The sequence below is a fragment of the Mobula birostris genome, chromosome 8 (assembly GCF_030028105.1).
Source record: "Mobula birostris isolate sMobBir1 chromosome 8, sMobBir1.hap1, whole genome shotgun sequence".
NCBI lineage: Eukaryota > Metazoa > Chordata > Chondrichthyes > Myliobatiformes > Myliobatidae > Mobula > Mobula birostris.
The window spans coordinates 47,163,421-47,299,994 of NC_092377.1; the positions used below are offsets into that span (position 1 = coordinate 47,163,421).

The 136,574-nt window shown below is 40.4% G+C and overlaps 2 protein-coding genes across 3 annotated transcripts in view; one reads left to right on the plus strand and one right to left on the minus strand.

Moving 5' to 3' along the window:
* Positions 1-5,069, plus strand: part of LOC140201996 (usherin) — a 13,645-nt gene extending 8,576 nt beyond the window's left edge. Inside the window, exons 4-5 of the mRNA XM_072266864.1 lie at positions 4,101-4,316; positions 4,980-5,069. Coding sequence (XP_072122965.1) covers positions 4,101-4,316; positions 4,980-5,069 — 306 coding nt within the window. The remainder of the gene's footprint in view (positions 1-4,100; positions 4,317-4,979) is intronic.
* Positions 5,070-25,669: 20,600 nt separating this feature from the next.
* kctd3 (potassium channel tetramerization domain containing 3) lies at positions 25,670-119,238 on the minus strand. Of its 2 annotated transcripts, XM_072265124.1 has the most exons (19): positions 119,017-119,100; positions 104,290-104,462; positions 100,218-100,271; positions 80,196-80,241; positions 70,150-70,223; positions 65,564-65,622; positions 63,854-63,934; positions 58,894-59,043; positions 55,357-55,447; positions 52,010-52,200; positions 43,147-43,262; positions 37,897-37,984; positions 33,940-34,056; positions 33,486-33,656; positions 32,118-32,273; positions 31,224-31,320; positions 30,957-31,141; positions 30,049-30,187; positions 25,670-28,213 (listed from the first exon to the last, which is right to left on the minus strand). In XM_072265124.1, exons 3-19 carry the CDS (start codon positions 100,244-100,246, stop codon positions 27,631-27,633), a joined length of 2,373 nt encoding a protein of 790 aa, XP_072121225.1. In that variant the 5' UTR covers positions 100,247-100,271; positions 104,290-104,462; positions 119,017-119,100; the 3' UTR covers positions 25,670-27,630. The 2 variants fall into 2 exon arrangements, with proteins under 2 accessions (XP_072121225.1, XP_072121224.1); XM_072265123.1 differs by lacking the exon at positions 104,290-104,462 and having other exon boundaries at positions 119,017-119,238.
* Between the last annotated feature and the right edge of the window lie 17,336 nt (positions 119,239-136,574).

Here is a 136,574-nt window from a genome sequence, read left to right on the forward strand (position 1 = left end):
ACAGTAATTGTGATAGTTCATTGTAATTATTGTAATGAAACAAGGCACTTAGGAGGTTCGTGTATTGGAGCATGAGTGCTACTTGAAGTCAATGATATCTTATGTTTATAATGCAGCAAAGAAAATGATGTTACTCAGACCGACATTAATATTTAGATAACAACCTTGCCTGAATGATCACAATTTTATTTGACTCATAATGTTGTGGGTACAATTCCACTCCAGGTGCTGAAGCATATAATTCTTGCTGACACCTTAAAGTAGTAGCAAGGATTTCAACTGCAGAAACTCCTAGCTAGGGACAGATTTAGCTGTTACTGTAGAATATCAGTGACCAGGAAATGTGGTTCAGAATTTGTTAGTGAATGTGTAGAAACTGCTGGGGTTGAGTTGTTCTCCAACCTTGGCAACTTCCTTGCAAATGTCTTGTCACCATGTGAGGAGACATCAGTGCTCTGTTGATTGTGGTGTGTCCTCCGAATGCCTGGCTTTTATATACTAAAGGCCAAGCATTCAGGGGACACACCACAATCAACACCGCGCTAATGATGTCTCCTCACATGGTGATGAAACGTTTGCAAGGAAGTTGCCAAGGTCGGAGAACGACTCAACTCAATCATCAACCACTGAGCTACACATCATCCAGATTATTTCCAATGTGGAAACTATTACTGTATTATCAGAGATTATTGCTGAGGTGCAGCATGTAAATGAGTGATATGAAAGGACCAAGTTTTGACCATTGAGGATGCCGGAACTAATAGTTAGGAAGAAGGAAGGGAAGCAATGACAGCAATTCTCTGATTACAACTGTAGAGATAAAAACTGAGCCAAACAAGTGCTGTGTTACCCAGCTAGTCATCAATGGCAGAAGAGGATGGTGTAGTCAGCTGTGTTTAAGGTTGCAGACAAATCAGGATGAAGACGAGGGATGTTTTTGTTTAGACTACTAGGTTAAGGAGCTATCAGGAACTTTAGATCAGATATTGTGCAATGAGAAGGTGATCAATTAACAATCCTGCTATGTGTAATCTTTTAGGGAAGATAAAATGAGAGAATTCCTCTTTAAGGTAGAAAGTGAATTGCTGGACATTCTCATGGAATAAATGAGTTCTGTTTTTACAGTGTTCACTAGTGAATTTTATTCAGGTGTCAGAAAACACGTAATCAAAAGTGCATTCAACTGATCAGAGAACAATTGCTAAAATTGGAGAGAGAAGGGAAATGTGTTCTGTTGTTAATGGGAATGGATGTATGCATATACATCAAACTTCTACATTTAATAGCATTGTTGACTTGTTTGTTTATAGGGGCATCCACTAATCAGGTATTTGTAACCCAGGGATGGTCTGTAGTTCAGTCTGAAACCAGAATCCTGAATCAAAAAAGAGCTGTGAAAATTGTGTTGGTTGTGATAAACAGGGGAGCTTCAGTGAAAGATATGACAGTGGTTAATATTTAAGGAGAGAATGCTGGAATTATAACTGTTATACATTCCTTTCTTGTACAAAGAAATCAAAAGAAAAACAAATCAAACTATACTGAACAGAAGAAATTAAGAATAGTATTAAATCTGGAGAGGAGTCATAAAAAGTAGCAAGCTTAAGCATTATGAGCAGTCGAGAATTCAGTAAAAAGGAACAAAGGGATGGATTTAAAGAGCATTAATAAAGTTTGAGAATAAATGTGTAAGGAATATTGGATAAACTATCTAAGCTTCCACAAGTATATAAAAAGACAAAGGTTAACAAAGGCAAATGCAAGTCCCTTATAGTCATAAATATAAGAATTCATAACAGGAATAAAGAATGTGCAGAACAATTAAGCACATCGGTAAATAAGTATATTGGTTTTATTATTGTCACATGCACCGTGCAGCAGTGGAAAAACTTGCCTTGCATACCATCCATACAGATGAATTCTTTACAATAGTTTTTTTTCAGATGTACAACGTAAAAACAGTGTGAAGAATAAAGTGTTGCAGTACAGAGAAACTGTAGTGCAGATAAACAGTATGGTGTAAGGTTACAAGAGGTAGATTGGTAGTCAAGAGTCTATCTTATCATATTTGGGAAGGGATTCAATATTCTTATAACAGTGGGATAGAGGCTCTCCTTGAACCTGGGTGGTATGTGCTTTCAGGCTTTGATGTCTTCTGCCTGATGGGAGCGGGGAGAAGGGTAAATGTCTAGGGTGGTTGAGATTTTTAAATATGCTGGCTGTTTTACTGAGGCAGCAAGAACTACAGACAGAGTCCATGGAAAGTCTGTGAATTGCAGAGTACAATTGATTTGGTCTTCTTGGAAGAGGATGCAAATAACTTCACAGAAATGCCAGGAGAACAGAAGTTTAATGAAAAGAAGGAATTAAAGGAATTACTGTTAGAACACAAAATTAATGAGACTGAATGCTATTAAGTTCCCAAGATCTGATTGTCAATGTCCCTGCAAATGTAACAGTACTTTGTAAATATCATGGAAGTAGAGTGAAAACAGAACAACAGAACAGTGAAGCTAACATTAGCTACAGGGAAATGCTGAAGTCTGGAATACTGGAACTAGACAATGAACATGGATTTATGAAAGGGACCAGAGTTTCTTTGAGCATGCTACTGGTTGAGTAATTAAGGGAGAACTAATTCATGTGGTGTATTTTGATTTTCAGAAGGACTTTGATAAAGTCCTGCTATAGAGGTTTGTGCACAATATTAGACCACATGGTAAAGGTAAAATAGCAACATGAATTGAAAATTGGTTGGCAGTAGGAAACAGAGAGGGTTTCTTTTTCAGGGTAACTAGAGAGTACTGCAGGGTCAGTGCTTGCCCTGCAGCTATTCACAATATATTGCAATGGTTTGGATAAGAGAACTGTAAGAAAAAAGGAAACATGCAGTACTTTTCAAATCTTAATGTAAAAAGTTGTCTAGGTGTCCTTGTACACACTTCAATGGAAGTGAACATGCATGCAGATGCAGCCAGCTGTAAAATGACAAGTGATTTGTTGGCCTTCATTGCAAGAAACTCTGAATACAGAAGCAAAGATCTCTTGTTGCAATTATGTAGAGCCTCACTACGATCACACCATGTGCGGGTTCAGATTCCTTATCTAAGAATGGACATGCTTGGCATAGAGGGAATGTAATGAAAGGTTTACTAAGCTGACTCTTGGTATGGCAGATTTTTTGTAAGTGGAGTGATTGGGTCAACAAAGCCTGTACTATCTAGGTCTTAGAAGATTGAGGATCCATCTCACATTAGTATTCAGAATTCTGTTTTACTCATTTATTTAGAGATACAGCACACAGCAGGCCCTTTCGACCCAACAAGCCACGCTGCCTAGCAACCCATCTACTTAACCCTTAACCTAATCAGAGGACAAGTTACAATGGCCAGTTAACCGGTACGTCGTTGGAATGTGGGAGGAAACTGGAGCACCGGGAGGAAACTCATGTGCTCACGGGAAGGGCATACAAGCTTCTTAAAGACTGCAATGGAATGGAACTCCTAACTCTATCCTGAGCGGTAATAGCTACACTACCATGGTGCCCCAATTCTCGCATCCATCTGTACAATGAGGAATCCTAAATTAGTGAGAAACTGCATTTCCATTGGTGAAGCCTTCCCTCATTAAGTGGCCAAATTCTGTGCTCAGGTATTTAGACTTGAAGCTCTCTGTTCAGCATGTGAACACTTAATACTCAGAAATTCATAGTACACCAACATTTTTTTAAAAGATACTGAATCAGTGTGTTACGTTACCTGGATGGAATTGTTCTTGATTTGGATTTCATGGAAGAACATGCCTGATTTTGTTCTAGAGAAATAGTAATTTACAGTTTAATAGCCTTCATTCAATTAGCTGTCAATATTTATCTATAATTAATAGATAATAACATTGTGTAAGAAAGCACTGATCTGATCTGGTATGTTCATTAAATAATAATGATGTGCCATAAATTGGGGAAAAGAGTTTGTGGTTGTGAAATAAAATCTATTTTCAGCATTTACGCTACAGGCTCAGACCTGTGTTATACAGTACAAACATTTATTTACTAATCACTAATGATAGTCATGAATGAACATTAATATTTTGACTTATAGGGGCTTACGGACACCAAAATTTCAGAACATAGATCTCACATGAGTAACTGCGGCATGTCAGTGATACATGTGCCGAGCCGGAGTCAGCTGAGTCACGCCAGTTCCCAGAATTCCCTGCACCGCAGTGTCAGTCAGCTGATCGATACCCATGACAAGAAATCCCTGATGGAAAGCTCAGTGTGGGAATTCTTTGCACAGGGACGTGACAGTGGAATGGTAATTGAATCATAAATATTTATAGAAATTGTATATTTACAACATTCAGGAGGTGAAATTGGGCAATGGAAAAATGAATCAGAATTGATGAAGATGGGACTTTCCGCTTATTTATAGTCCATCATGTACGCTGAAAAGTATGAGTTCCTATATCTTATATGTCTTGTGTAAGAGGAGTTTCTTTAAAATCACTGGCTTAATCCTATTTGATAATCTGAATTCATGAAGTGATTCATTAGACATAGAAAAAAATGGGAATACTAGAAATTCACATGTGCTTGTTTGAACTTAATTAGATACTCACAATGCAGTCTCTGTGAAGCTAAACACAGGTAGGGTGGCCACTTTGCACAATATTTCTGATCAGTCTTCAAAATCATCCTAACCAATCAGTTGCCTGCCACTATAAGTCTCCATCCTACTCCGATTGTGACATCTCTGCCTCTGGCCTCTTGCAGTGCCTCAACAAATTCATGAGAATTAAATACACAGTCATCCATCAGTGAATGTGAAAAGATAGGAACTGATATTTTCATTATCTGATTGTATTCACAGCATCGAGTCACACAGTTTAACAACTTTGAGTTTAAATCTGCACAACTATTTGAAGTTATTGTAAATGAATAATACTCACTTAATATATTTTTCTCATTTCTCTTTCAGTACCCAGATGATGATGATCTATTGGAGTCTATCAAAGGTTTTAGTTCAGTTACAAAGGAGCACACAATATTTACAGACACCCAGTTATAAGAAAAAATACTCCATAATCAGGTTCCTATACCTTTATAGTATTGTTTGTTGTTTATATGTTTCTTTGTTTTGAAAAAAAATGGGTAGCAAATTGAAGATTATCAGTTAGTGCCTACAATTGCCAGTTTTCATCAGCAGTATTTTTTTTCCTGTAAGTTTTAATTTTGGCATAATTCTCAATTCCACAAGTTGCAATCCAGAGTGTGGAAAGCTTTTTGTCCAGCAGAGGGCCCCATTTTAGAGTTTTTTGTGTGTGTGAGTGTGTGTGAAAATAGTATCTCAATTAAAGATATAAAATTCAATGAATGGCACCTGTACAACTTCATGTTCATACCAAGTCAAAGTTCAGGGAAATCTGAGAATCTGAAATGAAGAAAAGAAAGCTGAGGAATAGCTACGAGGTAATATAGGCAGATAGGTAAACCGAAATAACATTTCAGTTAAGTAACTTTTATTGCTCCCTCTGCACCTAAGCCGATCCAAACTTCTGCCTTCCATGTTCCAGCTAGTACCATGTTTATTCACCTATCACCTTTGCATGAGTATATCCACTATCTTCTAGCTGAGTATTTCTACAATTATAAAATTCCCTCCTCTGTTTCTATTTATGTTATACTAACAAGCTGACAGAATACATTAAAGTAAAATAGGTTAAACAGCAGATAAATAGGCAATGGCAACATTTTGAATGCATTTATAAGAACTACCATAGATGATTTTTTATTAATATTTGAAAGCAAATATGACAGACTTAATAATACATTGTATAAATGAACTAAAATACTTCAGTCCTTTATTCAAAGATGGTTTGTATAACACAAATAATAGTTCGGAATGTGTATACAATTTTACAGTTGTCTATCAGGTCTACTGTAGATAAATCTGAAATATGAACTGAACATATGCTAACTCTATGTGCTTAAAAGATTTCACACCAGAAGTGTTAATAGTTTATAAAGAAAATCAGGTCAGTGATACCCACAGAATGACGTTGATGAGCCAGCAATATAAATGAGAAAACCAAGCTAGAAAACGCTATGTATAAATAATTTTATATTCAGAGACACAGGAATTTTAAACTCCCTGCAGATTGAAGTTTAAATAAATCATTTTTACTTGTACAATAATTGGTAGAATATTTTTATTTAATCAGACTATTTATATTAACAGAACTGTACTAAGATCTTGCAATTGAACATTCATTTGTACAAGCTGCATACACATCCCCGACATTTTTTTGTTTAAGTTCACCTACTTTTTTATATACACGCAATCTATGATTAAAAATGTCCTTGAAGCTATTTTGAAAGATAAACTTAGTAGTTTCAGAAATAGTAATACCAATGATAGTTACCTTAATACAAGATCAACCTCACATGAGTATGTATAGCTTATTCCAGTCTCTAAAATGATTTCACCCTTGGTGACCATCCCTAGTCTCTTCTATGTCCTGTTTCTCCAGGAGCTGCTATGAGAACTTGTAAGACAAAAGTTATTTTATCAAGCTTTATAAATTTGATTTTAAAAAGTATAATACAAGATGCTTGTAACTGATCCGATCAGAATCTGCTCAGCAAGAAATCAGCATGAATTGACTAATTTTAAATTCCACATAAGTATTATCTGCTGTTTGCTTCAAAATTCTTCAAGAAAACATGTGTTTACTGTGAGCTTTGTGTAATTAATCCGTGAAAAATTGTGTTCATTATTCCCAAAGCAAATTTCAAGTTCCATAAAAATATTAAGAAATACATTAAAGGATATTTTTTTTTCTTCAAGATGATGTGATAACGTATGTAATTAATTAATTCCACTTCTAATTTAGATTAGAATGGGAATTACTTCCATTTCTAGGATAACTGAGTGAAATGTACAGAACCAGGGTAACATCAGTGCAGTGATCAATTCTTCAATATAACAATGTGACACCACGGCAGAGTAGCGGTTAGTGTGACACTATTAACAGATCGAGGCACTGTCCTCCCCATGGAATGTGTGGGTTTTCTCCAGATACACTACTTCCTCCTACAGATCAAAGATGTACTGGGCAAGCAGCTCGAAGGATCAGAAGGGCCTATTCTGCTCTGAACCTCTAAAAGAAATGAAAATAAAATAAATAAATTGACATTCTGTTGTTGTCTTTCAAGTTATAACTGGAAATTAAATAACTTTATTACCAAATATTTCTTTATGGATTTTAAGTTGAAAGGCTATCACAATTATTGTTGTTACAACAATTTTGACAATTAAATGTTTCTAACAACATCCAATTCAGCAGAATTTCTCAAAGAACGTAGCAAAGGTAAAGTATGGGAACAGACCATTCTCAGGTTGTGCAGCTCATTCAACACAGAGAAACGATTCTCTGTCCATAGATTCCACTTGACTGGCTGAGTTCTTCCAGCATTTCTGCCATTGTTCCAGATTCCACCATATGCCACATTATTTATTTTGCACAGAAGTGGCCCATTTGTCCCTTTGAGTATATTCAAAGCTGACCATATTTTCACTATCTCCTTCTGTCCTCATACCCATTGATGCCCTTTGGTTCTTAAACTTTATCTCCTTCTTCAGGAGAACAATTTTCCCTCTCTATCTGTGCAATCTGTCAAAATTTCAGAAATTGAAATTTGATTCCTCTCAATCTTCCAAATTTTGGTGATTACAAATCCAATTCACCTAATAAGGAGACCGAAACCACATATAATAGATCAGGTGTAGAATCACCCTGGCCTTATATAATCTTCTTGCAATCAAAATGACATGCCTTTCACATTCATAATTGCTTGCTGTAATATGATAACAATGCTACTATATATTTCTCAGCTGACAAACTGTAACTTTGTTCTGAACTACTTCCATTGTGTTAATAGTTCTATATAAAATGTGATACCTGTCAGGATAAACCAAATTGCTACAATAAAGAGTTACCTTTCCTTCAGCAATTTAACCAATGCTAGTCTTAATAACTTCATAACACTGCATTTATTGTGAGGTGCCCATTTCTTGTATTCATGGTAGCCTAGGTTTTACAGAATTAATTCTGAAATGGAATAATTCAGAGCCACTCTCAGCTGAATTGCTTCATCACTGTGGTGAATACTTCAGTAAATGTATCCAGAATGATGCAAGGATACAGCAGCCACTGAACAGTCAAAGTTTTAAAAAATATTTTTACAGGATTTTTAAAACTTTTAACAAAAGCAAACTAATAACAAAAAGCAGCATCTTTAACCTCCAGTGTGTAAAAAATATAGTAGTTAGACAATTCAAAACCAAAATTGTTGATTTCAGTTTTTCAAAACAACAAAGGAGTTATTCAGAAAGAAATCAAGGCAAAATTACAGATTTCTGAATAACTTAAGGAGAAAGAGACCAGTTCCTGTACCATTCCCTGATTCCTTTCAGAATTGCTCATGTTCAGCCATTTGAACACCTGTAAGCTCTGCTAAAATGTAATGCAACTAGTCACTGCTACCCCAAACAGCACCTACCAACCCACAAACTCTACTACTTAAAGAACAAAGATAACAAGTGCATGGGAAGCCATCACCTGCAGCACCAAATTGCACATTGTCATATCTTGAAAATATCTTAAACACGAGAAAGTCTGCAGGTGCTGGAACTTCAAGGCAACACACACGCAAAAAGTTGGAAGAACTCAGCAGGTCAGGCAGCATCAGTGGAAATGAATAAACAATCAACGTTTTGGGCCAAGACCCTTCTCCATCTTGCTGATTCCTCTTTTTCACTAGGTCCAAATTCTGGAAGATCTCCTCCAACAGCACTATGGGAGTACCCTCACCAAGACTGCAGCAGTTCAGAAAGGTATATTTCCAGACCCCTACCATCTTCTCAGGAACACTTGAGATGGGCAATATTTATTTAAGTGTTGACCTTGACAAGAAAAAGACTTTTTTTTTTAAGAAGTCCTATTCATGCCACTTTCAAGCATTGAACTCTGGGACTTAGAATGACAATTGGTGCTACATTTACTATTACTTTTCACCAATGGACTCCACATACACAATCACAAAGCATAGTCTTGCTGGGTTTCCAGAGCAACAGAATCGTTACTTGGATCCTATTCTTTGTTAGATTTGGCGTAGTAAACTGAATAAGAGATAAGCTTTTTCTAACTGTTTTCCTCAAATTATATTCCTTTATATATTTCCAACTGGTGTTTTTAACAATATCTATATTATTGAATGTTTTGATTTATTTAACATTTTTACTTCAGTGTTAGAATAGTTGTTAACTGTCTCAAAGACTTTAAAATTACTGGAACATCCGGTTGCTTTCATGGTGATCAAGGTCTCGCTTATCACCCTGCTCTCCTGAGTCCAAGTCACTTGACAAGGTCATTTTGGAAGAAGCAGCTCTGTACTGCATTGCCTACAATCCAGTCACTTTCTGGACATTGCATCTGATATTGAGGGCTCAGAGAGTTTAGGCTGGAAGCTAATCAAATCTACACAAGGATGTGACAGCTTCTTGGGCCTGAGAAACTTTCTCCTTTCCGGATGTTTTGTAGTGTTTGAAAACTCAGACTCCAGTTTATCAACTCTTGAGTCAAATTTCTTTAATCTGCAGGAACTTCCTGTGAACCTAACTGCTTGGGATTTAATTCCATCTACCAACCTATGAGCTTCAGGTACAACGCATTGCTTGCCCTTCTACCTCTAACCTAAAAGTATATTTATTTGTTTTCAATTTATAAATGGATTTTTAAAAAGTCACCGGAAATTCTTGCCTATTCCTAATTACTCTTGAGCTGAGGAGCCAATGATGAGTCAAATACATTGGTAGATCTGGAACCCAAACTGAGTAAGAGTATCGGATTTCCTTCCCTCAATAACATGAATGAACTTGAGTGTTTTTTTTTAATAATTCAGTGGTTCCATGGGTTCATTTGCTGAGGCCATCTTTTTTGTTCAACTATTCATGTTTTACACCAATAATGTTCCCAACTGCTATAATTTTTTCAATGCACCAATACAATGCTATCTAATTGTCTTATTATAGCTTTGCTTTAAAACTTGGTCCTTCTTCATTAGCCACAAATTTAACTGTCTCCACTTGGCTGTAAACTGTGATTGAGACCAATTCTCTAAGAGAGAAAAACCAACAGCCAATCACCAATCTGTGATGTCATATTGATTGCTTGCTTGCCAGCTGCTGTTGATTAGTCAAGCCTCTGTTCAGGTCCTATTCTTGGCTCCTTATGATGGAACTCCCTTACTGGTTTTCCACTTCCCACAGTAAGTACAGCCTTTGTATTCCCACCCCTGTTTTATAATGAAATTCTTTCAAAGGTTTGATTCAACTACTTTTACAAGTTTTGTGATTCAGGAGATTGAAGGGGAATGATGAAGTAATGTTTTGTGATTTGTAAATTATTACTGTCAGCTTAAGAGAGTAATTGTGATTCGAAGTGTGGTTCTTACCTTTGCAACTAGGAGCTTGGTTGAATATTGCAGGCACGTCCTACCATCCCAACTCCTTTGCCTTTGCTTCTGCCATGGATTTCCTTCTGGAATAGCATGTAGAGCTCTTTCTTCTGTGGAGAATATGTCTTCCCCCCTGCTGTCTACCTGGAACACACACCTTTCTGCTTTTCTTGCAGACATTTAGCATATTTCAACCTTTCCTGCCAAATGTACTTAGGATCAAGTTCTTCCCTAAGAGAAACATGATGTGCTGGAGGTTATTAAAGGTGTATGATTTCCTTTACACTTATGTCCATAGCAGCTATGTGGTTAAAGCATATTGGCAGTAATGCTGGTGAATGCATAACTGATACATAATGAAATCACAGAACAAGATTTAATTCCAGTGCTCCTGTAAAGAACAATATGTATCATTTGCACATATTTTCTGGACTAATCTAATTTTTAGGTATGTATAATAGTAACAAAACCAAACCATAAGGGAAGATAGAGTATGAGAGTAAATTAGCAGAAAATATAAAAACATAGAAAAAGTTTTTATAAGTATGTAAAGCGAAAGAGGACGGCTAAAGTCAACGTAGGTCTCTTGGGAGACGAGAAGGGGAAATTGATATTAGGTGATAAGGAAATGGCTGAGACATTGAATGACTATTTTGTGTCAGTCTTCACAGTGGAGGACACGTCTAATATGCCAAAGAGTGATGTTATGGATGAAATGGGAGGTGAGGGCCTCAATAAAATCACTGTCGCTAAAGAGATAGTGATGAGCAAACTAGAGGGCCTGAAGGTAGTTAAGTCTGCTGGTCCTGATGGGATGCATCCCAGGGTGCTGAGGGAATGGTGGAGGTTATGGTAGATGCATTGGTAATTATTTACCAAAATTCTCTGGACTCTGGGCAGGTCCCGGCGGACTGGAAGACAGCAGATGTCATGCCACTTTTTTAAAAAGGATGTAGGCAAAAGACAGGCGACTATAGGCCGGTTAGCTTAACATCTGTAGTCAGGAAAGTGCTTGAAGCTATCATTAAGGAAGAAATAGCGAAATATTTAGAAAGGGATGGTTCCATTAGACAGACGCAGCATGGATTCAGAAAGGGCAGGTCCTGTTTGACAAACTTACTGGAGTTCTTTGAGGACGTAATGAGTGCAGTGGATAGAGGGGAACAGATGGATGTCGTACGCTTGAATTTCCAGAAGGCATTCGATAAGGTGCTGCACAAGAGACTTATAAATAAGATACTGACGCATGGAGTCGGAGGAAGTGTATTGGCATGGATAGTGAATTGGTTAACCGATAGAAGGCAGAGAGTTGGTATAAATGGGTGTTTCTCCGGTTGGCAGTCTGTGGTGAGTGGGGTGCCGCAGGGGTCAGCGCTGGGCCTGCAGCTGTTTACCATTTACATTGATGTTTTGGAAGAGGGGACTGAGTGTAGCGTAGCAAAACTTGCTGATGACACTAAACTGAGTGGAAAAGCAAATTGTACAGACGATGTGGAGAGACTGCAGAGGGATATAGATAGGTTACGTGAGTGGGCCAAGGTCTGACAGATGGAATACAACGTTGGTAAATGTGAGATCATCCACTTTGGAAGGAATAATAGAAGAGCAGATTATTATTTAAGTGGTGAAAGATTGTAGCATGCTATTGTGTGGAGGGACTTGGGAGCGCTTGTGCATGAGTCACAGAAATTTGGCTTGCAAGTGCAACAGGTTATTAAGAAGGCAAATGGAATATTGGCCTTCATTGCTAGAGTGATTGAATTCAAGAGCAGGGAGGTCATGCTGCAACTATACAGGGGTACTGGTGAGACTGCACCTGGAATACTGTGTGCATTTTTGGTCTTCATACTTGAGGAAAGATATACTGGCTTTGGAGGCAGTGCAGAAGAGGTTCACCAGGTTGATTCCAGAGATGAAAGGGTTAACTTATGAGGAGAAGTTGAGTCGCCTGGGACTACACTCTCTGGAATTCAGAAGAATGAGAGGGGATCTTATAGAAACATACAAAATTTTGAAAGGGATAGATAAGATAGAAGTAGGAAAGTTGTTTCCATTGGTAGGTGAGACTAAAACTAGGGGACATTTCCTCAAGATTCAGGGGAGAAGATTTAGGATGGAGATGAGGAGAAACTGTTTTTCTCAGAGAGTGGTGAATCTGTGGAATTCTCTGCCCAGGGAAGCAGTTGAGGCTTCTTCAGAAAATATATTTAAGATACAGTTAGATAGAATTTTACATAGGGGAATTAAGGGTTATGGGGAAAAGGCAGGTAGATGGAGCTGAGTTTACAGACAGATCAGCCATGATCTTATTGAATAGTGGGGCAGGCTCGATGGGCGGGATGGCCTGCTCCTGCTCCTATTTCTTATGTTCTTATGATCTTGGAATTTAATCTATTTATTGAGTAACAACGTGAAATAGATCCTTCTGTCCCTTTGAGCTGCTCTGCTCAGCAACCCCCGATTTTAAATCTAGCCTAATCATATGAAAATTTACAATGACCAGTTAACCAGCCAAAGTTACATCTTTGGATTGTGAGAGGAAACTTGTGTGATCACAGGGAGAATGTATGAACTCCTTACAGACAGTGATGGGAATTGAACCCAGGTCGCTGGTACTGTGAAATGTGCTAATCATCATAGAAAAGCTAAAAGAAGATATGAAGTTGCGTTTGCAAGTAAGGTGAAAATAAATCCAAAGGATTTCAACAGTTATGTTAACAGCAAAAGGATAGTGAGGGATAAAATTTGTCCCTTAGAGAATCAGAGAGGAGGGCTATGTGCGGAGCCAAAAGAGATGGGGGCGATTTTGAACAATTTCTTTTCTTCGGTATTCACTAAGGAGAAGGATATTGAATTGTGTAAGGTAAGGAAAACAAGTAGTTATGGAAACTATGAAGATTAAAGAAGAGGAAATACTGGCACTTTTAAGGAATATAAAAGTGGATAAGTCTCCGGGTCCTGACAGGATATCCCCCGGAACTTGAGAGAAGTTAGTGTGGAAATAGCGGGGGCGCTGACAGAAATATTTCAAATGTCATTAGAAATGGGGATGGTGCCGGAGGACTAGCGTATTGCTCATGTTGTTCCATTGTTTAAAAAGGGTTCTAAGATTAAACCTAGCAATTATCGGCCTGTGAGTTTGATGTCAGTGTTGGGTAAATTGATGGAAGGTATTCTTAGAGATGGTATATAATCTGGATAGACAGGGTCTGATTAGGAATAGTCAACATGGATTTGTGCGTGGAAAGTCATGTTTGACAAATATTGAATTTTTTGAAGAGGTTACAAGGAAAGTTGACAAGGGTAAAGCGGTGGATGTTGTCTATAGGGACTTCAGTAAGGCCTTTGACAAAGTTCCACACGGAAGGTTAGTTAGGAAGGTTCAATCGTTAGGTTTTAATATTGAAGTAGGAAAAGGGATTCAGCAGTGGCTGGATGGGAGATGTCAGAGAGTAGTGGTGGATAACTGTTTGTCAGATTGGAGGCCGGAGACTAGTGGTGTGCCTCAGGGATCTGTACTGGATCCAATGTTGTTTGTCATATATATTAATGATCTGGATGATGGGTGGTAAATTGGATTAGTAAGTATGCAGATAATACTGAGATGCGTGGAGTTGTGGATAAAGAAGTAGGTTTTCAAAGCTTGCAAAGAGATTTAGGCCAATTAGAAGAGTGGGCTGAAAGATGGCAGATGGAGCTTAATGCTGATAAATGTGAGGTGCAACATTTTGGTAGGACTAATCAAAATAGGACAGACATGGTAAATGGTAGGGCATTGAAGAATGCAGTAGAACAGAGGGATCTAGGAATAATGGTACATAGTTCCCTGAAGGTGGAATCTCATGTGGATAGGGTGGTGAAGAAAGCTTTTGGTATGCTGACCTTTATAAATCAGAGCATTGAGTATAGGAGTTGGGATGTAATATTGAAATTGTACAAGGCATTGGTGAGGCCAAATTTGGAGTATTGTATACAGTTCTGGTCACCGAATTATAGGAAAGATGTCAACAAAATAGAGAGAGTACAGAGAAGATTTACTAGAATGTAACCTGGGTTTCATCTCCTAAGTTACAGAGAAAGGTTGAACAGGTTGGGTCTTTATTCTTTGGCACGTAGAAGGTTGAGGGGGAACTTGATAGAGGTATTTAAAATTATGAGGGGGATGGATAGAGTTGACATGGATAGGGTTTTTCCATTGAGAGTGGGGGAGATTCAAACAAGAGGACATGAGTTGAGAGTTAAAGGGTAAAAGTTTAGGGAGTAACATGAGGGGGGACTTCTTTACTCAGAGAGTGGTAGCTGTGTGGAATGAGCTTCCAGCAGAAGTGGTTGAGGCAGGTTCGATGTTATCATTTAAAGTTAAGTTGGATAGCCATATGGAGAGGAAAGGAATGGAGGGTTATGGGCTGAGTGCAGGTGGGTTGGACTAGGTGAGAGTAAGAGCTCGGCACGGACTAGAAGGGCCAAGATGGCCTGTTTCTGTGCTGTAATTGTTATATGGTTATATTATGTCCACATTTTGCTGACAGTAATTAAAAAGGATGCTTATGTTTACTAATGGAGACATATGTAGCTAGAATGTGAAAAGCTAGAATATTGGTCCACTGCTAGAGTACTATCAATATAAAGTTAATGCTGCAATCTTCGGGGCAATTATAAAGGGTTTTGCTGTTTTCCAAATTGAGATCTTTTTAGTGAACTATCTTTATATTGTGCATTTCTGAAAATGTGTTTTTGTCCAATACAGTACTGAATTTAGTAATTTAAGTGTTTTTTTTATATAATAGACTCTGCAATCTGACTAAATTGTGTTGGAATCTGCTCAGCTAGACTTTTACAGAAATCATTGAATAAGGGGAAAATGTTACCTCATTTTTAGGGTATGAGATATTGTATTTGTGAGCACTAAGTATTTGCCTAAAGTTTGATCTGTGCACTACAGATAATTTTAACACTTACTCAGACCCTCCAAGAAAAGTTGTGGAGCTGGCACAAACAACATTAAAAATACATTGGTTTAGATATTAAGAGAATCAAGGATATGGAATTAGGGCTGGAAAAAGGCTTTGAGATGAAAGACAAGCTATTCTTTCAATCAATTATGATATTATGTTATATTGCTCATGACAGCCTGTACAATTGCTATTAGTTTTCTTCAGCTTATAGCCCCTTGGCAGCCACACATGCACAGCATTGTCTACAATGAAGGAGTAATAAGAATTTTATCTTTCTCTATTGAAAAAGAGACCAAGAAATCTTATTAGCTGGTGGTGTCCTGTGGGGAAAAGTAGCCCTTCTAAGGTCACCATAGAGAAATCCTGCCATTCCACCTGTTTCTTCTAGGTGAGAAAGTAACCCCTTAATTGTACATCTCAGAAATAAATTTTGTGAATTGCAGGCATATTAGATTGAACTGCATGTTACTAATAAAATGCTGTTTGAGTAATGGGATTACAAGCTTATTCAGCAATGATTTATGGTCAATAGAGGTGAATGTTTGGAATTATTGTGTGTCATCAATCTTGCTCTACTGATTACATATTTGGGCTAGGGAGTATGAATAAGTGGGGTCATTATAAAAAATGTCTGTCAGAGAATCACTCAGTTTTCGTATAATCAATGTCTCCCTCCACTCTGCTGGACAACAAGTACCTTCTGCGACATTTTTTCTTGTCCCTAACCTCATCTGCCAACATTTCCCACCCATCCCCCAGTAGTAGTTCTTCTGTTTAGCCCTACTTTTCCCTGTCATGCAACTTATTGCCGGGGACTTCATTCACACTTGCTTGAAGAAATCTCCGCCCAGTTATCATTAATATATCACCTGCATCACCAGGGGTCCTAACACCCTCAACCACTGCTATCCTACCATTCCATCCCTAAACCGCATTTTGGAAATCTGATAGCCTGGCTGTCGTCCTCCTACGAGACAGGCAAAGGGTAAAGAGCATGGCTCCAGAATTAAGAACCATGAAAGGTGATTGCTGGAGGCAGAGGAGTGGCTACAGGATTACTTTGAGTTGCTTCAAGGACTCATCAGAGAATCTGAATGAATACATCACGGTTGTCACGGACTTTATAAAGTCAGACATGGATGACTGTCCCCACAAAATCATTCATAGTCTTTGCCAACTAGAAGTCAGAATCTGGTTTAAAATCATTGGCATATGTCATTAAACTTGAGTTGGATGAACCAAGATATCCGCAAACTTCTGAGGGCCAGATCACTGGTGTTCAGGTCTGGTGACCAAGTAAAATATAAGACACAGGAGTAGAATTAGGCTATTTGGAGCATTGAGTCTGCTCCGCCATTCAATCATGGCTGATCCTTCTTTTCCTTCCTCAACCCGCTCCACGGCTTCTCCGTGTAACTTTAAATGCCTTGTCCAATGAACGACCTATCGAGTTCTGCCTTAAATACACTCAATGACCTGGCCTCCACAGCTGCCTGCGGTAATAAATTCCATAAATTCACCACTCTTTGGCAAAAGAAATGGACGCACTTCTATCCTGAGACTGTGCCCTCTTATCCTAGACTCTCCCACCTCAGGAAACATCCTTTCTACATCTAGTCTGTCTAGGCCTTTTAACATTCAAAAGGTTTCGATGAGATCCCCCACTCATCATTCTAAATTCCAGCACGTACAGACCCTGAGCCATCAAACGTTCCTTGTATGATAGCCCTTTCTTGCATGGAATCATCATTGTGAGCCTCCTCTGAACCCTCTCCAATGCCAGCACATCTTTTCTTAGATATGGAACCCAGAACTGTTCACAGTACTCAAGGTGAGGCCTCACCAATGCCTTAGAAAGCCTCAGCCTCGTATCCCTGCTCTTGTACTCTAGACATCTCAGATGCATTTGCCTTCCTCACCACCGACTCAACCTGCAAGTTAACCTTTAGGGTGTACCGTATAAGAACTCCTAAGTTCCTTTGCATCTTAGATGTTTTGGATTTTCTCCCCATTTAGAAATTAGTCTGCACACTTATTTCTTCTACCGAAGTGCATGACCATGCATTTTCCGACTTGGTATTTCATTTGCCATACTCTTGCCCATTCTCCTAATCTGTCTAAGTCTTTGTGTCCTACCTGTTTCCTCAACACTAACTGCCCCTCCATCAATCTTCGTATCATCTGCAAACTTGGCAACAAAGCCATCTACTCCATTATCTAAATCATTTATATACAGCATAAAAAGGAGTCCCAACACTGACCCCTGCGAAACACCACTAGTCACTGGCAGCCAACCAGACAAGGATCCTTTTATTCCCACTCGCTGCCTCCTTCCAATCAGCCTATGTTCTAACCATGCCAGTAACTTTTCTGTAATACCATAGGCTCTTAACTTGGTAAGCAGCCTCATGTGTGGCATCTTGTCAAAGGCCTTCTGAAAATCCAAATATACAACATCTACTGCATCTTCTTTTTCTGTCCTACTTGTAATTTCCTCGAAGAATTCCAACAGTCTCATCAGGCAAGATTTTCTCTTAAGAAAACCATGCTGACATTTTTTTTAGATTTAGATTATGAAGACACATAGTCCTCTTTTATTGTCATTTAGTAATGCATGCATTAAGATGATACTTTGTCCTATCTTGTCCTGTGACACCATGTACTTCATAACCTCATCCTTAACAATTAGCTTCAGCATCTTTCCAACCACTGAGATCAGGTTAACTGGTCTATAATTTCCTTTCTGCCACCTTCCTCCTTTCTTAAAGAGTGGAGTGATATTTGCAATTTTCCAGACCTCTGGCACCATGCCAGAGCCCAGTGATTTTTTTGAAAGATCATTACTAATGCCTCCACAATCCCTACCACTAATTCTTTCAGAACCCTTAGGGTACATTTCATCTGGTCCGGGTGACTTGCATACCCTTGGGTCTTTCAGCTTTTTAAGCACCTTCTCCCTTGTAATAGTAACTGCCCTCACTTTGCTTTCCTCACACCCATCAGCATCTAGCACACTGCTAGAGTCTTCCACAGTGAAGACATATACAAAATATTCATAGTTCATCTGCCATCTCCTTGACCCCCATTATTATTTCTCTGGTCTCATTTTCTAGTGGTCCTATATCCACACTCATCTCTTTTTTTTTACATATGTGAAGAGACTTTGGCTATCCACTTTCATATTGTTTGCTAGCTTGCTTTCATATTTCATCTTTTCCCTCTTAATGCTCTCTGTAGAGTTTTAAAAGCTTCCAACTCCTGTCTTCCCACTAATTTTTGCTTTGTTGTATGCCCCCTCTTTACATTACCTTTGACTTTCCACGTCAGCCATGGTTGTACTATTTTGCCATTTGAGTATTTCTTCATTTTTGGAATATTCTATCCTGCACCTTCCTCATTTTCCCAGCAACTCTCATCTTTGCTGCTCCACTGTCATCCTTGCCAGCGGCTCTTTCCAATTTACTTTGGCCAACTTCTCTCTCATACCACTGTAATTTCCTTTACCCCACTGAAATGCTACTATGTCAGACTTTACTTTCTCCCTATCAAGTTTCAAGTTGAGCTCAATCATATTGTGATCACTGCCTCCTAAGGGTCTTTTACCTTAAGCTCCCTAATCACCTCCAGTTCTTTACATAACACCCAATCCAGTAGAGCTGATCCCCTAGTAGGATCAATGACAAGCTGCTCTAAAAAGTGATCTTGTAAGTATTCAACAAACTCGCTCTCTTGAGATCCATTACCGATCTGATTTTTCCAATTAACTTGCATGTTGAAATCTCCCATGACTATCATAACATTGCCCTTTTGATACGCCTTTTCTATTTTCTGTTGTAATCTGTAGTCCACATTCCAGCTACTGTTGGGAGGCCTGTATATAGCTGGCATCAGGATCCTTTTACCCTTGCTGTTTCTTAACCCACAAAGATTCAACATCTTCAGATCCTATGTCACGTCTTTCTACTGATAAGAGATCTCAAACTGAATAAGAGATTTATTCAGGTTTGACCTCCAGAAAGCCATCTCGCATGGGAAGTGGCAATTCCAGGCTCTACAGCTGAGGCAGGCCTTCAATGCTGTCGCCTCTTACAAAGTAAAAACAAAATGACATGTATGACAACAAAGTTTCAATCTCAGATGAGCTCAATTCCTTTTATGCTTGCTTTGACCAACAAAATGTGGAGGGATCTCCCACAGGCTCTAATGACTCTGTGATCTCAGTCTCAGAGGCTGAAATGGGAGCATCCTTCTGAAGGGTGAACCCAAGGAAAGCATCCTGCTTACATGGGCTAGTTGGTCAAGTACTGAAGACCTGTGCTAATCAACAGGCTGGAATGTTCACTGATATCTTTAACCTCTCCCTTTGGCATTCTGAGGTGCCCACCTGCTTCAAGCAGGCTTCAATTATTCTGGTTCCCAAGAAGAAGAAGAAGGTGGTAACCTGCGTCAATGACTATCATCCAGCAGCACCTAATCCACTTTGATGAAGTGCTTGAAGCAATTGGTGATGAAACATAACAACTCCAGCCTCAGAACCAACTGTGGATTTTCATTGATAATGGCACGTTTCTTTTTATTTATTGTGAATGCCCAGAAGAAAATGAATTTCTCGGTCGTGTATGGTGACATAGATGTGCTTTGGTTCCTTACAGTTGTTATAGCTGGGGTTGATAGTTGGGATAAACTCCTACTATCTATTAAATTCTTCCCAATGGCATTCATCTCAAATAGCCTCTGACAACTAAGTCCAGCTCCTGGCCTTCATGTGTGGTTTATCTACTAAGCCAGTGGAATTGTTTCTACTGATGGGAGAAGGGGGCAAGGGCAGGTTACTTTTGCCTTAAAACCAGTCTCATTGGGGTAGTTGGGGTTCATCAGCTGTGATTGGCAGCTCATCTAAGAGAAGAAGAACTCTGATTTTTAACTTCCACTTCCTTGTGGCCACCTCCTTTCCACTCATGGGGAAGGCTTTGGAAATAAACCCCAAAGAAAAATCTTGAGCTGGAATCCTGAGACATTTCTACGTTGTGTTCAACACTGACTGGAAGCTCTTGTGATGCCACGGGTGCCAAACTGTATTAATCTCTGCCGTTCCTCTGTATTCATCAGCTGCATGGAGGAGGGTAGCCTGCTGCATGGAGGAGGGTAGCCTGCTACATGGGCAACATCTTGCTCTCCATATCGTACTGCCCTGGTTTGTATATCACGTAGACAGCTGGGACACAACATCCATGGTCAGCATCGACAAATGGAGGGCTTCGTATGTGCTTTGAACCTTTCAAAGCCCAAGGAACTCTGCATTATTGTGTTCTGTGATGCACACTAAGATATAGACCACTGGCCTGAGGAGAGTACTGAAATCTTATTTTCAGAAAATTAATGAGGTCTTCCATGATTGAGGTGCTTGCTTGCCTCTCACTGTATCAGCATTCAGCAACTGAGAAAGATCTATGAATTGAAGAGCGGAGCCGAGGAACAGGCTCTAGCCCTTAAGATCTATCCCTCGATATAAATTATCTGGCTGAATCTGTTGTCTTGATGTTGAATGCACTATGTGCATTTTAACACTGGACCAGTAATTCAAATGCCTTAACTAACATGCCAGTGATGTGGGCTTCGCAGGCTGAACCAGCAATTAATTGCCTATGCCTAATTGCCTTTAAGAGGGTAGTATCCAAACCTGAGAATTTATGACAGTTGTGGAGTTTAAACTAGATTATTAATTCTCAGTAGATACAGGCCTTTTGGCTCAATAATCTGTCATCTGTCTACCAACCTAATTCCAATTTTCTGTGTTCTCCAGGTGCTTAAATGTTCAGTATGCTTACTATCTTCTCCATGGAAATTTGCCCTTGGGTTACTTTTAAAATTTTCTCTCACCCTAAATCTATGCTTTCTAGTTTTGGACTTCCCTACCTTAGTGGGGAAAGATTGTTACCATTCACTTTATCTATGTCTCTCATAACTATAAGGTTATCGCCAATTCTCTTGTATTCCGAGGAATAATGATAGCCCGGCAACCTTCTCCCCATAACTCTGATTCTCTGCACCTGGCAACATGCCAGAGCCATCAAATGCTCCTGTTACGTACCCCGTAACTGGGTTGCCAAACCAGCAGAAATGAACCACTTAGTTGGAGTCTGGATTACTGGAACTAAGAAAGTTTTAATAAAGAAATAGGTAACACAGTCCTCTAATCGTAAGGATATAAATGCAACAGGTTAGCAATGATAAAACACACATGTACACAGAACTAGGATAATAGAAATCAATCAAGCTCTATCACAGTCTAGGGGTAAAATGATCAGTCTCAAGTGACGCAGAGTTCAGTTCACAGTAATCACTGTTGTGCCATTAGAGAGAGAGAGAGCGAATGCAAATTTCGATTCAACAGACCTTTGATGTTCCCCGCAGTTAGCTTTCGGGCGAGCCCTTTTACTGTCTTCGGAGGTCACCGACTGTGACCCCTCCATTCCGGATACGATCGTTCTTCCACGGTGAACCCGGCACCCAGGCAAGGGTGAACACACACACCAGGTTCCTGTCGATTGTACCTTTTCACCCTGTGCCTCTGTGGTCAGTCCCGCGACCAGACCTCCAAACTCTCACCAACTTGTGGGGGCACACCACTTTCCCAGGGTCTCATTATCTCGTGATCTCGTGGTGTCTGTCGTGCCTTAGCGAACCTGTTCCTTTTATCCCCCTGCTGGGGTATCGCCTGTCCATCAAACTTCAAACAGTTCAGGTTCAAAGCAACCGGTCTGTCAATACTCGGAACTGTATCTCTTTTTGTTAATCTCTCTCGTCTCTCATTAACATTTTGCACGCTTCTCCCTTTGTCTCTCTTATCTCTCTCATCAGCATCAATCTTCTGATAACTTGGTCTTTCATCACACTCCTCATACATTAACTCTTTCAATTCTAGGGCCATTCTCGTAAACTTTCTCTGGACCCCCTGCAATGGCAGCCTATCCGTCTTAAATATAGGCCCCAAAACCGCTCATTATACACCAAATATGGTCTGACTGGTGCTGTAAAAAGCCTCAGCTTATCCTTGCTTTTATATTCTAGTCCTCTTGAAATGAATGATAACATTATATTTGCCTTCCTTACTATGACACAACCTACAAGTTAACCTTCAGGGAATCCTGCACTAGGATTTCATTTATGCCTCTGATTTCTGAATGCACTCCTCATGTAGAAAGTAGTCTATGACTTTATTCTTTCTACCAAAGTGCCTGACCAAACACTACCATACACTAAATTCCACGTGCCATTTCTTTGCCCATTCACTTAATCTGTTCAAGTTCTTCTGCAGACTCCCCGTTTCTTCAACACTACCTGCCACTCTTTCTATCTTTGTATCATTGACATTCTTGGCTACAAAGCCATCAATTCCATCATCCATTGTTGTATTGATTGATATAATGTGAAAAGTAGCAGACCGAACATAGACCACGGTGGAACACTAACCAACCAGCCAACTAAATAAAGCCCCCTTTATTCTCACTTTTTGCCTTCTGCTAGTCAGCCAGTCTCCTAACTAAAATCTTTCCTGTAATACAATGGACTCTCAAGTTGTTTAGCAGTTTCACGTATGGCATTTTGTCAAAGGCCTTTCGAAAATCCAAGTATTTCCTCAAAGAATTCCAACAGATTTATAGGCCAGTTAACCTCACTTCAGTGATTGGCAAGCTGGAGTCTATTATTAAGGGTGTGGGTTCAAGGTACTCAGAGGCACACAATAAAATACGCCAAGGTTAGTATGGTTTCCTGGGATTAATACTGGACTCCATCCTGCCAATACTGAAGTGAGGTTAACTGGCCTATAGCTTCCTGCCTTTTACCTTCCATCCTTCTTAAAGCCTGGCGTGGCACTTGTGATTTTTCTAATCCTCCGGAACAATTCCAGTATCTGGTAATTCTTTAAAGATAACTACTAATGCCTCCACAATCTCTTCAACTATTTCTTTCAGCACACTGGTTGTCATCCATTTAGTCCATGTGATTTCAGACCTCTCAGCGTCCCAACCACCTTTTTTCTTAGTAGTAACAGTTACACTCACTTCTGACCCCTGAATTCTTCAATTTTATATGCTGCAAGAATCTCCCAGTTAAAACTGACACAAAATACTTAATCCAGTTCATCTGCTATTTTTTCATCCCTCACTACTGTCATTTTTCAGTGATCCAATAGCCAGTTTTCCTTCTCTTTTACTCATATCTGAATTTTTTTGGATCCTTTTATATAATTAGCTAACTTACCTTCACATATTTCATTTTTTGTGTATTTGTTTTTTTTTATATAAATGTTGCCTTCTGTTGGTTTTTCAAAGCTTCTCAATCCTCCAGCTTCCCATTAATTTTTACTCCCTCTGCTTTTGACTTTCCTTGTCAGCCTTAGTTGCCTCATCCTCCTTTTGGAATACTTTTTTGGGATGAATCAGCACTGTGCCTAATCACCCCCCAAAACTCCAGCTATTGCTGTTCTGCTGCCATCATTTCTAGTGTCCCCTTCCAATGAACTTTAGCCAGCTCCCCTCTCATGCCTCTGTAATTCCTTTTACTCCACTGAAATACTGATACATCTGATATATCTGATACATCTGATACATCAAATACTGATACCTCTCCCTCTCAAACTGCAGGGTGACTGCTATCATATTATGATCACTGACTCCTAAGAACCCCTTTACCTTAAGCTCTCTTTAGAAATAAGCCAAAAACAGCAATGAAGCCATGGATCATAAATGGATTACAGAGGAGGTGCTCTCAAGGCAAATTAGTGTGTATAAATCCTTAGGGCCCGAGAAAGTGTCTCCTTGGACCTTGTGGTAGGCTAGTGCAGAAATTACAGGAGTTCTATCAGAGGTAGTTCAGACATCTTTAGCCACAGATAAAAGATTAGAGAATTGGAGAATAGCTAATGTTGTTAAGGAAAGGTCTAAGAATAAGCTGGCATATTACAGGCCCGTGAGCCTGATATTAGTAGTGGTTAAGTTATTCTAAGGGATGGAATATGTAAGTATTTCAATAGACAGGGCCTGATTAGGAATTGTTGACATTGACTGTACTCTTTTTCATAGATGCTGCCTAGCCTGCTGAGTTCCTCCAGCACTTTGTGTGTGTTGAATGAAAGGCAGTGGATGTTTTCTACATAAACTTTAGCAAAACCATTGACAAGGTGCAACATGGGAGGCTGGTCAAGGTGGTTCATTTGCTTGGCATTCAGGATGAGGTAATAAATGGGATTCAAGATTGGCTTCATGGGAGAAGCCTGAGTGGTAGTAGATGGTTGCCTTTCTGACTGGAGGTCTGTGAATAGCAGTGTGCAATTGGTGTTAGGTCCATTGTTTGTCATCTATTATCAATGATCTGGATGATAATGTAGAAAACTGGATCAGCAAATCTGTGAATAACATCAAGATTGGGGTCATAATGAACCCTTTATTCATTGTAATGACCAACAAAAAATGGGCTGAACAATAGCAGATGGAATTTAATACAGCCAAGTGTGAGATGTTGCACTTTAGGAGGACAAACCAGTGTAGGACTTTGTGAAAGGTGGGGCATTGAGGAGTGAAGTAGAACTGGGACCTGGGAATACAGGTCCATAATTCCTTGAAAGTGGTGTCACAGGTAGATAGGGTCATAAAGAGATCTTTTGTCACAATGGCCTTCATAAATCAAAGTATTGAGTATAGGAATTGGGATGTTATGTTGAAATTGTACAAGATATTGGTGAGGCCTAATTTGGAATATTATGTGTAGCTCTGGGGACCTACCAACAAGAAAGATAACAATAGGACTGAAAAAGTACAGCAAATTTACAAGGAGATTTCTGGGATTTGAGGACCTGAGTTATAAGGAAAGATTAAATAGGTTAGGACTTTACTCAAGGACTCAGGTACTTCAATCAGAAGGTGGTGCGAATGTGGAATGAGCTGCCAGTGGAAATGAGTTTGATTTCAATATTCAAGAGAAACTTAAATAAGTACATAGATGGGAGGAGTAAGAAGGGCTACGATCCAAGTGCGACTAATCCAGATGAGATGAGACAGAATAACAGTTCGGCTGGACTAGATGGACTGAAGAGCTGGTTTCTGTTATTAAAAACCAATCTGGTGCACTCGTGTCTTTCAAAGGATCAAACTTGTATAGCTACATATTGAGAAATTAATACAACACACTTCAATGTTTAAGAAGCTGTGTTTTTAATTTATTATTTCCCTTACCATGGAACATAATGTGGAATGCAAAGGTTACAAAATTCTAGTCAGACAACTTTACATGTACTTATTACGTTTCAGCTAGGTCTTATAATAGAAAAAAAATCAAATCTCTCCTGTTTCTGAGAGATTCTGCTAAAGTCAAAGGTCAGAAACCTGATGGTACCAATGTCAAGGAAATCTTTTATATATAAAAAAAACTGCTTTGCAGAATTAGAAATTTGTAATACATTAACTGTAATTTACTTTTATGATAATGTTTCCCATTAAATTTTTATTTCACTACAAATACTGAGTTGTTTGCAGCAGAGCTATCCAATCTACTTCCAAAAACTGTTGAAATGGTTAGGGTCTGTAATGCAACAATTTGGGATATGTAAATTTTAAAAGGCCTTTTGAAGTTAGAACTCATGAAATAAATCAAGTGTATTCATCTGAAAATTTCTTGTAACCAGCAATTATTCTTATCCGCCTCTTTGACATTGATACCATGTTGTTTTTGAGAAATGATACCTTTCCCTGTACTTGTGACCATGTAGTGTAAGCACAGTGCTGATATGCCTTTAAAATAAGAACACCGAAAGAGGAAGAATTGGTCCAAAGGATTTTGAAATGAGTCAAAATCATCCACTTTGGTAAGGTACAAACTAGAAGTTCCCAATACAAAAAATTTGGTGGTGCATTGTGAACAATAGTGATGCAGTGCTGTGTTACAACATAATAGCTCCACGATAGTTTCTTCAGGTTTTTGTAGAATACTTTTAGTTTTCACATAATATGATTTATTCTTTGACAACTGATATGTTTCACTTTAAGGATCTAATTGCTATCTGGTGGAGCTCAATCACTAAACCCTTACAAAGGTCTATCACATTAAAAAGAAACTCAGAATGCCTCATTCTGTTTTGTGCCAGTACTTTGTCCTGCCTCGTCCTTCCAAGGACTTGGAGATTGCATAGAATTTAGATAAGCAGAAGAACTGGCTTTCACGTGAACTACTGAGTACAAGGCCTTTATTACAACATGACTTAAAAATAGGCTAGGCCAATCAACTTATTTGGGAAGAGAGTAATTAAAGATTATGGCTCATACTAATAACCTGTTCCCTTTTCCATAAATTAGAATAATGTTGTTTATGTTGTCAAATGGAAGGTTATTTAATTAAGATTTCAAGCTGACTGGTTTCTTCATCTGCATTCTCTGTCTACACAGCACAATGTAGTTCTTAAGCTTCTTCTACAACCAAAATTTTCCTTTTGTCTACTGGCATTATTGCTAATTTTAGTCAGGGTATCAAATGAAAATGTGCTCAGATGTGTCAAATTATGTAACTGGCTGTAGTACCCATGTTCCATGTAAAAATTAAATATAGTTCATAATATAAACAAATGTTTTAGTAATCTTCCTTCTATGTAATATATTCAAAATCTGCAGCATTTTTGACTTGGGAAATAATCTAAAGAATGTAAATTAATGCATATATACTCACAAGCTGATATCAGCCGCACCCTTGTCCTAGGTTTGCTCTTGATCTTTAAAATAAATGTTAATCTGAAGCAACCCAGAACGAAGAATGCATAGATGGGAATGGTATTTGCATTACTTCAATATACCTTTTTAAGAAGACATTTGGTGCAAAAGGTTATATATAAATTAGAGCAGTTTACAATAGAACTCAGCCAACTGAAGGCCCTAACAAGTATACAACAGGCTCAGAGTTGAGGGAGGGAATTCTGTCAGTTTTTGTAACAGTGCTAATGCTAGAATTTAGTGTGCACTCATACAACCATAAACAAGTAATACTGCCAAGAAATAAAATAAAATCTTTAAACTTAATATTTAGTGTACAATTTTGGTGCAAGAGAATACTGTAGCAATAAATGTTCTTGTTAGTTAAAATCTAAACTTCCATTGTAGTGATGATAACTCACAAACTCTGATCCTGACACAAAGCCTCAGTTTTCTTGTGGCGTGGAGATGTGGCCACTTTTGTTGGTGACTGCGAGGCTGTGCTTTGGGGCTCACTTCCTGCTTCAGCACCAGCAGAGCATGATGCCAACTGCTGGACTGCAACAGTTTTTTTTCTGCTTAAAAATCCTCCTTCAAATGTACACTTTTTCTTGTTTTCAAACTTATCAATTTCTTCTTCCTGCATCTTTTTCCTGAATTCAGTCACACCTTCACCTGCTTTTGGAGTCTCTAGCGTCCCATCCAGACTCCTGCTTCCCCACGTCTCATTCCCTTGGCTCTTTCGCTCACTAATAATATAGTCTCCAGTTCCAGGTTTCCTTAATTTTGGCTCCCCTTCCAGCTGTATCGAAGACTCGCTTTCAGAACCGGTATTTCCTTTATCTAATATATTTTTATTGAATGTGAAAGGTTGAAAGTCTCGGTAACTATGAAAGCTTTCTGTTCGCCTTGCTCTTGCTAGCAGCGGACTCTCTCTGTATGGCCTCACAGAACCATAAGTTGCTGTCTCATGAAATACCTCCGAAGTCTGGAGCTGAAGACTGAGGGATAAAAATTTCAAACAAATCAAATTACTTCAAAGCAAAATTATTAAGTATTTCACAAATATTACAGAATGTTACAACATCCAATAAAATACTGTTTAATTTCTGCCATTTATTACCCATGATCTTTAATTTTTGCACGATTCCTCTGATCTAACTTTGACTGCTCAAACAGTCAAAGATGGATTCAAAGTTGTGAAATTTGTTACGTTACCCTAATTAAATAGAGTTAACAGAACAAAAGTAAACATGGACATGTTTATGATTGGTCTGCAATAGACTGAAAACTCCAGTTGAGGTATAAGACATCGATGCCCAAGGTTGTATTTGCTTTGAGTTTAATCTTATTCCTCCTTTTTATAGTTGGACAAAAACAAGAGCATTTCTACTTTCATCAGAGGGTTTGTGCTTTATCATGCCAAATCAATAAATATTTGGAGAATAGGACTCAAGTTAGTTTGAAGCAGAATGAGGATTGAGCCCACAGTTGGAGAACTATATATTGTTCTGGTCCCAGGACTATAAGAAAAGTGTGATTATACAGGATGGGGTGCAGAGAAGAGTCACCAGTACAGTAGCAGGCATGCAGTGTTTCAGTTACTAAAGGAAAGAGTGAATAGACTTGGCTTGTTTGTCCTGGAGTGGCCTGACCGAAATATGAGTGGTGTGTGTAAGGTAGGTAATAAGGAACATTTCTACAGCAATGTGCAAAACAAAAAGGGCAAAAATTTTAAGTACGAGGTAGGAGATTGAATGGTAAACTGAGGAAATTTTATTTTGCACCCTGCTAGTGGTACAGACAGGTACACTCACAATATTTAAGTGAACACCTGAAATGTTGTGACCGAAAAAGCTATGAGCTACATACAGGAAATTGGGATGATGCCAAGCGCTAAAGGCCTCTTTCCTTGCTGTATAACTGAAGTTGAAAGATGGGAAACAAGAAAACAATGACAGATGAAGGACTTTGTCCCAAAATGTCAACTCTTTATTCCTCTGTGTAGGTGCTACCTGACAAACTGTGTGTGTGGCATTTCAGTGGTGGGGGGGCCGTTGAACATGTGAGGTGATGTACAAAGGAAATGGATTAATTCAATCACATAACCTTTCACTTTATGGAAAAATGTGTGTATATAATACACAGCTCAGAAAATTTTTAAAAAATAAACATTGTTTTTTGAACTTCACTTGACATGCGATACTAGTGCTCACAGTGACCAAGCAGCCCTGTTAGCAATCTCGTTCAAGGTCTCTCAGCCCAGTATTGCAGTGCACAGTTGCACCATGTTTATTTGCTTGAGTCAATTCTGTTTTTGATGCAAGATAAGGGAGGCTATTGATAACTGGTGAGTGCTGTATTGTGAGGATGTTAGGCTGATGAGGAGCGTTGAATGGGCTCACCCAACTTGGGTTGTGACATTAGCCCCTCCCAAATGTCATCCTCCTAACTTCCCCATGGGAGTGAACAAACTAATTATGACAAATTTCAATGAATCAGGGTTATATGCCATTTATTTTTCCACCCTTGAATACTCACCAACACAAACTTTGTGGGCTATGGTCTATGGAAAATATACAGGTAATAAGTCTAAACTCTTACTATAAAGCATAGATAATTGAGAAGGGGAGCAAACCATTGTACAAGAATGTTTCAAAGCCTTTAGCAGAATTGCTGCAGCTTTTTTATGACCCTTAAAATTAAAATCAGAGAAAGAACCCGCCCCCCCCCCCCCCCCATTTCTAATGCCCATTGGAATTGTCTGTTTTCTTGGAAGAATCAGCTCCTGCTGCTAAAAGCTAGTAAATAAAATAATCTGCTTGATAGCTATTACCTTGAGCTTGACTCCCGCAGTTTGGTCTGTTGTACGAGTGAGGCAGCTGGACTGATGTTGGGAGTAACACAGCGGGATGTGCTTAGATCACACTGATCCAGCAACTTCAACAGCTCTTCTTCTGTGGGGCCTCCAACATCTACAATAGAGAATTGATTTTATGAATTTCACTGCAGTTATATATAGGATATTAAGAGTAATTCTATAGAGTATCTCATTTAACTGTACCCTTGCAATACAATCTATTGTAGATACATTTCAGCTATACTCATGAAAAATTATAGCATTTCAACAGCACCAAATGTGAGACCATTATTTACAATGATTTATTTACAATTATTTACACTGTACTGCTGCCACAAAACAAAAGATTTCTCAACATGTGTGACAATAAACCTAATTCTGATTCTAGTGACAAAATAATAATTTGCTTTTTAAATAATGGCTATTTACCTGTTACAGATTTCATTAATGGATCCAATGATCTAACCACATTGTTTAAATGACAACTAGCAAGTATACATCTGAAGAAAGTTCCAACAACCTCTCATCACTAATACAATATTGACCTACTATCATAAACAGCACGTGGGAATTTTTTTATGAAGTAACATCATACTCTGACTGCAGAAGCTAACAAGGTTCTGCAGCTTAAATGAAAGGCAGCCTTGATTTTTGAAAACGAAATAATTCAAAATCCATTTATTAGGAATCTCTGGTTATGATGTTAAATTTTGATGGAACTTTTCAATTCCACACCTATCCACTTTCTCAAGAATGTTGTTTGCTGCCGGTATCTGTAAAGACTAATCAAATTGTTTAAGCAGAGGATTCTAATCTCTGCAGCCAATTATCAACAAATAAGAATTGATCTGCACTAGCTTTTTTTGCAGCAGCTTTCACCGTACCTCTCTCTTCCCCTTTGTTTACCATGTCCATGGCAGTTGTCAGGTCCCACATCTGAATACTCCCATTACCATGGCCTGTGAAGAGATACCGCCTTGGTCGAGAACCCATCCGACTAGAACCTTCACATTCCCTCACAGTAAATGCGGTTATTGTCATGCCATCCACTGCCTGGATCTCACAAATCCTGCAATCAAAATAACATTAGGATTTATAATATAAATCATTCTCCAAAATATAGCAAGAAGTTTATTTTGCTAATGGATTACCTTTTCCCTGTAGAAGATAAACGAACAAACAGCTTATTTGTGACTGGAACAACTTTTTGAATGAAAACTTGTTGATCATCCCTCTCCCCAAAGGGTCCTAAAAACAGTAAAATATAATAGTAGAATACAAAACCAAAAAGTTTTGCTGCAATAGAAATTTAGAATTTATGGCAGCAGCCTAGAACTACCAGCGTTGAAATACTTAAGTAGCAGCACGAGACTTCTTCCACCATGAGTTGCCAAATGTTTTAGTCCAGAACTTGCTGATAGTTTGATACAAACTCTGCATGTTCCTGAAAATCAGACCTAAGCTATGATCTGACACTTTGTTAATTTACAAACAAGAAAAAAATCTGCAGATGCTAGAGCAACTCAGCAGGCCAGGCAGCATCTATGGGGGGAAAAAAACAATTGATGTTTTGGGCCAAAGGGTCTCAGCATTTTGTGTGTGTTGCTTTGTTAAATTTAAATGGGGATTGCAGGACATGATCAAAATGAATTATAATATATAGTTGCTACAATCTTAATAATTTTCAAATATCATCAACATTGATAAAAAAATCTCTTGAAATATTTACTGATGGTGAAGTTGGAAATGGAGTTCTCAGTGTGAACGTTAATGGCAATGGTTTGATCTAACGCGCACTTCATCTATGCTCAACTATTCAGGAAACCCTCTTCCAGTCCATCAATGCACTTTTAATGCAAGACAAGCTTTTGACTGTACAGGGGACGATGCTAAACTAATTCTTTTAGGCTAAAGATGCAAATAACAGGCACAGGTAGAAAAACACTGATAGAACTTGCATTTCTAAGCAACACTTAATACTTAGAAATCTTCAACAATGTTTTTATTTTAGTGTCAATGGATCTATCTCTGATCCAGATATTTACCGATATCATTACCAGCAGCATAACTCCCATGGCTCTCAGTTTCCTCCAGTGAAAGTATTTTGAAAGATGCCAATGGAGTGGACCCTGGTTGTGTGGAGATCATTCCTCTGAATCGAGTGACTGTCCAAGTCCTCACATGGTTGTTATCAGCACATACTGCAAAACCAAGTCCATTTAATCATAAATCACTTCCATCAACAGAAGCAAAATAAAAACGCTTGAAATGGTTTGAGATGAAATAAGTGTTAATTTGCCAATGTGCACACTAAATCAAGTACAAGATCAAAATACCTGTATCCCTTCACATTAACAACTAGAGAATTGTAAATACATATGCAGAGAATAAAATTTCTTAATTCAATTTTTCATATGTAAGGCATTTCTTTTATGTTACTGCTAAGGCTAATGAAAGTGGCTTCTTTGTTATGTTAACTGCTGAGAAAGTGCTTCTCTCTCACAGCTTGTTTGGGTTATATTACTGATACAGCATTGTATTCATTTGCTAACCTATTTGGATAGATGTTATTCTTTCTTGTGTGTCTGTAAGCTATTGTTTCACAGGCTTTGGAGCAGAAGGCGATGGGGACAGAGAGAGGAGACGCGATGCTGTAACCTGGGCGGCGGGACGGACCCCGAGGCCCAGGGTGTTCGTCGAGGAGAGGAGACAAAGCCAGACTAATGTAGAGCATCTGGTCGACCACCGTGGTTGGTCCCAGGCGGCGGGTCGAGGAGGTCAGAGGGGATCGAATGGTGGAAAGAAGACTCCATTAATTGAGCTCCAAATGTTTTGCGTGAAGTGGTTGAACTTTGATAAGTTTGGTGCCTTTTACTTTCCTTTTATATTTTATCTCTATTAATTACATAGTTCCAGTAAGATCTATAAAGTGTAATAATTTAATCGCATATGGTCTATTATTTGGCGGGGCTAAAGCGCTTCCCCTAGATGAAAGTGAGCTGAGCGAGCCTGAGGCTTACCAGGGGGCTACACTTAAATACACTGAAGGCTTTGACATACACTATTGAAGAACTATTATTTATATGATCCTATTTGATAATGGAGACATTTTACATATACTATATTCATTAATAAAACAAAGTTGTTGAACTTTATGCTGGAGATTTGTTACATTTTATATGAATATATAAGGTTGCATTTTTAAATTGAATGCACTGTTAAAATATGAATCAGATTTGAAGAATCAGTCTCTTTATATTTGACATTGCTAAAGGGGAGGAACAGTCTGAAGATAATAAGTGTTGTTTTCTTAAAATAAAGAAATGTGTTCTGTTCTCTATCTTTAAGAAATTAAGGTACAAATTATTAGAAATACAGACATAAACCCCTTCAAATCCAAATAATAAGTTTACCTGAAACCAGATACTTTTCTGACAGCATGATTTTAGTCACTGGGCTACGGTGAACTGTGAAGGTCTGGAAGAGTTGGGGACCTGACCCAACAGTTTCAGGATGCTGGACTATTACACGTACTGCTCCAGAACTAGTCCCATAAGCAATCTCAATCCAATTTCCACTGACGCCTGTAAGTAAAGTAAAATACATTTGATGACCAAGTACTGGAAACAACTCAGTTACATTCAAAGTTTATAAATGGAACAATATGCAGTGAGATAATAGTTTTCTCATTTCCCTCTTCTCAATAAACACAAATATAATCATCTCAGGAAAGATGATTGCTCAAGCAGCTTCTTAAAAAGAAACTGATATTTTGACCTCTTATTCTGTGAAAAATATTTGATCACATCACACTTAAGATTTATAAACAGTAGAACACAATGGTTTAGACACCCATAACATACATACTTGTTTTGGGAGTGAGGTACACACTTAGTGCAGTTATGGCATCATTGGATGGATCATGATAAAGTTCAGTAACTAGAAGATCATTATCCTTCATCCTCAGAGGGAATTTTTGCATATCTGCAATGTTGAGAGGAATTAATAACATTACTAATGAATAACAATTTAAATGAAAAATTGAATCAATCAAGGGGTACTTTAATACTTACTTTTCTAGAAAATAGAAATACCATATTATCCCAATCAGAGTACAAACAACCATTACAATGTTTTATCTCTAATGCGCACTTTCACAACTGGTAACAGTCCTAACACAACAGCTTATAGCATCAACCAACAGGAATTCTGCAGATGCTGGAAATTCAAGCAACACACATCAAAGTTACTGGTGAACGCAGCAGGCCAGGCAGCATCTCTAGGAAGAGGTACAGTCGACGTTTCAGGCCGAGACCCTTCGTCAGGACTAACTGAAGGAAGAGTGAGTAAGGGATTTGAAAGTTGGAGGGGGAGGGGGAGATCCAAAATGATAGGAGAAGACAGGAGGGGGAGGGATAGAACCAAGAGCTGGACAGGTGATTGGCAAAGGGGATATGAGAGGATCATAGGACAGGTGGTCCGGGAAGAAAGACAAGGGTGGGGAGGGGAGGACCCAGAGGATGGGCAAGAGGTATATTCAGAGGGACAGAGGGAGAAAAAGGAGAGTAAGAGAAAGAATGTGTGCATAAAAATAAGTAACAGATGGGGTACGAGGGGGAGGTGGGGCCTTAGCGGAAGTTAGAGAAGTCGATGTTCATGCCATCAGGTTGGAGGCTACCCAGACGGAATATAAAGTGTTGTTCCTCCAACCTGAGTGTGGCTTCATCTTTACAGTAGAGGAGGCCGTGGATAGACATGTCAGAATGGGAATGGGATGTGGAATTAAAATGTGTGGCCACTGGGAGATCCTGCTTTCTCTGGCGGACAGAGCGTAGATGTTCAGCAAAGCGGTCTCCCAGTCTGCGTCGGGTCTCGCCAATATATAAAAGGCCACATCGGGAGCACCGGACGCAGTATATCACCCCAGTCGACTCACAGGTGAAGTGTTGCCTCACCTGGAAGGACTATTTGGGACCCTGAATGGTGGTAAGGGAGGAAGTGTAAGGGCATGTGTAGCACTTGTTCTGCTTACACGGATAAGTGCCAGGAGGGAGATCAGTGGGGAGGGATGGGGGAACGAATGGACAACAGAGTTGCGTAGGGAGCGATCCCTGCGGAATGCATCCTCCATCCTCCCGCCACCCCACTAGGAATAGGGTTCCCCTGGTCCTCATCTACCACCCCACCAGCCTCCGGGTCCAACATATTATTCTCCGTAACTACCGCCACCTCCAACGGGATCCCACCACTAAGCACATCTTTCCCTCCCCCCCTCTCTCTGCATTCCGCAGGGATCGCTCCCTACACAACTCCCTTGTCCATTCGTCCCCCCCATCCCTCCCCACTGATCTCCCTCCTGGCACTTATCCGTGTAAGCGGAACAAGTGCTACACATGCCCTTACACTTCCTCCCTTACCACCATTCAGGGTCCCAAACAGTCCTTCCAGGTGAGGCAACACTTCACCTGTGAGTCGACTGGGGTGATATACTGCGTCCGGTGCTCCCGATGTGGCCTTTTATATATTGGCGAGACCCGACGCAGACTGGGAGACCGCTTTGCTGAACATCTACGCTCTGTCCGCCAGAGAAAGCAGGATCTCCCAGTGGCCACACATTTTAATTCCACATCCCATTCCCATTCTGACATGTCTATCCACCGCCTCCTCTACTGTAAAGATGAAGCCACACTCAGGTTGGAGGAACAACACCTTATATTCCGTCTGGGTAGCCTCCAATCTGATGGCATGAACATCGGCTTCTCTAACTTCTGCTAAGGCCCCACCTCCCCCTCGTACCCCATCTGTTACTTATTTTTATGCACACATTCTTTCTCTCACTCTCCTTTTTCTCCCTCTGTCCCTCTGAATATACCTCTTGCCCATCCTCTGGGTCCCCCCCCCACCCTTGTCTTTCTTCCCAGACCTCCTGTCCCATGATCCTCTCGTATCCCCTTTTGCCTATCACCTGTCCAGCTCTTGGCTCTATCCCCCCCGCCCCCCCATCTTCTCCTATCATTTTGGATCTCCCCCTCCCCCTCCAACTTTCAAATCCCTTACTCACTCTTCCTTCAGTTAGTCCTGAAGAAGGGTCTCGGCCTGAAACGTCGACTGCACCTCTTCCTAGAGATGCTGCCTGGCCTGCTGCGTTCACCAGCAACTTTGATGTGTGTTGCTTATAGCATCAAAACTGAAATAGCATCACCAAGCAAGGAGAAGAAAACTTTACAGAAGCTTCTCGCAGTACCATCACTGTAACCACTACTCTGTTGCTACTGTTCAGTCATCCTCATGGTCACCACTGTTAATATCTGTTGATGCAGATATTAACAGTGGTGACCTTGAGGATGACTGAACAGTAGCAACAGAGTAGATCAACTGACGGGGCTCTAACTGCTTCTGCATAAGTCAGCCTATCAATGTACACAGAGTGAAGTAAACATTATGTAAATACCTGAAAGTTAGATTATGCAACACATTTTGGTCTGCCCATTGTTTGAAACAGGCCACATATAGTTTTGAGATCTTATCAATGCCAAACTGTATGCATTGACTATATAGCCTTTACCAATATTCACATAGAACATAGAAGACCATAGAAAACCTATAGCACAATACAGGCCCTTCAGCCCACAAAGCTGTGCCAAACATATCCTTACCTTAGAACTACCTAGGCTTACCCATAGCCCTCTGGTTTTTCTCAGCTCCATGTGTTCATCCAGGGGTCTCTTAAAAGACCCTATCGTTTCCGCCTCCACCACCACCGCCGGAAGCCCATTGCACACACTCACCACATTAAAAAAAAAACTCATCCCACGACATCTCCTCTGTACCTACTTCCAAGCACCTTAAAACTATGCCTGCTCATGCTAAGCCATTTCAGCCCTGGGAAGAAGCCTCTTGACTATCCACATGATCAATGCCTCTCATTATCTTTTACACCTCTATTAGGTCACCTCTCATCCTCCATCGCTCCAAGGAGAAAAGGCCGAGTTCACTCAACCTATTCTCTTAAGGCATGCTCCCCAATCCAGGCAACATCCTTGTAAATCTCCTCTGTACCCTTTCTACGGTTTCCACGTCCTTCCTGTAGTGAGGCGACCAGAATTGAGCACAGTACTCCAAGTGGGGTCTGACCAAGGTACTATATAGCTGCAACGTTACCTCTCGGCTCTTAAACTCAATCCCACGATTGATGAAGGCCAATACACCGTATGCAGAGTCAACCTGCGTAGCAGCTTTGAGTGTCCTATGGACTCGGACCCCAAGATCCCTCTAATCCTCCACACTGCCAAGAGTCTTGCCATTAATGCTATATTCTGCCATCATATTTGATCTACCAAAGTGAACCACCTCACACTTATCTGGGTTGAACTCCATCTGCCACTTCTCAACCCAGTTTTGCAACCTATCAATGCCCTGCTGTAACTACTGACAGCTCTCCACACTATCCACAACACCTCCAACATTTGTGTTATCAGCAAATTTACTAACCCATCCCTCCACTTCCTCATCCAGGTCATTTATAAAAATCACAAAGAGTAGGGGTCCCAGAACAGATCCCTGAGGCACACCACTGGTCACCGGCCTCCATGCAGAATATGACCCGCCTACAACCACTCTTTGGCTTCTGTGGGCAAGCCAGTTCTGGATCCACAATGCAATATCCCCTTGGATCCCATGCCTCCTTACTTTCTCAATAAGCGTAATCAAATGCCTTGCTAAAATAAAATTCATTATTGAGAGACTGTGTCGTCATCTAACCAAGCAAGTTACCCAGCAGTGGGGATAAGTAACAGAAGACTTTAAATACATAAGATTTCCTACCTATGTAATATATTGATCCATTATTACAGCCCAACAGAAGGAATGTTCCTGCTGTGTCACAGCTTGTGATAGGGACAACTTCCTGTACCTGCAAATTTGAACAGGGAAGTTCAGGTGAAAAACTGGATCATAATCTTTTCACTTGGCAAATTTAACTCATATAAATAATAAATAAGTTAAAATGGTTTTGATTTATCCAGAGAAAGATAGTATACTTGGTTAGAAAGCCTACCAGAGAGCTAAAGAAAAAGAAATTTTGAAGTTATACTACCCAATGAGCATGCTACCAAACTTCAAAACAAAATCAGCATTTTAATCATGCCACTTCTCTGGTGGTATTTCACTAGGATACATGATTTTTCACACCTACAGAGCATATGCCTCAATCACTATCAAAAAATTAAGACTAGCCTCTCCCACGGCATCATTGTCCTGTGGTCCACACGGTGAGTATATAGCAACTGGAAGTGACTTACTGTTCATCTGAAAACTGTATTTACCTGGTACTTAAAGCATTTGACTAATTTATAATTAACTTATTATGAAACAGGACTGTTGCAAAGGAACCCCAATCTCCCTCTCCTTACTTCCCCATAGCCCAGTAATTTATTTTCTCTTGCATTCTTATTGTCTCTACTTTAGTTCTTCCGTCACTTGCAAAGGGCAATATTCAATAACCAATTAAATAACTGGCCTGACTTTGGCTGCATGGATTTTAGCTTCTTCCCACAACACAGAAACATGAAAAATCCACAGAGACTGCATCTGAGATCACGATTGGACCTGGGTTACTGAAGCTGTGAGGAAGTAGAATGAACTGCTACATCATTCTGCCAATTTCCACCCATTTTTTTCCAGCGGGAATAATCACAATTTTTCTTTATCTAAAATCAAGTTTTCTTTACCTAAAGAAAACAATCCAGTCTAATCAATCCTTTCACATACAACTGAAACATCCCAGTAAATTCTCCAATCTTAACATTATGCTCAAATCTTCTCTGAACCTTCTTTGGTGCCATCATATCCTTCCTGTATTATATGACTCAGATTTCTAGGTGACACAGAGACTTCAGTTGCTAGATATTAGTCTAATTATTTCTATACTTCTACCATTATCTCCTTTCTCCATCACCCTGTGCACCAGCTGCAGGGTGTGTATCCATGCACAGATCTCCACGGTCCTCTACACTTGTGTGAATCATAGAACTCATTTTTGTATTCCCTTGTATTATTTGTCCTCCAAATTCCATCCCCTACATCTGGCTGTTTTTGTGTCACTTCTAAACTTCTCAATCACTGCCCTTGCACTTAATTTTGTACTATTAATACATAATGACAAAAGTGAGTGAGAAACATGCACTAGAAGCCACACAAAACGCTAAACTTCGAGTCACTGAAACAGCCCATGACTATTTCCCCTTGTGTGAAGCCATCATGCTAATTTTGGATGGAATCATTCAGCTAATTTTCCTTTGAATCACTAAGGTTTTATGATTCCATTCTGTCTGTCATGTGAAATTTTGTTAAATCAAACTTCCTTATTATTTCCTCAAAATTCATTTCTTCTTAACAAATTCACATCGGCTGTCTTTGATTAAGCTAAGCTTTTCTAACTAATAACTTAAACAGTCTTTTTTCAGTCTGTAAAACTTACCAATCTATGTTATGCTGACAAGCCCTTAAGTTACCATTTTCTTTTTTAAATTACACAGTATTGAACCCATCTACAACTTGTGGCAGGGAAAGGGGAAAGGTAACCTAGTGTCATTCAGGGCTGAACTGAAATATATTTCTCAAATAGATTCACATTTTGCTATCCTTCAAGCTGATTTTTTCACTAGCCTTGCAAAATCTGTTTCATCTTTAGATTGAGTTCCCTTTCACCAAATTAATTCTCAACTATCATCTCCTCCTAATGTCATATTAGATTCGGCTTGCTAATAACTGAAAACATATCTGTCCACATCTAATTAATTAATTTAGAGATACATATGTAAGTAGACCATCAAATCTAGACAAGCTGGGATTCTTCAAAAGTCAGCATTGCCATTCACCCCTCACATCTTATATCCTGCAAAAATTTAAAATTGCATTGACAGCTAGGGAAAAATTATTTGAATGAAATGAAGTTGAAGTTCTTGGGCAATATGTATTTTTAACTTCCAGTATGGACAACACATCAAAAAAAAGAATCGTGGTAGTATTACAAATCCATTATATCAAACCTACTGAATCAGCTAATTTGAATTCAGCGTAATTTTAATACATTCTTCACCACCTCCTTTTCTTTTAGTAGTTTAGGATAATACATATCCTAATATACTGTATGAAGGAACAAAAGTGTTTTGAGAGGAGCCATCATTCAAAGTGACAATTTAGAATTGTATAACACCACAGTACAGAAGCAGACTCTTCACTCCATCTAGTCCAGTGGCCCCCAACCACCGGGCCGCAAAGCATGTGCTACCGGGCCGCGAGGAAACAATATGATTTGGCAATATGAAACGATATGAGTCAGCTGCATCTTTCCTCATTCCCTATCACGTACTGTTGAACTTGAACGCCACCCCCACACCCCCAGCCAGTTCGCAAGAATATTGTCAATATTAAACCGGTCCATGGTGCAAAAAAAGGTTGGGGACCCCTGATCTAGTCCATGCCAAACTTCGGACCATAGATTTTCATATCCCTTTTATCCATGTTATCTATCCAAATTTCTCTTCAATGTTGAATTCAAACCAGTATCCTTCACTTCCATGGCAAGCTTGTTCCACACTCTCACCACTCTCTGAGCGAAGAAGTTCCCCTTTAAACATATCCCCTTTCACTCTTAACCTATGACCTCTAGTTTTAGTCTTAACAACCACAATGGAAAAAGGCTGCTTGCATTTACCTTATCTATACCCCTCAATAATTTTTTTATTCTCTATCAAATCACCCCTCATTCTTCTACACTCGGGGGAATAAAAGTCCTAACCTATTCAAACTTTTTCTATAACTCAGATCCTCGAGCCCTGATAATATTCTTGTAAATTTTCTCTGCATTCTTTCAATCATACTTATATTTTTCTGTAGGTAGGTGACCAAACCTACACATAATACTCCAAATTAGGCCTCATCGATGTCTTATATAACCTCAACATAACGTCCCAACTCCTACACTCAATACTTTGATTTATGAAGGCCTATGTGTCAGAAGCTTTCTTTGTGACCCTATATACCTGTGACAAACTTTCAAAGTTCTATGGCTCTGTATTCCCAGATCCCTCCTTTCTACTGCACTCATCGGTGACCTACCACTCACCGTGTAAGTCCTACTCTGGTTTGTCTTCCCAAAGTGCAATACCTTACACTTGACTGCATTAAATTCCATCAGCCATTTTTCAGCTCGTTTTTCCAACTGGTCCAGATCTCGCTGCAAGCTTTGATAATCTTCCTTGCTATCCACTACATCCCAATCTTCATGTCATCTGTAAATTTGCTGAATTATTTTATCACATTATCACCCAGATGAGAAACAGCAAAGGACCCAACACCAATCCCTGCAGCACATCACTGGTCACAGGTCTCCCATCAGTGAGACAATCATCTACTACCATTCTTTGGCTTCTCTTGTGAAGCCACTGTCTAATCTGTTTTACTACCTGATCTTGAAAGTCCATGTAGACAACATTCACTGCCCTGCTTTTATCATCTTCCCTGGTAACTTCCTCCAAGATCAATTAGACATGGCCTACCACACACAAAGCCATAATGACCGTCCCTAATCAGTCCCTGTCTATCCAAATACCTATATATCCAGTCTCTTAGAATACCTTCCAATAACTTACCGACTACTGATGTCAGACTCACCAGGCCTACAATTCCCTGGCTTATTCTTGGCTATCCTCCAATTCTTTGGCAGTCACTCGTGGCTAAGGACATTTTAAATACCCCTTCTAGGGCCTCCGCAATTTCTGCACTAACCTCCCTCAGGGTCCGAAGGAACACTTTGTCAGGTCAGCTCCCTAATTTTCCTCAAGACAGCAAACACCTCCTCCTCTGTAATCTATATATGGTCCATGACTTCACTGTTACTTTGCCTTACTTCTATAGATTCTGTGCCCATCTCCTGAGTATACAGATGCAAAAAATCCATTTAAGACCTACCCCCATCTCTTTCGGCTCCAACCAGTTTGAACTTTCAGAAGACCAATTTTGTCTGTTGTTATCCCTTTTGCTCTTATTATATCCCTTCGGATTCTCCCTTACCTTTCTGCTAGAGCAATCCATGCCTTCTATTAGCCCTCCTGATTTCTTATACTCGAGCACCTCCTTTTTCTTAACCAGGGCCTCAATATCTCTCAAAACCCAAGTTATTATTGCCTTTTATTCGGACAAGAACATATAAACTCTGTACTCTCAAAATTCCACTAACCAAGTACATCTTTGCCAGGAAACAACCTGTTCAAATCCACATTTGACAAATCCTTTCTGATTCCATCAAAATTGTCTTTTCTCCAATTCAGAACCTCAGCCCAATACCAATCCTTCTCCATAATTATCTTGAAAGTAATGGCATTATGACCATCAGCTGCAAAGTGCTCCCTTACACAAACTTCTGTCACCTTCCCTGTCTCTTTTCCTAAAGGAGGTCTAACACCGTACTCTGTAGTTGGGAACTCCAACTTTCCTTAACACTTTTAACAATCTCAATCCCACCTAGCACTTTTAAAGTATCGGGGTCCCAGCCAATATGTGGAAAGTCAAAATCACCTTCTGTCACAACCTTGTGTTTCTTGCAATGGTCTGTGATCTCTCTACAAATTTGCTCCTCTAAATCCTGCTGACTATTGGGTGGTCTATAATATAATCCCATTAATGTGATCATCTCTATCTTATTCCACAGTTCTACCCATATAGCCTCAATAGATGAACTCTTCAGTTTGTCCATTCTGAGCCTGCTGTGACATTTTCCCTAACTAGTAATGCCATCTGACTAGTTTGTTGGAAATGACAGAAGAACTTGGCAAACATCTGACCACGTGTTCAAAATCTGTGCATGAATCTCTAGAAAATGCTTTCAAAAATGTGAATGAACCAGAATGTGAAAACTTCTCACTCAGTGCCTTGCTGCATTTAAAATGTCTGAATGTGAGGAAGCCATAAAATGGACATAATTACCATATCTTACAATCCTAACTGATGATGATGGCAATAGATTGAAAATAGGAAATAAATACACAAAATTCTGTTATAAAAGCAGCTCACCTGCCAGTGTTGGGTAACTGCATTCCACACACCAACTTTCCCTGTGTGACTGGTTGCGACTAGCTGATTACCAATGAAGAAGAGTGCATCCACTGGAACTCCAAGACTAAACACACCTGCAAAACAGTAAAAGCAAACATGTACATTACTACATCTCAAAACTTTATTCTAGAATTAACAGTTGTACTATTGGTTCTATTATATATTTTTTATTTGACCTACAAACTGATGAGGTGGGATTATGATTTTCTATACAGGTTTCCCCCGCTATCCGAAGGTAGAACGTCCTATGAAATGGTTCGTAAGCCGGAATGTCGTAAAGCGAAGAAGCAATTACCATTTATTTATATGGGAAAATTTTGTGAGCATTTGCAGACCCAAAAATAACCTATCAAATCATGCCAAATAACAAAAAGCAGGAATGATATGATAAATATACAGCCTATATAAATTAGAAATATTTCTCTACAACGACTGCCTGCACAGATCTCCGTAGTGAAAATCTCACGCAAGCGCTGTTGGCAAAACACTGCCTCAAGTAACCTTCAGGCTATGAAGCTGCCAAATCATACCAAATAACACTTAAAAATACATATAAAGTAGAAATAATGTATGTACAGTGTAATATCACTTACGGGAATCGGGAAGACAGCACCGAGCACACTGATGATGGTGTGTTAGGCTGAGTCGGAGCTTGGGTGGTGCAGTGGCCCCCACCCTCTGGGCCACCGACCGATACTGATTCGCGGAGAATGCAGCGGTAGCCAGGATGAACTCAGCACATCTTTAAGAAAAAAGCCGAAACAAACAAGCTAATTAATTAGGTGCCGCCCGGCACTTAATTGTCGGCCCAGATCAGAGGCGATTGCCGACTGCATTGCCTCTGATATAAGCCGACATTTATGTACCGGGTGGCACCTAATTAATTAGCATGTTTATTTCGGCTTTTTTCTTAAAGATGTGCTGGGTGCCTCCCGGCTACCACTGCATTCTCTGCGAATCGATATCTGTCCGCGGCCTGGGGGGTGGGGTGGTGGGACACTGGGGCGTCTGTTTCCATGAGGGCAGGCAGCTCATCTTTTATGACTGCCCGCCTCGATGTCGAAGGTCAAGGTTCGTCGTCTGCTGTGGCTGATGTGGAAGTTTTGCTTGACTGCTTAGTTAGCCTCGCGCATTTTTCTATCATACAGTTCTTTGTAAGCACTCAAACCATCCTGCAAATATGCCCTAAACCGACATACCCTTTCAAAATTAAAGTCGTACTTTATCACTGCAGCGAAAATCTCACACAGGTGCTTCACGTTCAGTTCCTGGACGATTTCACCTTCGGTCCGTTTGTTACTGTATTCAGTTTCGATTGTTATCCTTTCCTCTTGCAATTGCATCAGCTCTTCATCTATCAGTTCTTGGTCATGGGATGCCAAACCCTCTTCAACATCATCTTCGTCAACTTCCACAAGCCAAACTCACTTTGTCCTTACTTCGTTCACCACAATCAAAACGCTTAATTATGTCTAGTTTTACGCTAAGTGTAACACCCTTAGGATCTCTTTTAGGCTTTTCCGATACTTTAGAACTCATCTTGCTAACGGCTGCTCACAGGCACGTGTTTAAGCAATGCCAGCGAGAATGCAGTTCCGAATCCAGGGGAGAGCGGCTGCTCAGGGTGCGCGCTGCCTTTTATCGCGCGCTGCCTTTTTTTCGTAACAGTGAAAACACCTTCTGTTAGCGAAAACAGAGAACTAATGTAGGTCTTTCGTAACAGTGAGGTTTCGTAAAGCGAACGTTCGAAAAGCCGGGGACACCTGTACTAAGAGCCCTTTTTCATATGCAGACCACTTCTCTTATTAACCTCCAATGCCCTGCAATCCTTTGCTTTAGCAATCACCTCACTAAAATATGAATACTTAAGTATGTAATTAACTTGTGTAACAACTGTATTCAGATTAAAACCTGAATTTTTGATTTGGCTTACTTCTCTACAAATATACTATTTTAAGATATTTCATACCATTAATGTTCAATTGGTCTACAATCATAGGAAGATGCTTCCCTAGGTGTGCAGCTATTTATACCATATGATGTATTCGGAGCCCTAAACAGACCTGGATGCTTGCTGCTCAAGGACCAAGATAATGCACACATACACTGCATGTTCATAACACCTAATTTCTATGAGCCACATAGGATTTTTCTGCAGGTGTTTAATAGCCAATGACATAAAATTTAATCCAGAGGCATTCATCGTGCTGGTCGCACTGATCAATGAAAGTATATAAAAAAAATATATATATATAAATATAAATATCACGTTGGTCATTCTTTCTGCCAATGAAATTGTTAAAAAAGCCCACTAAATCATGATCTTCAAGCAAGGGACAGATTCTTTCAATATCTCCACATGAGTGTACAATCTGGCTAAGGTACTTGATGGCACCTCAAACATTTAGTGCTTTGTTGTGCAAAAGTCTAGAACATATGTAAAACCAGAATCTGTAATATGAAGATACTTTCAAAAATAATGAAATGAAAACTTCCTGAATATCAAAATATTACTATAAAGAGTAATAAACAGTAAAATAAACTAAATCAAATCAATATTTGGTTTTCAAACTGCATCAATTCTCTTAGGTACACATAGTTTTGTAAGAAAATCAGCCGGTAGGTTGTTACAAGTATATCGGAAAACTTGCCACAGTACTTCTGCAAATCTTGGCTGCCTCGCTTGCTTCTATTTCTCCAAGTAATCCTAGACAGCCTCTATGATGTTGAGATCAATGCTCTCTGGAGGCCGTACGATCTGAAGCCATATAAAAACTCTAGGGTGTCTAAGACTTTTGCATAATACTGTACAAATGTATCAAGAGCAGAAACTTGATAGCAGTTACTATTACTGAAAGGTATAATATTGGATAAAAAAAATTAAATTGTTAATGGTGGCTGGTTAGATAATAAATGATCAGACACAGCATAACATCTGCAGCATAACTTGGGTAAACATGAAAAACAGTGAAGAGGTTGGATTAAACCATAAATCAGGATGCAGTAAAACACACCAGTGTATTCACTTAAGAAAGAAACATAAGAAATAGAGGCAGGAATAGGCCATCTGACCCATCAAGCCTGCTCCACCCATGCCTGATGCAATTAAATTCACTGATCTAATTATATTACTAAGTTTTTTGCAATATTGAATAAATGCAAAAACCAGGAATCATATTCCTGCTGTTCACACAGATAGTGATCTCCATCTCCACCTTCTTGATAATCAGTGAAGGACAATTCTACCATTTGTACGGAATCATCATCTCCCGATACACCTGCAGTGAAACATTTTGCAAGGCTTCAGTGTCTTTGAAGCATCCTTGGGGCATTCAGTGTCCTTTACCACTATTCATTTGCATTTCAGGTAATTCAAGGGTGTTAAAATGTAATGTCTGTGCTGTGTCTTTAACTATTCAAACTGAAATCAACCTTGTAGACTGCTATATTTGGACGATTTACCTAGTCCATGAACCCAGAAATTACACAATATTGGTGCAGATGACTAAAAACTACAATAATCATACTGCCCAAAGTAAACACTGCCACCTCCTGCATATCCACCCTCAGTGCCCACCACCTCAAGAACTTAAAAATTAATTCAATGCTTTAGCTACAACATAACACAACAAAATTGAAACATGAACAAAATCTTTATCACATATAATGGGGTTTCTAGTTTTAAGATTTTTATTCAATTAGTGATCAACGGTATCAACTGATGACATAGGTCTAAGAATACATTATTCAGAAACTTCCCTTAGCTGCTGTCAATGTTTAACGTCTAGCAGAGCTTTCTGAGGAGATGATTTAAGCTAAATCAGTAGAACTTTTAAACTTGTAAGTAGTTAACTGAGTTAAGTAGTTGGGCTATATGTAACTGGAACTGTGGTGATGACATGGTTAGCACCAGTGCTGACCATCCATGCAAGTGGAGTGTGCTGAAAACAATGTAAATAAAGTACTAGTTATGCATTATAAAACATGAAAGAATATCTTAGTCCCCAACTACACTAAGTAGCACACAAATGTAGTGGATAGTTCTTAAGTATTTCTTTTCTTCTTTGTACATTCATAAAAACATTTCAACACTGGACAATTCCTCCTTCATATAGTATATTGTATCTAGACTTCTATTGTGACTTTCAGTTCAGCAGATTTTCCAAACTTATACTGAAGCGCAGCACCTATTTGAAGTTTCAGATTAAGGTGTATAATTAAAAAAGAAACATCAACCACTTAAAAGTTTTGAAAGCCTAGTTGGTGTTTCCCCTCACTTTTGTCAGTGGAAGTCAATGTCATTGTCACGGTATCTGACATTTTAGTACTTGCATCTGGAACACACTTTTTAAATCCATGAAACATTTCTCCTCTATAATGTACTTTTTAAAATCATGAACCTCACTTTCAATGTGGATCAATCTCTTCTGTACAAAACTGTGAAGATATTTTCAATATTCCTGCATGATCATCCACCATGTTTAATTCCACTTTCCGCCTCATGCACGTCAAGTGTCATAAATATTCATGCCAATTAAATAATGTTACAATTTGCATGAACATCTGTTGTGCATATTAAGCCTCCTTTTGCCAATTGTATGTTGACAACTGGTAACTTGTAATAAATTCACCTGGGGAGAAGAACCATTTCCCAAGCCCAGCAAAGGAATGACAACCTTACAGGCAAGCACAGTAATGGTAATCACTTACTTTAATTTATTTTCAAAATATGCATTAGAAGCTATTCTGAAATAAATTTGGGTTGACACCTAAATCTGCTTATTTGCTGGATTTGTCCCCAAAGAAATCTCCAGTGCAGTTCACATCAAAGAAACAATAGATGTGAAAAATGCAGAATCAGGCATTTTCAGAAACTTATTCCTCTTTCAGAATCTTAAATTTAAGGTAGAAATAAACAGCTAAAAAATTCACAAATGCAAAATGCAACAGAACTGGAAATATAAATTATAAACATAAAATAATAAAGCAAAAAGCTTGATTTCTGCAGTTGTCCTGAAGATGGCAAGCTATTAAACTGCTTTTATAGATGGAAGCTTACTAGTTCCTGTCAAGTAGACATTTTTATCATGTGACTTTGTAGCGTTTGCAATAGTTAGTGCATTACAATTATGCCAATACCTAATCTGATAAAATATACAAATTACAGCACACATTATCACTGGATAGCTTTAGAACAAGCTAACCTTTCCTTCCATCCATCAGGGCTGTGGTCAATTGCTTCACTTATGCAGCTAACAGAAATATAAACTGATTTGAATCACAGAAAAAATCAGAGCTCAAGTCTCCAAAGCTACAGCCTCAGTAAACAATTCTTTTAGATTATCAGAACACTCCCATTCAAAGAAATATTTAATTATTGGTTCACAATTATTCTTATTCTAGATATCACAAATGTGGGCAGAACTCTAACAAAGCATACCCATTTGTTCTACCACAGCAAAATGGCAAATGACATAAACTTAATTTGCTGTGTAAATTGCAACAAACTAATATGCTAAAAAGATCTATCACAATTGAAAGGCAAGTATGAAGGTGGTATTAAAGCAGAAGGAGGTTTACAAAAAGACCATCAGACACAGGAGCAGAATTAGGCCATTCAGCATATCAAGTCTGTTCTGCCATTCCATCATGGCTAATTTATTATCCCTCTCAACCCCATTCTCCTGCCTTTCTCCCATAACTTTTGACAGCCTTATGAATCAAGAACCTATCAATCGCTGCTTTAAATATACCCAATGACGACTTCCACAGCTGTCTCTGGCAATGAATTCCTCAGATTCACCACCCTCTGGCAAAAGAAATTCCTCCTCATCTCTGTTCTAAGTGGACATCCCTCTTGAGGCTATGCCCTCTGGTCCTAGACTCCCTCACTATAGGAAACATCCTTTCCACATCCACTCCATCTCGGCCTTTCAACATTTGATAAGTTTCAATGAGATTCCCCCCTCGTTTTTCTAAACTTCAGCAAATAGAGCCATTAAATGCTACTCATATGTGTCACGTACCCCGTGACGGGTTAAAGAACCAGCAGAAATGGAAAACAGCTAGAGTCTGGTATTGGTGTTAACACATGGTATTTATTGGTAACTACACAATACAGTAATATAAATTCAATATATCAAACAGGTTAGCAATGATTATATAAGTGTAGAAATAGAGAAACCAAGCTTCTTCAAGCCTAGGGGTAAATGGATACAGTCCTACGGTGATGAGTAAAGTTCAGTTCAGTTCATGGTATTGAGTTGAGTAGTGATGGAGAGAGAGAGAGAAAGATGTGTAATCCAGGGTAAATGTCGAGAGAAGGCAATTACATCGATATCCCACAGATTCCACAACAGCAATACAAAATAACAATAGTAGTAGGTTTTATCTAGTAGGTGTTGGGCACGTGACCAAGTGGTTATGGCGTTTGTCTAGTTATTTCAAGGTCGCTAGTTCGAGCCTCAGCTGTGGCAGCGTGTTTGTGCCCTTGAGCAAGGCACTTAATCACACATTGCTCTAGTCTGTGCGAGGAGTGGCGCCCCACACAGACTTCCAATCTGCGCCTTGTAAGGCATGAAAATATCCGACGCAGGCCTCTCATGGTCTGAGTCGACGTTCCCCCCCTTATCTCCAAAGTTGTTCCACTCCACACACAAAATATCACTGACGGTGATCGTCAACAAATATCCTTTCAATACAAGTGGTACCACACCCGAATTCAGCCACGGGTCATTCCAAAGTGGTGGCCACAGGATACTCCAACAGAACCCACATATGGATTATCACCAACAGTAGGCTATCACTAAGGGGACCCTCTTCAAGGGAACCAACCCCAAACACACAACGTGATAGCCACTTATCCAGTTCCACAACATACGAAATAACTCCCACAGTGATTTGCCACAGGGGTGCCTTTCTTCAGTGAACTACCACACCCAAACAAGGCTAACATACAAGTGGTATTCACAAAGGTACTCCCCTCACCAGAGAACCCACTCTTGTGGATTAACTACATGACAGTCACACCTTCGTATTTGAATGGAACTCAAACTCACCCTTACAGGCTACTTACAAAGAGGGTCCAAACAGTGATCTCTTTGTGAGTAGGTTTCTTCTGTTTCAACCCTATCTTTCCTCTCTTCTCTTCCTTTAAAGTCACCAAATGTGACTACAAAAAGGAGACTGTCTTCTGTGCTGGAGTTATCAACCCAGGAGAGGGTTGGACACACTAATAACTCCCCACTAGTCACACCTTTTCCACACTGCGAGAGCCACTGATCGATTCTCCAAAAAAAACACCATTCTGCGGACACAACAAAGCTCATCCAGTGTCCAAAACCATGTGTCTACGTGTCTATCAGCTGACCTTCTATTTAACTCACCATGCTGAACATCAGCTGTCCATCAAGTAGCTCCTCCCCTCTCTCTCTATAGGAACACAGAAGCTGGCAGTGTCCTTGCAAAAGTGTAAACATGCTGCAGAGAAACCATAACATCACCTCCAAGCAGACTTCGCCTCTCTCTCTCTCAATAACAAGGTGTCTGTGTTGGACACCTCTCTCTCTCTTTTTAAAGGTATAGTCTATAAAAAATATGACCCCTAGGGGTACATATGTTAACCCTTTAGAGTCTATGGCTGTGATGGCTATTGGTTTTATTTTAAATACTGCAGTAAACAAATATCATTATTGTTCAGGCAGTCGGGTTCGTGAAGATAAATATAAAAAGCTAATTATTGAAAATATAAAAGCAGGACACAGGTATGGAGAATTTTGTAGAGGAGAAGGGATCAAAGAAAGGCTGCCAGGTATCTTCCAGAAATTGAAATTAAATTTCATATACTTGGTTTACATTCTCTTGAATTTAAAAGACTAAGTTGTTTGCTTAGTAAGGTATTTAAAGAGACAGATTTCATAAGCCATGAACAGAAAGACTTATTCTTCTTTCACTGGATCCCTAACGCTTAAGTTTAAGAGACTGGCCTTTTAGAAGGAAAATTAAACTTTGCTTATTCTACATAAAAGGTAATGAGAACCCAGAACTCTTTTCCGAATGTATCTAAGTACTGGAAAATTGAAACTAAAATTCTCACGTCATCTTGATCAAACTTTGTAGGGAAATATATATTCAGGGATATGCAAGTAATGCTAGTTAAATGGTGCATGTCAGTCAGTCATCTAACTGACTGGTAGACCAGAGTTCACAGGATTAAAAGCCCATGTCCAGTCCCATTTCCCAGTGATCTGAGTGATGATGGGAGTACAGACAACAAAATATACAATCCACACATTTATGGATGGAATGGAACTAGTGCAAGGAGGCCAATAAAATAACAGTGCTTCAAGTGATAAAAAAAAATGGTTAATATTCCAATGGTTGCAAGGCATTTTCTCAATTCAGGCTCAGATCATCAACAAGTACATTCCATTTAATTCATGAATAATTTTAGGTATTCATATTGGACTTGCGCTATGTTCAAGATCTAGTGAATGGTAATATTAATCATCTGGATTGTTCTCTCGGTACATCTAGATTGCTCTCTCGGTACATCTAGATTGCTCTCTCGGTACATCTGGATTGTTCTCTCGGTACATCTGAATTGTTCTCTCGGTACATCTGGATTGTTCTCTCGGTACATCTAGATGGCTCTCTCGGTACATCTGGATTGTTCTCTCGGTACATGCCAGGACGAAAGGTGTGAAAACGGAAGGAATGCATTTGTTCATTTCTGAAAACTGAAAATCAAATGTACAAACTGTTGCACCCCCAAACTAATGAAACCAAATTATGTATTCTCTCACAGTTTTATAGTACCTACCGATTTCATTGCCACGGCCTCCATCCTGAATACTCCACAGAATTATACTGCTATCGGATGCCACCGCTACCATCTTGTCTTTATCACCAAGTGGTCCACCAACAACTTTAGCATTTACAGCAACTCGCTCTATTGTCCAGTCAAGGTAAGGGCTTGTAAATACCTGCTGCCAACCAGAAGACTCCTTAATTCTAGAAATAAACACAAAACATTAATCAGTAAGGATTCCAACATATAGTATACACTGTTTCCATAAGCATGGAGCTAGTGACATGGAATAATTTATTTTCACAACGGTCTTGGAGCAGGGTTTCCTAACCTGGGGTCCATGGCATAAAAAAGTCTGGAAACCTCTGCCTTCAAGTGATTCCATATATCCAGAAATGAATGACAAAAGAAATTATGGAAACTTGCTATAGTTTCGAAAACTCAAAGTTGAATTGAAAATTTCAAGACAACAAAGTGAATTAATAAAACCGATGAGATTACCATTGTTGCAAGTTCAAATATCAGAGAATATAAATAAAAAAAAGAATGGTTGAACAATTAGGGGAGTGAAATTGTGATTAAAATTGTTACATGGAATAAAGAACATTAAAGCAGCAATACATTTTTGGCAAAGGTAGTAACTGAATGTATTTGCAAATATAGCCAGTTTCTAGAAATTCTATGTTAAAATTCCAATACAGCTGAATGCAGTCTCAGATCCCATGTAAAGTATTGCATTACACAACTGTTAGCCTGAAGTTTCTGTCTGAAATTTTATTATGCATTACTGATCTGTTAGTAGTAACAGTGGTTTTCAACACCCAACAGTGCAATCAGCTTTCACTGGGATCCAATGAAAATACATTCTTGGAAACAGGCAGAAAAAGTAGTATTTATTAGCTACTCTTACTTTTTTGGTGTACCTAAACATTGATGGTTAAATCTTTTTAATTTTATTCTGGTTGCCCATTACTAGATGAAGTCTATCTCACCCATAAACTTTCAAAAACATTCCTACAAGATTTTTAATACATTTATTTCCCAATTTGCAGCAGCAATATACCAATGGCTAGAATATATCCCTTTAGCAGTTAGGTCATTGGCTGGAGATAACAAACTTAAAATTTTAGACAAAAAGTATAAGAGCAATGTGAATGAAATCAAGATTGGCTGTGATTTGGAATTTAGGGTGTTGGAAACAGAATTAATTAGCACATCAGTTACTACATTACATTTGTTCTTAGCCAAAGGGGACATTAAAAGAAAATTGGATAGCAAAACGTAAAACAAATTTGCCAGTATGTCAGACAACAGCAGGGGAAGTGGGTTGCTCTATTAAAAGCTTGCATCAGTTTGATGGGCTGAATAACTTTTCCCTGTACCTTAATTCTACCAAACATTAGCCTTTGAGAAATGTCTCAGTATATCATGCAAAATTCTTAACTTTATCAAATGTACATTCAATCTATTCAAAAGAGAGAACAGTTAACAAATCATTGCAAGAATATGCAAAATCCTTCACAACATGTTGTGTTATTTACAATATTGTTTTAATCCTTTATCACTACTTTGCTTCAATTTCCCTGGACATCCTGAAAATTTTAATTCACTTCTGGAATCTTTCATTTTAAAAAAATAGCCACATTTTAGAAATATATGGGCTAAGGATTGTGGGTGTTGATTTTAGTAATGTAAGAGAAATTCAACTGCCAGCAGGATTAAAATAAAAGGACCACGAAAACAATTGAAGATGAAGATAGATAGTTTTTTTCCAATGACAAGGATGTCAAAACTAGACAGCATAGGTTTAAGATGAGAGGACAGAGTGCAGTTGATATCTGGGATGTGCCATTAGTGGAGATGGATAAATCAGCTACAATTACTATATTTAAGAGGCATTAAGATGGACACTTACATTGGCAAAATGATTGGCATGAATGTGATGAGCCCTAGAGTCCTTTGCTATGCTATACAACTCTATTACTTTCATTTTCTACCTCACTGTATATTTTCTACAGTTATTGTGACCAGACAGAAAGCAAAACAAAACGTTTCTAAAAAAGGAAAATAGAACATCCTAATGAATTCACTTTTTCTTTTAACACTTTATGCACTAATTCACTATAGTTTTGTTATGTCTACATATTATCCTTTTTATTTATTGGCAACCTTCAATCACTTTGAACTGAAAAGTTTAGGATTTAATTTTAGAAGTCAGTTAAGGATCACAAATAACCCTACTAGACAAGAACAGCGGATCTTCTTCCCTGAAGTTTTAAAAAATAATAAAAATGGTTGTATTTAAATGCCTCGCTGCTCCAATTGAATCTGAACTCAAAAATCACTGGATTCTGTTGGATTATGGGATACTAGCCCAGAAACATAACCACCACAATACAACACCCACTTAACATACCTGTGAATATAGATCATAAAACAGAGAACAGTACAGCACAGTACAAGCCCATTCGGCCCTCAATGCTCTGCTGATATTCTATCCAATGCCAAGATCAGTCTCACTCTTCCCTCCATTTTCCTTTCATTGACGTGCCTGTCTAAGAGTCTCTTAAATGTCCTTGATGTATCTGGCTCTATTACCACTCCCAGCAGTGTGTATCATGCACTTTGTGTAAACAAACAACCTTTGACATTCCAACCCCTATACTTTCTCCCAAGCATCTTAGAAATATGTAATCCCTTATTAGCCATTGCCACCTGAGGAAAAAGACATTGGCTGCCTGCTTATCTATGCCTTTTATCATTACATACAAGCTTATGTTCTGACACTGAACTGGGAACATTACTGAAACCAAAGTGAAAGAGGTATATATGAAGAAGCTTATGAAACACCTGGAGTTAGGGAGTGATTTTACATTCACTGAATGTTTGTGTGAGTTACCTGCAACACTCATGAGATGTTAGCTTAATTCTCAAAGTACTTCTGATGGGTAGAGCCTTAAGAAGGCCAAGTGCACGAGGCATTAATTCTGGTTGGATGATATTCTGAACTGAAACTTCGGACTGTGTAGATTGCAAATAACTAGACCAGAGATCGAGAACAAAAATTCTTTATACAGGACAAAATAGAGATGCCTGTTGTCTAGTCCTTCAGTATTGTTTCTGTGTTCTAGTGTTTATGCTGTATCATTACAATTTCAGAGAGTTTTTAAATACACAAAAAATCATTTAGATTCTGCATCAAGAAACTCCAAATGCAGTCTGAACTGTTGGCCACATGTGGACCATTTTTAAAACAGCACCATCAGGTTTACAATGAGAACAGCAAACCTTTAATGTCTTTTAATAAACTGATTATAACTTTTATTCACAGATTGATAATTGTATTGACTTTCTGGTACCTGTAACAGACTACGAAGTGTGCATAAGCTACTACAATCCAATTGTGATGACCAGCAACTATCAGAACCTTCCGGGGATCAACCACTGTGCCTGCCAAAAACAATAAACAATAGAAAGAAACATCAGAGCTTGACATCTAACATTCCATTTTGATATCTCCTGGTGCGAATATAATAAGATATTTCCATATTATCATAAAACCAACTTTCAAAATTTATCGCCCACAATGCAGTACAAGGGAGAAGGAGACTGATAGATTTTCTCTGCTTTTGTATTGTAATTAATAAGTTAACTGATTTAGTCAATTGAGCATCATTTTTAAAATGGCTCTATTACCACTCCCAGCATGGTTAGCCCAAAAATGAGCAATGGGACGGCAGTGAAAATTTTTTTTTATATAGGAATCCGTTAGTCTCAGGAGACCATGGATTTGCACCATGGAAGGTTTCCAGGGCGCAGGCCTGGGCAAGGTTGTATGGAAGACAGGCAGTTGCCCTTGCTGCAAGTTTCCCTTCTCCATGGCACCAAGGTTGTCCAAGGGAAGGGCATTCAAGCCGATATAGCTTGGCACTGGTGTCGTCGCAGAGCAATGTGTGGTAAAATGCCTTGCTCAAGGACACAACACGCTGCCTCAGCCAAGGCTCGAACTAGCGACCTTCAGATCACTAGACGAACGCCTTAACCACTTGGCCACGCACCAACACAGTGAAAATTAGCCCTTGATAAAACTGGCTCTCAAACTGAACTGCCATGCTTGGCCTATCGTTATTCTTCAGTATTAAGGTAAATTGCCTAGTGATTCAGAACAGTTAGATACACCTCGTAAATTAGAAATACAAGCAGGGGTCAAACATTTTTTCCTCAGTCCTATCTCTAGATCCTTTAAATCATTCAACATTCCAATAAGATGAACAATATAGATTTGTACTTCCAATTTTAATTCTTTCTCAAGCTAATATAATTTCAACTAATGTTAAATCAAAATAAGAACAATACTAAAACATAAGGTTGTTATGCATAATTCATTTTGAAAACCAGCTAAACATTTTTTTGAGTCTTTCATGGGAAAGAACCATTGCAATAGTTGAAAAATGCACAAAAATCCTTCAAGTATTAATGGACTTTTTGATATTTCTATGCAAAATAGCTGAATCAAAAGCTCAGATTTGTAATTTCATTGTTTTTATTTATTTACTTATTGAGATACAGCACGGAATAGGCCCTTCCGGCCTTTCGAGCTGTACCACCCAGTAATCCACCGATTTAAACCTAGCCTAATCAGAGGACAATTTGCAATGCCCAAATTGACCACCAACCGGTAAGTCTTTGGACTGTGGGAGGAAACCCATGCTGTCACAGAGAGAATGTACAAACTCTTTACAGGTAGTGGCAGGAATTGAACCCAGGTCACTGGTACTGTAAAGAATCATGCTAACCAGTACACTATCATGCTGATCTTTGCAGATTTACACCTGGTGCACATATTAATCAATTTATTTGGTCAAAATTCCATTGCATTTAAAATCACACTAGAATAATCTAGAACCTTGATAATGTACTGCATCAATGATCTGGGATAACTTCTCCAAGTGCACATCACTATCAGCCTGCTCCATTCACATTAATCTGCATCACAAAAATATAATGAGCAGATGGTTACAGGAGATATATTCATGCAATTCTTTATACACCCTATCCTTGTTATATGTGTCTTCAGACAATACTGATTCACAGTTGAGCAAGGAACCTACTTCAACCAACTTCTCGTTATATACGTCCAAAACTCAGTTATGCGAGGAGCACTGCTTTCCCACCAATGTAAGTCACGTGTGCACGCCTCACAGTCTCACTCCCGCCAGTCTCGCATTGGTTTTGGCAACGTATGGATGTGCGATCTTGCGGTCTTAAAACTTTTGTGTTTTTACCTACGGTGCAGTGATTTTGTGCTTGAAATATTTAACTATGCCTCCTAAGTGTCCGATGTCAAGTCCTGGGCCGTCAGCCAAGCAGCAGAAGAACCACTTTAACACTTGGAAAAAAAGTTGGAAATTACAAACAGGGCGGCATCAGGTGAAGGTAACACAGCTCTGGGACGCTACCCTGTGCAGTTGCGGGCTATGATAGCTGAGTTAGGCATCACACCAAAGCAAGTGTTTAATGCAGACGAGACTGGGCTTTTTTGGAAATGTACACCGAAACTCACTTACATAAGTAAGGATGAAAAAGCTGCGTCAGGTTTAAAGGCAGCAAAGGATAGATTGACTTTGCTTATGTGTTCCAATGCCAAAGGAGTCTGTACGATAAAGCTTCTCTTAGTTTACCATTCACTAAATCCCCGTGCTCTTAAGGGTTTGAGTAGGAATATGCTTCCTGTCCACTGGGCAGCTAACAAGAAAGCATGGGTCACTGGTCAAATCTTTGAAGATTGGTTTGCTAATCATTTTGCTGTTGAGGCTGAACGCTACTGCCGGGAACAGAATCTTGCCTTTAAAGTTCTTCTGTTGCTTGACAATGCGCCAGCCATCCTAAACATTTGGACAGCATTCATCCTAACATAACAGTGCATTTCCTGCCGCCTAACACAACATCGCTGATTCAACCACTTGACCAAGGTGTGATATCCACATTCAAGGCGTATTTTTTACAGCAAACTGTCTCTCAGATGCTGCAAGCAGCAGACGATTTTGAAAATCCCGGGAGTTTACCAACGGTGAGGGAATGGTGGAAGCCCTTCAACATCAGACGTGCCATCAACAACACTGATGAATCCTGGAAAGAGGTCAAGTCTTCCACTCTGAGGCAACTAGCAGAATTTTTTAAGGCTGCAGAACACTTGGCACAAATGGCGATGGACGTGTAGCCAAGTTTAGAATGGAGTCAGCATTTCAGTCGTTCCTTGCAGTCAAGCCTTCTTCCCTACTAGCAAATTCATGCTGAAAAACAAAATGCTGCCAAGCAAACAATGCTTACCACTTTCTTCACACTGGTATCATCTCCTGCTACTGGCAGTACCGAGAGTTTTGTGAGTCTCCCTTCACCCCCTGTTGTCCTTGATGATCCTGACGACACACAACCATCCATCTCATCTATGTAAAGCTGCCCGACACCACAACAACCATTCATCTCCCGGAGCGAACACATCTGCCACTGTTGGTGAGTACTGTACACCCTAGTATGCTAACTTTCTATGATTTATTATGTTGAATATTACCTTAAATTGATGAAATATAATATGAATGTTGCCTTGTGGTACTGTTTTTGTGTTGTACCGGTATGAAAATGTGAATAAATCACAGATAAAACATATTTAGGAAGCCCTCAAGAACACATCCCTATTTTCACCATTCACATTATGCATCGACTTAGAGGAACGTATCCCCCGCATATAACGAGGAAAGGGTGTAATTTTTATCAGTACGTTTATTAATATCAATTCAAAGAAAAACAAAACTGCCATTAATACTAAAAGGAGATTGGTGGAATAATACAACTCTTATATGTTGTTATGCATATAGACAAAAGAAAATCATTCTTACCCAATCTAGCAGACCCTTCAGATGAGATGACTCCAGTTGCCACAGATGGAGCTGAATTTGGATGGACTACCCCTTCTGCCATGCTTGGTCCGGATTTACTGTCCTGTAAGGTTCCAGCACCCCCAATGCTTCCTTTTCTACTAGGAATAGCTAGCAGTGTTAAACATATCAATCTTCAATATTTTAAAAAGAAAAATGCAAAACCTAGAAGTGAGTATTTCTGCTTATTCATAAAACCTTTCTATGCCATATGAAGTTACATTTGAAGAATCCATTTCTACAGTTTATCTTCCTGCACCCTTATTCATGAGATTTATCATCTTTTTGTTAGATGAACAATGTCCCTTATCATTTGATATGGATTTCAGTACTGAGGTAAATTCTGTGGAAAATGGGCAACTAAATTTGGAAGAGCGTACATGCATATTAATGGGTCGAATTTTGGCAGTTAATTGTTAAAGTGGGTTTTATTTTTTTAAATAAAGTTAGTTGACAAAATGAGGACAAATAATCATTGCCTTATTTCTTATACTCCAGAGAGCAAACGCAACTATTGTTGGAAAGCAGATACTGGAATCTAAACAAAAATAGAAATGCTGGAAGAGTCGGCTAGCCAGGTAGCACCTGTGGAATGAGAAACTAATTAGCAAGGGTTGTCAACCTGGGGTCCATGGCATAAAAAAAAGACTGGGAACCCCTGGTATAGAGAAAGAAAGCAAGTTGTCCAAATAGTAGAGAAAGTAGGTTAGGCACTGGATAGAACAATGGTCATGTCTTAACAACATGAAATGATGGTTATTCATTGAATGGATAATTATTGTCTTTTGCCTATATAATGTTTTGCTCATTTTATGAAGTCTGGGTGATGCCTACAGGGATACCTGAGCATGCTAGAATATCCAAATTAGAGATAAAGAACAGAAGAATCACAACTAAAAATGGCCAGTCCTCACACAAAAAGAATGAATACAAGCAGTTATCTTTGAAGTTAAATACACCCTATCCTTGTTATATGCCTCTTTAGACTATGCGGATTCACAGTTATGCAAGGAACTTATTTCTATCAACGTCTCGTTATATGCATCCAAAATTCACAGTTATGCGAGGAGCACTGCCTTCCCACCAATACAAGTCACGTGCGCACGCCTCACGGTCTCACCGTTGGGATGAGAAGCACCGCTTTCCCACCAATACAAGTCAGGTGCCGCGCCTCACAATTTCACTCCCGCCACTCTCGCATTGGTTTTGGCAAGGTGTGGATGCACAATCTTAAACTTCTGTTGGTTTTACCTACAGTGCAGTGATTTTGTGCTTTAAATATTTAACTATGCCTCCTAAGCGTCCGATGTCATGTCTTGGGCCATCAGCCGAGTGGCAGAGAACCGCTTTAACACTTGAAAAAAAGTTGGAAATTATAAACAGTGCGGCATCAGCTGAAGGTAACACAGCTCTAGGACGCTACTGCCGGGAACAGAATGTTGCCTTTAAAGTTCTTTTGTTGCTTGACAATGCGCCAGCCCATCCTAAACATTTGGACAGCGTTCATCCTAACATAACAGTGCGTTTCCCGCTGCCTAACACAACATTGCTGATTCAACCACTCAACCGGTGTGATCCACATTCAAGGTGTACGTATTTTATTTTTCGGCGAACTCTCTCTCAGATGCTGCAAGCAACCGACGATTTTGAAAATCCCAGGAGTTTACCAACGGTGAGGGAATGGTGGAAGTCGGAACACTTGGCACAAATGGCGATGGACATGGACCCAAGTTTAGAACGGAGTCAGCACTTCAGTCGTTCCCTGCCGTCAACCCTTCTTCCCTACAAGCAAACTTAAGACAAAATGCTGCCAAGCAAACAACCCTCACCACTTTATGCAAATCGCTGTAATCTTTCTGCTGCCGGCAGTTCTAAGAGTTCTGTGAGTCTTCCTTCACCCCTTGCTGTGCTTGATATTATCCTGACGACCACAACCATCCACCTTATCCATGTAAAGCTGCCCGACACCACAACAACCACTCACCTCCCAGAGCAAACACACCTGCCACTGTTGGTAAGTAGTGTACACCAGAGGATGTTAAATTTCTATGATTTATTACATTGAATATTACCTTAACTTGATTAAATATAATACAAATGTTGTCTCGTAGTACTGCTTTTGTGTCATATTGGTATAAAAATGTGAATAAGTTACAGATAAAACATATTTAGGAAGGCCTATGGAACACATCCCTATTTTCTCTATTTAAATAGTTATTCACATTATGCGATTTCACATTATGCGTCAACTTCCAGGAACGGATCCCTTGCATATAACGAGGATAGGGTGTATTTAGTACAAAATGCCTAAATTAAAAATGAGATGATGTTCCACCAACAAATGTTGGGCCTCATTACTATAGTGCAGAACTCAAAATCGAATTGTCCAACTTCAAAGTTAACTTGTTCACTCTGTTTGTATCAAGGTTGGCCACTTGTACCCATAATTTCTTGCCTTTTATTTAAATCTCTTATTTGTATACTTGTATATTTTTGAGCCTGCCCAGCAGACCAAACTATATATCACCCCAAGTTCACAAGATCAGCAACACATTACACAGACATCGCTGTCCATCGTTTCACCCACTTATAGACACTTCCTTTGTCCCACCCACTGCCCTTCCCCACATTTTCTGCTACGAAAATCAACTTCTCTTTCTCAATTTTGACAAAGGGTCATTTATTTTTGTTTCCTATGTGTTCTTTACTGCCCCTCTTCCTTCTCCTGCTAAAGCCTGAAGTGGATGGTTTCAGGACCTGCTCAGGTTCTACCCTAGAATTTTCATATTGTAACCTTTGGATTGAACCTAAACAATTTGTTTTAGAAAAATAAGTTTCAGCCAACATATTTAAAATACAACTGTATACACTCAGTGGAACTTTCTTTCAAATCAGAAATAGATTTCCACATGTATTTCTACAAGCATTGAAATCTAGACATATTGAGCAATTTTTCTACTTTAGCTTATTTTTTCCAAATAATTCTGCATGCTTCCATCATTTTCTTCTCACATCAATGTTGCCAGTTATAGCTTGATCTCATACCACTCTATGGTGATATTATATGGTCAGTTCATGTATCTGCATGCATATTAACTGGTGACATCTGTAATTCAGAACATTATCCTTTGTTTTAGCAGCAAATTTACACATTCACTTTGAATTCCTCTATCACATTGCCACCTACAGGAGAATCTTATCAATGAGATTATTAACTACAATTCATAATCTTTTTGAGTTTATTTCGAAATTTCTTTGGAGAAAAGCCTGCAAAGTTACTTTTTAGCTTCTTGTTAGTTCATAAGTAGGGAAATGATGTAATTCTTAACTGCTTGGTGCTCAATTAAAGGATTGCATGATAATTCTGTAATTTAGCATCGATAAAAAGTGAACATTATCACAAGTTGTTTCTAAATCTGAATTATTAAGTTCAAGTATATGAAATATGCTTGATTTAAAGAAAGTTAAAATAAATAAATCTAAAATTCAAATTAAGTCTGAATACATATTTTATATTATTGTATCTTATAATTTAATACTAACTATATCCATAGTCTTAAGAGTTGTAAAGTATAGAAACAAATTCTGCTGTTCACAGCTATGCAGATAATTATACCCACCTATAGGAATCCCACTCTCTTGCATTAATTCCATATCCTTCTATGCCTTGTTCATTGAAATCCCTGTCCAGATGCGTCTTATATGTTGTTACTGTTCCAGACTCTACTATCTCCATCTGGCAGCTCACTTTAGATACAAGGTACACTTTAGGGGAATGAATTACATCTCCAACGCCTCTAAAACCTTCCTCTCACCTCAAACCTATATCCTCAATTTTTGGACAAAACTAAAAATGGATACAGACACTGACCATCTATCTCATCAAAGCCTCTCAACTTTATATACCTCTATCACGTCACCTCTCAGTTTCCTTTGCTTCATGGAAAATACACTCACCTAGTCAACCTTTCCTTATCTCAAATCCTCCAATCCAGGCAACATCTTTCTAAATCTTTTCTGCACTCATATGATCACATACATGTTATAACTTAGTGAGCAGCACTGCACACAATATCCAAAGTATGGGCTAACTGACCTTTTCAACAATTGTAATGTGAAGTTTCAGAATCAGGTTTAATATCACAGGCGTATATCATGAAATTTGTTGTAATGCAACAGCAGTATATTGCAATGCATAATAATAAAAAACTAAATTACAGCAAGTATGTATGTAATAAAATAAAACTCAATGTGAAGTCTCAAAACCTCGGCTGATAAAGATAGGTACACTAAGCATCTTCCACACCACTATCAACCTGTGACACCACTTTCAGAAATTTTTTGAACATAAATGGAGGCAATATCACTGAAGGATTTGAAAACGTAACTGGGAATCAGAATTTTAATATGAACCCACAGGCAAGACAAAATTGAGTCCTAAATGTGGTCTTATGATTTTTAAAATAATGCACACTGGAATAACAGTTCTCGAACAGCATCACCTTATTCATTTGACAAAGGTGAGTTACCTAGGGCTTTTGGTCTGATTGGTGTATGAATTTTCTCTCAGGTTAATTGCAGAACATTAGTTGGGGGAAGGCAGTAAGATGAAATTACATGCATATTCATCCCAAATGACAAACGGATCCCTTCCAGGCGATGCAGAGCAAATCGCCTGTAGAGAAATTAGTAGTCTTGATATCACTTGTTCACAACAAAGCAAGTAGCAGTGTATTTAAAGAATGAACGAAAATGAAACCCAAATAAAACTCTAATGATAATAAAACAATAGTTGTTAGTAGGATGCATATAGGTAATGCAAAGATACAACTTTATAAAAGGCTGTTGTGACTTGTGTCAAGCAATACCACAGTCACCTGTGGAAATACTCAGCTGCAGTTTAAGCTAAAATCAAAATTACCTGGAGGGGGCAGATACCCATGGAAGAGAACACTACCACATGATGATCGTTCAAGTTCTTCACATAGCAATAGGCGGCGAACTAAACAAGAATACAAAAACAAATAGAAAGAAAATGGCTTCATTTCATTACCTCTTGCAAGGTCTACTATTTTCAACTATCTGCTACACTTCCAATTGATAACAAACCTCAGACATTCTTCAGTACAAAAATCTGTGGTAGATGGATCACATAAGCACTAAGTATCCCTCTCCAATCTCAGTAAGTCTCAACAGGCAGAATATGGTTTTCATTAAGTGATGATAGCACAGGTGATAAAAAATTTAGAAGAAATTTAAGTTTCTTGTGGTTCTTGTAACCACATCACCCCTTAAGAGGAGTAGCAGTTGCAGAATAATAATCAGCTTGAAACCTTTACATTCTGCAAAATGATCAATAACAGTTTAAAAACCATGCTTTAATTGCTTAAAAGAAAAACACAATCTTAACATTATTAAAGCTAGTTGAAAAATTAAAGCTAAATAGTAAAACACTAACAGGTTCAAAAAAAGGGGCCCAAATCCAGGTTATATTTAGATAATAAGAGAAAATAGAGGCATTTGGAAATAAGACATCCCAAAATTATGGTTTAAGGTTTGTTTTAATTTTGAAGGGTTTCACCAAGAGAGGCATTAATTTTTGATTTCCATAAAGAACAAGCAGTCCTGTAAAACAATTTGGAAGTAACATATTGCCGCATCACACATATACATGAACAAATTGTGGGTGATTCATAGCATGTTCCACTTGTCAATTAGATTTTCATAAACTTAAATATTGCAGAATCGGTAAAGTATATTTCAATCATAACTCAGGAGTTGGTTGGTTGAACAAAAGAGCAAGTGCACTAAACTACACTTGTATGTACATTTGTATTCAATGAGAAAGCAATATTGTTTCTCTCCACAGCCACTCTTCACACACATTTGATTTTTGACCAGCAACTTTGATGTGTGTTGTTTGATTTTTGATATGCAGTTTTAATTTTATACTTCCTACCTGCCAATTTACAATGCACAGCCAGCTGAACTGAAATGAACAGCAGTAATAATACCATCAAAATGTTAAGAAGTTTGGCACAGAGACAAGAACTAGTAACAGTTCAAAATATCCCTATGTAAAATGAGAAATACGTTTCCTGATTCTCTTCTCTTGAGCGACTAACTCATCTGGATTCAAGATTTCACAATTTCTAATATTATTCTAAGATTCTTAAAAAGAATATTCACAATTTCTAGTAATATCCACCAAAGAATTCTAAAATTAATCATTTTACAAGCTGTCATATTTATGTCTTGCTTTGATAGACATTGCATGCATACCTATTAACGATTTTAGTTTTCTCTCTGTTTGTAGAATAGTGCATGTGAAATACCAATGGAGAGGATTCACAATGAAACAGTATAATTAATGTGTTCTTATCTTCTATTGACTAAAATGCTGGGGAAATAATACACTGCAAAACTGTTATTCTCATAGGACTGAATGAGAATAACGTAGGTACAGCATTGTGAAAATCCGAAAACAAACATATAATAAAAATATTTCAATAATAAAACTTCCTTTTAATGTGAACATCTATTCATGAGTAATAAGTAGCTTAAAATTAACTGCACAGCCTGTAAGTTATTTTTCCACATTCTTCAATAACAGAAAAATGATACATCATACCTAGAGGAGTAATTCCATAGAATTCAGCTTCATGTCTTAGAACATTGATGTTTACCCCCCTGCAAGAAAAGGGAAATGTATGAGACACTGCTTTTAATCAGCATCTCAAAATATGTTACAATCAAAATCAAAGACAACTTAAATTATCTATTGTAATGTCGTCACAATATCTTCAACTATATCCATGGGAAGAAATGTGGTAGATGTAGTAATACATTGATCCATATGAAGATATCCATTTCAGATGAAAAAACAAAAAAAAAGCAGCATATGATTTCAGTTTTGTTAGACTGGAAAGCATCATACAAAATATCAGAAACTCTTTTGCTAAATGTTGTGAATTGTAGTTGTTATATAGCTGAGGCCAACATGTGAATGCCCTTAAAATGCTAAAACTGAACAAGAGCTAGCTTTCACGAGGTTAAATTCACAGTCCAACAACTAATAATTTACCTAGATGGATCATGTGAACAAGATCTAAAAATGATTTAAAAATACAAGAACAGTCTGGGATTGTTCATACATAAGTCTTATGAAAAGAAAGCTTACTCAGCAAGCGACACACCTGTGAATGACAACTTTAAACGAAAGAAGCCTCAGATGACAGAAGTGATTCCATTACTATACCAATTAAAAGCTTCTGAAAGTTAAGTATACATAAATTTTTGTCTTAAGTTTTCTTCTTTAATTGCAAGTAGTCAGGGATTTTTCAGGTTTTTTGCTTCTTTAGTTTTTTAAGTTTTACTTTTACATGACATATTACTGGGTTATGGTCATTATTACAGTCTACACCTGGATATGTTTTGCATTGAGTCACTGAGTTTCTAAGTCTTTGGTTTATAGTAATAAAGTCAATTTGATTTCTGGTGTTATCACCTGGTTTTTTCCAGGTCCATTACCGTCTTGAATGGTTTTTAAAGTAGGTATTCATAATAACCCTATTACTGATCCAAAAAGGTTACACCAACAAATCAAGAATATCACTGGTAAAAAGCTCCTCTGTTCTTCAGGTGGATGTTTGAAAACAGAGGACGGTACCATTATCATGGAAAACGATGAGATTACGAACAGATGGACTGAGTATATTCAGGAATTGTTTGAAGACGATCAAGGCGAAAAACTAGAAATTAAGAAGAACATTGAAGGTCCAAGTATTTTAAAATCTGAAGTTCATAATGCAATAAATAAGATGAAAAAAGGAAAGGCAGCAGGTCCTGATGAATTAATAATAGAACAAATTATCGCCCTTGAAGATTATGGAATTGAAAAACTTACTGATTTAATCAGTGACATTTATGAGACTGGAATAATACCAGAACAGATGAAAAAAATCAGTATTTATCACTCTTCCTAAGAAACCTGGAGCAATAGAATGTGAATTACATAGGACCATAAGTTTAATGAGTCATATCACTAAGATACTTCTAAGAATTTTGATGACAAGAGCTAAAAGTAAGATACAAGCTGAAATAGGTAAAGAACAATGTGGTTTTGTGAAAGAACAAAGGTATAAGAAATGCAATATTGATGTTAAGGATACTATCAGAACGAGCTATTCAAGTGCAAAAAGATTTGTTTGTTTGTTTTATCGACTAGACAAAAGCAGTTGATAAAGTGAAAGACAGTGAGTTATTTGAAATATTACAAGAAACTCTAGATCTAGATTCGAAAGACCTCCGCCTAATCAGAAATCGGTACTGGGAACAAACTACTGCTGTAAGAACAGATGGAGAAGTGAGTCAGTTTACAAAAATCAAGAGAGGCATTAGACAAGGGTGTGTTTTCTCCTCTGATTTGTTTAATGTGTACAGTGAAACAATATTACAAAAAATAAGAGACATCTTGGGTATCAAATTTGGCGGCGAAAACATCAACAATTTTAGATATGCAAATGACACTGGGTCAATTGCAAGTACAGAGGAAGAACTACAAAACTTAATTGTTTTTGAAGAAAGTGCAAAAATGGGTTTATCAATTGCAAAAAAACAGAATGTATGGTGATATCCAAAAAGAAGGAAAATCCTATCTGCAGGCTGAGAATAAACGGGGAAGACATAAGACAAGTACAGAACTTTTGCTACTTAGGAAGCTGGGTGACATCAGATGGCAGGTGCGACATAGACATCAAAAGAAGAATAGGGATGGCAAAAGACACCTTTACGAGAATGAGTATACTGACCAATACTAAACTAGGCAAGACAAACTGCCTCAGAGTACTGAAATGCTACGTTTATCCAGCTATGTTATATGGTTCAGAATGTTGGACAATACCTAGTAACATGAGGAAATGAATTGAAGCAGCAGAGATGTGGTTTTTGAGGAGGATGCAAAGAATATCATGGACGAAACGAATATCTAACAAGGATGTCATGAACAGAGCAAGCACAAAAAGAGGAATAATATTTGAGATCATGAAAAGGCAACATGATTTCATTGGACATCTGATCAGGAAAGAGGAGTTAGAATGCACGGTAATTATGGGAAAGACTGAGGGAAGAAAGCAAGAGGAAGGCAAAGACAAATGATGATGGAGACAGCAGCCAGAGAACTGGAAATGAATACCAATGAATTGATCCACTTGACCCGAAACAGGAGCGTGTAGGCCATGGCAGTCAAAACTCAAACTGGGCATGGCAGCTGATGATGATGATGATGATGATGATGATGATAGATTGCTTGAATTCAGATCTTTGATCATTCCACTGTTTTTAGTACCAAGAAAAATAGATTTAATCGAGAAATTACTCAGTAACTAACGCTGGGAAATTAAATATTACAGGGAGAAGGCAGGAGAATGGGTTGTGAGGGATAATAAATCAGCAATGATGGAATGGCAGAACACACTCAATGCGCCAAATAGCTGAATTCTGCTAAGTCCTTTGGTCCAAAAAAAATATAAAGCTATCATTTTGTTTAGTTGGAAGGTCGTAAGTAAAGTGAGTTTGTCTTATCTATACCAATACATAAAAAAACACACAATATTTTAACCTCATTATTTGTTGGTCACAGCAATGTACTTGCCTGGATAATCACCAGTCACTTAAAAACTGAGGATTCTAATGTAAGGCAAGATATCCTCTTTGTATATAATATTGGAAGTTGAATTCATCTTATATTATCTAGGATTCTGAAAACTGAAAATCTGTTCATTCCCAAAATATTTTATATTTCAGGCCATGGAACAATTTACTTAAGGGACTTGGGTATCAGTGCATAACTTAGTTTGTTTAGGACCATGCTAAAATTACAGGATGTATGACATATTGGGCAGCATGGTAGTAGTTAGCATAACGCTTTACAGTAAAGATGACCCGGGTTCAATTCCCACCGCTGCCTATAAGGAGTTTGTATATTCTCCCCGTGACCATATGGGTTTCCTCCTACAAAACAAAGATGTACCGGTTGGTAGGTTAATTAGCCATTATAAATTGTTCAATGATTAGGCTAAGATTAAATCAGGGGATTGCTGGTCAGTGCGCGTGAAGGGCCAATTTCACACTGTATCTCAATAAATAAATATTTTCATAAACACATTGTAGAACAATTGCCATTTTATGGTCAGTGAAACAAAGAAGCTAGGATGAAACAAAATGGTGATACAATAAGCTACAGATACTGGAATCTGGAGCAACATAATGGTAGAGCTCAGAGGGCTAACGAAGGAAATGGACAATTTATGTGGCTACGTCCCCTCTGAAAGATTGGGGTGTAGAAAGCCAGTATACAGAGATGGAGCAAAACCAAACATGTGATGGGTAGATCCAAGTGAGAAGGCAGATGGAAGAGCCCACACCTGTAACACTTCTATTTCCTGCACATCTCCCCAGACAGAACAGGGCTGAGAGTTTCCCTGGTCACTACCTTTCATCCACACCAGCCTATGCACCCAGCAGATCTTTGTTTGAAACTACCTTCAACTACAATGCGACCCACCATCAGTCTCATGTTTCCCTCTTCACCCTTTCTGCAGGAATCACTCTCTCCGCTACTCCCTGGTCCACTCATCCATTGCCAACTGTCCCTACACCTTCTCCCTCACCAACATCCAGACCTTTAAACATCCCTTTCAAGTGAGGCAGGCATGCACATGCATCCTCTTCCCACCCTCGTCTCTCATCATCCTGCATCTTTCCCATCTCCTTCACCAACTCTATCTGCCCATCACATATACACTAGTTCCACTGGGCCCCCTCCTGTTTTCATCTGCTCAACCTACCTCCCCTATTTTTGGTTGCATACTCCACCTTCCTCTCCTATCAGATTCCATTATCTGCAGCCCTTTTTTGCCTCCAACAATCACCTTCACACCTCTGCTGCTATTTCCACTCTTCCCTTCTCCATTTGTCTATCACTCCTCTTCAACTGGATCCACCTATCACTTGCAATTCCTGTTTTCCATTTGAAATGCGAGCATATAAATCCTTTCCCACAGAAATAATTTCCAATGCACTCATAGGACTGACCGAATATCATTCCAAGATGTATGTTTTTGAAGGAGGGAGGAAAAATAGTGACAGCATTGCATGTCTCTATCAATGTTATACCATAACTACAGAATAATTTTGTGAAAATTAAGTTTTCCTTACCTTAAATCTAACTCTTTTGTTCTAAGAAAATTCAGAATTGGTGCAAATGCAGTGGGATCCCGGTCAATAAATATCTACATGGAATGCAATTCAATGGCAAAATAAGACAATATTTAAAGCATTAAGTTCATGTGTTTTACAATGGTTACATAAAATCCATGATAATGCAAAAGATTCAGTTCCAAAGAGCTGGTTAAGTTTTGAGCATCTATGGAAAATATGGTCAGGAACAAATCCACTGAAAATATTATTCCCATGTTACATAAAAAATGACAATTCATTGCCAGGGAATCAGCAAAATCTAATGTTTACACCAGACAGTTGACATCTAAGAAACAAAAACCTGAGGTTCCCAGCTGCTTTAAGAAAACCATGATCAGTCCAGAACTCAAGAAAAACAATGTAACAATGTGAGGGGTTGGCTTATTTGCTGGTCAAAAGCCACTTCCACTATGTCAGTCATTGATTGACCCGTTTGAAGGATGGAGCAGCTCTTTCCCATTGGTTGTCTTGCATCAGATTCCAGTTCCAGGCACCTCAGTAGTTTAAGATTAACATGTGCAAGAGACTCAGTCTCTTCCTTTGTCTCCAGGGACCCACTTCAGTCTGAAATCACGACCAGTGCTGAAGGACCATTGGGAAAGAGCACTGCAGACACAGATGGGCATCATCAGACTGCCGCATTTACTTAGTTAAGTACTCGTTCGTAGCATACTTAGTTTTGTAGTTTTATAACTCAGGGAGATTTAATGGCGTACTCATTGAGTTAAAAGGGTTACTGAAAGTTTAGTGTTGTAGTTTTGTGCAGCTTAGATGAGCACTTGTTTAGCAAGATGAACAGTTTAGTATTTCATTGTTTGGTTATAAAAAAATAGCTAACATGCTCACTTGCAATCCAGTTCGCCTTCATGTGAGAAGGCCAGCTGTACATCATTTCCCACCTCTCCCAGGGGTATGTACCCAGTCCCATATTGTGCCAAGGCATGGTAGCTAAGATTTATAGGGGGGATACAGGCAGACCCTAGCATCTCTGTGTCCCACTATATAGACCGTATACTGTTACAGGGGCTCTCACAGGAGGTGGTGAGGCAGGCACTGGATGAAATGGATACCTCCCTGACGAAGTGGAGCTGGTCTATTAACCACAATAAGATACAGGGGCCCAGTCAGAGTGTTCTATTCCTGGGCATACAGTGGCATTCTGAGCAGCAGGGAATACCTGATAAAGCCAAGTGTACAATCTTGAATACTCTAGTCCCCACCTTCAAGAAGGAGATGCAGTACTTTGTGGGGCTCCTAGGGTATTGGTGCCAACATGTTCCCCAGGGGACCATGATATTATTAGGTCCCCGGCAAAAAGACCATTTTCAAAGGAATCCCAATCAGTAAGCGGGCCTCAAAAGAATGGTGTAACCTCTGAGTTGTAGGTTTCAGCTACCCCTCTAGTGGCTGGCTGAGTAGAGCCTGTGGCAGGTGTTGAAGGGGCATCATATTTCTTTAGGGTTTTGGACCAAGATGTTCCCTGTGGTGGCAACTCAATACACCCTCCTCAAGAGGCAGTTGTTGGCCTGGTATTGGGCCGTTCAGACTCTGAGTCAGTTGTGCTGCATCTGCACCTTCCTATCATGCAGTGGGTGAAGTCCAACAATGTGACTCACAAGGAGTCTTCAACCACTAAACTGAAATGGTATTTTGCAGACTGGGCAGGAAAAGGTCCTGACAGGGTGCACCCCATCCTCCTGCCACCCCACTAGGAATAGGGTTCCCCTTGTCCCCACCAGCCTCCAGGTCCAACATATAATTCTCCGTAACTTCCGGCACCTCCAACGAGATCCCACCACCAAGCACATCTTTCCCTACCCCACCCCCACTTTCCGCAGGGATCGCTCCCTACGCAACTCCCTTGTCCATTCGTCCCCCCCATCCTTTCCCACCGATCTCCCTCCTTGCACTTATCCTTGTAAGCAGAACAAGTGCTACACATGCCCTTACACTTCCTCCCTCACCACCATTCAGGGCCCCAGACAGTCCTTCCAGGTGAGGCAACACTTCACCTCTGAGTCGGCTGGGGTGATATACTGCGTCCGGTGCTCTCGATGTGGCCTTCTATATATTGGCGAGACCCAACGCAGGCTGGGAGACTGTTTCGCTGAACACCTATGCTCTGTCCGCCAGAGAAAGCAGGATCTCCCAGTGGCCACACATTTTAATTCCACATCCCATTCCCATTCTGACATGTCTATCCATGGCCTCCTCTACTGTAAAGATGAAGCCACACTCAGGTTGGAGGAACAACACCTTATGTTCCATCTGGGTAGCCTCCAACCTGATGGCATGAACAATGACTTCTCTACCATTAATGTCCCTCCTCCCCTTCTTACCCCATCCCTTATTTATTTATTTATTATTCTCCTTCTCCCCCACTTTTCTCCCCCTGTCCCTCTCACTATATCTTTCTCTGGTGCTCCCTTCCCCCTTTCTTTCCCCCAGGCCTCCCGTCCTATGATCCTCTCCCTTCTCCAGCCTTATAACCCTTTTGCCAATCAACTTTCCAACTCTTAGCTCCATCCCTCTCCCTCCTGTCTTCTCCTATCATTTCGGATCTCCCCCTCCCCCACCCACTTTCAAGTCTCTTACCATTTCTTCCTGACGAAGGGTCTCGGCCTAAAACATCGACTGTACCTCTTCCTATAGATGCTGCCTGGCCTGCTGTGTTCCACCAGCATTTCGTGTGTGTTGCTTGAATTTCCAGCATCTGCAGATTTCCTCATGTTTGCCTCCTCATATGACATGCCTTTCAATAACTCGAATCATTTTCGTGAACCTCTTCTGAAACCTCTCCAATGTCAGCACATTCTTTCTTAGGTAAGGGGCCCAAAACTGCTCACAATACCTCAACATTACATCCTTGCTTTTATATTCTTGTTCTCTTGAAATAAATGCTAATATTGCATGTGCTTTCCTCACCACCAACTCAATCTGCAAATTAACCTTTAGGGAATCCTGCATGAGTACTCCCAAGTCCCTTGGCACTTCAGATTTTTGAACTTTCTCTCCATTTACAAAATAGTCTAACCTTTTATTTCTACTACCAAAGTGCGTGACCATACCCTTCCAGACACTGTATTCCATCTGCCATTTCTTTGCCCATTCTCCTAATCTGTCTAAGTCCTTCTATCATCTGGAAGACTCGTATGGCCAGATTTGGGAACAGCTTCTTTCCAACTGTGATAAGACTGCTGAACGGATCCTGACCCAGATCTGGGCCGTACCCTCCAAATATTCGGACCTGCCTCTCAGTTTTTTTTGCACTACCTTACTTCCCATTTTTCTATTTTCTATTTATGATTTATAATTTAAATTTTTAATATTTACTAATTTTAACTATTTTTAATATTTAATATTTTTAATCCAGGGAGTGTGAAGCGCAGATTCAAATATCGCTGTGATGATTGTACGTTCTAGTACTAATTGTTTGGCGACAATAAAGTATAAAGTATCTCTCTACTTCCTCAAAACTACCTGCCCTTCCACCTGTCTTCGTATTGTCTGCAAACTTGGCCACAAAGCCATCAATTCCATCATCCAAATCACTGACATATAGCATAAAAAGCAGTTCCAACACAGGCCCCTGTGGAACACCACTAGTCACTGGCAGCCAACCAGAAAAGGCTCCCTTTATTCTCACTTTTTGTCTCCTGCCAATCAGCCAATACTTTATCCATGCTAGTACCTTTTCTGTAATACCTTGGGCTCTTAACTTGTTAAGCAGCCACATGTGTGGAACCTTCTCAAAGGCCTTCTAAAAATTCAATACACAACATCAATCAATGTACTTTTGTCTATCCTGTTTATTATTTCTGCAAAGAATTCCAAAAGATTTTTTTCTAAAAGAAACCATGCCGACTACAGCCTATTTTATCTTGTGCCTCCAAGTACCGCGAAACCTCATCCTTATTGACTCCAACATCTTCCCAATCACTGAGGTCAGACTAACTGGCCCATAATTTCCTTTCTTCTGCCTCTCTCCCTTCTTGAAGAGTAGAATGACATTTGCAATTTTCCATTCCTCCGAAACTAATTGATTCTTGAAAGGTCATTACTAATGCCTCCACAATCTCCTCAGCCACTTCTTTCAGAACCCTGAGGTGTATACCATCTGGTCCAGGTGTCTTATCTACCGTCCGACCTTTTCAGTTTCTCAAGAACCTTCTCCTTAGTAAAGGCAACTTCACAGACTTCTGCACCCTGACACTCACGAACTTCCAGTATACTGCTAGACTGACTCATGGGTAGTATCCAATGGTAAGGTGGTATGGATGCCTCAGTGGCACGAGCAACATTGGGAGGTGCATGGGCGATCTCTTTGGGGATACCCCACTGGGAACGTATCTGGAGGGATGCACACCAGTGGCAAATTACTGTCCATTATGCAGATGTCCACACTTCTCGGGACACTGAGGGGTCATACATAATGCTGCTGTGGATAGAGCAGCAGAGATCAGGATGACCATGGTGTGTTATGAGGAGGAGGAGGAACATGGTCACCTGGCAATTGGGCACACCAGAAGCATGGGCACTTAGGGGTGGATGAGGTAAGGAAATGGGCAGAGGCTCAAGGGGTGTTGTTTTAACTTCTAATGCCTCAATGCACTGTGTAATGAATTGATCTGTATGAATACTATGCCAGACGTGCTTTTCACTGTACCTCAATACATGATAATAATAAACTAATTCCAGTTCCCCCTTTGCTCCATCCACCCCAACAGCCACTCCATTTGGTCAGCCACTTTAATTCCATTTCCCATTCCCATACTAACATGTCTGTTCACTGCCTCCTCTACTGCCAAGTTGAAGCTAGACAAAGATTAGAGGAATGGCATATTATATTCCATCTTGGTCACTTTGAACCTGACGCCATCAATGTCAATTTTCCAACTTGCAGTAACTATTCCCCTCCATCTCCCCACCTTTTGTTTTCCCTTATTTGTCTGGTCCCTTCACCCTTCCGCTTTACCCTACTCCGCCCTCATGACCTGCACAAACATCTTCCTCCCTCTGATTCCCACCTCCTTCCTTTTATTCCATGGCCTATTATGCTCTCCTAAAAGGCTCGATCTTGTTCAGCATTCTGTCATGCTATCAGTCACCTCCCAGCTTCTCACATCATTCCCACTACCCCCCCGCCCCTTCCCCATCTGATTCACCTATCACTCATCAGCTCTTGCTTCTCGCCTTCCTCCCTCCCTTTTATTCTGGCTTTTACCCTCTTTTTTTTCAATACTGATAAAGGGTCTCAGCCCGAAACATCAACTGTTCATTTCCCTTCTTAGATGCTGCCTGACCTACCGAGCTCCTCCAGCATTTGATGTATTCCAGCATCTGCAGGCTCTTTTGTCTCCAGTTAAAACATGACATGTTTACCAGCAGATGGCATGAATAGTCACAGTATCCTGATAATTGAATTCTGTTGTTATTAACAGTAAGCATCAGGGTACAATTTTCATTCAAGATAGCTGCATTAAAAATAAACCCTCAAAACTTAGGCTTTACTCCACAGTCTAAGAAAAAAATGTTACACTACAGGCCAATAATTAACTTCCATTAATATTGTACTGTGATATTGTAACCATTGCTTATTACAGTGCACTATCCACTAACTACACAACTAGATAATTAAAGTAAGACAAAATCCACTTTGGTTCAGCTGCTATAACTCTCAATCAAATCAGCCATTCCAAGTTTGTCCAACTTCAAAGGCTGCAGCATTGAAATACAGGCTGATATGGGTACAGATGGGAATGCTATCCAAGTATCATACTCGATATAAATCCTGCAATCGTCACTTCTAAAAGCAAAGAGTCTAGTTCTTATCACAATCCTCCTGGGCAAACCTTATTTTGCACAAATGAGCTGCCACATTTATTTACCTTACAACAGCAACTAAGCTGATTATCACGTCCTTGAATTTTTATTTATATATATATAGATACACACACACACACACACACACATACTGTGTACGTGTGCATATATGTATTGGTTTCTCTCACCCCATGGATGGTGTGTATGTTTATTTTTCCCTCAATCCTGGGTCCTCTATCAGCGGCCTGGGAGTTTGAGGGTTCAGCACAGTATCCTTACTGTTCCTAGTATGCGCTCTTCTGGACCAAGATCTCAGATGTTGTTCCTGGGATTTGTTGGAGCCAGACTCCCAATCCAGGTGTCACAGTTCCAAGTGCTCATATCACCATTGGGATTAATCAGGCTTTAACCTTCCACATCCTTTCTATCTGATCTTTCAAGCCCTGGTATTTCTCCAGCTTCTCATACTCTTTCTTCCAGGTGTTACAGTCATTTGGGATTGCCACATCTATTACTATTGCATTCTTCTGTTCCTAGTTCAGTGTTACTATGTCAGGTTGGTTGCCCAGTACCTGCTTGTCAGTCTGTATTTGGGGTCCCACAGGATCTTAGTTCTGTCATTCTCCACGACTTTCCCAGGTTATTTCCTATTTGAACTTGGAAGTGTCCAATCCACACTCAGCTCAGATGTTCCTGTACACAATTCCTGCACCTTGATGTGCCATTCAGTGTATGCTATCCCTGCCTACATATTGCACCCAGCTACAATGTGCTGGATGGTTCCAGTGGATTCCTAGCACGGTCTGCATTTGGGTCTTGTCTGGTGTAACAGACCCTTGCTTCTATTGCTCTTGTGATCAGCACTTGTTCTTGTGCACCCATGAGCTGCGCCTCTATGCTGTCACTCAGCCCTGCCATTTCCAACTATTGGTAGGACTTTCTTATGTCAGCCACCTCTGATATCCGGCGAAGGTACATCCCATGCAGTGGCTTGTCCTGCCATGGCCTCTGGTCCTCTGGCTATACTTCAACCACTTCCATTTCCATGTCCCTTGCCTACTGTCTGAGGTAACCTCCCAGCAAATCATCCTTAGGGGCCATCTTCCTGACATACTCATGGATGTTTCGCATTTCTTCCAGGACTGTGCCCTTGACACTTTCCTGTGCCCTGACCTCCTTTATTCCGGCAGGTGTACAGTTGGTCACACTGGAATCCTCGATGTACTATGCCTTGAAAAAGTATCACAACTATACTCACATTTTACTGTCACATTTTCTAAATTTAAAATACTGTCTATACAGAAAGGTAGCAGGAAAGGTCCAACAACTTCATGAACATCACTCATTCTGTTCATACTCACACCCATCTGGAAGGAGGCTATACAGCATCCACACCAAGACCATCAGACTCAAAAACAGTTACTTTACCCAAGCAGTAAGACTGATCAACACCTCCATCCACTAACCTAACCCTCCATATCCCCTACCACCACTACCTTATCATTTTCTGTCAGTCACCTTATGTACAGACACTCATATACCTAGCATCACTTTCTGGACATGCAATCAACCTAACTATAGAAGCTATCTCATGTATTTATATTTACTGTATTCTTTTTATTGTGTCCATTATCTTACTGTGTTTTCTTCGAAGTTCAAAGGTTGATTTTATTGTCAAAGTATGCATGTATAATACAACTGATATTTGTCTACTCCAAATAGCCATTAAATACAGAAAGGTCATGCGTGTTGATGAAAGAAATCAACCTCCCCCCACATGAAAAAGAAACAAAACTCACACACCCCAAAATCCCTCTCCCCACAGCAAAGAACAGGCACAGTAACAATCACTGAGCCCCTACACATAATGATCTTTGACCCCTTCACTCATAGAAAAGAACAGTGACTGCAGCACCAAACCCCCAATGCCACCTCTTACACACAAAAATTAATAGATCATCTATCCGCCAATCATCCACAAGGAAGAAAGCACCAAAAAGGCTGAAGGAAACCAATATAAAGTACAGTCCAATAATCACATAAATCTCAGAATGTGGGAAACATCCTTTCATCTGCATATGAAGAGAGCAGCTGCATAAACTCAGTCCTTCTATACAGAATGACCGCCGACCTGGGTGTCCTAATGCTGCCAAGCTGGGGCCAATCACTGCCCACGCGGGTAGGAACGCCACCAATCCAACTGTTGACCATCTCTCTTGGCAGCCATTGCTGACTCACTCCGCATTCACCTCAATGCTTCAATTTTCCTCGCCACTTCGAGATGGAGTCATTCACGACACTATGCCTTGTCTCTGATTTTTCCCACAAGACAGCTTCTGTTCTCGGACCTTCTCAGCCCCAGTCTCTGATCTCCCCGATGCAGCTCTCCGGACATAGCATACGGCTCGATCCCTCGATCAAGATCCAAACTGTACTTCACAGGCTCCAACAGCTTCCATAAAACAAACAAGATGAAAAGAAGTAGAAAATGTAGAAAAACATTTGCTAACTGAAAGATGTCAGCCAAGGAAGCGTTGCTCGCTGGCACTATCTTGACTTCTTTGTGCTGCACCAGATTCAGAGTAACTATTATTTTGCTCGCCTTTACACTTGTCTACTGGAAACGACATTAAACAATCTTGAACTGAATCTTGAGTTTACATTTTGCATGGAATTTTCTCAGCTTTCAGCTAACCATTGAAGATATTTACCCCTCTTCAGATGAGTATAACACATTAATCCTAATGGAACTGAAGCACCAGAATCACATTCTCCCAAGCTTTATATTATCAACAAACTTGGTTTTGAAGACCACAATACAGATAGACAACTAAGACTAATCAAATAATTATGGCTCCTCTATGCATGCGGGTATTTCCTCCAATCACAAAGAAGACCATGCTTTAATTACTTGTCAGTTCTATATTAATCACAACTTCAGAATAGAGGGACACCAATTAAGAATGGAGATGAGGAGGGATTTTTTTGAGCCAGATGGTGGTGAATCTGAGGAATGCATTGCCACAGCAGCTGTGGAGGCCGAGTCAATGGATGTATTTCAGACGGAGGTTGATTGGTTCTTGATTAGTCAGGGCATAAAAGGTTACAGGGAGAGGCAGGAGAATGGGGTTGAGAGGGAAATGGAATAGCCATGATCACATGGTGGAGCAGACCTGATGGGCTGAATGGCTTAATTCTACTCCTATGTCTTATGGTCTTATAGTCTGAGCGTTCTATCATCAGGTTCAAATCACTTCTTTTTTCTGGGTGGGTGAGGGGCAGGATTGGCGCCATTAATTCATGTAACATTTTATCAACACTTTCTGAAAATCACCCAGTTTAAAATTGAAAAATCCACATTTCAACAAACATTCAAATAAAGCTAATCTTTAACCTTTATCTCAGTCCTCTTATGCTACAGATCAGTCAAGTGCCTCTTCTGTAAACAGATCTGAGTAGCTTTATGCTTTCCTGTCAAAAACTGGGAATAGGCTTGTGGAGGAATTAACAGATCTTTAGTAACTACAACCTGCATTCTTTTGCTTTGATAATTATTACTAAGCAAAGAGTGGACAAGATGGGCATCAAAAGCATTACAGGAAATAAGTTTTTCCCATTTCACCTTTATCTGACACAATTCTGATGCTGTGACATGAACAGCAAAAAGAACTATTGGGAAACACTCCTCAAATATAGTGAGGAAATGCTAGAGATCACTGTATCACAACTTTAAAAATGCCCACCAGATAGAGGAAGAACAGCTCAGGCCCACAGTACACCCTTCCATAAAAAAGTTAATACTGTGTAAAAACTCCTCAGTCAAGAAGTATTGTAATCCCCATGACTGTATGATTTTTGAATTAGTGCAAGATAGAAATTTAACCCTTACAACATGATTCTTCATAAGAAATTTATAATTGAATTCTACTTTAAAAGAGTAGATTTTTTTAATAAAATTGTTTATATTCTAATATACGAATTAATCTAATCCATATGAACATAGAGTAAGGAGTTCATTAATGTGATTCAATATATTGTATCTGGTATTACTATACTTTGTCTTTTGTTTTATAATACGTATTCTCTTGAACTCTGTATTCTTCTATATAGAAATCAATAAAAATATTGAAAAAGAAAAAAGAAAGAAAAGAGTATTAAATACAAAATAATGGTCAGCTTACTGCTCCAGTTTCATCCCGTAGCGTTGAGATTCTCCCACTCAGTAAGCTGGAACAAGAACAGTTGACATGAGAATTAATTTGAAGGTCAGAGTATTTCAAAAGTTGAAATTGTTCAACAGCTTTGAACAATGTATACAAGTATATCACATGTGACCTGCCCTCTGGAGGATTCAAATAAATATCCTGCCAAACACAGATTTATTTTACCGGGAATATTTTGAAAAAAATATTGGCAAAATTAACCTTCAAAGACCAGCAATCACTTATCTGGTTCAGGAAATTTTAGAACGTCAAACACTGGTTAATTTCCATACAAACACGAGGAAATCTGCAGATGCTGGAATTTCAAGCAACACACTCAAAAGTTGCTGGTGAATGCAGCAGGCCAGGCAGCATTTCTAGGAGGAGATACAATCGACGTTTCGGGCCGAGACCCTTCGTCAGGACTAACTGAAAGAAGCGATAGTAAGAGGTTTGAATTTCCACAATCATTTTCATTTTTTGTCCAGGGACCTTAGAAAAAATAGTTAATATTTCTCTGCAATTGTGCCCAGTCTGCTGAGGTTTTCAATGGTTTTCTTTTATTTGTTCACAGCTGACTTAGTGACCTTTATATTTAAGTATATTTATTACAATTAATTCTATCTTACAGCAGTATAATCCAAATGTATGATTATTAAGTAATGATTCTTACCTTACCGAAAGAGTCACATTGCGCATTATATGACAATAATTATGTGCACAATATGCTTATCAAAGCCATGGCTAGAAATTTACAATAAAAATATGGATATGTTTATGAATTTGAACCTATTTATGGTTGAAAAACTGCAGTGGCTAACTGAGATGAAAGAGTAGGTGAAATGTAATATTGGAAACCCCTGGGTTAATCTTATTCCCATTGCTGACTGATGAGTATTTTAAAAAGCAAGGCCTATAGTCTGTCTACAGGATCCAAAATATTCATTAAATAGTTTGTTAAAACTAGGATAGATATTTCATTACTTTAGCCTGTGAATGCCTAGAAGTATAGTTACTGCAAATGGTTCTAGATGGTCAATGACAGTAAGTTTTCTAATTATCATGAATTGGGGGCTGTACATCATCACTAACTCCATCAAATAAGATTCAGCTAAAAGTAAGGAATGTGTCAAAGTGATTATTTTAACAATTACACTATCCTCACAGGATAACTTTCTGCAAGAGCAAACTAAAGGTCTCTCGCTGCTACAAAAGGGCGACAATCATATGAGTGTCCAAGAAATGCAGGGGGAGCTGCCTCAATGACTGTCGCCCAGTTCCACTCACATCTACTATGATAAAGTGCTTTGAGAGGCTGGTCATGGCCAGAATCAAGGACCAGGACCAGCTGTAATTGTTTGTAGCCAGTGAGAGAGCAACATCTTGCAGGCAGAGATCCATATGAAACCTACAAGTCTCGTCAGGAGTGAGTCATTGTATAAAGTAGCGAGTGAAAATGTGATATCTTGCAGGGTAGGAGCCATTTGAAAACAGCAAGTCTCGTTGGAAGTGAGTTTTATCTGAGCCAATGAAAGAAGGGAGGTGTTGGAGTGACCATGGTTGGAGTGGGCCAGCCTTAGGGTAGTCCGGCAATGGCGCAATAGGCTTGGGCATGAACAGGCAGAGGTCCTAAGTTTTTTTTCCTCTTTCATTGTCTATTCGTATATAGCTAGTGCACTGAGAATGGATTCAGATTTAATGGTATGTTCAGGTTGTGTGAGATAAGACCATAAGGTACAGGAGGAGAATTTGGCCCATCAAGTTTGCTCTGCCAATTCATCATGGCTGAACCAATTTTCCTCTCAGTTCTAATCTCCTGCCTTCTCCCCGTATCCCTTCATGCCCCAACCAATCAAGAATCTAATAACCCCTGCCTTAAATATATGTAGAGACTTGGCCTCCACAGCTGTATAAGGCAAAGGATTCCAGAGATTCACCACTCTCAGGCAAAAGAAATTCCTCCTCATCTCCATTTTAAAAGGAAGCCCTTCTATTCTGAGGCTGTCCTCTGGTCTTAGACCACCATAGGAAACATCCTCTCTACATCACGTCTATCGAGGCCTTTCAACATTCAATAAGTTTTCAATGAGGTCACCCCTCATTCTTCTTAATTCCAGTGAATACATGGCCAGAGCCATCAAATACTCTTCATATGATAAGCCATTCAATCCTGGAATCATTTTCTTGAACCTTCTTTGAACCCTCTCCAGTTTCAGCACATCTTTTCGAAAACAAGGGGCCCAAAAATGCTCACAATACTGCAAGTGAGGCCTCACCAGTATCAAAGTTACATTTTTGCTTTTATATTCTAGTTGTCTTGAAATGAATGCTAACGTTACATTTGCTTTCCTCACCATAAACTCAACCTGCAAATTAACCTTTAGGAAATCCTGCACAAGGACTTTCAAGTCCTTTTGTGCCTCAGTTTATTTTTTATTTTCTCTACATTTAGAAAATAGTCCACCCTTTTATTTCTTCTAACAAAGTGCATGAGCATACTTCCCTACACTGTATTCTACCTGCCATTTCTTAGCCCATTCTCCTAATCTAAGTCCTTCTGTCACCTCTCTATTTCCTCAACACTACTTGCCATCCATTTATCTTCATATAGTCAGCAAACTTTGCAACAAAGCCATCAATTCCATCATCCAAATCACTGACATTGAACGTACAAAGAATCAGCCCCAACATGGCCCCTGTGGAACACCACTAATCACCGGCAGCCAACCAGAAAAGGCTCCCTTTATTCCCATTCTTTGTCTCCTGCCAATCAGCCACTGCTTTATCCATGCTAGAATCTTCCCTGTGATACCATGTTAAGCTTGTTAAGCAGCCTCATGTGTGGCACCTTCTCAAAAGCCTCTGTAAATCAAAGTAGACAAAATCAACCGATTCTCCTTTGTCTATCCTGCTTGATATTTCTTGAAAGAATTCCAACTGATTTGTGAGGTAAGATTCTTCCTTGAGGAAACCATGCTGACTGCAGCTTATTTTACCATGCACCTCCAAGTACCCTGAGACCTCACTCTTAATAATCTACCCAAACACTGAAGTCAGGCTAACTGGCCTATAGCAACACAGAAAAAATGCTGGCGGAACTCAGCAGGCCAAGCAGCATCTATGGAAGACAGTACAGTCGATACTTCGCCAGTCCTAATGAAGGGTCTTCGCCTGAAATGTCGGCTGTACTCTTTACATAGATGCAGCTTGACCTGCGGACTTCCTCCAGCATCTTTTTGTGTGTTGCTTGAATTTTCAGCATCTGCAGATTTTCTCGTTATAACTGGCCTATAGCTTCCTTTCTTCTGTATGTCTCCTTTCTTGAAGAGTAGAGTGACATTTGCAATTTTCTAGTCTTTCGGAACTATTCCAGAATCGAGTGATTCTTGAAAGATCATTATTAATGCCACCACCATCTCTTCAACCATCTCTTTCAGGACCGCGGGGTGCACAACATCTGGTCCAGGTGACTTATCTACCTTCAGGCCTTTCAGCTTCCCAAGAACCTTCTTTCTAGTAATGGTAACTTCACATACTTCATGACCCCTGACACCTGGAACATCCACCATACTGCTAGTATCCTCCACAGTGAAGACTGACGCAAAATACTTAGTCAGTTTGTCCACCAATTCCTTGTCCTCCATTACCACCTCTTCAGCATTGTTTCTAATAGATATCTACTCTCGCCTCTCTTTTACACTTTATGTATCTGAAAAAACTTTCGGTATCCTCTTTAATATTATTGGCTAGCTTACTTTCGTGTTCCATCTTTTCCTTCTTAATGACTATTTTAGTTCCCATCTATTGGTTTTTAAAAGCTATCCTCTAACTTCCCACTAATTTTTGCTCTATTATTTGCCCTCTCTTTGGTTCTTCCGTTAGCTTTGACTTCTCTTGTTAGTCATGGTTGTGCCATCTTTCTTTTAGAATACTTCTTTCTCTTTGGGATAAATTTATCCTGTGCCTTCCGAATTGCTTCCAGATATTCCAGCAATTGCTGCTCTGCTGTCATCCCTACCAGTGTTCTTTTCCAATCAATTCTGACCAAACCCTCTATCATGCCTCTGCAATTCCCTTTACTCCACTGTAATACCGATACATCTGAGATGTGGGAAAGCTTGGAAACATCTAGTGTCCCTGATGTCTACATCTGCACAGTGTATCAAGCTACAAGCTCCTTAAAGACTGTGCTCAGGAACTGGAGTTGCAGCTCAACATTAGTAAGACAAAGGAGATGATAATGGACTTTAGGAAGACAAAGCCTGGGTGGACAGACCTCTACCTCACTGAGGCCAAACGGCAGCTCTCTGACACATCCTCTTACTTACCCCTGGAACAGGACCCCACCAAAAAAACATCAAACCATTGTCTTCCATACCATCACCACCCTTATCAACTCCAGAGACCTTCCATCCTCAGCCGCTAAACTCATTATTCCCACACCCCGCATCGCTCGGTTTTACCTCCTCCCCAAGATACACAAGCCTGACTGTCCCGGTAGACCCACAGTTTCTGCCTGCTCCTGTCCCACCGAACTTGTATCTGCCTATCTGGACTCCATTTTGTCACCCATAGTTCAGTCCCTCCCCACCTACATCCGGGATACATCCCATGCCCTCCATATCTTCAATAACTTCCAGTTCCCCGGTCCCGACCACTTCATTTTCACTATGGATGTCCAATCCTTATACACCTCCATTCCCCATCAAGAAGGCCTCAAAGCCCTCCGCTACTTTCTGGATAATAGACCTCACCAGTTACTCACCACCACTACCCTCCTCTGGTTGGTGGAACTGGCACTCACACTTAATAACTTCTCTTTTGGCTCTTCCCACTTTCTTCAGACCAAGGGTGTAGCTATGGGCACTCGCATGGGCCCCAGCTATGCCTGCCTCTTCATTGGTTATGTGGAACAGTCTGTGCTCCAAACCTATTCTGGTACTGCACCCCAACTTTTCCTTCACTACACTGACGACTACATTGGTGCTGCTTCCTGCACCCATGCTGAGCTCGTCAATTTCATCGACTTTACTTCAAACTTCCACCCAGTCCTCAAATTCACTTGCTCTATCTCGGACACTTCTCTCCCCTTTCTCGATCTCCATCTCTGGAGACAGACTGTCCACTGACATCTTCTACAAGTCCAATGACTCTCATAACTACCTTGACTATACCTCTTCCCACTCTGCCACATGCAAAAATGCCATTTCTTATTCCCAGTTCCTCCGTCTCCACCACAATCTGCACCCAGGATGAGGCTTTCCGTTCCAGGACATCTAAGGATCGTGGTTTCCCTACTGCTGTCATCAATAATGCCCTCACCCGCATCTCCTCCATTTCCCACACTTCGGCCCTCACCCCATCCTCCTGCCACAGCAGGGACAGAGTTCCCCTTGTCCACACCTACGACCCCACCAGGTTTCGGATCCAGCACGTTATCTTCTGCAACTTCCGCCACCTTCAACAGGACCCCACCACTAAGCACATCTTTCCCTCTCCACCCCTCTCCGCTTTCCACAGGGATCGTTCCCTCCACGACTCCCTGGTCCACACGTCCCTCCCCACGGATCTCCCACCTGGTACTTATCCCTGTAAGCGTAAGTGCTACACCTGTCCCTACACCTCCTCTCTTGCCACCATTTAGGGCCCCAAACAGTCCTTCCAGGTGAGACAACACCTTACTTGAGAGTCTGTTGGATCCAGTGCGACCTCCTCTACATCGGTGAAACCCGACGCAGATTGGGGGACTACTTCGTCGAGCACCTCCGTTCCATCCGCCATAACAGACAGGATCTCCTGGTTGCCACCCACTTCAACTCTGCTTCACATTCCCAATCCGATATGTCCATACATGGCCTCCTCTACTGTCATGATGAGGCTAAGCTCAAGTTGGAGGAGCAAAACCTCATATACCGTCTAGGTAGTCTCCAGCCCCTTGGTATGAACATTGAATTCTCCAACTTCTGGTAATTTCCTCCCCCTCCCTTCCCCAATTCCGATGTCACTCTGCCCCTCCCCCAGCTGCCTATTACCTCCCTCATGGTTCCGCCTCTTTCTACTACTACCCATTGTGCTTTCCCCTATTCCTTCTTCACCTTTCCTGCCTATCATCTCCCTGCTTCCCCTCCCCCACCCTTTTATCCCTCCCCTTACTGGTTTTTCACCTGGAACCTACCAGCCTTTTCCTTCCCACCCTCCCCCCACCTTCTTTATAGGGCCTCTGCCCCTTCCCTCTTCAGTCCTGACGAAGGGTTCCGGCCCGAAACGTTGACTGATCATTTCCATGGATGCTGCCCGACCTGCTGAGTTCCTCCAGCGTGTTGTGGGTGTTGCTCTGATCCCTGTTACTACTGATGGTGAGGACATGGATGTGGTGAGAACCTACAAGTACCTGGGGGGTGCACCTGGATGACAGACTTGAGTGGTATACCAGCACAGAGTCTGTGTAAAAGAAGGGCCAAGGATGTCTCTACTTCTTGAGGAGACTGAGCTCCTTTGGAGAATGCAGGCCTCTCCTACACATGTTCTACCAACCAGTTGTCGCTAGTACAATCTTCTATGTAGTGGTGCGCTGGGGCAACATGGGTGATGCCAACAGGCTCAACAAACTGATTAGAAAGGCTGGCTCTGTTATAGGATTCAAAGTGGACACAGTGGAAGCTGTGGTAGAACAAAGGACCCTACGGAAAATCCTGACAATTCTGGACAATGTTTCCCACCCTCCGCATGCCACACTGGCTGAACAGAGAAGCACTTTTAGTAATAGACTAAAACAACTGCGCTGCTCCAAACAGCGCTATATGAGGTCACCCTTACCCTTGGCCATTAAACTCTATAATGAGTCAACCTGTAGCCGGGGAAGTGATGACCCCCTATTGTTAGACTGTTTGTGGTAACTTATTTTTTGTCCTTTCTACTTCTCTTCTATTATCTATATCTGTGCATTTGTAATGCTACAGTGACATTGTAATTTCCTTTAGGATCAATAAAGTATCTATCTATCATCCCTGAGTTACAGGATGCAGATACCTGGGTAACTGTCAAGATAGGAAAAGGGAACAGGCAGCCAGTGCAGAGTACCCCTGTGGCTGTTCCCCTCAATAATAAGTACACCGCTTTGGATACCGTTGGACGGGACGGCCGATCAGAGAGAAGCCGCAGTGAGTAGATCTCTGGTGCTGAGTCAGTCTCTGTGGCTCAGAAGAGGAGGGAAGAGAAGAGCAGTGTAGTAATGATAGGAGATTCTATATTTAGATGAGCAGACAGAAGCTTCTGTGGATGTGAAAAAGAGACACAGATGGTATTTTTCCTTCAGGTGCCAGGGACAGGGATGTCTCGAATCAGGTCTGGATCATTCTAAAGAGGGAAGGTAAGCAGCCAGAAGTTGTGGTACATATTGGTGCCAACAACAAAGGTAGGAAAAGAGAGGAAGTCCTGAAGAGAGTTAATGCAGGACCTCCAGGGTAATAATCTCTTAATCGCTGCCTGTGCCACGTGCCAGTGAGGATAAAAATAGGATGATTTGCAGAAAAATGCATGGCTGAGGAATTTGTGTAGTGTTTCAGATTTCTGGATCATTGGGATCTTTTCTGGGGAAGGCATGGCCTGTACAAGAAGGACAGGTTACACCTGAAACTGAGGGGACCAATATCCTTGCAACAGGTTTGCAAGAGCTGTTGGGGAGGATTTAAACTAATTTGGCCGGGGTCCAATCAAAAACAACAGAAAATCTGCAGATGCTGGAAATCCAAGCAACATGCATGAAATGATGGAGGAACTCAACAGGGCAGGCAGCATCAATGGAAAAGAGTACAGTCGATGTTTTGGGCCGAGACCCTTCATCAGGACTGGAAGAAAAAAAATGAGGAGTCAGCATTAGAACGTAGGGGAAAGGGAGGAAGAAACACAAGACGATAGGTGAAATGGGGGGGGTGAAGTAAAGAGCTGGGAAATTAATTGGCAAAAGAGATACAGGGCTGGAGAAGGAGGAATCTGATAGGAGAGGACAAAACTCAATGGAAGAAAGAAAAGGGGAAGGAACACCAGAGGAAGGTGATGGGCAGGTAAGGAGATAAGATGAGAGAGGGGAATGGAAATGGGGAATGATGAAGGAGGGAGAGGACGTTACCAGAAGTTTGACAAATCGATGTTCATGACATCATGTTGGAGGCTACCCAGACAGAAAACAAGGCGTTGCTTCTCCAACCTGAGTGTGGCCTCATTGCAACAGTAGAGGAGTCCATGGACTGACATAGTGGAATGGGAATGGGAAGTAGAATTAAAATGGGTAGCCTCTGGGAGATCCTGCTGGTAAGCGTAGCGTAGGTGCTCGGCGAAGTGGTCTCCCAGTCTATATCGGGTCTCACCAACGCACAAGTGGCCATATGGAGGGAACCAGATAGATGAACCCAAGACTCACAGATGAAGTGTTGCCTCACCTGGAAGGACTGTTTGGGGCACCAAATGGTAGAGAGGGAGGAGTACTTGTTCTGCAACACCTGCTCGTATACCTCATCCTTCCACTTCCACGTCCCATTCCCATCTGGATTGGCTGTTGTGTAATTCACCAAATTTAATTAGGGAACTTAAGATAAAGGAACTCTTAGGTAGCCTTGATCATAATATGACAGAATTCAACCTGCAGTTTAAGAGGGAGAAGATAAAGTCAGACGTATCATCATACACCTGAAGCAAAGGGAATTACAGAGGCACGAGACAAATGCTGGCCAAAGTTGACTGGAAGGGGACATGAGCAGGGATGATGGAACAACAGCAATGGCTGAAGTTCTGGGAGCAATTTAGCAAGATCCCAAAGATGAAGTAGTGTTCTAAAGGGAAGATGACACACCGTGGCTGACAAGGGAAGGCAAAGACAGCATAAAAGCAAATGAGAGGGCATATACGTTTGTAATATAGCAACACTTATTGGGAAGTTGGAAGGTTGGGAAGGTTTAAAAACCAACAGAATGCAACTGAAAAACCATAAAGAGAGAAGCGATGAAATATGAAGGTAAGCTAGCAGATAATGTAATAGGGATTAGCAAATGTTTTTTTTCAGATACATAAAGAGTAAAAGAGAGGAGAGAGTGGATGTCGATTTGCTGGAAAACTTCTCTGCACAGCTAGTAATGGGGAACAAAGGAATGGCGCATAAACTTAATCAGTATTTTGTGTCAGTCTTCACTGTAGAAGGCACTAGCAGTATGCCAGAAACTCAAGAGTGTCGGGGCAGAAGTGAATGTAGTTGCTATTGCTAAGAAGGTGCTTGGGAAGCTGAAAGGTCTGAAGGTAGATAAGTCACCTGGAACAGATAGACTACAACCCAGGGTTCTAAAAGAGGTTGCTGAAAAGATTGTGGAGTTATTAGTAATAATCTTTCAAGAATCACTGTATTCTGGAATGGTTTTGGAGGACTGGAAAATTGAGAACTGTCACTCCATTCTTTAAGAAGGAAAGGAGACAGAAGAAAGGAAATTATAGGCAGTTAGCCTGACTTCAGTGGTTGGGAAGATATTAGAGTCTATTATTAAGGATGAACTTGGAAGCACATGGTAAAATAGGCCAAAGTTGGCCTTTACGAGTAAATCTTTCCTTAAAGGGAGATCTTGGCTGACAAATCTTGTTGGAATTCTTTGAGAAAAACAACAGGCAAAACAAAGGAGAGTCGGTAGATGCTGTTTACTTAGATTTCCAGAAGGCCTTTGAGAAGATGCCACACATGGTATAACAGGACAGATACTAGCATAGATAGAGGATTGGTTGACTGGCAGGAGCCAAAGTTTAGGAATAAAGGAGGTCTTTTCTGATTGGTTGCCAGTGACTATTGGTGTTCCGCAGGATTTGGTGTTGGGACCATTTCTTTTCACTTTATATGTCGATGATTTTTGGATGATGGAATTAGTGGCTTTATGGCCAAGTCTGCAGATGATACAAGGACAGGTAGAGGGGCTGGTTTGGTATTGAGGAAGCAAGGAGTCTACAGAAAAACTTGGGACAAGTTGGGAGAATGGGCAAAGAAGTGACAGAATATAGTGTAAGGAAGTGCATGGTCATGCACTTTGGTAGAAGAAATAAAAGCATAAACTATTTTCTAAATGGGGAGAAAATTCAAAAATTAAAGGTGCAAAAGGACTTGTGAGTCCTTGTACAGGATTCCCTAAAGGTTAACTTGCAGGTTAAGCCAGTGGCAAGGAAGGCAAATGCAAAGTTAGCATTCATTTTGAGAGGACTGGAATATAACAGCAAGGATGTATTGCTGAGGCTTTATAGGGTCAGACTGTATTTGGAGCATTATGAGTAGTTTTGGGCCCATTAGCTAAGAAATGGTGTGCTGGCATTGGCAGTGTCCAGAGAAGGTTCATGAGAATGATTCCAGGAATGAAAGGGTTAATGCACGAGGCACATTTGATAGCTCTGGGCCTGTATTCCATCGAGTTTAAAAGAATGTGTGTAGATCTCATTGAAACCATCAAACATTGAAAGGTCTGGATAGAGTGGATGTGGGGATCATGCTTCCTACTTCCTGGGTGAGTCTTGGACCAGAGGGCACAGCCTCTGAATAGAGGAATGTCTATTTAGAACAGATTTTATATGAGGAGGAATTTCTTTAGACAGAGGGTAATGAATCTGTGGAATTCATTGCCACAGACAGCTGTGGAGGGCAAGACGTTGAGTATATTTAAAACAGAGATTGATAGGCTCTTGATTAAGAAAGGGTGTCAAAGTTTTGGGGAGAAGGCAGGAGAATGGGATTGACAGGGAAATGGATCAGCCACAATGGAATGGCAAAGCAGACTCAACAGGCTGAATGGCCTAATTCTGCTCCTATATCCTGGTCTAAAATGCCTAACACTGAAATAGGTGTACAGTGAGTGCAATCTCACTGACTCTCCTGTCAGCCTTGGATCACCAGAACAATAGCAATATCTACGTCAGACTGCCATTTAATGATTGCAGCTCAGCATTCAGCACCATCATACTCTCAGTATTAATTAACAATCTTCAAAACTTGTCCTTCTGTACCTCCCTCTGTGACTGGATCCTTGACTTGCTTGTCGGGAGACCATAGTCAATGCAGATCAAAAGTAGCTTCTCCTTCTTGCTGACAATCAATACTGACACACCTCAAGGATGCATTCTAAGCATACTGTTCTACTCTCTCTACACCCACAACTGTGTGGCTAGGCACAGCTCTTACACTATCTATAAATTTTCTGATGTCTCAACTATTACTGGCAGAATTTCTGATGGTGACAAGGAGGTGCACAGAAGTGAGATAGATCAGCTAGTTGAATGGTGTCAAAACAACAACCTTGCACTCAACATTAGTAAGACCAAGGAACTGATTGTGGTCTTCAGGGAGGGGAAGTCGAGAGAATACACACCAGTCCTCATCGAGAGACCGGCAGTAGAAAGCTTTGAGTTCCTGGTTGTCAACTTCTCTGAAGCTCTATCCCGGGCCCAACATATTGACGCAATTACAAAGGTGGCACAAAAGTGACTATATTTCATTAGGAGTATGAGGAGACTTGGTACTACCAAAGACTGTCGAAATTTCTATGTATGTACTGTGGAGAACATTTTAACTGTTTGCATCATCGTCTGGAATGGAGGGGCCACTGCAAAGGATCAAAAAAGCTACAGACAGTTGCAAACTCAGCCAGCTCCATCATGGGCACTAGCTTCCCCACCATCAAAAACATCTTCAAAAGCCAATGCCTTGAAGAGGTGGCATCCATCATTAAGGACCCCTATCACCCAGGACATGCCGTCTTCTCACTGCTACCATTAAGGAGAAGATACAGGAGCCTGAAGACACACATTCAAAATTTTAGGAACAGCTTTTCCCCCGCCATCAGATTTCTGAATGGACAAAGAACCCATGATCACTACCTCACTACTTTTCTTCTTCTGTTGCTCTCTTTTTGCACTCATTTAATTTTTATGTGCATACAGTTGCAAAAAAAGTTTGTGAACCCTTAGCAATTACCCGGTTTTCTGCATTAATTACTCAAAACTAATTCAAAATTTCAAATGTATCTGCACAGTTAGTTAAACAAAATGTAATTTTGAAAATGCAGAGAACTTTGAACAAGGTTAGTATTATTGTTTGGAAGAATTCTCATAGAGTGATACTCCTTTGTTGCTACCTGGGAGGGAATACATAATTTTGACCCAGTAACAATGAAAGAATGGAATTACAGTACTTTCAAGTCAAAATAGGAACATGAATGTTGTGCTGTTTCCATGCAGATTAACAGGCCATGTCGTTCTGGTTATCGGAGGTGATGGGCTTGAGAGATGCCACCAAAGAAACCTTTAAAAAATGCTTTATGTTACAATAAAGTAGTTAAGTGATGGCACAAATTAAACTTCTAAGTGGTGCAGAGAATATCAATCTGCCTTTTCAGCCATTACCAATTTCTTTCAGCTGTAGCATCTTTAGATTCATTTAATAATTTTTGATTCCTACCCTATCACAGACATTTCTATTGGTCTTTCCATCTCGTTCGGCTGTAACTCAGCGTTCATATTATACATCAACCCACAATTTTAACTCCATCTCCCTCTCCACAGGTGCTTCTTAAACTGCTGAGTTCTTTGAGTATTTTGTGTTTTTAATGCAGTCAGCTTTGTCCTGGATGATAAAAAGGATTTTTGGAGCAACATGGAAAGCACTCATCATATTGCTGATGTATGCCTTGAGTGTCACTATTGCTACAGAATATGCTGTGTATGACATAGCCTTGGAGGAATAAGATATATCATAAAAAGTCTAGTTAATGTCTTGGACTGTAACTAGAAATTGATGCTGACGGTCGGAGATTCAGTGACAGCAAAAGCACTGAATGTCAAGGGAAGGCACTTTAACTGTCATAATAGCTTTTACCACTTCTCCGTGTTATTTGTCATGTAACAATCCACATCTGAATATTATGCAGATTTTCTAAAGAAGGACGCAGAATGCCTCAATATCAGAGGAGTTGCAAACAGATTTGAAAACTAAGCATTCAGTAGAGGATTGTTTAACCAATAGAGGCACAAAACTGTTAACAATTTCTTTTAAATTTAGAGATCCAGAGCAAAACAGGCAGTTCCAGCCTAACAAGCCGCACCGCCAACAACTCACCTATTTAACCCTTGCCTAATCATAGGACAATTTACAATGACAAATTAATCTACTATCAGGTACGTCTCTGGACTGTGACAGGAATTTGCAGCACCCGGAGGAAGTACACGAGGTCACAGAGAAAAAGTACCAACTCCAAATAGATGGCACCGGAAATTAACTCTGAACTTAGATGCCCTGAGCTGTAGTAGCATTGCACTAACGGCTACGCTATTGTGGTGCCCTACATTACTGATTTTGAAAAGCGGACTGAGTGTAGCCTATTTAAGTTTGCTGATGACACTGAGCAGAAAAGCAAATTGTGCAGAGAATGTGAAGAGTCTTCAGAGAGATACAGATAAATTAAGAGATTGGGCAGGGGTCTGACAGATGCAGTACAATATTGGTAAATGCAGGGTCATCCACTTTGGAAGGGAAAAAACAGAAGATCAGATTAAATGGTGAAAGGCTGGAGCATACTGTTACACAGAGGGACCTGGGAGTGCTTGTGCATGAATTCACAAAAGGTTGGTTTGCAGCAGCAACAGGTCAGCAAGAAGGCAAATTAAATGTTGGCCTTCATTGCTAGAGAGGCTAAATTCAAAAGAGGGAAGTTATGCTGCAACTGTACAGAGTACAGTTGAGGCCACACCTGAAGTACTATGTCCCACTCTGGTCACTTTACTTGAGAAAAGATACACTGGTTATGCAGGTGATGCACAGGAGCTCCACCCAAGTTGGTTCTGGAGATGATGGATTGGCCCATGAGGAGAGATTGATTCGCCTGGGAATTTACTCACTGAAATTCAGAAGATTTAGAGAGAATCTTATAGAAACATAAAATTGTGGAAGAATGGGCAAAATTTATGTAGAAAATTTGTTTCCACTGGCAGGTGAGAGTCATAACCTCAAGATGTAGGGGAGTAGATTTAGGATGGAGGTGAGAAGGAACTGCTGTTCCTAGAGAGTAATGAATCTGTGGAGCTCTCTGCCCAAGGAAGCAGTAGAGACGACCTCATTATGTATACTGTACTGACGACGCAGATAGATTTTTACAAAGTAAAGAAATTAAGGGTTACAGAAAAAAAGTTAGGTAAGGTGGAGCTGAGTCATAGGCCAGATCAACCATGATTTTACTGAATGGTGGAACAGGCCTATTCCTGCTACCATTTCTTATGGTCTTGCAGATAAACAACCCTTCATTTGTCAATGTGGAGGGAAAGTTATTTATAAAGCATTTAAATATGGTTAGGGCTAGGGCAATGTCATGAGGAACTCCTACAATGTCACCTTGGGACCAAGATGACTGGCCTCCAGCAACCGCAACCATCTTAGTTTGTGCTGGATATGACTGAATCCCAGCTGCCTAACAAGGGTTACTTGATGCAAACACTAAGTAGATCATAATCAGAACTCAGAATCAGATTTATCATCACTGACATATGACATGAAATTTGCTGCTTTGTGACAGCAGTAGAACAGAGACATAAAATTATTATAGATTACAAATGTAAATAAATCGTGCAAAATAAACAAATCTTGAGGTAATGTTCATGGACTGTTCAGTAATCTAATGGCAGAGAAGACGCTAGTCCTAAATTTTTGAGTTTAAGTCTTGTAAGTTAATGTACTCGCCTCAATCACTTTCTCAGGTCATTCCATAAATTGACCACTCTATGGGTGAAAAAGTTCCTATAAAACCTCCCCCTTCTTATCTAAACCCATGTCCTTTAGTTTGATTCCCTAACCCAGAGTAAAGGACTACAATTCCAAGAAAAGGTTTGTGAACCCTTTGCAATTACTTGGTTTCCTGCATTAATTACTCATAAAATGTAGTCTGACCTTCATCTAAGTCACAATAACACACAAACACAGTCTGCCTAAACTAATAACACACAAAAGAATTGTACTTTTCATGCCTTTATTGAACACATTTTTTAATCATTTATATTCCTGGCTGGAAAAAGTATGTGAACCCTTGTATTTAATAACTGTTAGAACCCCCTTCAGCAGCAATAACCTCCACCAAACGTTTCCTGTAGTTGCTGATCTGATTTACACAAAGGCAAAAAGGAATTTTAGACCATTTTTCCATACGAAACTGTTTCAGTTCATCAATATTTCTGGGATACTACTGCATGAACAGCCCTCTTCAAGTCATACCACAGCATCTCATTTGGGACCCTGACTTGGCTATTCCAAAACACGAATTTTCTTCTTTTTAAACTATTGTTGTTGATCTACTCTTGTGTTTTCAATCATTGTCTTGTTGCATCATCCAACTTCTATTAAGTTTCAGGTGACAAACCACTACCCTGACATTCTCCTGTAAAATGCCTTGATACAATACAGGTGTCCCCCTGCTTTTCGAACGTTCGCTTTACGAAACATCACTGTTACGAAAGACCTACATTAGTATCCTGTTTTCGTTTTCAGAAGGTGTTTTCACTGTTACAAAAAAAAATTCAGTGCGCGATAAAAGGCAGAGCGCGCCCTGAGCAGCCGCTCTTCCTCGGATTGGGAACTGCATTGCTTTAACACGTGCCTGTGAGCAGCCGTTTGCAAGATGAGTTCTATGGTATCGGTAAAGCCTGAAAGAGCTCGTAAGGGTGTTACACTTTTGGTAAAACTAGACATAACTAAGCGTTTTGATCGTGGTGAACGAAGGACAACGTGAGTTTGGCTTGTGGAAGCTGACGAACATGATGTTGAAGATGTTTTGGCATCCCATCACCAAGAACTGACAGATGAAGAGCTGATGCAATTGGAAGAAAAAAGGATAACATTCGAAACCAAATGAGTAATGATAAAGTACGATTTTAATTTTGAAAGGTTACGTCGGTTTAGGAGATATTTGCAGGATGGTTTGAGTCCTTATTAAAGAACTGTGTGATAGAAAAATGCGCAAGGCTCAGCAGTCAAGCAAGCCTTCCACATCAGCCACAGCAGACGACGAACCTCGACCTTCGACATCGAGACCGGCACAGATAGAAGAAGATGAGCTGCCTGCTCTAATGGAAACAGACAACGAGATGACACCCCAGTGTCCCACCACCCCAACCTCCAGGCCCCGGACAGATACCGATTCCCAGAAAATGCAACGGTAGCCGGGACGCGCACAGCACATCTTTAAGAAAAAAGCCGAAATAAACATGCTAATTAATTAGGTGCCGCCTAGCACGTAATCGTCGGCCCAGATCAGTGCCGATGCAATGGGCAATCGCCTCTGACCTGCGCTGACATTTACGTGCCGGGCAGCACCTAATTAATTAGCATGTTTATTTCGGCTTTTTTCTTAAAGATGTGCTGTGTGCCTCCCGGCTACCCCTGTGTGCTTCACGGCAATGTATCAGTCCGCGACCCAGAGGGTGGGGGCCACTGCACCACCCCAACCTGCGACAACTCAGTCTAACACGCCATCATCAGTGTGCTCGATGTCTTCCCAATTCCGGTAAGTGATACTATACTGTACATACATTATTTCTACTTTATATAGGCTGTGTATTTTTATGTGTTACTTGGTAGATTTGGCAGCTTCATAGTTTAAAAGTTACTGGAGAGCGCATTTATGCCAATAGCGCTTGCGTGAGATTTTCTGCTGAGAGCACTTAACGTGAAATTTTCGCTACGGAGATCTGTGCAGGCAATCGTTGTAGAGAAGTATTTCTACTTTATATAGGCTGTGTATTTATCATATCATTCCTGCTTTTACTATATGTTACTGCTATTTTAGGTTTTATGTGTTATTTGGCATGATTTGGTAGGTTATTTTTTGGTCTGCGAACGCTCACAAAATTTTCCCATATAAATAAATGGTAGTTGCTTCTTCACTTTATGACAATTCGGCTTACGAACCATTTCATAGGAACGCTCTATCTTCGGAAGGCGGGGGGAAACCTGTATTTGAATTTATTGTTCCCTCAACGATTCCAAGCTGTCCAGGTCCTAAGGCAGCAAAGCAGCAAAGTTCTGCAAACTCGAGATGTGCGGCAAAGTTTTTTTGGAGAGCAGTAGTTTTCTCCATGGTGTCTTCCCACAAACATCATTCTTGTTCAGTGTTTTCCTTATAGTGGACACAGGAACAGTAGCAAGTTCTAGAGATTTCTGCAGGTTTTTGCTGTTCCCCTTAGGTTCTTTATTCCTTCTTCAACATTGCACGTTGTGCTCTTGGTGTAATCTTTGCAGGATACCCACTCCTAGGGAGAGTAGCAACAGTATCGAATTTCATCTATTTGTAGACAATTTCTCTTTCTGTAGACTGATGAACACTCAGAATTTTTGAAATGCTTTTGTAGTCTTTTCCAACTTCATGCTTCTCTACAATTCTTCTTCTAAGATCCTCTGAAAGTTGTTTTGATCAAAGCACGCAAACAATTTCTTCTTGAGAAGAGCAGGCTGGGTCAGTAAACTGATTTTATGGTTTTTTTTATGGTCAGGGCACTTCTACAACCTACAACTCCAATCTCATCTCATTGACTGGAACACTTGACTCCAAACAGCTTTTGTAGAAGGCATTACCCCAGAGGCTCACATACTTTTTTGAACCTAGACTGTGAATGTTTAAATGGTGTACTTAGTACTGACAAGAAGAAGTACAATTGTTCGTGTGTTATTAGTTTAGGCAGATAGCATTTGTCTATTCTTGTGACTTAGATGAAGATCGGACCATATTTTCTGAGTAATTAATGCAGAAAACCAGGTAATTGCAAAGAGTTCACAAGCTTCTTCTTGCAACAGTATGTGCATTTACCCATCTATGCCCCTCATGAGTTTATATACTCTATAAAGTTCCACTTATTCTCCCACCCTCTGAAGAATAAAGTGCACCTATCTCCATAACTGTCCTTTGTATTTAAACAACATCCTTGTAAATCTTCTCTGCACTCTTGCCAGCTTATGGCACTTGCTATAGGTGACCAAAACTGAACAATATTCCAAATGTGCACCTGTCAACATTTTGTACGACTACAACATAACATTCCAACTTCTACGCCCAGTGCCCTATGTGCCAAAAAGCTTCATCACCTAGTCTACCTACGATGTCACTTTCAAGGAACGATGTACTACACTCTTAGGCCGCTCAGTTCTACAATACTCTGTGTTACCCTAACACTTACTGTGAAAGTCCTATCTCGCACTTACCCAAATTAAACTCAATTTGCTCTTCCTCAGCCCATTTACCCAGTAGATCAAGATCGCCCACTTACCCAGTAGATCAAGATCTCCCAGTAATTCCCGATAACCAACTTCCCTGTCAACAACACACATACTTTAGTATTTCTAGCAATAATAATCATGCTGTGTACCTTCTCCCAAATCATTGACATTGAAGACAAATAGCAATGGGCCCAGCACCAACCCCTGGAGAACACCATTAGTCATGAGCCTCCAATCTGAAAAAAACCTTCGACCGTCCTCTGCTTCTTACCCGCAAACAAATTGTGCATCCAATTAGCTATCTCTGCCTTCAGCCCATGTGATCTAACTTTCCATAGCAGCATATTGTACAGAACTGCATCAAAGACTTCACTGAAGTCTATATAAGCTACGTCTACCACCCTGCCCTCATTGATCTCCTTCAAAGTTCGAAGTAACTTTATTATCAAAATACACGTGTCACCACAAGCGATTCTGCAGATGCTGGAAATCCAGATCAACACACACAAACTGCTGGAAGGACTCAGCAGGTCAGGAAGCCTCCGTGGAAATGAACAAATAGTTAATGTTTCGGGACAAGACCATAAGACATAGCAGCAGAATTAGACTATTCAGCCGATCCAGTATGCTCCACCATTCCACCATGGCTGATCCCGGATCCCACTCAATCCCATACACTTGCCCTTTCACCATAACCTTTGATGCCCTGACCAATCAGGACGCTATCAATTTTCGCTTTAAATATATCCACGATCTTGGCTTCCACAACTGACTGTGGCAGAGCACTCCAAAGTCACACTATTCGCTAACTAAAAAAACTCCTCTGTTCCAAAGGATTGCCCCTCAATTTTGAGGCTGTACCCTCTGGTTCTGGACACCCCCACCATAGGAAACATCCTCTTCACTCCCACTTTATCTAGTTCTTTCAACATTTGGTAGCTTTACACGAGATCCTCCAGCATTCTTCTACATTCCAGAGAGTACAGGCCCAAAGCCGCCAAACGCTTCTCATGTTAACCCTTTCTTTCCCGGAATCATTCTCATTCTCATGAACCTAGTGAAGACCCTTCATCAGGACATATAGCATATGTCACCATATACTACCCCAAGTCTCATTTCCTTGCAGATATTCACAGTAAAGACATACAACAGAATTAATGAAAAACTACAAACAAATAGCCTGATTTATCATTGTGAACTTTAGTTTACTATTCAAATTCTCAGTATTTTAAATATGTATAAACATTTCTTTTTCCATCAATATTATACATTTGGGCCATTTGGAATTATTTCTGATTGTTACATGAACAATGTAGCTTCTCAGAGAATAACAAAGATAAAAGATGCTCAACATATGATTTTCATATGGTTATGGTCCACCCTACATACATGCATGGTACCTTTAATACATTTCAGAAGCTAATGTGTGTCAATATCCATTTCAGGATTTGAGCAATTATTGATTCAATCTAATCTACTGGGGATTTTGTAATATTCATCTGCATTATCTTAGATCAGTCCAAGAGGATCAAGGATCCAAAAAAAAAGCCTAGTATTTTCTGTCTCTTCAAATATTGATAAACAAGAATGTTTTCATAAAATACTTTGACAATACAGATTTCATTCTTACATCTGTGTTGCAGTTTTGAAGGATACCATTTCAAATTTCAAACCTGTTCTACAAACATTTTCAAAAGATCAAATAATAGAACCAGCATTTTAAGTTCTACTCTTACCTGGAGAAAAAGGAGTCTGGAATCCACATTAGTGTTTGCCTGGAGGTACTGAACCTACAACCATAGAAATACAAGTTTTAAAATTTACTGTGACAAAGACAGTTAATTTATGAATGAAACAGGAAATGGCTCCTGACACTATTTTACACAATTTTTACATAAAAACTGAAACTTCTACCAAACAATTTAAATTTGAACTGTCTTGTGGACACAGTCCTAATTTTAATGTCCCTCCTTATATCAAAGAAACTTTAGTGGTGTTCTCCAGGGGTTGGTGCTGGGCCCATTACTATTTGTCTTCAATGTCAATAGTCACTGGAACTCACATACTGTAAAAGGGCTAGATGTGATAGCTTGTTATGGGTGTTCAGGAAAGTTTCCTTAATCAGTACAAAGAAGTCCCAACTCAAGACAGTGTGATACTAGATCTCCTATTAAGGAATGAGACAGGGTAGGTGACAGGTTGTGTTGGGGAACACTTTTCTTAAAGTCTACAGTCTATAGAAAGAGTTTAATGAGACTTTCTAAAGATGCACTGCATTCTAATTGGTTGCATCACCAACTGGTATGGAGGGGCCACTGCACAATATCAGAAAAAAGTTGCAGAAAGTTGCCCAGTCAGCTCCATCTTGGGCACTAGCCTCCCCAGCACTGTGGACATCTTCAAAAGATGATGCCTCAAAAAATGTGACATCCATCATTAAGGATCCCATCACCCAGGACATGCCCTCTTCTCATTGCTACAATCAAGGAGGAGGTAAAGAAGCCTGAAGACATACATTGAATGTTTTAGGAACAGTTTCTTCTCCACCATCATCAGATTTCTGAATAGGCAATGAACCCATCTACACAACCTCACTACTTTTTCTCTTTTTTTTTTTGCTCCCTTTTTGAACTACTTATTTAATTTAATATTTTATATCTATTGTAATTTACAGTATTTTTGATTATGTATTGCAAAACAACTTTCATGACATATGTCAGTAATTCTGATGCCAGGCAAAGCAGCGGCAAGGTCATGTACTGTATACCGATTACAGAGGAGTTGTCTGCTATCTTGTGGTAAATTAGGGTCCCAGGGCCAAGCAAGGTGTTCTCTCAAACCCTGTAGGAGGCTAGTGCAGAAATTGCAGGGCCCCTAACAGATACTTAAAATGTCTTTAGCCACAAGTAAGGTTCTGGAGGATTGGAGGACAGCTAATGTTGTTCCATTCTTTAAGAAAGGTTCTCAGAATATGTCAGGAAATTATAAACCAATGAGCCTGATATCACTAGTAGGCAAGTTATTGGAAGGTATTCTAAGGGACCAGATATTTAAATATTTGAATAAACAGGGAATGATTAGGGATAGTCAATATGGCTTTGTAAGAGGTAGGTCATGACTAACCAATCTTATTGAGATTTTCGAGAAAGTTACCAGGCAAGGCTGTGGATGTTGTTTATGTGAACTTTAGCAAGACCCTTGACAAGGTCCCACATGGGAGGCTGGTCATGAAGGTTTAGTTATTTGGCATTCCAGATGAGGTAGTAAACTGGATTAGACATTGGCTTTGTGGGAGAAGCCAGAGTGGTTGTAGATGGTTGCCTCTCTGCAACCGCAGGGATGGGTGCTGGTTCTGTTACTGTTTGTCATCTACATCAATGATCTGGATGATAATGTGGTAAACTGGATGAGCAAATTTGCGGAGGACACCAAGATGAGGGGTATAGTGGACACTGAGAAAGATTATCAAAGCTTGCAGTGGGATCTGAACCAGATGGAAAAATGGCAGATGCAATTTAATGCAAACAAGTGTGAGGTGTTTCACACTGAGAGGACAACCACAGTCAGGCATACATGGTGAGCAGTAGGGCACTGAGGAGTGTGGTAGAGCAGAGGAATCCAGGAATACAGATCCATAATTCTTTGACAGTGAAATCACAGGTAAATAGAGTCATACAAAGTTATTTTGGCATAGGATTTAGTATGTAATATTGAAGTATAATATGTTGGTGAGGACTAATTTGGAGTACTGTGTGCAGTTTTGGTCACCTACCTACAGGAAAGATGTCAATAAGTTTGAAAAAGTGCAGAGAAATTTACAAGGACTTGAGGACCTAAGTTATAAGGAAATGTGGTAAAAGTTAGGACTTTATACCCTAAAGCATAGGAGAATGAAGGGAAATTTGATAGAGATATACAAAATTATGAGGGATACAGACATGGTAAATGTCAGGCTTTTTTCCCCCACTGAGGTTGGGTGAAACTAGAACTAGAAGTCATGGGTTAAGGGTGAAAGATGAAATGTTTAAGGGGAATATGAGGGGGAATTTCTTCACTCAGAGGGTGGTAAGTGTAGAATGAGCTGCAATCAGAAATGGTGGATGGTGGTTTTATTTCAACATTTAAGAGAAATTTGAATAGCTACATGGATGGGAGGGATATAAAGGCCTATGGTCCAGGTACAGGTTGATGAGATTAGGCAGTTTAAAGGTTCAGCATGAACTAGAAGGGGCAAAAGGGCCTGTTTCTGCACTGTAGTGTTCTTTGACTCTAAAACATCAAAGACCCTCTATTTATCTGCGTCCATTAGCACTCTATCGTTTTCTGCAGACGATCTGCTCTTATCTAACTTCCCAAAAGCATTACTTCATATTTGCCAGCATTTCATTCCATCTGACATACAGAACTGCAAAGGCCTTAGCCACATATATCTCACTAGGGTGTTTTAGACTTTTGCATAATACTGTAATAATTTTATACAGGTTTCCCCCACCATCCGAAGGTAGAGCGTACCTATAAAACGGTTCGCAAGCTGGAATGTCATGAAGTGAAGAAGCAATTTCCATTTATTTATATGGGAAAAATTTGTGAGCGTTCGCAGACCCAAAAATTACCTACCAAATCATGCCAAATAACACATAAAACCTAAAGTAACAGTAACGTATAGTAAAAGCAGGAATGATATAAATACACAGCCTATATAAAGTAGAAATACTTCTCTACAATCATTGCCTGCACTGTTCTCTGTAGCGAAAATCTCATGCAAGCGCTCTCGGGGAAAAAAAAACAGCACAAGCGCTCTCCAGTAACCTTTAAGCTATGAAGCTGCCAAATCATACCAAATAATACCTAAAATTACAGTGCCTATATAAAGTAGAAATAATGTATGTACAGTGTAGTATCACTTATGGGAATCGGGAAGGTATCAAGCACACTGATGATGGTGTGTTATGCTGAGTCGTCGGAGGTTGGGGTGCTGCAGTGGCTCCCAACCTCCAGGCAGCGACTGATACCAATCCGCGAAGAATGCAGCGGTAGCTGGGACGCATCCAGCACATCTTTAAGAAAAAAGCCAAAATAAACAAGCTAACTCATTAGGTGCCGCCGGGCACGTAAATGTCGGCCCAGATCGGAGGCGATGCAATCGGCAAACGCCTCTGATCTGGGCTGCCATTTACGTGCCGGGCGGCACCTAATTAATTAGCTTGTTTATTTCCGCTTTTTTCTTAAAGGTGTGCTGGGTATGTCCCAGCTACCGCTGCATTCTCCGCGAATAGGTATCTGTCCGCGGCCCGGGGGTTGGAGTGGTGGGACACCAGGGTATCATCTCATCATCGATCAGGGCAGGCAGGTCATCTTCTTCTATGTCTGCCTGCCTCGATGTCGAAGGTCGAGGTTCGTCGTCTGCTGAAGGCTTGCTTGACTGCTAGCCTCGCGCATTTTTCTATCATACAGTTCTTTGTAAGCACTCAAACCATCTTGCAAATATGCCCTAAACCGACGTACCTTTTAAAAATTAAAGTCATACTTTAACATTGCAGCGAAAATCTCACACAGTTGCATCATGTTTAGTTCCTGGACAACTTCACTTTCGGTCCGTTCGCTACTGCATTCGGTTTCGATTGTTATCCTTTCCTCTTCCAATTGCATCAGCTCTTCATCTATCAGTTCTTGGTCATGGGATGCCAAAACATCTTCAACATCATTTTCGTCAACTTCCACAAGCCAAACTCACTTTGTCCTTACTTCATTCACCATGATTGAAACACTTAATTATGTCTAGTTTTATGCTAAGTGTAACATACTTACGAGCTCTTTTAGGCTTTTCCGATACCTTAGAACTCATCTTGCTAACGGCTGCTCACAGGCACGTGTTTAAGCAATGCTGGCGAGAATGCAGTTCTGAATCCGGGGAGAGCGGCTGTTCGGGGCACGCGCTGCTCTTTCCGTGTGCTGCCTTTTTTCGTAACAGTGAAAACACCCTGTGTTAGTGAAAACAGGGAACTAATGTAGGTCTTTCGTAACAATGAGGTTTCGTAAAGCGAACGTTTGCATATTGTTGTTTGATTGTTTGTGGTTTTTGTATTTCTGTATTTATGCTCTATTCTTGGTTGGTGCAGCTGTAACAAAACTCAATTTCCCTCGGGATCAATAGAGTATGTCTATGTCTATGTCTAAAAGCAGGGGACACCTGTATATTGCACTGGGCAGCTGCCATGAAAAAACTAATTTTATAACACACATGAGTGATCATCAAACTGATTCTGATATAGGTCTCTATTGTGGATTGAGAGTGAGAAGGGGCAGGGACAGGAGAATCATGGTTTGCAAAAGGAGTAGGGGGAAGAGAGGGAATGAGAAGTACCGCAGAGACATTCTGTAATGATCAATAAGCCTATTGTTTGAAATCAGATGATGTTGCATGGTATCTCAGGGCTGGGTGTGTCTACACACATGCCACACCCTGCCCTTAGCATTCTTTCTCTGCCACGTGACCCACACCCCTCCCACAGTGCTCCACCCTTGCCATTCTCAACACCCTTTGCTCCCGCCAGATTTATAAACTCGCTCTCCGCTCCACGTCCCTTCCTAGATAAGGAGCCGAAAACTGTTCACAATTCTCCAAGTAAGGCCTCCCAGCGCTTTATAAAGGTTCAACATGACATTCTTGCTTTTATATTCTAGTCCACTTGAAATGAATACGAACATCACATTTGCCTTCCTCACCACTGACTCAACCTGCCAAATTAACCTTTAGAGAATTCTGCACAAGGACTCCCAAGTCCCTTTGCATCTCAGATTTTTAAAATTTTAATTTGCAGATTGAGTCTTAGAAAATAATCTACCTTTTATTTCTTCTATCAAAGTGCATGACCATACACTTCCCAACACTGTATTCCATTTGCCACTTCTTTGCTCATTCTCCTAACCTGTCTAAGCCTCCTCTACTTCCTCAAAACTACCTGCCCCTACACCTATGTCTGTATCGTCCACAAATTTTGCCACAATGCCATCAATTCTGTCATCCAAGTTAGTGACATGTAAGGGAAAAAGAAGTGGTCCTAACACAGACCCCCTGTGGAACACCACTAATCAACGGCAGCCAACCATAAAAGGCTCCCTTTATTCCCACTCTTTGCCTCCTGCTAATCAGCCACTGCTTTATTCATTTATCCATGCTAGTATCTTTCCTGTAATACCATGGGTTCTTATCTTGTCAAACAGCCTCAGGCGTGGCACCTTGTTGAAGACCTTTTGAAAATCCAAGTACACATCCACCAATTCTCCTTTGTCTATCCTGCTGGTTATTTCTTCAAAGAATTCCAATAGATTTGTCAGGCAAGATTTTCCCTTGAGAAAACCATGCTATGGCCTATTTTATCATGTGCCTTCACCTCCCCCTAGGATTCCATCCTTGGTTTCCAGATGCTTCCCAAGGATGGAATCCAATACAGTGCCTATAAAAAAAAGTATTCACTCCCCCCCCAGAAGTTTTCATGTTTTATTGTTTTACAACAATGAAACACAGTGAATTTAATTTGACATTTTTTCACACTGATCAACTGAGAAAAAGACCCTTTCGAGTCAAAGTTAAAACAGATCTCTACAAAGTGATCTAAATTAAATATAAATATAAAATTTAAAATAAATGATTGCGTAAGTATTGACCTCTTTCAAGTCAGTGTTTAGTAGTTGCACCTTTAGCAGCAAATACAGTCTTGAGTCTGTGTGGATAAGTCACCATCAGCTTTGCACATCTGGACACTGCAATTTTTCCCCACTCTTCATTCTTCTTTACAAAACTGCTCGAGCTCTGTCAGATTGCTGGGGATTGTGAGTGAACAGCCCTTTACAAATCCAGCTACAAACTTGGCCACTCTACAACATTAATTTGTTTTTTGAGCCATTCCCGTGTATCCTTGGCTTTATGCTTGTGGTAATTGTCTTGCTTGAAAACAAATTATCTCCCACAATGCAGTTCTGTTGCAGACTGCATCAGGTTTTCCTCCAGGATTTCCCTGTATTTTGCCACATTCACTTTACCCTCCACCTTCACAAGCCTTCCAGGGCCTGCTGCAGTAAAGCACCCCAACAGCATGATGCAGCCACCACCACGCTTCACAGTAGGGATGGCATGTTATTGATGATGTGTGTTGTTTGGCTTTGCCAAATATAGCATTTAGACTGACGGCCAAAAAGTTCAACTCGGGTTTAATCAGACCTTCCAACCTTTTTCCAGCTGACTTCAAAGTCTCCAACATGCCTTCTGGCAAACTCCATCCAAGATTTCATGCGAGTTTTTTCAACAGTGACTTTCTCTTTGCCACTCCCCCGTAAAACTGCGACTGGTCAAGCACCCAGGCAACAGTTGTTTTTTGTGCAGTTTCTCCCATCTCAGCCACTGAAGCTTGTAACTTCTCCAGAGCTGTCATGGGTCTGTTGGTGGCCTCTCTCAATCGTCCCCCTGCATAGTCACTCAGTTTTTGAGGACAGCCTGCTCTATGCAGATTTACAGCTGTCCAATATTCTTCCCATTTCTTGATGATTGACTTAACTGTACTCCAAGGGGTATTCATTGACTTGGAAATTTCCTTGTATCCATCTCCGGACTTGTGCTTTCCAATAACCTTTTCGCAGAGAAAAGGAGGAGGAGCACCGGGGGATGCGATAAAGTTAGGGGGGTAAATGGAAAGGGGGAACGGTGAAAGAAGGGGGGCATTATCAGAAGTTCAAGAAATTGATGTTCATGTCATCAGGTGGAAGGCTACCCAGACAGAATATAAGGTGTTGCTCCTCCAACCTAAGTGTGGCTTCATCGCGGCAGTAGAGGAGGCCATGGACTGACATGTCGGAATGGAAATGGAAAGTGGAATTAAATGGGTGGCTAGCAGAAGGTCCCGCTTCTTCTGGCAGACAGAGTGTAAGTGTTCACCGAAGCCATCTCCCATCTTTCACTCGGTCTCACCAATACACTGGAGGTCACACTGTGATCACCAGATACAGCTGATGACCCCCAAAAGACTCACAGGTGAAGTGTCACCTCACCCCAAAGGACTGTTTGGGGCCCTGAATGAAAGTGAGGGAGGAGATGTAGCACTTGTTCCGCTTGCAAGGTTAAGTGCCAGGAGGGAGATCAGTGGAGAAGGATGAACGGACAAGGGAGTTGCGGAGAAAGTGAACCCTGTGGAAAGCAGTAAGCGGGGGGGGGGGGGGGGGAGGGGATGGAAAGTTGTACTTGGTGGTGGGATCCTGCTGCAGATGGCGGAAGATACAGAGAATTATGTGTTGGACACGGAGGCTGGTGGGGTGGTGGGTGAAGACAAGAGAACCCTATCCCTGGTGTGGTGGCGGAAGGAAGGGGTGAGGGCAGTTGAGTGTGAAATGGCAAAGATACAGTTGAGGTGAGCATTGATGGTGGAGGAAGGAAAGCCCCTTTCTTTGAAGAAAGAGAACACCTCCTTAGTTCTCGAATGAAGCACCTCATTCTGAGAGCAGATGCAGCAGAAACAGAGGAATTGAGAGAAAGGGATGGCGTTTTCCTCCCCTCCTTTACCATTCCCATTTCCCTCTCTCACCTTATCACCTCCCTCTGGTGGTCCTCCACCTTTTCTTTCTTCCATGGCCTTCTGTCCTCTCCTACCAGGTTCTCCCTTCTCCAGCCCTATATCTTTCACCAATCAACTTCCCAGTTCTTTGCTTCACCCCTCCCCCTGTCAGTCTCACCTATCACCTTCTGTTTCTGCCTCCCTCCCCCACCTTCTAAATCTGACTCATCTTTTTTTCTCCAATCTTGACGAAGGGTCTGAGCCCGAAACGTCAACCATACTCTTTTCCATAAGTGTTGCCTGGTCTCCTGAGCTCATCCAGCATTTTAGGCCATAAGACCATAAGATATAAAAACAGAATCAGACCATTTGGCCCATCAAGTCTGCTCCGCCATTCAATCATGGTTGATCCTTTTATCCCCTCCTCAGCCCCACTTTTGTATGTGTTGCTGTAGAGATCTGTTTTCACTTTGATGCGAAAGTCTTTTTTTCTGTTGATCAGTGTCATTAAATCTACTGTGACTCAATGTTGTAAAACAATAAAACATGCAAACTTCCAACAGGGTGAACACTTCTTATAGGCACTGTATAACCCAGCAACTGCTTGCAGCTTGAATGCTAATGTAACTGCATGATGGGATAAAGGTGAGCAATTACTGGAAAAAAAGGTTAAATTTGCAACTGAGCTGCATATCGGTTTACTATTTTGTCTCTTCCAACAAAAATATTCCAGGAAAGCAGAGGCCAAGTTATTAAAACAGGATAAAAGTACAGGACTCCTCAGGTTACAAATGATGGAATTTATGGAAATCTAACTTTACAAACTCCTCCATATATTTTTCGAATAATTTTTCAAGCTACCAATAACAATAATAGATTTCACGGTATTCATTAGTAACTGGATACAGTACATATTCCATTAGTTTAATTATGGGTAGTGTTCAAGTGATTATTGAGTGAAATGAAAAAGGTATAGCAAGTCACAAACATGAGAAATCTGCAGATGCTGGAAATCCAAGCAACACACACAAATACTGGAGGAGGAACTTAGCAGACCAGGCAGTTAATGGATGCTGTAAATAGTCATAGTCATACTTTATTGATCCCGGGGGAAATTGGTTTTCATTACAGTTGCACCATAAATAATAAATAGTAATAAAACCATAAATAGTTAAATAGTAATATGTAAATTATGCCAGGAAATAAGTCCAGGACCAGCCCATTGGCTCAGGATGTCTGACCCTCCAAGGGAGGAGCTGTAAAGTTTGATGACCACAGGCAGGGATGACGTCCTATGACACTGTGTGCTGCATCTCAGTGGAATGAGTCTCTGGCTGAATGTACTCCTGTGCCCACCCAGTACATTATGTAGTGGATGGGAGACATTGTCCAAGATGGCATGCAACTTGGACAGCATCCTCTTCTCAGACACCACCGTCAGAGAGTCCAGTTCCATCCCCACATCATCACTGGCCTTATGAATGAGTCTGTTGATTCTGTTGGTGTCTGCCACCCTCAGCCTGCTGCCCCAGCACACAACAGCAAACACGATAGCACTGGCCACCACAGACTCGTAGAACATCCTCAGCATCGTCCGGCAGATGTTAAAGGACCTCAGTCTCCTCAGGAAATAGAGACGGCTCTGACCCTTTTTGTAGACAGCCTCAGTGTTCTTTGACCAGTCCAGTTTATTGTCAACTCATATCCCTAGGTATTTGTAATCCTCCACCATGTCCACACTGACCCCTTAGATGGAAACAGGGGTCACCGGTACCTTAGCTCTCCTCAGGTCTACCACTAGCTCCTTAGTCTTTTTCACATTAAGCTGCAGATAATTCTGCTCACACCATGTGACAAAGTTTCCTACCGTAGCTCTGTACTCAGCCTCATCTCCCTTGCTGATGCATCCAACTATGGCAGAGTCATCCGAAAACTTCTGAAGATGACAAGACTCTGTGCAGTAGTTGAAGTCCGAGGTGTAAATGGTGAAGAGAAAGGGAGACAAGACAGTCCCCTGTGGAGCCCCAGTGCTGCTGATCACTCTGTCGGGGATACAGTGTTGCAAGCACACATACTGTGGTCTGCCAGTCAGGTAATCAAGAATCCATGAAACCAGGGAAGCATCCACCTGCATCACTGTCAGCTTCGCCCCCAGCAGAGCAGGGTGGATTGTGTTGAAACAGTCGAAGTTTTCAGCCAGTAGCCAACCAGTCTACTAACTGACGCACCGTTGGGTGTTGAAGGAAATCAGGGCACCTGAAGGAAACCACGTGTTTGTGTGGTGCAGGGAGAACTTGCAAATTCCACACAGACTGCACCTAAAGAAAGGATCACATCCAGGTTACAGGAGCTGTGCAAGACCAACTCCAACTACTATACCACAGTGCAGCCCGATTAGATTAGATTATGAGGACACTCAGTCCTCATTTATTGTCATTTAGAAATGCATGCATGCATTAACAAATGATACAACGCTCCTCCAGAGTGATATGACAAAAAAAAGCACAAACCAAAGACTAACACTGACAAGACCACATAGTTATAACATATAGTTACAGCAGTGCAAAGCAATACCATAATTTGATAAAGAGCAGACCATGGGAACAGTAAAAAAAAAGTCTCAAAGTTCCGATCGACTCCCGATAGTCCCCGATAGCAGGTGGCAGAAGGGAGAAACTCTCTCTGCCATAAACCTCCGGGCATTGACAACTGTCGATGCATTGGAAGCACCCAACAGCAGCCAACTCTGAGTCCGTCCAAAAACTTCGAGCCTCCGACCAGCCTTTCGACACTGAGCACTACCTCTGCCGAGCGCTTCAACCCTGTCCCGGCCGCCGAGCAATAAGCAAAGCCGAGGATTCGGGGCCTCCCCCTCTGGAGATTCAGGATCACACAGTAACAGCGGCAGTGAAAAGGGCATTTCAGAAGTTTCTCCAGATGTTCCTCCGTTCTCTCACGACTGCCTCCATCAAATCAGAATTGTGCACGGCACCCTACTTGACAGAGTACAGATATAATTCACCTGAGTGGCTGCGTAAGCTGCATCGCGCCGCCATCTTCTCCTCCTCCTAAAATTCCCTTATTAAAAGAAGTGATCAGAACTTGGCTTGCTAGGTCAACAGTCCAAAATGGTGAATTATTTTTAAGTAACGTAATCACGCTAACAAACCCTGAAGAATTCTTTATAAACAACTTTTTTTCTTTCCCTTTTCCCCTCCCAAGAATTTTTAACTTCAATTGGGGAAGTGCTACCAAACAGAGACGCAAAATACTGCAGTGTCGGAATAAGAAGCAACTCAGTCTGCTGGAGGAACTCAGCATGTTTTACAGCATTTGCAGAGTGGAAAATGAATTGATGATGCAAGTTTTTATACTGAAACATCAATACTTTTCCTCTGATATCACACATCCTCCAAGAATGTTGTTCAACTGCTGAGTTCCCCCAGCAGATAGCTTGAGATGGTATTAAGTTGGATTTGCCAGCAACACTAGTTTTGCTAAGTTTTATATTGCAATAAATGCCCTACCTCCGAAAAATGTTTGCCCGTGTGAAATTGATGCAGGATGCTAATCTTCCTCTAAAAATAAGAGAGTCTAGACAAGGCAAATCAAGAATCTCCATAACTACTACAACTTCCTAAAAGAATTTATAAATGAGGTGATCAACTAGTGTCGCCTGATGACTTGGAGGAACTGTAGTTAAAGTCTTTAAGTAAGAACTCAACTCCCATTGGTGTCTATCAAGCCCTCAAGATCCAGCCAATTTTGGCCTGTTCAAGAAGGGTCATCATGGACCTTGACTATTCTTCCATTGGCATTATCTGCAATTTCAAAAAAATCACTTTTTAAAGCACCAATGGCTTGTAAGATTTTTGACTTTCCATAAATACTCCAAGCTATGCAACAGGTGTTCCCAACCTTTGTTATGCCATGGACCAATGCCATTAGGCAAGGGGTCCATGCACCCCAGGTTGGGAACCCCTGGTTTGGAGGGTCTCGATACAGAACACTGACCATCTCTTTGCCTTCAGCAGCTTTTGTTTTGTCCTAGGTTTTACTCCTGTTCGAGACAAACATACATGCAAGAACTAGACAGATTCTCAGATAAAGCTGTGGCTGAGTGATTTTGAGAATGGACAAGGAGGAATTATGCCGTTCTCCTGACTAGGGTGAGTGTAAACTTCTTGCCTTAAGATTAATCTAAATAGCTAGTTTTCTGAACAAAAATATTCAACATTTACGTACTTTTTCTGAATGATATGGAGTTTTGCCTTACTAGTTTAATGGCTAGATTTCAGGGGCAGATAACTGGCAAGATTTTTTCTGTCTTTTACTTAGTTAATATAATTTTGTACGATGGCCATGCCTACGGCAGGCACTTTGGCCCACTGAGTGCTGACTGTGACCTCACAAGTCCTTTACTGGTAGAATATAATTTTGGCAAACTAGGCCATGCTGGCAAAGCATAAATTTTAAAACATTCAACAACCAAAGTTTTTAAAAAAATTTAAAGACCACAGGTTTATAAGTCACCAATAAAGTATACATGAGTTTTTCCTAATGTTCCTTTTCAACTTTATTGACAAATTACAGCTAAAAAAGTTTTCTTAGCTGCTGATTGCCTAAGAAATACAAAAAAAAACTATTTGGCTGACAGATTTTCTTTTCATATATAAAATGCAAGATTTCCAATTATAGCAGTCACTATTTGCAGTAACTAAATCTTTTCTTAAGTATAAACTGGTTTCAGTAGAAGTGACATTTTCTCCTAATCCCATAAGCAACTGTTCAAAGAAAATACTGAACCTTCTCAATTTACAAAATTATGCATTGATATTTCTCCAAGTACTAAACTGCAGTCTCCAATTGGGTGAAAATAAATTAGACTTCTTAGCCAATTACCTCCCTCCTACAGAGACTAAACAGTGAAGTTTTTACATTCTCACATCTACAAAACAGTGAGAGTTTATATCCAGAACAATCATTTTTTTCAAAGAAATAAACTATCAATTGACTACAAGGTGACTACAAGGTGCTGTTACAGCAATCTTTTCAGAACTAGCTGTACTATTTAGCAAAAGATTTCTTCCCACAATTAAGATATGGGTTATAAGTCTATATTCTGAAACAATTTAGATCAGTTTGTTATATTCTAAATGTTATATTCTATCATGAATTTAGAATATAACATTTTCAAAATGTATCAAAAATATCTCCTGAACATCACAGAAAGGAACAAAATTTAGACACAATCTACCTTATAGTAATTATTGCTTCAAGCTTTTCCAACATTCCAGCACATTATACATTAATCTGCAGCACTATACAATCCATTCTACTCGGGACAGTTCAATTTCTGCTCAGTAATGTTGACTGACTAAACCCTGCTTTATAATGATCATATAGCTGCTACAATGAGAAACCTTATAAAGTTTTCTGAAATATTCCACTAAAGCCAACTTTGTTTTGGTTATGTTCAATGTAAGGGAACCTAGCATCAGACTAGACCTCGACCAATTTGAAATATCCAGAACAATCACTTTTCGAGTGAAGATGGCATTGCTAACAAATCTGTAAAGGTCTTTTTGCTTTTACCCCAACACAGCTCAATAATGTCACGAATATGGAGGATTTATTCAACTACACTTACTGCTGTATCAATAACGTTTCCCTTTTTCACACATCAAAATATCCTCTAGCTTCCAAATAAAGAGAACATTCGTGTTTAATGAACGTCAGCTGTACCCACTGGCCTAGACCCATGATCAGCTGGACTGAGACTGCCAAACTCATTTCACATCGAACTCAAACCCTGCTGACCCAGGAGACTGTGCGCTCATTAGTCTGGCCTGCCTTTGAAATGAGTACAGGGTGAAATCTTCCTGTCTCAATTACTGCATAAACTAACTCCGGGAAACAATTGCTTTGTTCAATATATAATCACCAGTATTTTAATACCACTGTACATCCACTCATAACAGGACTCTCCATGTGGGGACTCTGAGAAGATTATTACCAATTGCAAATAACACGATAAAATCCATGCACTTTAGACTTTCTCCAGCCAACAAAAAAAAAGTGTATAATAACCATTAGTACTTGCAATTGCTCATGCATCCAGTAAATACAAATGGCTATAATACACAAGAGGTTCACCAAGGGATAGAGAAAGCAGAACAGTGAATCAAGGGAATTGTTTATTGTAATCTCCCGGGTTTACTGTCAACCCGTTCACGATTTTGTTTATCTTCAATTGCAAGGAACTTACTTAGAAAGCAACACAGCTTGAAAAATTGACAAAACCCAACCAGTGACTACTTTTGATACTTTCTCTCCAACAGCTTGATGCTGCTTTTATATATGACCATCTGCAATATTTGTAGAAAGACCAAAAACTCTCTGGTCCTAGACTCACCCACTACAGGTGTCCCCCGCTTTTCGAACGTTAGCTTTATGAAACCTCACTGTTACGAAAGACCTACATTAGTTACCTGTTTTTGCTAGCAGAAGGTGTTTTCACTGTTAAGAAGAAAGGCAGCACGCGGGGAAAAGCAGCATGCGCCCCGAGCAGCTGCTCTCCCCCGGATTCGGAACTGCATTCTCGCCAGCATTGCTTAAACACATGCCTATGAGCAGCCGTTTGCAAGATGAGTTCTAAGGTATCAGAAAAGCCTAAAAGGGCTCGTAAGGGTGTTACACTTACCGTAAAACTAGACATAATTAAACGTTTTGACCGTGGTGAACGAAGCAAGGACAAAGTGAGTTTGGCTTTTGGAAGTTGACGAAGATGATATTGAAGAGGTTTTGGCATCCCATGACCAAGAACTGATAGATGAAGAGCTGATGCAATTGGAAGAGGAAAGGATAACAATCGAAACCGAATTCAGTAGCGAAAGAGAAGTCGTCCAGGAACTGAACGTGAAGCAACTATGTGAGAGTTTCACTGCAATGATAAAAGTACGACTTTAATTTTGAAAGGGTACGTAGGTTTAGGGTATATTTGCAAGATGGTTTGAGTGCTTACAAAGAACTGTATGATAGAAATATGCGCGAAGCTCAGCAGTCAAGCAAGCCTTCCACATCAGCCACAGCAGACGACGAACCTTGACCTTTGACATCAAGGCAGGCAGGCATAGAAGATGACCTGCCTGCCCTAATGGAAACAGACGACAATGAGATGACACCTTCGTGTCCCATCACCCCAACCCCCAGGCCGCAGACAGATACCGATTCGCGGGGAATGCAGCGGTAGCTGGGAGGCACACAGCACATCTTTAAGAAAAAAGCCGAAATAAACATGCGAATTAATTAGGTGCCGCCTGGCACGTAAATGTCGGCCCAGATCAGGGGTGATTGCCAATTGCGTCGCCTCTGATCTGGGCCCCCAATTATGTGCTGTGTGCCTCCCGGCTACCGCTGTACCCCTGCATGCTCCACGGATCGGTATCGGCCAGCGGCCCGGAGGGTGGGGGCCACTGCACCACCCAAACTCCAACACCATCATCAGTGTGCTCTGCGTTGTCTTCCCAATTCCCGTAAGTTATACTACACTGTACATACATTATTTCTACTTTATTTAGGCTGTGTATTTTTAAGTGTTATTTGGTATGATTTAGCAGTTTCATAGCTTAAAGGTTACTGGAGAGAGTGTTCTTGCCAACAGCGCTTGTGTGAGATTTTCTGCTGAGAGCGCTTGCATGAGATTTTCGCTCTGAAGAACAGGGCCAGCAATGATTGTGGAAAAGTATTTCTACTTTATATAGGCTGTGTATTTATCATATCATTCCTGCTTTTACTATATGTTACTGTCATTTTAGGGTTTATGTGTTATTTGGCATGATTTGGTAGGTTATTTTTGGGTCTGCGAACGCTCACAAAATTTTCCCATATAAATAAATGGTAATTGCTTCTTCGCTTTACGACATTCCGCCTTACGAACTGTTTCATAGGAACGCTCTACCTTCGGATGGCAGGGAAAACCTGTATAGGAAATATGCCCTCCGCACCCACTCTAATTTGGCATTTCAATATTTGATGTGTTTTTAAATGAAATTCCCCCTCATTCTTCTACCTGCAAGTACAGGCCAAGACCCATCAAACAAACCTCATACATTAACCTTTTCATTCCCAGGATCATTCTCGTGAATCTCCTCTGGACCCTCTCTGATGTCAGCACATCTTTTCTTAAATAAGAGGCCCAAAGCTGATCACAATACTCTGTGCAGTCTGACCAACTCCTGATAAAACCTCAACATTACACCCTTGCTTTTATATTCTAGTCCTCTCAAAACGAATGCTAACATTATATTTACCTTCCTTACAACTAACTCAACCTGCAAGTTAACCTTTAGGGAATCCTGCACTAGGACTCCTAAGTCCTTTTGCATCACTGATTTTTGAATTTTCTCCACATTTAGAAAATAGACAATGCCTTTATTCCTTTTCCCAAAGTGAATGACCATACAGTTCCCTACACGATATTGCATCTGCCACTCTGTCCATTCCCCCAATCTGTCCAAGTCCTTCTACAGACTCCCTGGTTCGTCAACAATACCTGACTCTCTACTTATCATCATCTCAGCTGCAAACCTGGTGACAATGCAATCAATTCCATCATCCAAATCACTGGCATATAACATGAAATGCAGTCCAAATACCGACCCCTGCTGAACACCACTTTTTGGCAGCCAACCAGACCAGACCCCTTTACTCCGACGCTGCCTCCTGTCAGTCAACCAATGTTCGACCACGCTAATATCTTTCCTATAATACTCTTATTTTGATAAGCAGCCTCACGTGCACCACCTTGTCGAAGGCCTTCCGAAAATCCATGTAAACAACATCCACTGACTCTCCTTTGTCTATCCTGCTTCTTATTTCCTCAAAGAAACCATGCTGACTTTGGCCTTCTTGATCATATGCCTCCAAGTAGCCTGAAACCTCATTCTAAATAATGGATTCCAACATCTTCCCAACCATTGAAGTCAAACTAATACTTGCCTATAACAGTAATTTCCTTTCTTCTGCTTCCATCCCTACTTCAAAGTGGAGTGACGTTTGAAATTCTTCTGTCCTCCAGAACCATTCCAGAATCTAGTGATTCTTGAAAAATCATTATAAATAACACCACAATCTTTTCAGCAACCTCTTTCAAAACTCTGGGTTGTAGTCCATCTGTTCCAGATGACTTACCTATCTTCAGACTTTTCATCTTCCCAAGCACCTTCTCCTTAGTAATACCATCTACACTTACCTCTGCCCCCGTACACTCTTGAATTTTTGGCATACTGCTTGTGCCTTTCAGTCAAAACTGATGCAAAAATACTTATTAAGTTCATCTGCCATTTCTTTGTCCCTCAATACTGCCTCTTCAGCAGCATTTTGCAGTGGTCCAATATCTACTCTCACCTCACTTTTACTTTTGATATATCTGGAAAAAAACCTAGTTTACCTTCATATTTCATCTTTTTTCTCCTTACAGATATTTTAGCTGCCTTCTGTTTGTTTTTAAAAGTTTCCCAATCTTCTAACTTCCCACTAATTTTTGCTATATTATATGCCCTCCCCTTTGATTTTATGCTTTCTCTCACTTCCCTTGTCAGCCGCAGTTGACTCATCCTTTCTCAAGAATATTTCTTCAACTTCAGTATGTTTCTATCCTGCAACTTCTGAAATGCACCCAGAAACTCTAGCTATTGCTAGTGTTCCCTGCTAGTATTCCCTTCCAATCAACTTTGACAAGCTCCTCTCTCGTGCCTCTATAATTCACTTTACTCCACCGTAATGGTGACGCGTCTGACTTTAGCCTCTCCCTTTCTCGCTGCAGGGTTGATCATATTATGATCACTGCCTCCGAAGGATTCCTTTAGTTTAGGCTCCCTCATAAAATCTAGGGACACAACACCCAATCCAAAATTGCCTTTCCCTTCACAGGCTCAAACACAAGCTGCTCTAAAAAGCCATCTGGTAGGCATTCTACAAATTCCAACTCTTGGGATCCAGCACCAATCTGATTTTCCCAATCTACCTGCACAATTGAAATCCCTCATCACTATTGTAACATTGCTCTTTTTACATGTAATTTCTATCTTCCATTGTAATTTGTAGCCCACATCCTGACTACTGTTCAGAAGCCTGTCAGGGTCTTATTATTCCTGCAGTTTCGTAACTCTACCCAATTCTACACCTTCCAAAACTATGTAACTTCTTTCTATAGATTTGATTTCATTTTTCAAAAAGGTTCTTATTTCTCTAAAAGAGTCCAGTTTGGTTTGCTATAATCATTCCCTATAGTAATGTATTGTTCAAAATTGATTACAATGTATTTTTACACCCTTCTAACTCAAAAACGAAATTAAGAGATATGGAAAAACAGCAGGAATAAAGACACATGGCCAGCTATGATTTAAATGGAAGAACTGACAATGTCAAGTCACATTAGTTATGTTTTAAATGCCCCATGTAGGATGTTCAAATCATTTTACATCTATTTTAATATCGCAAATGTAGGAAATACGTGTGCAACAAGCTCCTGCAAACAAAATGATCACAGCCTGAAGATATTTTTCAATGTTGGATAGGGGATAAATAATGACCAGGAAATATCTTTCTTCAAAAGAATTCTATGCAAGTGTACTTTTACACACACCTGGGAAAACAAAGCGTCAAAAGGCTGCTGATGTTGCACAGTACTTCTTATGCTAGGCTGGAGTTTGGGAGCCAACTCTGGGGTGAGATGTCAAGAACGAGAGAGCCAAGCACTGTGCCACAGCTGACATCGTTTGTTGAGGTTCCCCGGGGAGACAGTGTTAACGAGCTAATTAAGAAATTCGAGGGTAGAGAGGATCAATCAGGGGATCCAATTCGAGTGAGGAGGGTTAGCTATACAGATTCTCGTCCCCGGCCCAAATTCCAGCCAACCCCTCCCCACCACCGCAGCGACGCGTTACTCTGTTCCACTCGCCTGGTGCCAGGCCGGCCCCCACCTTACCTGGTGCCGCCCACGTTCAGCTGGATGATCTCGCCAGCCGCTGCCGCCGCGAAGTTGCTACAGTTCCCTGCCATTCTTGCCGCACACCACTCAGCTGAGCCCAGCCTCGGTCAACGTAGCTGCGGCTCTACATCACGATCTTCCCGCAGGCATCTCACAGAGGCCCAGGCCCAGATGCAGGCGTTCGGCCGCCTCCCCACGCCCGCCCGTTTGCCGGGCGCAGTCACGTCACAGCGCCCCAGCCGCTCGAGCAGACACACTACACCTCCCTCGACCGCTCTCTACGTCCACCAGCCCTCGCTTCACTTCCCATTTGAAACTTAAGCAGACATCTGTATTTTCACAAGCACAAGAAGATGCTCTATATTTCTGTATGTGTTGCTCTGTATTTTCATGACCATCTTTTTAATCCCAGTCTATATTATTTATATGGGACTTTTTTCTCCTGATTGAAAACATACCAACATTTATGTTTGTAAGGTAATGGAGAGTAAAATTGCTGTGTAATAACTTGACATCATCGCGATATTGCAGCGTGAAAGTAATTGTAAATATGTTTTACCAGATCCTGACAACCGTTGAGCAATGACTTTCAATTCAGTAAGAGAGTCAAATTCTGACATTGTCCTGATAGCGTGACAGTAATTGTAAATATATCAGGTATAGCTTTTAAGGTTTTGCCAGACACTACTGAATATGGGGGGGGGGGGCGTAAATTGCTATGTAATAGTAAAACGAAAGAACTAATTACAGTACTGATTTCATGAAGGGAAAGGAGGGCAATTATCCCTGGGGGATCAGCAGTGATCAGTCAGCAGTTTTAAATTCCTGGGCATTAACATATCAGATGACCCGTCCTGGACCCAGCCCATAGATGCAATCACGAGGAAGGTGCATCAGTTTAACTTTTTTCGGAGATTAGGAAGGTTTGGCATGTTACTGAACACAAACCAATTTATACTGGCGCACTGTTAAAATTATCCTGGTTGGTTGCATGGGCTGTGCTGGCAATTCTAAAGAACAGGAAAATAAGCCGCAGTGAATTGTGGACTCAGCCCAACACATCACAGAACATCTCTCCCCACCATGGGAAGTTCCTACGTGAGAGGCTATCACCAAAGATTGCCACCATCCGGGCATGCCATCTTCTTGCGGCTGCCATTAGGCAGTAGGTACAATAACCTGAAATCCCACACTACCAGGTTCAAGGACAGGTGCTTCCCTTCCACCATTCGGGTTTTGAACCAGCCTACACAATCGCAACTGCAATCGCTAACTCGCTATAGCAATCATGACCACCTTGCACTACAATGGATTTTCTTGTGTTCTAATTGTGTTCTTTCTTGTTAAAATTGTTTTTAATTTATGCTTTTTGTCTAGTGACTGGTGCATATCTGATGCTATCTGCCTATGATAATGCTGCAAGTAAGTTTTTCATTGCGGTGTGTACGTGTACTTGGACAGGTGGCAATACATCTGACTTTGACACTGTCCTGATACTGTACTGTGAATGTAATTTTAAACATCGCAGTCATAACTTTTAATATGTTATTGTACCAAACACGAGCATCTTTTGATCATTGACTTTCAATAAATAATGTCTGACATTTTCCTATTACCACTGTGTGAATGTAATTGTAAATATATCAGGTATAATTTCAGTACTTTGTTGCACCAGAGGCAACCATCTGTTGAATATCGACTTACAATAAAGTAGACTTCATTGGTAAATGTACCATTTTCATATAAAATCTCACAACAGTGTGGAAGGACCTCACCGGCTAATACTGCTCACCCATCCATCAGCACCCTGTACCCCATCTGTGAAAGAGCTGATGGTTCCCAAATTGGCCTCCGTTGAACCTCACATAGCCAGAGTGGAATCAAGTCATCCTTTTTCCTCAGTTACTACCTAGGAAGTAAAAGAAAGACTATTCTTAGTATGCAGAACACTGAAGAGTTCACAGATAAGGAGTTCAGAAAGTGGCCAGCTTAGGAAGTTACAAGGCAGTGATCAAGTGCAAATATGTGTTCTGAAAAGAGAATGATGAAAAAGTTTAAAAATAAATTTATTATCCAAGTACATATATGTAACCATGTACGTAACCATATACTACCTTGTGATTCATCTTCTTGCATGCAATTACAGAAAAAAAAGAAATAAACAAGGACTGACAAACAGTCAAGCAGATATAGTAGTGAGATATATAAATATAAGCTATATCAGCCATCTGCCCTTTATCTAGAATGACTGGAAATGTTTCTCAGGGTAAAATTATCATTGAGGTAACTGAAGAGGACACAGAACAGAGCAAAGGGGGATATGCAAAAAGAGGAAGATTAGATGGTGGTTTGGCTGGAGACATTACTATTAGAACTTATGAACTGAGGGAACATATGAACTAATTGAGCCTGCTCCACTGTTTAAAAAGATCATACTTGATGTTTCACAATCACAACTGCCTGCAAAAGCTGTTGAGGTCCACTAGAGCCATAAGTTACAGACAAAGGTCACATACAAAGATGTTGCAGAGATCTAATGGGACATTTTAATCCAGTGGTGTCAAATGTTTCTAGAATTGCAAGTTTAGCACATCAATTAAGATCAAGTCAGCAAATATGAGATCCGTCACAAAGATACAATTTCCAAATCTTCATAAATTGAATATTGTGGAATGTTTAATGTGTGATGAATAGCAAATGAAAGAATTCAGTTGAGACTGTTTGATATACCAGATAATAGTAAAGGAAGTGGATAGTAAAGACACCAGTACTGATTAAACGTATGAGATTAAACATACGAGGCAAATTTATTCAGGACATGGTTCTGCAATACAAGCAGAGAACAAATCCCTACAGAAATTGCAATGGTGGCCAAGAGTATGAAGTTAGCAAGTGGGTTCAGGAAGGTCATATGTTTGTTTTTCTATGGGTTAGGTTGGCACAATGGCACAGATAGTAGAGCTGATCCCTCACAGCTGTAGGAGTGTGGGCTTGGTTTCCTGCTACATCTCAAAACTGTTAGGGCTGGAAGGTAAATTGGCCACTATAATTTGCCTTAGTGTAGGTGGGTGGCAGAATCAAGGGGAGATGATGGGAATGTGGGGAAGACAAATTAGAAGGGAAATGAGTGGAGAATGGGTTTGCTTCTTGTGCCAGCATAGACACAATGGGCAGAACAGCATCTTTCTAGGTCACAGAAATATGGGCAAACAAATGAAGGTGTTGCATTCTGATGATAGTGATGAAGCAAAGCGTATGTTGTCAATTTCTGAAGCTCTCATGAAGGCTGCTAAAAGTTTTAGGAAAAGGCCCAAAATGAAAAGTAACATGCTAACCAGAGAATTAGGCCAGCAGGAGATGTCCCAAAGTGAATAATAGTCCATTACAACAACTGAAGGTAAAACTTAGCGAGTGACTTGGCATTTTATTTTTCAGGGCAATGGGAATCTTTCCAATCCTTTATAGCAAGAGATTCAAAGTCTATAATCTGTTCCTACAGTATAACACAGCCAGTTCACTGGAGTTCTGAGACAACTATTCCTCAAATCCACAGGCAATGAGTTGAAAGGCATTGATTGGAAGCAGTAGCAAAGCGATTCAATTTTTGGCACAAGTAATTTGACACAAAGGATGGAACTGCATAAGTTCTGAAGAGGAGCTCTGTGCCTACAAATAATACTATTGATAATATAATTTCTGAAACAACCATATATGGAGCTGAGTGTGTTACGGTGGGCTTATATCCAAACGTAGAGGCAAATCAAAACACTGAAGAATCTGTGAAGGCTGTTGTAGTTGCTATGAATTTATTAATGTCAGCCTAACTCAGCAGAGCTTGAGATTGATGAGATGGGCTGAAAATACCAATGGGGATGATCCAGAAAGGGCAAGTCAGAGGAATTAATTTTGTGACTTTTAAAGTAAAAAAGACAAAACATTTTTTGTGTTAGGAAGGAATTAAAATTTCACATAATTTAAAAGCAGAAGGACAAATATGGAGAGCTTTAATAAGCCACCAAAGTAGAAATTCTTGTGATTGTACAATACATAACGGATGCCATGAATTCAAGGTATAATTTCAGTAGTAGCTGATGAACTTTAGGAAAGCCTTTGACTGTATGTGTGTGGAGATTTGTTTAAACTGATGCAAAAGATTAACATTTCTCCAAAACTCCTTGGCATGACGAAATCTTTCCATATTAAAATGAAAAGTACTATTTAGTCTTGGAGCTTTTCAGATTATATGGCAGGGTCAAGCAAAGTTATATCGTTGTTTCAAACATTTGGGATCTTTTTAGCCCTCCTGTTCACCCATGACTTTATGATGGCTGCAGAAGGACTGTATCTCCGTGAAAGGTCAAATAAACAAGTATTCAAATCCTCCTGACTCAAGAGTAAAAGCATCAGTACATATTTTTCATTCAATGAGTTAATGCTGACACATAAAATATTCCCATGTGTGGCAGGAATTTCAGTTTGCCATCAATTAGTACAAGATTGGTGTAATGGGGCAAGATGTTGTTGAACTCCTCCACCAACACAGGTTATCACTATATTTATATACCTACAATCCACCATCACTGAGAATCTTATACTGAATAGAAATGCCCAGAGCTCAATAATGCCAGCATCACAACTGGACATCATTCCGATTTTCCCACTCTTCAGTCTGTCACAGACTTCCCCTTTCACCTCTCCACCACCCCCCCCACCAACCGTCTTACCCTGTGACAAAAAAAAACTTTATTTCCGACTTTTCATAGATTTTCTAAAAGACAATGAACCTGAAATCTTAACTTGTTTTCTTTCTGTATGACTTGCTATGTACATCCTGAATTTCCTGCTTATATATGACACTACTGCCTGAAAAATCATATTCTCCAGATTTAAGTTCATTTATCACAAAAACATCAAAACATACAGTGAAATACATTGCTTGCATTAACAACAAACAAAACATTCTGGGAGCAGCCTGCAAGTACCTCCATACCTTTTGGCACCAGTGCAACATGCCTACAATATTCAGCAGAATAACAGTAACTGTAATGTTCAGCAAAACAAGTGCCATTCCTCCCTCCCATTAACACACACACACACACACACACACACACACAGAGTCATCTAACCTCAGAATAGGCTGGGCCCCCAGCCTCTATTGGACTCGCAGACTCACAGATGTCATCCTCTGACTTCCCCAATGGATTTGCAACTTAGAGCTTTGACAATTGGGCCTCAATAATAGGGCATTTCCTGTGGAGACATTGGATTGCGTACAGGAGAGAGGGTTCAAAAGAAGCAACTGGGGGCAGCTGGGGCATTCTGTGCGCCACTGTTCCCAAAAAGATGTTGGATTCCAGAGACAGAGAGAGAGCTCAAAGGAAGTGAGCAGGGAAAGTTAGGACATTCTGCGTGTCACAGTTCCCGAGGAGATGATGGATTGTGTATAATAGCATTCGGGAAGGGCCAATAAAAAAAAGTTAGGCCATTGTGGGAGTGGGCCAGTGTTAAAGTGGGAAGCTCAGACTTTGACTCATATGTGCTTTGTTGTGGAAAGATGAAGGCTGTACGTAGTTTTCTTTGTTTAATTTCCTTCTCTGTTTTCTATTGCACAGTTAGAGCAGTACAGATGCCAGGCAGGATAGTAGAATGTTTTTCTTGTGGGATGTGGGAAGGCAGGGAGACCTCCAGTGTCCTTAATGACTACACCAGCAAGAAGAGCACCCAGACCATGTTAAGGAATTGTACCTGGAACTGGAGGAATTCCAGATCATTCAGGAGGCTGAGGAGTTCATCAAAAGGACATACAGGGAGGTAATTACACTCAAAGTGCAGGACATAGGTAACTGGGTGACCGTCAGGAGAGGGGAAGGATGCCCCTGTGGCCATTTCCCTCAACAACAGGTAAACCAGTTTAAGTCATCCAGTTTAGGGATGACCTAGCAGACGAAAGCTACAGCGTTCATGTCTCTAGCACTGACTCTGGCTCTGTGGCTCAGAAAGGGCAGGGGGAGAAGAAGAAAGCAGTCATTATAGGGGATTCCATAGTTAGAGGAGCAGACAGGAGATCCTGTGGATGTGAAAGAGACACCCAGAGGGTATGTTGCCACCCAGGTGTCAGGGTCAAAAAGGTTTCAGATCAAGTCAACAGCATTCTAAAGACGGAGAGTGAGCAGCCAGAAGTCATGGTACAAACTGGTACCAGCAACATAGGTAGGAAAAGGGAGGGGTTCATGAAAAGAGAATACAGGGAATTGGTGCAGGGGGTAGGGTTTCAGATTTTTGGATCATCAGGGTCTCTTCTAGTGAAGATATGACCTGTACAAAAAGGATAAGTTACACCTGAGCCCAAGGGGGGTGGTGAGCAATATCCTTGTGGGCAGGTTTGCTAGAGCTGTGGAGAGGGTTTAAACCAACTTCACAGGGGATGGGAATCAGAGTGATGGGGCTGAAGATGTAAAGGGCATTGAATACAGGACTGAAAGTTTTATACTGCAGTTAAATACATGTAGTATACGGAATAATGTAGATGATTGGAAGTACACGCGGGTAGACAGAGGGAGTGGTGCGGCTCTGCTGCTGAGAAACAAAACCAAATCCTTCGAAAGAGCTGAAATAAGTTTGGAAGATGTCAAGTTCTTCCCGGTAGAGGTAAGAAACTGCAGGAGTGAGAAGACCCTGATGGGAGTTATATACAGGCCCCCGAACAGTAAAACTGGATGGGGGAGGGTACAAATTTAAAAAATGGAAGATAGAAGAGGAGTACAAAAAAAGCAATGTTAAGATAGTCATGGGAGATTTCAATATTCAGGTATATTAGGTTGGTGCTGGATCCCAAGGGATGCAATTGCTAGGGTGCCTATGAGATAGTTTTTTAGAACAGCCTGTGGTTGAGCCCACTAGGGGAATGCCACTTCTGGATTGGGTGTTCTGGAATGAACCACATTTCATTGGGGAGCTTAAGGCGAAGGAACCCTCTGGAAACAGTGATCATAAGGAGACAATGTCAAATGTAGCAACATTACAATGAAATAAAGGAAAATACTGAAGCATGAGAGAGGAGCTGGCCGAAGTTGATTGGAAGGGGACACTAGCAAAGATGATGTCAGAACAGCAATGGCTAGGGCTTCTAGGAGCAATTTGGAAGTCACAGGATACCAAAGATGAAGAAATATTCCAAAAGGAGGCTGAGGCAACTATGGCTGACAAGTGATATCAAAGACAGCATGAAATCAAATAAGAGGGCTTATTTAAAGGCATCCATTAGTCTTGCGAGACCATGGGTCTGCACCTGGAAAGTCTTCACTCTCCAGGGCACAGGCCTGGGCTAGGTTGTATGGAAGACCAGCAGTTGCCCATGCTGCAAGTCTCCCCTCTCCACGACACTAATGTTGTCCAAGGGAAGGGCAAGGGCCGATACAGCTTGGCACTAGTGTCGTCGCAGAGCACTGTGTAGTTAAGTGCCTTGCTCAAGGACACAACGCGCTGCCTCAGCTGGGGCTCGAACTCACGACCTTCAGGTCGCTAGCCGAATGCCTTAACCACTTGGCCACGTGCCCACAAGAGGACTTATAGTACAGCAAAAATTAATGGGAAGTTAAAGGATTTGGAAACTTTAAAAAAAAGGCAACTAAAAAATTTATAAGGAAAGAAAAGATGAAATATGAAGGTAAACTAGCCAATAACATAAAAGAGGATACCAAATATTTTTGAGATATTGAACAAGTAAGAGTGAGGTGTAAGTGGATATTAGACTGCTGGAAAATGACACTGGAAAGTAGCAAAGAAATGGTGGATGAACTTACAGTAGTATTTTGCATTAGTCTTCACTGTGGAAGACACTAGCAGTATGCTAAAGTTTTGAAAATGTCAAGGGGCAAAAGTGAGTGTAGCTACTATTGCTCTGGAGAAAGTGCATGTGAAGCTGAAAGGTCTGAAAGTCTATAGGTCACCTGCACGAAATAGACTACATCCCAGGCCTCTTAAAGAGGTAGCTGAAGTGATTGGGGAGGCATTAGTAATCATTTGTCAGGACTCACTAGATTCTGGAAAGTTTCCAGAGCACTGGAAAATTGCAAATAACACTCCACTCACTAAGAAGGAATGGAGGTAGAAAAAAGAAAATTATTGGCTACTTAGCCTGACTTCAGTGGTTGGGAGATGTTGGAGTCCACTATTAAGGATGAGGTTTCGGGGTACTTGAAGGCATATGATTAAGCAGGCCAAAGTCAGCATGGTTTCCTTAAGGGGAAATCTTGCCTGACAGGTCTGTTGGAATTGTTTGAGGAAATAACAAGCAGGAGATCCGGTGGATGCTGTACAGTTGGAATTTCAGAAGGCATTTGACCCCGTGATATTACAAACAAGATATTAGCATGGATGGAAAATTGGCTGACTGGCGGGAAACAAAGAGTGAGAATAAAGGGGGCCTTTTCTGGTTGGCTGCCGGTGACTAGTGGTGTTCAGCAGGGGTCGGTATTGGGACCACTTCTTTTCATGTTACAAGTCAGTGATTTGGATGATTAAACTGATAGACTCGTCACCAGGTTTGCAGACAGTATGAAGTTGGGTGGAGAGGCAGGCAGTGTTAAGGAAGCAGGGACTGTCGAAGAATTTAGACAGATTTGGAGAATGTTCAAAGACATGGCAGATGGAATATAGTGTAGGAAATTGTATGGTCATGCACTTTATAGCAGAATGAATAAAGGCATAGAATATTTTCTAAATGGAGAGAAAATTTTTTAAAAAATCAGATTTGCCAAGGGATTTGCGAGTTGTGAAGGATTCCATAAAGGTTAACTTGCAGTTTGAATTGCTGGTAAGGAAGGTAAATGCTATGTTAGCATCCGTTTCAAGAGGATTAGAATATAAAAACAAGGCTTTATAAAGCATTGATCAGACTGCACTTGAAGCATTGTGAGCAGTTTTGGGCCCATTATCTAAGTGCAATGCTTTGGTTAAGATTTCTACTCTATGCTGTGAGGTACTTTATTTTAGAAGTTTTCTGTAAAAGCAGTGTGTCTTGCTGGTAAGTGTGTTTTGGCTTCGGCTAAAGATAGGGAGCCATGTTGTCCAACTTATAAATGTTGTGTCAGCCAATCAGAAGTGGGATGACATGGAACATTCTCATGAGCTGGGTGGGAGGAGTTTTCTTGTGAAGGACAATGTCTGGTTTGGGGTCTTTTGGCAGGAGGTGTGGGGAGAAGGGAACCAGGGAAGATGCCTGGTGGGGAGACCCTATTGCAAGGGGTGCTTCGTGAGGTGGAGAGTTCCAAGAAAGGAAGTCCTACCTATGGTTGGTGAGGAGAATTCAGCATCGAGAGTAAAGCTATTTCCAACTACTACAGAAATGAGCTCTAATATTTAGGTGCACACTTAGATTGGTTTAACTGTAATGAGCTGTTACACTTTTTTATCTTTTTCTGTTAACGGTTTGATAAAGTTGAAAATTGGTAAACATACTTTCTTTATAATTTTATGATGGTGTAGGATCTGTCATTTTCTGGGTTACCGATAATTGTGCATGGACAGTATTCACACAACATTTGCTCAAATCAAGGTTCATTTAATCAAAACATCCTGATGTTCCTGTTTGGTTGAACCCCAAATGATGTCTACCCTAGACATATATTGCCTATGAAAGGAGGCCTTGTCAATGCTGTGACATGTGGCCATTAGCAGAGTCAGCTAACGAGCCAAGTTCTTTCGTTGGGGCACTCCTCTGTTTTCATGGATGTCTGCGAAGAAAAAGAATTTCAAGATGTATATTATATACATTTCTCTGACATTAAATGCACCTATTGAACCTATTGAAGTTGGTGTACGAGCCTCATTGAAAGTGTTGTATAAGAACAGATGTTCTGACATTAGAGGTGGTCCAGGGAATGTTCATGAGAATAAGTTGGTAATGAAAGTGTTAACATGCAATTTGCTGTTGATAGCTCTGGGCCTGTATTCGCTGGAGTTTTAGAAGAATGAGGGGGGATCCCATTGAAACATTTAATATTAAAAGGCCTATAGGTTGGATGTTGAGAGGATGTTTCCTATAGTTGGAGAGTCTAGGACCAGAGGGCACAGCTTCAGAATAGAGGGATGTCTATTTAGAACAGAGATGAGGAGGACTGATATTTCCGATGTTGGGAGAGTCTAGGACAAGAGGGCACAGCCTCAGGATAGAGGGACACCCTTTCAAAACAGAGATGTGGAGAAATTTCTTTAGCCAAAGGATAGTGAATTTGTGGAAATTGTTGCCACATGCAGCTGTGGAGGCCTGGTCGTTGGGTGTGTTTAAGGCAGAGGTTGATAGGTTCTTGACTGGACATGGCATCAAAGGTTATGGGGAGAAGGCCAAGAACTGGGGTTGAGGAGGAGAAAAGAAAAGGATCAACCATGATTGAATGGCAGAGCAGACTCAATGGGCCAAATGGCCTAATTCTGCTCCTATGTCTTATGTCTTATGGACTGTGAATCTGTGCAATTCATTGCCACATACAACTGTGGAGGCCAGGTCATTGTGTATATTTAAAGTGGAGGTCGATAGGTTCTTGATTAGTCAAGGCATCAAAGGTTGCAGAGGGAAGGCAGGAGAACGGGGTTGAAAGGGATAATAAATTAGCCATGATGCAATGGCAGAGTAGACTTGATGGGCTGAATGGCACAATTCTGCTCTTACATCTTGTGATTTTATAAAGTTCCAGATTTCCCATTGACCTTTGAGCTTTGATCTTTGATATGGATCCCAGAACTCACTGATTGTGAACTTGTTACTGCCATTTGCCTTATTTTATTATTGCATCCATGCTTAATTAATACATTTTATTTGTTACAAAGTAATTTAGGACAACATGAGTCAATTAAAATGTAAGAGCCTTTCAGGTTTGTATTTTTTTTTAGTTAACATAAGACCCAGGACCTTAATAGCCAAACAACAAACTACCACAGAATTTTCTTGATATTATCATGTGTATTGCACCTTGATGCTTCAAAGATCTTAGGATTCCATGAAATCAATACTTTGACATTGCAAGCATCAAAGGTAGTGCGACCAAATCCAGAATTTCAAAGTCATATCATGTCATCTCTAAAATCAGTAAAGCAAAATGTTATATTCTTCATAGCTGAAAGATACATAAACTGGTATAGAAAAGAAATAACAATTTTTCAATTAACTGTTGCCAGCTGAATATATAAAAAAATAGATGCAACATTTAAATACTGTTTTTTCATAGTTAAACTCAGATTAAGTTACAAACAGTCATTGCTCACAGACATACACAGGCCCTGGCAGAAATATTTAAAATGTCACTGTCTACAGGTGAGGTGCCAGAGGATTGGAGAGTGGCTCATGTTGTTCCGTTGTTTAAAAAAGGATCGAAAAGTAATCCAGGAAATTATAGGCCGGTAAGTTTAACGTCGGTAGTAGGTAAGTTATTGGAGGGAGTACTAAGAGACAGAATCTACAAGCATTTGGATAGACAGGGATTTATTAGGGAGAGTCAACATGACTTTGTGCGTGGTAGGTCATGTTTAACCAATCTATTGGAGTTTTTCAAGGAGGTTACCAGGAAAGTGGATGAAGGGAAGGCAGTGGATATTGTCTACAGGGAGTTCAGTAAGGCCTTTGACAAGGTCCCGCATGGGAGGTTAGTTAGGAAAATTCAGTCGCTAGGTATACATGGAAAGGTGGTAAATTGGATTAGACATTGGCTCAATGGAAGAAGCCAAAGAGTGGTAGTAGAGAATTGCTTCTCCGAGTGGAGGCCTGTGACTAGTGGTGTACCACAGGGATCAGTGCTGGGTCCATTGCTATTTGTCATCTAGATCAATGATCTGGATGATAATGTGGTAAATTGGATCAGCAAATTTGCTGATGATACAAAGATTGGAGGTGTAGTAGACAGTGAGGAAGATTTTCAGAGCCTGCAGAGGGACTTGGACCAGCTGGAAAAATGGGCTGAGAAAAGGCAGATGGAGTTTAATACAGACAAGTGTGAGGTATTGCACGTTGGAAGGACAAACCAAGGTAGAACATACAGGGTTAATGGTAAGGCACTGAGGAGTGCAGCAGAACAGAGGGATCTGGGAATACAGATACAAAATTCCCTAAAAGTGGCGTCACAGGTAGATAGGGTTGTAAAGAGAGTTTTTGGTACATTGGCATTTATTAATCAAAGTATTGAGTATAAGAGCTGGAATGTTATGATGAAGTTGTATAAGGCATTGGTGAGGCCGGATCTGGAGTATTGTGTTCAGTTTTGGTCACCAAATTACAGGAAGGATATAAATAAGGTTGAAAGAGTGCAGAGAAGGTTTACAAGGATGTTGCCGGGACTTGAGAAACTCAGTTACAGAGAAAGGTTGAATAGGTTAGGACTTTATTCCCTGGAGCGTAGAAGAATGATGGGAGATTTGATAGAGGTATATAAAATTATGATGGGTATAGATAGAATGAATGCAAGCAGACTTTTTCCACTGAGGCAAGGGGAGAAAAAAACCAGAGGACGTGGGTTAAGGGTGAGGGGAGAAAAGATTAAGGGGAACGTTAGGGAGGGCTTCTTCACACAGAGAGTGGTGGGAGTATGGAATGAGCTGCCAGACGAGGTGGTAAATGCAGGTTCTTTTTTAACATTTAAGAATAAATTGGACAGATAAATGGATGGGAGGTGTATGGAGGGATATGGTCCGTGTGCAGGTCAGTGGGACTAGGCAGAAAATGGTTCGGCACAGCCAAGAAGGGCCAAAAGGCCTATTTCTGTGCTGTAGTTTTTCTACGGTTTTCTATGGTTTTTTCTATAATTTGTTATAATCTATATACAATATGGAGCACTAATATATCCATTAGACTTTTGCCATTGGGAGACACTTCAATTTTGTGCTTGACCGAAACTTGAAAAAATGCAGATGCTAGAAATCTAACGAAAAAACAGAAAATTCGGGAAATTTGCATCAGGTCGGGCCATTTCTGTAGCTAGGGAAACACAATAAATTACCAAAGGGTCTATGGCTTGATTTTTTTCTCTTTCCACAGGTGTAGCTTATCCTACTCAACATTTCCAAGGTTTTCTGTTTTCATTTGTGAGATGCTAAGGTCTCAAAATGTTTTAAATTTGGGATTAATGATCTGGGTAAACAAGAATTTTGTCCCCCAACTTTAGACCAAAACTTTAAACTGGTATCCATTAATTCTCGAGCCAACCACTGATGGAAAGAGCTTCCCTCTAATGATACCATCTTAATGCTGGCAAGGTGATTAGTGTAGATGGCAAAAGTGTTGGCATGAACATGGTGGGCTGAAGAGCCTGTTTTTGTGCTGTACAACTCTGACCTAAATACAAATCTAAGCCAGCCATGATCTTGCACTCTCTGTCAAGTCTCTTCTCAATTTTCTCCTTTGTAACCTTCTAGGTGAAATCTCCCACATATGGAATCTTTCCATTGAGTTTTTCCTTTATGCCCTTTAGGACTTTTTCCATCACCCTCAAAGTAAGGTGCAAAGAAATAGACATACAACTTCAGCTGTGATTTTACCAACATTTTGCACTGGCTCAACACAGCTAATGCAATGTTTTTAAAAATCCAGGAGATGGCACTCACCGATCAACTAAATATTCTGTGATATAATGCAGGGCCCTGCTGAAACTATTGCTAATTAATAATGTTTTCACATTACAATATATTTATAAGGAATACAAAGAAGATTGCGATTTTGATGCAATGTCCCTATTACTTGTACCTTTTTTTTGTTTCAGTAACAACAGAAGTGATCGAATGATATTTAAAAACTAACTTCAGGCCTACTAAAAATATCTTCTTGTACTTAAAAACAGGAAGCTGTTCCACTTGTGTGTTGAATTATATCTTAGTGCTAAGCTTAATTGCCAATGGCCTGAAATAATAAATCATGGTTGAATGCCATTACCGATAACAGTCACCAAGCTAATTCAATTATATCAATATAATGAGTGCTATGATACAGCTTAAACCATTTAGAAATCCACTATCGGCTGAATCACAGATGTGAAACCTTCATGTACATTTTGGAATCCAATTGTAAAAGCATTTTGCTGCACTGTAGGGTTTTCATCAAGCAATATAGTCATAGTCATAGAAAAGTACGGCACAGAAACAGGCCCTGCAGCCCTTCTAGCTCAAGCGAAAACATTTAATCTGTCTACTCCCATTGACCTGCACCAGGATCATAGCCCTCCATAGCCCAGCTATCCATGTACCTATGCAAACTTCTCTTAAATGTTGAAATTGAGCTTGCATGCACCACTTTGGCAGGCAGCTTCTTCCACACTCTCATAACTCTCTGAGTGAAAAATTTACCCCTCACGTCCCCCTTTAACTTTTTCACCTTTCACCCTTAAACCATGACCTCTTGTTGTAGTCCCATTCAACCTCAATGAAAAAAGCCTGGTTGCATTTACCCTATCTATATCTTTCATAATTTTGTATATCTCTATCAAATCTTCTACTTTTCAAGGAATAAAGTACCTATTTAGTCCGTGAGCCAGTAAGGTTGGTTGGTACCATCTGAGGGGAATAATGTTCATAGTGATTTTTGGTAAGGTATACATCTCTAGAGTTAGAAAGTATGTGATAGCATTGCACCAGTGGTAGCTTTATTACTTCAAATAAGTAATGACTTTTTGTATATATTCCATATTAACATCAGTACAGCAGAAAATGTTACCCCACCCCCCAAAAGGTAAAAAACCTCATTTGGAGAGATTTCTGGAGTTTTATCAATGTCATGATGTTTTCCATATTGTTGTATCAAATCAAAACAATCTTAAACTTTCATCATAGCATATAGAATTACAGTACAATAATTCAAATGTGGGGTTCCACACGGCCATAACCTAGGCCCCATTTGGTTGTAAAATGAATATATTTAATCAATGACTGCTTTCCATACTTTCATAACCTACTAATAATCATAATAATTTTCCAAGTTTTCCACATCTTCCACATCTTCATCTGAACTTTCCACACTCTCTGAGGTGGATGCCTGGTTCTCACAGTCTGCCAGTCTACACATGTTAGTACACCTGAGGCCATTTGCAACACACATACATCTTAGGAGTGAACATTTTATTGGACAGTTACAGGCCAGTAGATCCAGGGTGGCATCGGGTGCTGGCTGGCCTTCCATCCAGTGCACCACCAACTGTTCAGCTTCCTCTTCTCTCTCCATCTTCCATCCTCTGCCAACAGGGATTGGCACTTGTGGGTCCTTCTCCAAACATCTTCATATACCAGCCTGGTAGCTGGCTCGCTGTGCATGTTTTGTTAAGCAGTCCTTGCATGGTGGGAGTTGATGACTTTCGACTTAACTTTTTTTGGCACAGAAAAAATGATACCTGAGCTCATTGACCTTGGTGGTTGATGCTTTTGGGGAATACAGGAGACATGTAAATGCCTCCAGTTTGTCCATCAGTACTGGGGAGAGGTCCCATTCCTGACCTAACTCTAAGAATGTGTCCTGAGGTTCCCTGCTGCTGGTCAGAAATTTTAGGGCACTTGTCTTCCCTTTGCCTGCAAAAGTGCTTACAGTATCACATCCTGTATATGCATGCAACCTGGTGAGAGCCCTACAAACCTCTATGCCAACAGTGGCAGCAACCTTCCTGATGTCTATAAGCCTTGTACGGGTTCTAGTGCCACACTTCTGAAACAATGGGGCCTCAATCTTGTCACAAACTGTTAAAGACATGATAGAGACATCAGTGTCTTCTGAGCAGATCACTTCAGATTGGTATGCCTCTCTTGTGGCATAGGCAGCATGGAGAAGTAGGTGGCCATCTGCTTCTTGTTGACACTGAAGAGCTGACACCTCCTCACTGTCGAGATGTGATTCTGTAACATTTGTCATTCACAGTTGCATACAGAATCTTCTCCTGTAGCTTTGCTCTGTACTCCACCTTCCTCCATTCATGGACTACGAAGCTAATGAGACTATTTTTGTTACTGACTTTAGTCAGGAAACTCCTCCACTGCCTCACTATCTGTGTACCTGTGATACCTTGCAACTCGTGACCAGTCTCTTCACCCCATAGAGATCTTTCACTATTCTTGATAGAGTTTTCCTTGTATATGTTGTACTCAACATCTATTCTGCTACTCTGACTGCCTTCCCTCAGAGCCATACCCAGAATTGTTGTGGCAACATCCCTGAAAGTAACTTGATCACCTTTTACTCTTTGGACCAAGTTCATTCCATCAACCACTGTAGCAGAGTTTCCTGGGAGTTGCTCTTCTACCGCTACATTTTTCTGCAAGGTTGTGGCTGAAGTACCTTTATTTGTCTTTCTCAGCAATCCTTCTGGTGTGGACAGGGCCCAGAGCAATGGTCCAAGGGGATGAGAAAGGATAACCTCCATACGTAAACTGTGCCCTTGTGCCGTCACTATGATGCGTCCAAAGACCTGTCTGCTTTCAAGATGATCGCCCTCCCATTTGATTTCACTCCTCTCTTCTTACGCATATCACTGAATGTTTGTTGGTTTTCACTGGGTCATGGAATTTCTTTGCTAGTGGGTCTTCCTCTAGTCTCTCATCCTTGAAAGTTGCATAGCATTGCTCACCAATCTCATATGCCTTCATCAGGTCGGAGGCAATGTCCTTGGGGGCTGCCATTGCTGTAGAGATGCTAATGAGGTCCCGCTTCTCTACAAATGGGTTGACCCATTCATGTATGGGGCTAACCACTGCTAAAACTGCTTCCTCATCTTTCTGGATTTTTGGCCACTGTAGCTCCACATGACAAAGCTCTGATTTGTTGCCTTGCACCATCTCCCTTAACTGACCCAGGAATGCACTGCAGTGCTCAGCTATTATGTAGTAACGCTTGATAGCTCCAGCATTCAGGCTGAACCGTGATGTGCCTCCAGGAGTCTGTGTGTCTTTGTTCACTGTGGCTTCAATAGCCTGGTCCACAGGGATTTGCCCAAAGGGGTTGTTACTTGACAGCTGCACTGAGAATTGGCCTGTCTTGAAGGCCTCATACACAGAAGGATTCTTCTCTGGGAGGTTCATCATCTGAGCAAAGTAAGGGGACAGGTAATTCATCTTATCATAGGCAAAGAACCATGGGATCATGGTTCTTATAGCATGAAGGTGCAACTCCCAGTCCCCCTCACAGAAAGCTACCACCACTGCAATGCTATCACATACTTTCTAGCACTAGGGGTGTATACCTTGCCAAAAATAACTATAAGAATTATTCCCCCCAGCTGGTACTGGTGGCCCAAATTTGGGGTCCTGGCTCACGGACTAATTCAGTCTTTCCTTTTAACTCAGATCCTCCAATCCCAGAAACATTTTTGGTTCTCGTGCATATACAGTATGTTCACTTGATCCAAATTTTCAATTGCAAAGCATGAGTAATAAGGTAGAAATCAATTCATTTTAACCAAGTGTGGTACATTCACACTTTTCCATCAGTTTCACAATTTTTTTGTACATGTTACTGAACGTGGCTGCTGTACTCTCAACTAACACCATACTTACAAACATGTGAATGTATGAACTGGGAGCAGGAGGAGATCATTTGA

Coding starts and splice junctions, on each gene's coding strand:
- kctd3 (XM_072265123.1), bottom strand. CDS start 119,090: ATGGCAGGGAACTGTAGCAACTTCGCGGCGGCAGCGGCTGGCGAGATC. Junction 100,272..119,016: donor CTGAACGTGGGCGGCACCAG/GTAAGGTGGGGG, acceptor CTATGGTTGTAG/GTTCAGTACCTCCAGGCAAA. Junction 80,242..100,217: donor CCAGACTCCTTTTTCTCCAG/GTAAGAGTAGAA, acceptor TTCTTGTTCCAG/CTTACTGAGTGGGAGAATCT.